Source organism: Cryptomeria japonica, chromosome 3 (genome assembly GCF_030272615.1).
Source record: "Cryptomeria japonica chromosome 3, Sugi_1.0, whole genome shotgun sequence".
NCBI lineage: Eukaryota > Viridiplantae > Streptophyta > Pinopsida > Cupressales > Cupressaceae > Cryptomeria > Cryptomeria japonica.
Window position 1 is genome coordinate 889,138,634 of NC_081407.1, and position 144,179 is coordinate 889,282,812.

The 144,179-nt window shown below is 38.3% G+C and overlaps 1 protein-coding gene across 3 annotated transcripts; it reads left to right on the plus strand.

The window, feature by feature from the left end:
* The first annotated feature begins 1,643 nt into the window (after window positions 1–1,643).
* On the plus strand, window positions 1,644–116,732 carry LOC131059760 (uncharacterized). 3 transcript variants are annotated; one of them, XM_057992801.2, is made up of 12 exons: window positions 1,644–1,940; window positions 2,026–2,459; window positions 44,495–44,702; window positions 44,939–45,636; window positions 45,777–46,064; window positions 65,048–65,205; window positions 71,040–71,169; window positions 71,413–71,871; window positions 72,117–72,886; window positions 73,092–73,251; window positions 76,374–76,559; window positions 116,078–116,732. In XM_057992801.2, the coding sequence occupies exons 2-12, from the start codon at window positions 2,076–2,078 to the stop codon at window positions 116,342–116,344; spliced, it is 3,708 nt and encodes a 1,235-aa protein (XP_057848784.2). In that variant the 5' UTR covers window positions 1,644–1,940; window positions 2,026–2,075; the 3' UTR covers window positions 116,345–116,732. The 3 variants fall into 3 exon arrangements, with proteins under 3 accessions (XP_057848784.2, XP_057848785.2, XP_057848786.2); XM_057992802.2 differs by having other exon boundaries at window positions 1,644–2,459; window positions 45,777–45,899; XM_057992803.2 differs by having other exon boundaries at window positions 1,644–2,459; window positions 116,067–116,321.
* The last annotated feature ends 27,447 nt before the right edge of the window (window positions 116,733–144,179 follow it).

The window sequence follows — 144,179 nt, forward strand, 5'->3', positions numbered from 1 at the left end:
GACATCTCCACTAAGGCTTCTTCTTTTATGGAATTTGCCTCATCTATTATCTTATCGAGATCATTAATATTACTGAGATTATTGTGTTTATTTACATCTGTGTTAGTCACAGGAGGGCAGTTAGCATTTTCATGGATAGAATTTAATGTGATTTTTCCATTCTGATCTGAAAGAGGGTTTTCCTTTTGATCGATACTATTTACCAGTACCGGGCTTGATTTCAGCCATATATCAGTTTCATTTATGACCCCATCATAGACGGTGGGATGAATGTTCCACTCCCCCCTGTTTGTTACTAGCTTGGTGGGTTCCAAGACCCGAGAATTACTGTCAAATTCAACTAAGATTTTGGTGTTCTTGTTTAAAACCATTCTTTCTAATCCTTCACAGCCCAAAAAGGACCCAAACTGTTCCCCTAAGTATTCCAAAATTTTAAAATCCAAATATTCAATTGGTAATGAGCCCAGATTAATCCATCTTGGATATTTGTTTAAATTCTGTGAATGTGGGTCAAAATTCGGCATCCATTCACATCGAAAAAAACCATAACCTCTATACAATTTAACCTTACCATGCATAATGTCATTCCTTGTATTTTGATTATCACACAAAATTGCAAGAAAATTATTTTCCAGGATAGTAATACTTACCTGTCCCGGATATAGGGCCAACCACCAATCGACAATCCTTTTTGTATCTTCACCAGATCCAGTCCATTTTACAAAAACCCCACATTTGCTATATAAACTGAATTGGGGTTCCATCAGATAAGCCGGGATATTGCATATACGCCTCTGCCTAATATTAGGTTTCGGCTCAAAAATTCTAACTTTCCCGAGCGGCACCAAATTAGCCCCAGTTGCCGGAGATTGCTTTGAGGCTGTGTGTTTGAGCCTATCAATATTTAAAGATGTATCTCTATGATTGCCCATCTTTTTCATATATTTTTTTCGAACGAAACACTTGCCAATTTCCGTCGGAGGGTAGCGACAGGGCTTCGACATTTTTTGCCCTAATTTCATCATTTATCCCAAAATCGCCCTCTCTAAAAACCGAATCCCTCCTTTCGTTTGACAACGTTATGTTTCTAGCAGGGATTTTCTTACATGGCGGACTGAAGATAGAGATGCTCCTCGAGCATGTGGCAAACCCCTGTCTGCACCCCCCCGCCGAAAACCTTGACAAGTTCGCTGCGTGATGAATTTGCATTTTCGCCAGATCCGTCACTTATGAGAAGATTAAAACAATATAAATTAATAATAATAGTATTTTATAATATTATTACACAAACAAATAGAAAATAATAATAATTGCAATAATATTGCATATTATTGTAACAAACATTAATAATATAATATTATATAGTTCTATTTTGATTTTTTTATTGTTTTCTATGTTGTGTCGCGACTGCTACTAGCTTACATTTATTTGATTTTAATCAAATATATAAATAATACGCCGAAAGATATCCTTCTCGAGGCGCCTATTTTTATCATGTACCCCAAACTCTAATAAGCACCTCTAGAAAAATATCTGATTAAAATCAAATATATATAAGCTAGTTAAATAAATTAAGCAGCCCCATGAAAACACCTAACAACGTGAGGCAAACCAACTTAATCGGTGTCTGTTATTATTGGCCAGACAGACAAACAAATAACGGGCGACTAGACCAAGCCCGCCCTTAAGCCGAGAGAGATGGCTATTAAACAAGGATAGAGAGCTCACTTCGAAGCAGGAGATCGAAAACAAACATACAGAAGCTTCTGCAGGATATCTACATGATCAACTCGAAAACCTTCAAGAAGCGAAGCGTCTTGCCGCCATTAATGATTCATTCTCCCTTAAGCCTCTCTCTTTAGTTTCATGTCGACCAATTTATTGAGTCGACGCCGCAACCAGCTTCAGCAATGCATTGGAATGTTAAGATTATTCGAGGGGTGAGTTTGGGGTTTGTGCTTTAATTCGATTTTTGCGCAGTTGCTACGCAAACCTATAATTCGTTTGGCCATTGCCTTTTTCTAGCACTTGGTCCGGAGTTAGTGTCTAGCACTAACAGCTGCGTAGGCGAACAAATGGCCGAAAAGATTACCAAGTTCCTGCACTATGGAGCTTCACCAGCTGAAGTAGAGTCGGTGAACCCGTCAACAGCCCACGACTTTGCTCCGTCACTGGTTCTCCATGCGCTAGACAACCCTTCCATCGCACCGCATCTTCTTTTGCCTCTAGTTTCGAACCCTCGAACTCCCAAGGTTATGTCGTACGCGTCTCTCGACTTTGATGAAGTTCGTGAATCAGTGGCTTTAGCCGAAGATAATCAAGAGGATGATGGTAATGTTGAAGAGACAGGGCAGATTAATACGGATGATTCAGACGAAGGATCTTGGGAAAAAGATTGGGGATTGCTGAATCGACATTGCTCTGAAGACGAATGCTTGAAATATGAGGCCGCCGATGAGGTACGCTTTAGTTCCTCTAATTGTACGTGGTAAAACGTTATTTATTTTTTACATATAGGGGAGCTCTTACGTTTAAATTGATTGGATCATCATCTTCTTTGATTCTAGTCTTTGGTTGATAGGTTCATGAATTTTTGTTTCCGTAGACAATAAAACTCATGCTAATATGCATCTCTTATGGATAAATTGCCATTGTTTGAAAGGGGCAAGGGCTTATTCTGTGAACACTACGGACTTGCACCTGGTCCAGCGTGTTGAGGCATGCTTTAACTTGGATTGAATTTTTTCAAATTCACTCAGGCTTTTTATGTTGATACGTGTGATCCGCAATTTTGCCGAACAATTGACTGACTAGGAATCACCAAGTTTTCAATGCTTTCTCTGTTTTAGACACTATCGAACATTGTTTATAATTGAGTTTGTTTGTGCAACAACTTCAAAACATTAAAAAATGAACATACAGAAACAGTAGACACTCAGATTCACTTGGGAAGCTTTCAAAATGGCTGAAAAACAAGCTGGTAGCAGCCAATAGCATAAGTTTGACATCGATTCTCATTACAAATTATGTGCTCAAGGCATTTATTTAAAAGCTCACGAGAGGTAGCTTTTTGAGATAACATAATAATAAAATATTATCCAAAGTAAATCAATTCTATAAAATTTATTAAAATAAAGGCTTAATAATAGGCTCATCTCTTTATCCTCTAGAAAAATAGCTCCTTTTGTCACTTAGTTGTTTTTGAAAATCTAAAGTAACTTTGAGTTGCACATTTGGCTGGATTTTTTTAAACTTGGAGGAAGTATTTTTTGTAGTGTAACAAATTATGTTGTTTTACTAGAATTCAACTGTATGGTTTTGTGTCAAACTCATTGAACCATATTTCAAGAGTATTGTTTTATATGAATCCATTTTTCATGACCATGACTGATTGGCTTAGGACTCATTGCATCTAGATGTGATGCTCATAGTGAAGCATTGGGATTTCCCAATAGGTTTAACATTTTAGTACCACTCCAACTCAAGCATGCTTGACCATGATGTAATGTCCTCTTTTTGAAATGAGATTTATTAATAAATAATAATTATGAATTAAAATATTAAAAACTAAAAATAGAATATAATAAAATTAAAATTTAATTAAGTTTAATAAATGGTCAATAGACATGAAATAAAAAGTTATGACTATTGAAGGATTAAAGGTATAAAAGAAAGAAAGAAATGCATAATACATAATCAATCAATGAAGCAAATAATCAATCAATCAATGTGGAATAATTATTATTCTCAAAAGGCAGAAATGAAGGGGTGACCCATTTTTTGTGAAGGGCAGTGACTTCTTCAAGAAATGGTGATAAAGGGCAAATCAGTTTATTAACAAGCAAGCCATCAAGCATCAATTCATTCAAGCATAAATTCATTCATAAATTCATTCAAGCATAAATTCATTCAAAGCATCATTCAAGCATTACAAAGAGAAATCAAGCAATCAACAATAATCTAGCCAATACATTAAGAAATCTGTCTTGAATTTGAGAAGTGTCTTGCAAACTGGCAGGATGAAAACCCTTCCAAGTTCTCGAGAGGATAAGGACAAGAACCCTTATTGCTCTTATCTAGTTTGGATGAAAACCCAGATCTTGATCAAGGAGGAAATCCTCCTAGGTGGACTAAGAGTTTTAAGGACAAAACCCCTTGAACACCTAGCTATGGTTGAATGTTTCTTTATGAATTTTCCATGAGAAGCATCACACTTTTCCTTGTACATTTCTTCTTTTACAAAAACAAAAAACACACTTATTTATCATCATTAAGTTACAAATTTACATTAATGTTATGTTCATGGCAGGTTTACCAATATTCAATGAAATCATAGGTATCAAAATCCAAGTCTAAGGCTAGCATGAATGTGAATTTTTATGTGGAATGACACAAACCAAATGGAGAAGAGATGGACGAGGGTTTGAGCGCTGGCCCTACATAATTTTGCACAGCATAAGGCCGTGTCTGTGAGTATTCGTAGGGCTCCAGGCCTGTGTGAGTATTCATAGGGCTGCAGGCCCCTTTGGTTACACTTTGTTCTCCATTTTAGTTTTACCTATAGTCTTGGCATTTTTTGTCCTTTTTTTTCTTTTTCTTGATGTTGTTTTGGCCAAAAAGAGTGCTGATATAACTTGTAGCTTCTTTTGGTTTGTTTTTTTCTTTCTTTTGTTGTGGCTGTCAATACGGTGGCTTGTGGGGGTCTAGGGGACCCCCTAATGATTTACTTAAAAGATGCTTTTCATGGGGAAAATAAAAATGATCAGCTTTTAGGGAGTTAGTTGAAATTGAATGGATGTTTCAAGAAAAGAAATGAGTGTCTATTCTTAGTGATAAACTGAAAAGCCATTTCAGAAGATGTGTTATACTTGGTTGAGCATGCACTAATCTGCAAATGAATGGGCATCCTAGTCTCCTTAACTTTTTTGGAGATATGGGTGAGGAAGAATTGAAACCAAAGGTGATTTGGATATATATTTGGTGGCAACAAGTTTACTTTTCCAATGGTTTTTTTCTGCATCGCAGTCAAAACACGATTTTTAGAGAGGTCCTTATTTTTACATTCAAGCAGGATTATTTATCGAACCTTGACTTGTAGGTTTTGATCCAATGAGTGAGCTCTTGTCTAAAATTCCTATTTGGATTTGCCTCCCTCACCTTCTAATGGAATTTTGGAGATAGGATATTCTGCAATCAATAACGCTGATCATTACTGAGACTTTGGGTCCATCACGGTAGACGCTTGACAAAAAGGTAGCTACTTACGTCTATCTTTGCGTTGAAATTAATTTAAATAAGCCTTTTCTTGTCTCCATGGAGATTAGGCTTGACAAATCGATTATGAAGCTTTACCATTTAGATGTCATACCTGTCATGAATCTGGCCACTTGTAGAGAAACTTCCCAAAACTTAGTTCTTGAATCCCTCGAATGTATGAGGAGTCACATGCTACAAGTATAAAAGAAAAGGGTAAAATGCCAATTCAAGCTGAAATGCCAAACTCAAATGGTTTTATTCTAGTAAAACCTCAATCAGAAGGCAAATCTAGACCTCACCAATTCAAAGATGCTCCTTAAAGATTCATGTCCGATAGGTTTGATGTTCTTGAACACTTCAATGATGTCTACAATGGATGAGGATAATAATTTAACAAATTATGAGATATCGGCTCCCAACCATATTATCGGCTCCCAACCCTCTTGTTGTAGATCCTTTTTCATAGTTACAGGTTCTAGGCCCCACAACCCCTTAGAATAGTAGGGGCCGGGTTGGCCTAAATTCATATCTTTATTCGACTTGGTCAACTCGATCTTCAGCTAATATGTGGGTCTCAATATATTGAGTCTCGACCTATAACTGGCACTAGGTTAACTTCATAAATTGGATAAATGGGGTAGGTCAGCCGGCAATGGAATTGATACCTTTGCTATCTTCATAGTGGGAATTGGAACTTAGTCAAGTAGACCAATAACTAAATCTCCAATCACTATCTATGCTTCCACCTCTGCTTCCACCTCTGCTTGTGATGCCTTAGCCTTCAATTCTGATGTTATCCTTTATTCCGCTATAGAGAATGTTGATAAATAGGAGGAAAATTGTAATGTCCCCTTTTGAGAGGACACTAAATCTTGCCCAATATACTTGTAGAATTATGGTAGGTTATGTATTTTCAGTCTGCTGTGGTAATTTGGATAGATTCAATTCGATGTTGTTTCCCTCTTTAAATGCACAGGTCTGCTGTTTATATCAATCTGATCTTCTGCCTATACTTATATATATATATATATACCTGTGTGTGTGTGTATGAGAATTCTTTCTATTTCATCAGGTCTGATTCTGTGGTTATTGATTTAATGTTTCCTCTTCTTTTCCTTTGATGCCTGCTTTTTATTGTTTGCAGATTTGTATTTGTGTTCTGATCTCTTTGATAAGTGTTCATATCACTCTTTCAGAATTTCTTATAATTCTGATTTAAGTCTGCTCATAAATTTGCTTCTAATGCTTCAGATATTTTTGTTCTATTCTATGGATCCTTCCTTCTAAAATGAAAACTTCTCCACTTTATATCCTCCAATGTGTGGGAGAGTCGCACCTTTTCACCATGTCTGCCCCTTTGCAAGGGTCACAACCTTTCATTATTGTTTATTATTTTATCCAATTTCAAAAAGGGGACATTACAAAAATTCAGAGCTACAACTTGAAGAGGTTGGACTTGTTCATAAGATAGAATGCCAAGTGTAGCCTCGTGTAGTGATTACTCATTTTGAGCCTTTGCATGGACGAGAGGAGGAAGAAGAGGGTAAAAAGGTACGTTTGCTTCTTGGTCTCCAACTAAAAAACATAAAAAAGAAGGGAATGACAAAGGGATAAATGCAAGAAGGAAAAAGGATCTAGAAAAGGTCAAACTAATTAGAGAATCTTTGGAGTCCAATTTTATCAAAACATTAGATTCTCACTTTTCCAACTCCTAGTAAGGATTGTGATCTCATGGAATGCAAGGGGTTTGAACAACATCCCTCAACGAAAGGTTGCTCAAGATCTTATTCATGTTCTTAAACCAGACATCCTTTTCATTCAGGAAACAAAGCTTTTAGTCAAATATTCTGCTAAGATTTGGAGAGGAGGACAATGTCTATATATGGGTTGGCTTGATTTTGGAATCCTCACAAAATAATTCCCTCTTGGTGTTATGGAGGTAGGAATTCTATCTCATTGATAGCCCCTTGCTTTGATATTGGGGTTATGATAATGCTTGCTAATGCTTATGCTTCGACTAAGTTTTTGGGTAAGGTTTCTTGTTGGAATCATATTAGATTTATATTCGTTCCTTAATTTCCTCTTTGCCCTAGATTTTGGTTGGGAACTTTAATGCAACATTTAGTTAGTTAAAGAAAAGTAGTGGTATTGATTGTTTGGGCCCTTCATCTGCATTATTAAAAGATAACATTTTGGTTTCTTGATTTGGTGGATGTTATTTCAAAAAAATAGAATTTTTACTTGGAATAGTCGAAGATGTGGCAGTGATTCTATTTCAGAGAGATTGGGCAGATTTCATATCTTAGACTTTTGGGTTGGGAACAATTGGGATTCTTCATTAGAGATCCTAGATTGGAAAGGTTGTAATATACCCTTTTGGAATATACCTAATTTTTCCCTATGAATAACAAATCCAGTAATATAATTTATTTGAAAGAGCATAATCTGGGAAAATAATTAATTAACATTAAACCAATGACAATGTAGTTTCCTACTGTAAACATTCACACTACAGCTTCAACCATATTACAAATGCGAGGGAAGAGCACCATAGCATGCCAGGAGACTACCCTCCCCAATTAAGCCCAAGGGCATTGAACATCCAACCAAGACAATCCAACCCCTTGGCCCACAATTACCAACTCAATTGGGGCCCACAAGTACCAACTCGATGAGTGTCTACTCAATTGAGGGGACTCATACTCCTGCATCTTTCTATTATGTTTCTTTGTTAGTTTCTAGTATGATTGGTTTACTAAAATAATTACTTATCCTAAATCCTTGATGGATTGGCAATGTAATTCAATAAATAAATTGATGCTTCCTAACCCTTTTAATAACAAGTAATAGATTCAACCATATTGTATACCAATCACCTTTATCTAAATGTTATAGTTGGTGTCTTTCTTCTGAATTAAACTCAGATTCTGATTTCTTATTAGGCTGACTTTCTGAGATCAGATCAATGTTGTTTCCAAATCATTTCGTACATAAACTTACTAAATTCAGGCTGTTAATATTAGATGACAATCTGCATCTTATTTGTCTTATTTTCTGCTCTTACTCAGTTCTGATTTTAATTGATCTCTCACTTATCTACTTGACCATTCAATCTTGATCCTTCCTTATACTCAGGCTCTAAATCTGCTCTAGATCTGCTCTAATTCCTTTTAGCATTCCATTGATCCTTCATGGATTTGTCTTCTGAGTCACTGATCTGAATTCCTTAATTTCTTGTGGATGATTCCCAAAATGATTCCCTTCCTCTCCTCAAATGAAACCTTCTTCTCTTATATGTTCCATTGTGAGGGAGAAGTCGCACCTCTTTATCATGTCCGCCATTTGCAAGAGTCACAACCTTTCACAATTACCACCCTTTGAAAGAGTACAACCTTTCGTAATTTCTGCCCTTTGAAATATTTACTTCCTTATCTTCTACACATTCCTTTCTATTAATCCTTCATTCATACACTCCTTCCTTTCCTCCTTGACTATTGTTGGATGAATGATATTTTGATGTCCTTCTCAAATGAAATGATCTCCCTTTTATATTTCATGTTTGAGGGAGTCACAACTCTTCATTTCATACCCTTTAACCATTCATTAAACTAAAATAAATTTTTAATTTTTAATTTTATTGTCCTTATATTTAAATTATTATTATTTATTATTAAATTCCATTTCAAAAAGGGGACTTTACAAAGGCTCTGATCATTGGTTGACTAAATTTTCCTCTTTGGTGCTTGCAATTCCAAAGAATCCCATTTGTAAGTTCCATTTCATGTGGTTTTGGGTTTCTGACTTGTTTAAGCTTACGGAGGAATGGAGGGCTCAAGGGAAGCTTGGTTTTGGTTTTGGTATGGGTTTCTAACTTCTTTAAGAGGCTCCAATTTGTATAATTTAAGCAAAAAGGTGGAATAAGGCTTGTTTTAGAAATATTTTCATATTAAGGCTTATCCACAACAGAAGTTAGAGAGGGGAATTACTTTCCAAATTAAGGATGGAGGAATGATTGAAGAGCTTTTAATTGAAGAATCAATTTGTGCTATGTGCTAAGGAACTTTTAGAATGGGACTTTGGGAAGAGATTTTTTGGAAACAGAATTGAATTAATTGGCTTCAGCTTTGAGATAAGAATACCTCGTTTTTCACAATTCAGTGAAGGAATAAAGTGGAAATATTATGGAATCTCTCACCTCAGCTCAAGGAAATCTATTGACTTCCTTCGGGGATATTTTTAAGGAAGCTGTTTGTCACTTTTCTTCTTTGTTTGCTGAGCAAGTTCCTGATGCCATTGCAGAAGGGAGACTTAATTTAGAGTGTATTCCCTCCCTAGTTTCAGATGAATTGATTAGGTTCCTTTTAAGTCCTATTATAATGGAAGAACTTAGTTTAGTTGGGAGAAAGGAAAATCTCCAAATGACCGAAGAAAGGATAATCTGCAGGACTTGATGATTTTCCTCTTGAATTCTTCTAGGTTTTTTGGGACATTTGAAATAGAAACTTGTTGGAAGTTGTTCATGAATCTCAATCTAATAAAAGGATCCTCAAGGATATCAAATCCAAAGGTTTTTCACCTTTGGATGTTTTTCCCAATTGCTCTACGCAATGTTATGTATAAACTATAAAATAATCAGCAAATTGATTGCTGAAAGGTTAAAAAAGTGTTTGGCCTCTTTAATTTTTCTCAAACAAGGAGGATTTGTGAAAGTGTGGTAAATCTTGGATGGTATTGTTGTGGTAGTCGAAGCTATTCATTCCATGTCAATTTCTAAGGAAAAGGTCACGTTTATTAAGCTTGACATGTCCAAGGTCTACGATAGATTCAGTTGGTCTTTTCTTCAAAAAATCCTTTTTGTCTTTGGTTTTAGTTTCGATTGGGTTAACTTAGTGATGAGTTGTGTGACTTTAACGTCGTTCTCTGTGTTAATTTATGTCATTCCTTATCTATTTTCACCTTCTAGAGGACTCAAACAAGGAGACCCATTATCTCTATACTTTTTTAATTTAATGGCTGAAGGTTTGGGTAGATTGCTAAAACATCACAAAAAGAGAGGTCTGTCATGTCCCCAACATGATACCTTCTCACACCATTATTAGAAAGAGAATGAAAACGCCAATGCTCAGAAAATTGTCTTATTTATACAACTTCACAATTTTCTGTGACTTTTATTAAAGGAATGAATATATCAAGCAGCAATCGTCTTCATAACAGCAGAGATAAGAAGACAATTGTTCAATCACATCGAAGAATAGCAATCCAAGTCATCAATGATGCATAAACTTATGTAGACACAGCGATCCCTACACAACACAACAATACAATGCTAAGACTAAGGCACATTTCAATGATTTGGATTTCAACTTGTGCTTAGTCTAATACAATTATATTAATCATTAATGAGGAGCAATTACACCTAAACAGCAGCGGTTTATTTGTGAAAAGGCAAAGGACAAGTTATAAAGGGACACTGCTTGTAAGAGGGTTGTGAACTTGGAAAGGACACGACCCTTGTAATGTCCCCTACTAGTAGTGAGCCTGTTTAACAATAATACTCTAATTCAATATGATTGTAATAACAAAACAGCTTATTTAATCTAGGAGACAATTTCTGTTTAAACTTAAACAGTGAATTCTGAACCAAATATTGCCATAACATTCAATTAATTATCATGCATTTGATCTATAATGTTAGGGAACTCAGGGTGAGACTCAGATCATACGTTATGCCTGAAAGTAGATGGCCTGATTTGTGAGAACCTGCAATCACAAGGATGCATACAAAACCTACAAACATATTTGTTTCTGAACAGCATAAGGTATTCTATTTTAATATATAGACAGTGGCAAGTATAAGAGGCCTGAAAGAAAAGCTAGGGTCTGTTGTCTACCAAGACCAAGGGATGTTTGCTTCCAACCCCCTTGCTAGACTTGGCGGCCCTGTTTGCCATCCCAAACTTTATACTTTTAAACACTTAGATTCTTTCCAACTTGGTAAGACTGGCATGGAGAAGGTAACTGGTTTCTTGACTTCATGGGTCCTATGACCACATGAAAGCCCGTTTTCACCACTGGATACTCTCTCCATTGCTCTCGCCAAGATGGTTTTAATAACAGTTACTCTAAACTACTTATCGGATATGCAGCAGTAATCCTAAATGTAATTACACAGAACATTTTCTCAGTCATACTAAACCAGTCATAATCAAACAGTAATATATGATTTCAGAACTGTTACATTTTAGTATAATTACATACATGAACATTTCCTATTTCCTTAATATTTTAATACTGTTCCTAAAGTAATGATTAATACAGTAACTTAAAGAAGTTGCTGTGTTCTTGGTTGATCCAGGGACATAATCCCTTACCTGTCCGCGGTAGTGCAGAAGCCAATTCGAATGTGTTTTCTGAATCCGATACCTTGCTGGCAATAGTTCCTCTTTTTTTCTCTTGTTCTCCTATGCCCTTTCACTCCCACGCATTGTTTCCCCTTTATTCTTGAGTCACGTCCTCCCACTTTGGAGCGATATATCTGCTATAGAAATCGTATCCCTTAAATAAACTTTTCATTAAATTTAACTGCTAACTTAATTATAATGAATATTTAATTATTTACACATTCAACTATTTACATATTCATTTATTTTATACATTCATTTATTATAGACATTGATTGACACATAATAAACACTTTAATGCTAATCTTTAATAAAATAGATGAGCCATATATATATATATAGTACAATATTCGATTAGCATGATTAAATTCTGATTACATAATTAGGATTATAAAAGGGGGATTAATGCTGGCACATGACAACCCTCCACTACCGGTTGATAGATATATGTAAGGAAGATCGGCCACTCCAAGATGGACATGGAAGAAAGGATTAGAAGTCATTATATATAATCTGCACAAATTGAATAAGATCAGGAATTCTCATGCATATATATATCCGAGTATATACAGCAGTAAGACAGAACCTACATATTCATATTTCTAAACTATCTGGTATGTCATATGTGGAATCTAATATGGCTAGATGAATTGCTTGAATTACTTATTTCTTAATTAATTGTGTATTGATTAAAGAAAGCAATCATATTAGAAACAGCAAAGGGAAACACAAGGAATGTGGGAATATGAACTCCTACCCATTAGGTGGGTGCCCATTGAGTCGGTTACTTGTGGGCCAAGGCGTTGGATCGAGTTGGTTACTTGTTTGACATTCTTGGGCTTAATTGGGGTGGATAGTCTCCCAGCATCCTATGGTGTTTCTTCCCTCACATTGATAATAGGGTTGCAACTCTATTGTGCATCTGTAAATGAGAATCTTGATTGCTATTGTGTTATGCTAAATAATTAACTTCCTTGATGCAATTACTAATATGTCATTTAATAAGAAAATACCTCTTGCAAATAAATTATGTTATTTCTATTGTTAATTTGTGCAAATTTCAGGTATATCCCTAAGGGGACATTACATTGTTAGATCCCTAACCCTTAAAGAAATAATTGGCCTCATGTATTACATTTCAAAATGTTGACTAACATTATTGCAGGGTATAAAACAAAGTTCATGTTGGAAAGGAAGTTATCAATTGGTAAGTTGTATTGTAATGAACTAGTTTTCTTATTTTTATCGAACTTGTGATCTTAGGGCAAGATTTAGAAACATCCCAAAAGGGGACATTACAAGGTGTATTGAAGGTTGGCCTTGGAATTAAAACCTTCACTTTCAATCTCATCTCCAATTTGTGGATGATTTAGCTTTGACAGGGATGGTGAAAATTATTGAGGCTTTTAATTTTTGAGGAAGTGCTAGATATATACTTATCTGCTTTTGGTCAAAAGATCAACAAGGATAAGTCTAATATTTTCTTCTTTAACACTAGAGCTCATTCAATATAGGATTGCAAATATCTTCCATTTTCCGATTGGGGTGTTGCCTATAGAATATCTTGGAATGACTCTCTCGGATGGTTGTCTCAATAGGGTTCATTGGAAGAAATTTTTGGATAGATCCACATGAGGGTTATAGCCATTGTACTTTTTGTTGGCTCTCCTTTGTAGGTAGATTGACTCTTCTAAAAGGTAAAGAGAAGTGGTAATGGTTTCTTTTAGACCAGTATAGATGGTTCCTCTCGTGGTAACCTGGGGAGTGCTGGGATTGGCGGTATAAAGCGTAATGCTAGTGGTGTTATTTTCGTCTTTTCTACCTATGTGGGGAAACATTCTAATAATGAAATGGAAGCTATGGCAACTCTAACAGCTCTAGAAAAAGCTGTGGCTATGGGCAAACAAAAGTTTATTTGTGAAACAGATTCTATGATTTTGGTCTATCTTCTTAATAAAAAGAATTTCTAGGATGATTTTTGGAGACTGACCCTGGTGGATAAGTAAATTCTTGATTTAGCCAAAAATTTCGACTTTATTTCCTTTGTTCACATTCCCAGAGAATTGAACAATGTGGTTGATTGTTTGGGAAAATGGGATTTAGAGGGGGTGAAAAACTGGAATGTTGCTGGTTGGGGAGTTTTGGATCTAGGTAAATACCAAAAAATTCTAAAGCTTATTCAAGATGATCAGTTGGAAGGATCTTAGATGGGTAAAGGGAGACAAGATGTGTCCTGTTTGCAGTTCTAATTCTGGTAGGTATATTATCAATTGGCTTTGTAAGCACCCTTTACGGGCCTCTCTTATTTTGGTTGTTGTGACAGCTGTTGCTGTCTGGAAGTCTCTTTGTTGTATTTGGATTTTTTTTCACTGAATAAATGGAAATTTTTGCCAAAAAATGAAAAAATAAAAAATTCCAGGTCTAGAGCCAGATTCATGAAGCTTACATGGGAAACCAACCCATAACGGCTTTATCAAAAAATATTTATGAGATTCATTTGACCACTTAATTTATCAAAACTATAAACTAAATTAATTAATCAGCAGGAAGCATGAGGTCAACATAGCAAAGGTTGAGTGATCACACAGGAGGTAACTGCTTTCTAGATCAGCAGGACAAGAGTTGCTTTTCATCAACATCATTAAACAACCTTCAAACATTCCTGCAAAGTGCAGAGCTACAAACCATTACAACACTTCAATCACTGGGAACCAGTTATCAAACATTGTGTATCCCATGGTAACATTAACATGTGCAGTGGTCCATCCTTTGTGATAAAAAATTGATTGGTTTTCATCAAATGCAGCCTTATTATGGGGTTCCTGCTAATCCACTGCCTGGAATTATTTACTGAAACAAACATGCGACATATAAACACAAGATTGTTTTTAATGAAATCCATGTTTGCCTCTTGAATTTCTTTCAATACTCTTGGCCCTTTGTAAAAAGTCATTCAGCTGAACATTGTTTTGCCTTTTCTCTCACTTGCACCTCTGCTGAGCCTGGAGCATTTGTGTGATTCTGTTTTAGCTGGAGGAGCTGAGTTTCAACACTCATGGCAAAAGAATGCACTGGGTGAGAGGGAGCCTTGTTGCCAGGAGTGAGAGAAGGAAGATATACCAAACATGGGACATGGGAAAGCTTCAGTCTCTGAAGAATAGCATAATTAACTTTTCAGTCACGAGAGCTGTTAAGGAACACAAAGCCAGTGATTGGAGAAAAAATCTCAAGGAGCAGAGGATGGGAAGGCTGACCATATACTTAAGTGATTTTATACCCTGTTCATACCTTCATTGAAGAAAGCAATTTTTTCCTCATGCTCAGAAATTTTTACTTCAAATTCCTCTAGGTCCTTCTCACCAATAAAATTAACTTTCTGAGCAGAGGAAGAAGTGGTGACACAGATTCGTTTAGGTTGACTCATCATTTTAATGCACAGAGAATCAAGAACAAGATCCAAACAGAGAAGCAAACTTACCCCACTTAGATTTCGGAGATGTTTCTTCAAGGAGGTTGGGCTGAGAATTGTTCCATTTTCAAGGGAAAAAGATTAAGTTTGGTGGTCAGTGTCCATCAGAGTCAGAATCAGCATAAAAAATAGAGGTTTGATAGATCATTTACTGTCACCGAAAGTTTTGATATCAAAAATCTGAAATCTTAATTATTTTCTTATTATAATGGACTGTGGAAACATCAATTCCTAAATGTTAAAAAGAAAAGGTTTACAATTCATTTAGTAGAGTGCAGAAATCATAACTACAAGACTCTGGGAACAAATGAGCTCTGTTATAAGTTTTGAAACATCCAATGGTTCTAACTTCTTCCAATCTTGGGCCTTCAAATTCACATAAAGGTCTTCTCATCACTTCAATCCATAAATGAACATTCTTAACAAAGGAAGAAGTATCAACTCAGGTTCTCATTGGTGCACATACCCATTTTAATAGAGACACAGAATAAAGAAAAAAACCTAAAAAGAGATCATACTTACTGCACATTGAACTGTGAAGACTGAGTGAAATACAGAGACTGTTGCTTCCTGTAGGAAATGGGCTCAGGCTGTTCCAGTTCAAAGGGAAAGAGACTGATTCATCACCATTACAGCAGGCAATATAAATGAAGAGGGTTTGTATATCTTCTAGCAGAGAGCTGAAATAAAAAATTAAGGATCAAAGGAACCCAGCGGCAGTTTTGAAACTTGCCGTAGATATTTGCTAGCAATTATATAAAGCCTGAGACAAGACTTCCCATTGATCATCAATTAAACCCTACTTATTTCTTCATCTCACTTTATGTTAAATGACTGTCCTGGCAGTGCTTGCTTTTGTCATGAGTGGATTCCATTCTTTCAAGCTTACACTTTCTCAAGAAAGCACTAATGTTCAAAATTTATCCATTTTTTGTGTTTTATTGCTCCTCTATTTAATTTGAGATCTGAGTTAGCATTGGACAAACTTTAAATGTCAACATAGTTAGAAAGATTAGCATTGATATTTATCCCTTGGGTATTATAACTCTACTAAGTCCAAAGGGAGAGGACCCCATAAATTATGCATTCTCTGGCAAAAAACTTACATTTTATGCAGATGTTGTGGTCACATGAGAATGGCCATGTTTCCTGTCCAGTAAATTAACAATCTCCATGTATTGTTCAAAATTTATCCTCTTTTTTGTTTTATTGCTCCTCTAGGAAGGTTAGCATTGGGCAATCTTTGAACGTCAACACAGTTAGAGAGATTAGCATTGATATTTATCTCTTGGATATTATAACTACAATATGTCCAAAGGGAGAGGACCCTGTTGTGACCTAATCACACATCACCCCATTCAAAATGGGAGCCCCCTACTTTTTAGGCCCTCTCGGTCTTTTGGTTTTTGTTTGTTGGGTCTTTTCGTGGCAATCTCGTCGGTCTCCTCGCTTTGCAAGTGTTTGGGGGGTCAATTTGATCAAGTCTGTAGCTCGTTTGAGCAAACTTGGCCAAGTCTGGAGCCAGTTTTGTTCGTTTTAGGGTTTCATCCTTCAAACCTGGATTTTGGAAAAACTGAATGTTGCATTGAAATCAGGACCCTTTAAAGAACCTACCTATGAAATTTGATCGATTTCTGAGCAACTTTCTAGTTTTAGAAAGTTCCTATTTTTAGGGATTTCATTGCCTTCTAGATTTGTCTAATTTTGCCAAAAATCAAACTTACCATTTTTTAGCAGTTCGCATTTTTAGTAAGTATCTATTTTTAGTAAGTGTCCCAATGTCTTGTTTTGCCCTAATCCTAACATTTTAAAACACTTTGTGGTTTAGTCACCGGTTAGGAGGGACCTCAAAGAGATCAATCCAAACCGGTCAGCAAGAGTAAACACAACGGAAACACAAGGATATGATGGAGGCAATGCAAAACTGAATGAATTATATCATGAAAACTGTTTACAATCAACCTGTAGCAACCAAGTTACAGTGACCGACCCACTGACCTGCTAAAACATGCTTGATTACAGAATAGGTCACAAATGGGACCTCCAAATCTTAGGATCTATCTTCTATGTTCTATCTCTTTCTTGAACTAACTTCTAATGCTCAATTACAATGATTTATACAACCCAAAGGGATCCGGTCGGCCCAAAAAGGATCAAATGCCAAAGAACAAGACCTAACATGTAAAAACAACAAGGTCGGCCTCCGCTAAAGAAATTCCTCCAGAAAATCCAAAGGATGAAGTGTAGATCACAGAGAAAGCTTGGCCACACGCCAAGGAACATCAGAATCAATGCTCAGGGCTCCGCAAGCTACGGAAGGGATCCGGTAGATCCCGATAGATTACAGCCAGGCAACCGGTACTAGAAAACTGTCTGGGAAACCGGTAGCGATAACTTGCCGGAAGAGGATCCAAATGCTTCATGACTTGGGAATAAGGTAGATGATCAAGTCCTCAAGCAAAATCCAACTCCTCGAGATCCGGTGAGCCAAATCTGGGAAATACAGAAAGAAATGCTGAAATTGCAAAACAAAAAGCAAAAAAGAAATGAAATATTTTTGGTTGATGCAAGATTGCCATGAATCGAGGATGCTCTTGCATCAGACATCCGGGGTTGTTGAAAAAAAGGTGAGTCTCTCACTTTGCTGGGGTGTTGTGACCATTTCACACATCGCCCCATTTAAAATGGGGACCCCCTCTTTTTGCTCGTTTTTGCTTGCCTTTCGCTTTGCTTTTTAGGGTTTTGGTAGTTTGTCAGTTGTCTGGATTTAGGGTCAAGCCTTAGGGTTTCCTTTTCGATCTTTTCAGACCAGAGTCCAGTCAGTCTTGAGAGCTTTTGAGCTTCCTTTTGTAGGATGCAAATTTTGAATGAAATGAATTCGCCAGAATGGTCTATTTTCAATTGACATTTTGAGTGCAGAGTCTTAAATTTGTCTAAGTGTTGATGATGAAATGTGAATTTTGTCCAATTGAGTAATTTTGACCAAATTTTGACCTTTTTGATATTTGATCCCGGGCATTGGAAATGATTTGTTTTTGCCTTGTGAAGTGATTAAATTTGTGAAATCTTGATATTTTGGCCTGTAGGAGCAAAATCGCTCCTGTCCCTCAGTGAAGGACCGGAGCTCGTTTTCAAAAATGTCACTGTCTCTGCAAGGTCAAGATGAATTTCGAAATGGAAGTGATAGAGAAAGGCGTGATCTTTCCGTTGAATATAAATTGAAGAATTTCACGAGCACGGAAATGCCTCAGGGAAGAAAATCGCTCCTGTCCCTCAGTGAAGGACCGGAGCTTAAAATCAAATATTGCTTTGTCCTTGCAGGATTTTAACGACTTGATGATTTGAAGAGGTCCAAGGAGATATGTTTTATCAAATGAATATAACTTTAAATGACGTTATGAAGGAGAATGAACTAAAATGCCAAAATCGCTCCTGTCCCTCAGTCAGGGACCAGGGCGAAAACCATTGTAGCTCCCGTCCCTCTCCAAGGGACCAGAGCGAAGTCCTTCATAGGGCATGTTCTAGGCGAAAATTAAGCAAGTTTTAAGTTTGAAGGCAAGAAAGGAGGTGAGTTGAACCCGTTGAAGACAAATTGAAGATTGTGAAATGTCAACAAGGGACCCAAATGCCCAAGTTCGCCCCTGTCCCTCAGGCAGGGACCAGAGCGATTTTTGTCTTAGACAAATTTCTTGCCAAGTTACAATGGATTCCAAGGCATGGATGAGTGGAAAGGTACATTACGAATCCGTTGAAGATAAATTTTGAAGGTGACAAGGCGAGATGAAGCCCACAAGAGCAAGATCGCTCCTGTCCCTCTCCAAGGGACCAGGGCGATGTAATGAGTATGTTGCCTTTTCTTCAAGTTCAAGGCACTCCAAGTTCGGATACATGGTGGCAAGAGCATTTCAAAGCGTCTCAATCAAGCACAAAGCATCAAAGGTCGCAACATTGAAAGAATTGCACCAAGACACCTAGTTCGCTCCTGTCCCTCAGGAAGGGACCAGAGTGAAATTCTCATAAAGGCCTAGATTTTCAAAAGTTAGACAAGTATCAAGTGATTAAGAAGGATCAAGGGACTTCATCTCACATTATGAAAGCGATGGCAAGTTGATGGAAGCAAGGACAAACCTAAAATCTTAAAGTTCGCTCCTGTCCCTCTCCAAGGGACCAGAGCGATGTTCATCATATTGGCCAAATCTCTCAAAAATCATGTTAAGTCCAGATTTTACAAGGTGGTAAAAGGTCCAAGGCATGATTAGGAGATGATATACAAAGGCTTCAAACGTTAAAAGATCATCAAATCGAACAAAGAGGCTATATCGCTCCTGTCCCTCTCTAAGGGACCAGGGCGATTTGCATAGGATCCTTCATTTTCCTTCAAATGCATGTCAAAGCAAGTTCACATAAGATCAAGGACGTCCTTTAAGAGGCAATGAACAAGAAACAAAGATCAAAAGTTTGCCAATTTGAGCCAGGACATAAGGATCGCTCCTGTCCCTCCCCAAGGGACCAAGGCGATATTTGCCAAAACACTTGTTATCCTTTAAAGATCACGTTGAAGCAAAGTTGCACAAGGTTTAAAACATCATTTGGAAGGTGATACGAAGGAGGTGGACGTTAAAATGTTACTAATTTGAGCTTGAAATGGAGAAAACATCTAGATCGCTCCTGTCCCTCTCCAAGGGACCAGGGCGATAATGGTCATAAAGGGCACTAGTTCACACAAGCAAGACACTTTAGCTCGAAATCCCAAGCGAAAGTGCCAAGTTCAACGTGGAGATGAAGACTTTGAACGTAAAAAATGCAAGAATCAAGACCAAGATGATGGATCGCTCCTGTCCCTCAATCAGGGACCAGGGCGATGAGGTTTGTAATTTTCCACTCTCCAAATTTTGGCGCTCAAAACATTTTTGAATTTATTTAAATGCTAGAAAATTCGATAATTTGAAAATTTAATTAAAAAATGGCATTTAAAATTTGCGCTTGATCTTTAATTAATTATTATTTTGCCTTGTCAAAAAATCGAATTTATTAATTTAAAAATAAAGGTATTTAATAATTAATTATTAATTAATTTAAAAAATTAAAATGGAGCGCTTGGATTTGGCTTATTTTATCAAAGTCGGCCTTCTATTTTATTTAAAAATTGTTTTAAATTGCCTTATTAATTACCAAGTCGGCCTTAAGGTGAATATGAGGTGAGCGCTATAAAGGGAGGTGGGAATTGTCATTTTCACATCATCATTTATCATCTCTTACATGCGATCTTGAAGGAGAAGTGCGAGTTGTATTTGGAAGTGCGAATTTATATTCAAAGGTGGTGCGAATTTCATCAAAGGAAGACGTGAACATCAATCAAAGGTGGTGCGAACCTAAAGCTTCATTTTGTGCAAGCTTGTCCAAGGCATTGGAGATCACATCAAGGACATATCAAAGGTGGCGAAGTTGCTATTTTGAAGGAGAGATCACGTTGAAGATTGTCTAATATCAATTTTGCCTAGGCGATTTTATTCATTTTGCATTCTAGAGTTAGTTCTCTAGTGAGGTATGGCGATATGGTTTTTTTTGTTTTAATTTTAAGTTTTGATCGTCATGGCCTAAATTTTGAATTTTGAATTTTGAATTCCTAGCTCAATCGTTTTTTTTTAGGAAATGATAACTCTAAGACTTATCATGAGGTTTCCTAAAATTTATTCTCTAATCTATGTTATTTATTGCAAGATCTAGTTTCTCATTATGAAATGTTGTGTAGGTATGGCGACCCCGAAGGCGGGAGCATCCACCAGTCGTTCAGCTCTTATGAAAGAAGATCAAAAGACTGAAGAAGTGGAGACCAAGATCGTGTCGAAGTGGAGCAACATTGGAGATACCAACTTGGGTAACTTTAGCACGAAGAAATTTTGAGAGGTCCCTTACATTGGCAAGCCATCACCTGTCGCTCGGAGAATAATTGAGAGTGGCATCATTAAGGCGGCCGGCTTTCCTCCAGCTGTTCAGTGCCATGAGTTGATGATCGAGTGTGCTCGTCATTATGATCCTCAGTCCAGAACGATCGTGTCCAATGAGGGAAACACTTTGGCGTACCTTTCAGAGGAAGCTATAAGTGAAGCTTTCCATCTTCCAGAACACAGGGACATGATATACAAGAGCATAGAAGGAGCCAGGTCAATGTACGAAGATGATCCAGATGCTTGTCTAAGCATAATTAATAAGAACTGGTTACTCAAGAGCCGTCCCCGTCTAAGCAAGGTACCGAACACACCACATAGGATTGATTTCCAGGAGGAGTACAGAGATTTGATTACAATGTTCAACCGAGTCACAGGAGCCCCTCAGGCTTTTTACTTTGAAAAGTGGATGTTCTACTTCATCCAGGTGATTGTTCAGGGAAAGGGTACGATACATTGGGCTAGGATGATTAGCCATTGCCTGGACGTACAGTTGAGGAGACTCAAGGCTACCAAGTCCTTCCACATGAGTTCATACGTCATCTATGCATTGATCAGGAGTTTTGAGTACGCAGGACTACCTCATAGAGGAGTGATTGGAAGAGGACCCGGCGAGGTCAGAGCTTGTGATTCCTATGCCTACTTGCATCATCCGCCAGGGAGCAGCTACAAGCTAGTTAATGATACCTTCATGATGAACATCACAAGGACGTTGCAAGGTGGGATTCACAACAGATTATCTCAGGATGCACAAGAATTGGTGAAGAGGTACGGTGCTTGGTTTATCCAATTTCCGAAGTTTACTTATATCAGAGTTCATGGATGTCCTTTACCTCCATACATGTTGCTGAGATATCCGACAGACAGAATTGTGTTACTTGAAGTAACAAGACAGTTGGCAGCATATGCGAAGGCATTCAGACATAGACATGGGAATGGAGTTCCAGTACCTATCATTTTGGGCAATTCAGTTGAGGTATGTCCTAATGCTTTAGCTATGGATGACGCAGAGAAGGAGTTAGCCTTGTATTCTTTTTCATCTTTTGCTTTGAGAGAAAGCTTTGATCCACATGGACATTTAGAGGAGACAGTCGGTAGGAAATTTAAGCATGAGTACCAAATAGAAGATTTTATGATGAATCTCTTAGATGATCTTGAAGTGAAACGAAAGATGCATTCTAGATTGCCTTTGGATTTCATCAGGAAATGCAAGATTTACAGAGTGGCCGATCAAGCACAGGACAGTGGCAGACATATCCAGTCATCCTATGATCGAGAAAGCAAAACAATAAGGTTGGATTGGAATGAGCCTGAAGTCGTGGATTTAGATGCTTTAATGGCTCCAGTTTTGTCTTGTACTCGCAGATGGGTTGACGTACAACATCAAAAGTTGAGAGAGCAAGGCATAGCTATGACTTTCACTTTGGAAGAGAAACCAACCGAAGGTGGAGCTAGTGTAAGTGAAGGCAATCCTAATCCTAGAAATTCAGGTGAAGGTAACCTTCGATGTGCCAGTGAGGGTAATCTCCATCCAAGAGGTTCGAAGAGGAAAGAGAGACCTGGAAAAAGAGAATCTTCCAAAAAGAAACAAGAGGCTAACAGAGATCGATCATCCGGTACTTCTTCTAGACCAGAGAAGAGGACACTTCAAGTGGAAGAATCCATGGAGTCGATGGTACAGAACGACAGGCAGGAGGGAGGACAGGCACCGCAAGGGTCACCTGATGGATCTCTCCAAGATTATGAGTTAGATGAAGATGAAGACAATGAAATAACATCTCCTCCCAGGCAAGAAGAAGTAGTACATAAGGAAATTCAAGTTCAAGAGACACGATCAGCTATCCCAGATTGGTTGAAGGAAAGATTAACCAAGGTGATCGTAGTAGAGGACGAGGACAATGCAATTGATTTAGAGAGCCTTGTTGGACGCTCACACGAAGTAACAGAGAAGAGGAAGGCTACCATGATGTCCAAGATGATTCGAGATGAGACTGGATCCAGAAAACTGCAGATAGCTACACCGGCAGTAGACAAATATGAAGGTGAGATTCTAGCAGAGGAATATGATATACAAACTTTTGAGCTAGGACCATCCACAGCTGAGCAGACGTTGGATGATGCCACCGATTCATTTGAAGCATTGAAAGACAAGCTTAGAGAAGAGATGGAGAAGAATAGAAAGCTTGAGAGAGAGGTCGGTGCATGGAGGACATATTTCAGTCATCTCAATGAACCTTTAGGACGTCAGGATCCAGCTAGATCACCAGTGCAGGCACTTCCACTTCAATCAATCAATGAGGCAGAAAGATTCAGGAATATGGTCTAGCGTACAAGTACTTGGATGGATAAATCTCATACAGTTGCCATAGAGTTTGTAACAAGGATGATGAAGATTATTCATCAAGCTATCCAGGTTCTTGAGATAATCCACAATTTGATGATAACAGTAGCCGCATTTGCCCATACCAAAGATGTTATCATTCCTGTCTTGAAAGTAATTAGACACACATCAAGGAAGGTCTTAGCACAAGAAAAGATCATGGATGGAGGACCTCACAGTTTGCTTCAGTGGTCAACCTTACTCCATATGAAGAGTGTTCTCTTCGAGGACATCAGTACTAAATGTGGCCAAGTTGAGGAGGTGATCAATCCTATCCAGGACAGAGTATTTGAGGTACTTCGTACCATTCTTGGCAGGAGGATCGAGGTCGAGACAGATGTGGATATGCAGGAATTAGAGGATAGAATCAAGGTCATCTTTTGCAAGGACGCTAATGTTACGGACGAGCAATATGATCAAATGTTTGCCACCATGCTCCTGATTGAAAGAACAAAGGAACTTGAATCTTCATGGGACGCAGCTCTTCTAGATGCATTCGATCAGGTCATCCACTTGGAAGAAAGTATGAAGAATCTTCCCGAGATTCCAATTGCAGAGATCGAAGGAATCGTATCAAGATTCATTACATATGCTAAAAAAGAGAATTGGAAAGGGAATAAGATTCTAGATGAGAGGTTGTTATAGATGACATGGCATCTTAATTGTCATTGGTTTATGTCTCCTAGGTTTTTGTGCCAAATTTAATATTTGGCTATGCATTTAATATTGTTCAGTAAAAAGGAGGCCATTTGTAACAAACCCTAATTAGGGTTTAGGTGTCATGATCTTGACCGTTGATCTACTTTCAATCTGGACCTTTCATTGTAATTGAGGATGCTATTTATACCCTCATTTTTCATTTCATTTGTAATAGAATAGATGTGAGAGAGAATAAAGATAGTTAAGAGATTAGAGAGATTAGAGTTAGAAGCAATTTTATTTTTGTAGCAAGATTGAGTTTTGAGGAAAGGGAATTCAAGCAATTGTTGTACATGATGACTTGGAAATCAATGAAATATTGAAGTTATGGTGTTTTGTTGTAATTTCTTGGTTATCTTCATGGTTGTTCAATTTACTTGAATCATACTCAATCAAAGTAGTGTGTTAATTTGAATGACATAGTGTGAGACTTGATCTTTGGTGGGATTCGTAATCCAAACCACTAGCTTCTTGCTGATTGTAGGAACGCCTTGCGTGGTCGACTGGAGAATACTTTGAATCACTTAACCTTCAATCATTATTGTGTCTTGGATATGTACCTTTGTGGTAGTGTCTTTGATCTTTGATGCATTGAAAATCATTTTGTTACCTTAGAAGATCGCATCAATTTCAATTGAGTTGTTATCTTATGGCGAAATTGAAGTTGGTTGAATCTTGCCAAGTCTTGTTCACACGAAGTCATTCTTAGGGTTAGACTAGATTAAACTTCTTTCAAAACCCTATCCTTTTGTTATTTTTTGAAAAGCTTCTTAGTTTAGTAAAATTTTAGGCTTTCGGAAGCGTAAGACCCCTTGAGGATACAGCAAATCACATCATACCACGGCGAGCTTGTCCACATGTAGAGACCCTACTAACCAGAACATTGGAGTCATCCTAACTGATCCTTCATGCGAATCTTTAGCAGTTAGAGACTTTATTCAAGAGAGGATAAGATGCCTTTAGGTATTTTATTTTGTGTATGATGGTGTACAAAATACACGTCAACATGGGGTCAGAGGAAAACCAAGGCGGTCTACCTCTGCCTAAGAAATCCAAGATGAATCTTCAACTGGTCTGCCTTTCCACTTCACAAGATACTCCTTATACTGACTGTTCCGGGTACTACGCCCAATCCTACTGTCCAAAATGTCTTTAATCTGATCCGGTTCCTTCCGGGGCAACTGTTTCTCCAAGTCTGCAATACTGTCCTCACTAAATTCTGGTTCATGATATTGATGAAGATTTGCAATGTTAAATACAGGTGAAATACTTAGTCTATTCGGTAACTCCACTTCATATGCATTTCCAGAACCGAACTTTCTCAAAATCTTGCAAGGTCCAAACTTTCTCATCTGCAACTTGTTATAAGTTCCAACCAGGAATCTATTTTTCCTCAGATACACCATCACTTCATCGCCAACTTCAAATTCTTTATGTCTCCTCTTCTCATCTGCTTTCTCCTTATACTTGCAGTTCATGTCCTTCAAATGTTGCTTAACTTGAATATGTAAGTCCTTCATGTGATCTGCAAATTCTTCTGCTTTTGAACTTCCCCGGTCTTCACACTTAATATCTCTTAATTCTGATATACCTCTAGGATGTGTTTCGGTAACACTTTCAAAAGGTGTCCTTCCGGTGCTCTTGTTTACTGAATTATTGTAGGCAAACTCTACTTGTGCAAGAATTAAATCCCAACTTCCGGTTTTGTCTCCAACTAAACATCTTAACAAATTTCCCAAGGTCCGGTTAACTACTTCTGTCTGTCCATCAGTTTGTGGGTGAAAAGTAGATCTGAACTTCAAATTTGTCTTCATCTTCTTCCAAAGTGTTCTCCAAAAATAAACAACAAACTTAGTGTCTCTGTCTGAAACTATGCTCTTAGGTAATCTATGCAATCTCACTACTTCCTTGAAAAATAGGTTTGCTACATGTAATGCATCTGATGTCTTCTTACAAGGTATGAAATGAGCCATCTTCGAGAATCTATCCACTACCACAAATACAGAATCATTCTCTCTCTACGTTTTAGGCAATCCAAGTATGAAATCCATGCTTATATCCTCCCAAGGTCTTTCCGGTACTGTCAAAGGTTTATACAATCCCACATTCTGACTACTACCACTTTGCAACTTGACAAATTCTACAACTTTGCACATATTTCCTAACATCCTTATGAGTCTGGGGCCAAAAGTAATGCTCAATCACCACTGCTACTGTTTTATCAACACCAAAGTGTTCGACTAATCCTCCACTATGTTTCTCCTTTATTAGATTCTCCTTGATAGAACTCTAAGGTATACATAACTGACTTCTTTTGAATAACATCCCATCCTGAATGAAGTAATCCAACCACTTGCTCCTATCTGCCATAACCAGTTCTCTACATGCTTTCCAAGGTTCTGCAAAATCTGGGTCATCATCATACAAGGTCTTCAACTCCTCAAATCTTAATACTGTTACTCTCATCTCTGTCAGCAAATTCCTTCTCCTACTCAATGCATCAACAACTTTGTTAGATTTCTCACTTCTATGTTTCAACATAAAGGTGTAACTCTGCAAAAATCTACCCATCTCATATGTCTCCGATTCAACTTACATTGACTGTTCAAATATTGCAAAGCTTGATGATCCGTATGCAACACAAACTCCTTAGGCAACATGTAATGTCTTCACTTCTTCAAGGCTTGAACTATGGCATAAAATTCTTGATCATACACTGAATATCTCCTTTGGGCATCATTCAATTTCTCATTGAAATAAGCTACTGCTCTCCCTTTTTGACTCAAGACTGCTCCTATTGCTGTTCCACTTGCATCACAATCCACTTGAAGTACTTTATTGAAATCCGGTAAAGCTAACACAGGCTGCTCTGTCACTTCCCGCTTCAACAGTTCAAAACTTTTGTTTGCTCCGGTGGTCCACTTGAAATTCTTCCGATCTCCCCTCATTGTCTCAGGCATAGGGTTACAAACTGAGCTGAAATTTTTGATGAACTTCCGGTAGAAACTAGCAAATCTATGAAATGATCTTACCTCTCCAATGCTTTCCGGTGTAGGCCATTCAACAATTGCTTTTACTTTCTCATGGTCCATCTTCAAACCATCCTTAGATATCGCAAATCCCAAATAGACTAACTCATCCTTCATGAAAGTACACTTCTTAAGTTTTATCAACAACTTTTCTTCTCTCAACCTCTGCAAAACTTGTCTCAAATGCAACAAATGCTCCTCTTTTGTCTTATTGAAAATCAGAATGTCATCCAAATATACAATAACAAACTTATCCAAGAATTTCCTCAATACCTCATTCATCAGCCTCATGAAAGTACTCATTGCATTAGTTAACCCAAAAGGCATCACCAACCATTCATTGAGTCCTTCATTTGTCTTGAATGCTGTCTTCCACTCATCTCCTTCTCTAATCTTGATCTGATGATATCCACTCTTCAAGTCTAATTTTGTAAAGTACTTGGCTTCGCTCAAACAGTCCATTATGTCATCCATCCTAGGCAAAGGAAACCGATATTTCACTGTGATCTTGTTTATTGCTCTGGAATTGGTACACATCCTCCATTCTCCATTCTTCTTAGGTGCTAATACTGTCGGTACTGCACACGGGCTCAGACTTTCTCTGATCAAACCTTTTTTCAACAACTCCTGCACTTGTCTATTCAACTCTTCATCCTTTGTTGATGTCATCCGGTGTGTGGCTTTGCTAGGCAAACTAGCTCCGGGAACCAGGTCCATGCAATGATTGATACTTCTCATAGGTGGTAATCCATCAGGTACATTATCTGAAATGATGTCTGCATATTTTGTCAGCAAATCTTTTATCTCTTCCGTTTGTTCTTCTTCATGCTCCGGATTCTCAGTCTTCTTAGGAACTAGGGCAAAATACACATTCTCATGTCTCAATCCATCCAGGAATATAGATTCTAGCATTCGTACAGACTTCACTCTTCAAAGGTTCCTCCAAGGGCAACAAGGTTTGCTTCATCCCATTGGCCACAATAATGTATGTATTCTTCCTCCCATCATGTATTGCCTGTCTATCAAACTGCCAAGGTCTACCCAACAAAAGGTGACAAATATCCAGAGGCATAATATCACATAAGACTTCATCATGATAATTCCCAATTTCCAATTTCACCAAACATTGCTCACTTACTAACAACTTATGATCATCATGAATCCATGCTATTTGATAAGGCTTAGGGTGTTTCAATCTTTCCAAATTCAACTTATTCACCATCTCTTCTAAAACAAGATTATCTGAACTACCACTATCAATGACAATTTTACAGCACTTATCGGATACCTTACATCTGGTCTTGAACAAGTTCTTCCTCTGCAAAGTCTCTTCATCTCTCTCGGTATGACACAAAGCTCCCCTCATCATCAGCAGTTCTCCATCTTCCGGTTTATTAGCTGATCCGGTGGGGTTTTCTTCCACCACTGCTGTTCTTCGGGTATTCTCTGTCTTCTTACACTCGAAAGAACGATGTCCTTCTCCTCCACACTTATAGCAAGTTCCTCTAAACACTCTCTTGTCTTGTTTTCTGTCATCTTTTCCAAAATTCTCATTCCGGTAGCTATCCGGTTCTCTCCTCTGGTAGAAATTTCTATCATCTTTCTGGTATGAATTACATTCTTTGCTCACTTCCTTGTCCTTGTTCTGATCTGTACAGGTTCCTCTTCCTCCGGTATAGCCTCATCCTCCTTGAAATCTTCTTCTGGAAAACCTTCCACCTCTGCCTCTTTGCCTCTACTCATGTCTTTTGTTTAGCTTGTATTCTGCTTTTAGGGCATACTGGTAAGCTTCTTCAACACTCTGCAACTTGATCAAACTGAGTTCATCTTGTATAGATACCCGCAACTCATTCAAATATCTTGCAACTTGTTCAACTTCATCATCAACATGTTTGGATCTGATATTCAACCTGTAAAATGCCTCGGTGTACTCCTTCACACTAGATTCCTTCTGTCTCAAATTCTGCAACTTTTGGAACAAAGTCACTTGATAATCAGCTGACATAAATTTTGATTTCAACTTAGCAACCATCCGATCCCACGTCTTGATCTTCTCTTTACCTCTTCTCTGTCTATCAACCTGCAAATGTTCCCACCAAAGAGATGCATGACTTTTCAATCGAGTATAGGCATATTTCACCTTCCTTTCTTCTGCAGTGTTTTCAAAATCAAAATATTCTTCATCTCCGAGATCCAATCCATCAATTCAACTAAATCCAACTTTCCATCATATTCCGGTGGGGTAAAATGAGGTTTAGTAGTCACCCTACTCAAAACCGTCAAAACCCTCTCTTCATCCGGATCAATCGCCGGTGGGTTTACTTGTTCTAACGGGGCTTCTTCTCCTTCATCTTCACTTACATCTTCAGTATGTCGGCCTCTTCTTTGGGCTGTCTCAATGGCTTCCAACCGGGCTGCAATTCCTCGCAACATTTCTATCACAACAAGGTTTGCATTCCCACGCGCTCCACCATTCATATTTCCTCTTCCTGCCATCTTCACGTCAGTCTTCTGCAGCTGCAGGTCGGATCCACAATCCGCCACCCTACAACAAAATTCTTAGGACAATGCAATCTCCGGAACGAAAGCTCACTCTGATACCACTTGGTGTAGTCACTGGTTAGGAGGGACCTAAAAGAGATCAATCCGGGCCGGTCAGCAAGAGTAAACACAACGGAAACACAAGGATATGATGGAGGCAATGCAAAATTGAATGAATTATATCATGAAAACTGTTTACAATCAACCAGTAGCAACCGGGTTACAATAATCGGCTCACTGGCTTGCTAAAACATGCTTGATTACAGACCTGCTGTGACGTTTTCACACATCGCCCCATTGCAAATGGGGACCCCTGTTGTTTTTGCTTTTTAGGGTTTGTTTTTTTTAGGTCTTTTAGGGTTTTGTCAGTTGGCTTTTGCATTTTTGAGTGCTGTCGGGGAGATCAATAGGATAGCAGGTCCTGCTGGAGTGAAGTCCTGATCCTGAAAATTTGGCTAAGTCTGAAAGTCCTGATCCTGAAATTTGACTAAGTCTGGAAACTGAAAAACCTCAAAAAACTCGATTTTGCAATATAACTCCTGGAGGTCTGAAACCACTCTCAAACATCCTGAAAGTATATATGGAATATAACTTAAAGTATTTCACTTATACTTAAATGTTATATTCCATAAAAATTATCCTGATAGAGAGTTCAAAAAGTCAAATTCCGCTCCTGTCCTTCACTGAGGATCCAGAGCGAATTTCGCTCCTGTCCCTCTCCAAGGGACCAAGGCAAAACGCTCCTGTCCCTCACCAAGGGTCCAGGGCGAAAAGGCTTATTTGAGTCATTCCTGACCTTGTTTGGTCTGATTGAAACATCAAAGGCATGGTGAAGGACGAAATGAGCATGATAGAGCATCCAGACTTGATCAAAGACAATGAAACGATGGAGTTTTTGTCTACAAAGGTAAAAGCGCTCCTGTCCCTCACCAAGGGACCAGAGCTATTTTCTTTATATACACATTTTTAGACCTTTCTTAGACTTGAACTTTTATTCATGGCGTGTAACAAGATGATATCTTCCTTAGCCAAGACATTTCATGGTGAAAAGTGAAGCATTTTGACCTAGAAGACAAAATTCGCTCCTGTCCCTCACTGAAGGACAGGAGCTTGAATTTCAAATTTGCACTGTTCTTGCAGGATCAAGACAATTTTATGATTTGAAGAGACCAAGGAAAACATGATTTATCCATTGAATATAATTTGGAAGGCTAACAAAGGACGGATAAGCTTGGATTTGCAAAATCGCTCCTGCCCCTCTCCAAGGGACCAGGGCGAAAAGCCTAATATCCAGTCCTTCTCGCCAAGTTTGGACAAATCTAAGCCAAGGCGCGAATTTGAAATGATGTTTAAAATGTCTTGCGGTTGATATGATCAAGAATTTGTGCAATGGATGCAAAAGGCGCTCCTGTCCCTCTCCAAAGGACCAGGGCGATTTTTATAAAATCAACAATTTCCCTCCGAGATTATGCTAAGGCAAAGTTGAGCAAGATTGGAAAGGTCTTCTAAATCATGATGAACAAAGGTTTGACTCCAAAAACTTGATGATCCTAGGCCAAATGCAAAAGGTGCTCCTGTCCCTCACTGAAGGACCAGGGCGAAAATCTCTAGAACATCAATTTTGCCTTGCAAGAAACGAGTTGAACATGCACTGAAGGGACGAAAGGGATCATTGCTAGCCCCACAACGTGAATTGGCAATTAAAAAATGAAGGATTAAGGACAAAAGTGAAAAGGCGCTCTTGTCCCTCTCCAAGGGACCAGAGCGAAGTTATTGGCATTCACTATTTTCTACTTGGGCGTTAATATCCTCCAAATCGCATGAAATGCCAAAATCATCAACTTCGAAATATTTGAAAAAATTAATTAAATTGGCATTTAATAAATTGATTTTAGGCCTTTAAAAAAATCGAACTTTTATTGTGAAGGCATTTAAAATTAATTTTTATTAAATTAAAATTGAAAATGGGGCGCTTGAGGTATCATGTTTTATTATTTTATTAGGTCGGCCTCTTGTTTTTGCAAATTTATTTATTTTTTGGCCTATTTTGCCAAGTCGGCCTATGGAGAGATGTAGAAGGTGAGCGCTCTATATATTGGAGGTGTTGTTTCACAATTCAAGTCATTCAATCATCCTTTCAAGTGCGAAATTAGAGAGCAATTTGAGGAGCGAAATCCAGAGGAGTGGAGCGAATTTCTACTAAGTGTGGAGAAGCTAGTGGAGGGCGAAATTCATCTTGAAAGCTATTGGAGAGGCGAATTTCCAGCTAGATTGGAGGATAATTTCCAGATTTTTGAAGAGGCTAGTGGAGTTTATTCTTTTTCAAACTAGAGGAGGCGTACTTCATCCAAGGAAGGACTATAAATCTTGCCCAACAAAATCCGGTCCTCTTCCTTCATTTTTCAAGGTTTTGTACTTAAATACTCAAAGGGAAGGTATGAAGAATCATTTTTTGAAGTTCTTATTCAAGACTTATTATGATCCCATTGCAATTTTGTAAAGTCTAAGTCTTGAAGATCCAAATTCCATTCATTATTAATTTGAAAATGTGTAGTTCTTGATTTATCGTGACTTTTTTCAAATTAATATCTTAAGTTTTACCGTTGAAAGGTCTTAAATTTCGTGCTTTGAGGTTTGATGCTCAAAAGACTAACTTTAATATTTTTTGTAGGCATCAAATGGAGATCCCGGAGTTGTAAAATCAAGCCAGATCAAGGATGGTCTCCTCCAAGGACGATCAAGCAAGGACAAGGGCAACCTCCTCCAGCCTAGCATCGACAAGGACGGCCTTCTTTGGACTAACGTCATCAAGGGCGACCTCTTCCAATCCAACATTCCAAGGCGAGGTACATCATCATCCTGCACATCAAGGACACAAGAAGTTAGAACAAGGGTTCGTTGAAGAAGCAGATAGTTCCAGATGAATTAATTAAAGCTAGCTTCTCAACAACATCAAGTTGAATATCTACCAAGTTACAAGTGTCAGACGAGGTGGCATCCTAGTCATCACTTCTCCAGTCAGTGTGGTCCACCTCAGCATTTCCAGATTCAATGTACCTAACTCATGGAAGGTGTCACAAACTCCGATGTACCTACCCCAGCTATCCATTGGTGGAATTTTCTAGAGAGGACATGTGTCCAAGCAATACAATTTTATCATTGGTCAAGCATTAAATGTTATGTAATGGTTGTAACAAACCCTAATTAGGGTTTTCATTGTTGAATCTTGGCCATTGATCTCGAATTGATCTAAGCCATCGAATTGTATTGAGGGCACTATATAAACCCCGACTCTTCATTTTGTAAAGGCAATAGGGAGTTAGAATATAGTTGGAAGCAGTTAGAAGACAGATAGAGAGTAGTTAGAAGGTGATTAGCTAGTTGATAGAATAGCAATTAGAGTAGAGTAGAGAGAGAAGGCAAAGATTGTTGCCAAGATGTTGTTGTAAAAGACTTGTAACTTCATTGAAGAAATGGTGAAATTTATGGGTCGATTCGACAATTTGCATGGTCTTTATACTTCTCATATTTGATTTCATGTTATTAGATGAGTGGAAGAAATGTGCTTGATTGATGGTGGAATTCGTACATCCATACTACTAGCAGTTTGTTGATTGCAGACTTGCCTTGTGTAGTCAACTGGAATCATTCAGCTTAAACTTAACTTCAATAGTTGCTTCTTCATTGATATGCATCAACCTGATGGTGTCTATGCCTGCAGTGATGATTTGAACATCATAAAGCTTTCCTTCGAAGATCGCACTAACCTTGTGGAGATGTTCCTGTGATGTCAAAACAAGACTTAGTTAGAATTTCATCAAAGATCATTCATTGTTCTTACATTCTTAGTCTTAGGATTAGATCCTTTCCTCGCCCTCATCTTTTTTCCTTTTTTTCCAAGTCTAAGCTAGTAAGAGCCTGTGTTCCAGCAATATTCAAAGCAGATCAGACGTTCAATCATCAAATGTAAGTCCCCTTGTGATTCCAACAAATCACATCATACCACAGAGAGCTTATCCACACGTAGAGACCCTACATACAAGAACCTTGAAGTCATCCCGATTGATCCTTTTCGCGACATCTTCAGCATTCGGAGGCTTTACTCAAGAGAGGATAAGGTACCTTTAGGTATTTTATTCTGTGTTTGATAGTGTACAAAATACACATCAACAAGACTGGGACCTCTGAATCTTAGGATCTATCTTCTATGGTCTATCTCTTTCTTGAACTAACTTCTAATGCCCAATTATACGTTCCAAAGGGATCCGGTCGACCTAAAAAGGATCAAATGCCGAAGAACAAGATCTAATGTGTAAAAACAACAAGGTCGACCTTTGCCAAAGAAATTCCTCCGAAAAATCCAAAGGATGAAGCGTAGATTACGGGGAAAGGTTGGCCACGCCAAGGAACATCAGAATCAATGCTTAGGGCTCTGCAAGCTACGAAAGGGATTCGGTAGAGCCCGGTAGATTACAACCAGACAACTGGTACCAGAAAACTGTCTCGGAAACTGGTAGCAATAATTTGCCAGAAAAGGATCCAAATGCTCCACGGCTTGGGAATAAGGTAGATGATCAAGTCCTCAAGCAAAATCCAACTCCTCGAGATCCGATGAGCCAAATCCGGGAAATATAGAGAGAAATGCTGAAACTGCAAAACAAAAAACAAAACAGAAATGAAATGTTTTTGGTTGATGCAAGATTGGCATGAACCGAGGATGCTCCTGCATCACTTTCTATTTTGGGAAAGTCTATTTTGGCAGGCTCTTCACAAGCAGGCACTGAAGATTGAGCATTCCTAAATCTGGAAAATTCGTAAAGCAGGCTAGATGATCAAAAAATGGTATGGACGCCCATTCCTGAAGTGGAAAGTATCGAAAATTTTGTGAGTTTGGCGCAAAATCACTTCAATTCCAAATGGGGCACCTTGAATATGGTTGAAGAATGGCTAAGTTTGGATGAAACACCAAGTAAAAATCCATCACAAGAGAATTGCATCCAAATACATGGGGATGCCAAATTTATGTGCTGGAAGAATTCCTCCACAAAACACCTTCCTGTAGGTGCATGAAATGGCGCCCAAGGAGAAGTTGGAGCACTCAAGAAAGGGGGTATTAGAAGGCACATCAAAATAACACCTTCGTGCAGGTGCATGAAATGGTGCCCAAGGAGAAGCTGGATCGCTCAAGGAAGGGGGTACTGTAAGGCACATTAAAATCACACCTTCCTGCAAGTGCATGAAATGGCTCCCAAGGAGAAGTTGGAGCGCTGAAGGAAGGGGGTAGTGGAAGGCACATCAAAATCACACCTTCCTGCAAGTGCATGAAATGGCTCCCAAGGAGAAGCTGGAGCGCTCAAGGAAGGGGTACTGGAAGGCACATCAAAATCACACCTTCTAGTAGGTGCATGAAATGACGCCCAAGGCGAAGCTAGAGCGCTCAAGGAAGGGGTTACTAGAAGGCACATCAAACAACACACCTTCCTGCAAGTGGGTCTTCTAGCATCCAAGTGCACAAATGGGCGCCAAATTGGGGAGGCGCTGGAAGGTTGCCAAGGGACGCACCTTCTTGCCAGTTAGTGATTTAGTGCCCAAGTCAGGTGATGGGCGCCAAAGTAAGGATGTCATGGAAGGTTGCCAAAATGATGAATTCCTCCACCTAAGTGATTCAGTGCCCAAGTCAAGAGTCAGGCGCTAAATGAGGGGTGCCAAGGAAGGTAAGCAGGCAAGTCAAATTCCTCCATGAAGGTCAAATAGCGCCCAAGATCAAGACAGGGTGCCAAATGGAAGGTGCTATGGAAAATTGAAAAACTTGAAAATTTCCTCCATGATGGCAATCTAGCACCCAAGTGTGTGGAGTGGCGCCAAAACAAGGAAGGGAAATAATTTCCTTCCAAAGGAGAATTCCTTCACAACATGAACTCCATGCCTAGGATGAATTGAAGGTAAAAAAATTCAAAGGCAAGGAAGGAATCAAGGATGAAGTGAATAAGAAAATCTCCCCTGGGAAAATTTTTGAAAAATTCATTTTCGGGCATAAAAATTCATCCAAATTTCAAATCTATGATAGATATGGATTCGTGAGGGAATTTTCTCTCTCCTAGACCTTGGAACTCAAAATTTGAAAAATCCCTAAAAAATAGATGTTGAAAATTGATAAAAATCTCCTCCAAGGCAAGGCAAATTCAAAACTTCAAGAAAATTCTTCTTAGATAAAATTTTCTCTCTCCTGAAGTTTTCTCTCCCCTAGGGTTTCTCGCCAAGTGGATGTATAGCAAAAAAAGCTCAAGTAAATCCTTCAAATATCCCTCCACGATTCAAAATGGAAAGTTGGTGAGTTGGCAACACAAAAAGAAAGAATATTCCAAGTTATGATGCATAACTCAAGGCACTTATGGAAAATTCCATTTTGAAACTCAATGACAATGGTGAGTCCCGTTTGCATGGCATGTTGAAGAGGAAGGTGAGTCCCGTTTGCATGGCGAAAGTTGGTCTTTCGCCAACATAGTAGGTTGGCGAAGGAATTCTATTTAGACATGCAAACACAATTCATTTCTCACGTGCGAATTTAGATAGAGCTAAAGTTGGAGAGAAGCAGCAAAGTCAAACTTGAAAAATGTCTTGTTCCTTTTTAGAAGTTTTTGATTGTGGAGAAATGGTAGAATCAAGCAAAGCAGTGGCTATTTCCAAGCAGGCACATATTAAAAATGAGATGAAAGGATTCCTTCTAGAGTCTAAGATTGTGTCCAAATGGAAGGAAATCAGCAATACAAATCTAGGGACTTTCAGTTTGGCTTCTTTTCGGATTAGGATGTTTGGAATAGTTGGACATAACCCATCACCCATCCCTGCCAGGATTGTTAAAAGTGGAATTGTTGCAGCAACAGGTTTCCCTCCATCTATCCAATGCCCAAAGTTGATCTTGGAATGTGCAAAACACTACAACTTGGAGAGAAGAACTATTTCAACAAACGGTGGCAAGCTTTTGGCCAACTTAACTTTGAAAGCTTTTGGGAAAACCTTTGGAATCCCATAACATCATTCCATGATCTACAAGACTAAGGATAGAGATGAAGCATTGTATGATGTAGGTCCCGACAGATGTGCTGGAGTAGTCAACAAGAACTGGATGTAGAAATCAAGGCCTCAATCCAAGATGCCCAAGCAACTCACTATTTTTGATTTCAAGCAAGAGTATGTGGACTTAATGATGATGCTGAGTAGGATTATGGGGTGTCCACATGACATCAATTTTGAGACTTGGATGTTCTTCTACGTCGGCGAAGTCATGAATGCCAATGGACTAGTGGATCGAGCTAGGTTGATTAGCCATTATGTGCACGAACAGTTGAAAAATTTTAAGGAAAGGAAGACCTAATCCTTCTACATGAGCTCATATGTAATTTATTCGCTTGCAAGGATGGGTGGCTTCTGTGGCTTGCTAGGAAGTGGGCCCATGGGATGTGGAACAACGCAGTTAAAGGTCCATGAATGTTATCCCTAGTTGCACTTGAATAGCACTAGTTCATTCAAAATGGTGAATGACACTCTCACTATGTACTTGACCAGGTTGATGCAAAATCAACTTCATATGAGAGTGTCGCCAGAAGCCAGGGCATTGGTGCAGAAGTTTGGAGCCGTGTTCCTGTAGTTTCCAAAGTTTACTTACATCAAGACATAAGGTTTCTCCTCCCAACCACATAAATTGCCAAGATATCCATTAAACAAATTGGTCTTGCTGGAGCTTATCAGACAATTGATAGCATATGACTAGATTCAAAAAAAAATAAAAAATTATCCATTGAGTTCCCAATTGTCCTGGGTGATTATGTGGAATTGTGCCTGAATCTGGCAGCAGCTAAGAAGGCAGTGGAGGAATTGGGATTCTACTGGTTACCATTCTACATGTCCAAATCTTACTCTGATCCATATCATAAAATTTGGAAGGTAGCTGGAATGAAGTTTGTGCATAAGTTTCACCTCTAAGATTTTTGGGCTAGTGCCAGGGATGACCTTGAGGCCAGGAAGAAAATGTTTTCCAGACTACCCCTTAACATGATCAGGATTGGTGAAATAGTTCAAGTGCCGGATCAAGTGAAGGAGGATCCAAACGTAGTGCAGCCTGAATTTGAGAAGGTAAAGGACCAGTCTATCTAGCTTCTGAATTGGTCAGAACCTAAAGTTGATGATCTAGATATTTTAGCTAGACCGTTTCTGAAGTTCACTAGGCATTGGATCAATCGGCATGTCAAGGCATTGAAGGAAAGGAATATCCACTTGAGCTACAAGTTAATGGGAAATCTGGATTTGCATAGCGAAACCATAGAAGGATCGTCACAGGCCCAAGTTGAGGAAGGCGAAATTCAGTAGGGGAAGGCTGGACCTAGTGAAGGAAAGAGGCCTCGAACAAAGAAAAGGAAGGAAGCCCAACCAAATGTTCAACTAGAAATCCAACTAGCTATTCAGTAGGAAGCCCACTAGGAAGAACCACCGCAGAAAAGAGCAAGGGTGGAAGAAGCTCAATCCCCAACCAGTTTTTCCAACATGCGAGAAGTGGAAATGTCCACACAAGAAAATCCACTGAATCCACCACAAGGCAAATTTCCTAATAACGCACTTGCACATGATGTTCTTAGTGTCAATGCTGCACACAAGCTGACTCAGCCAGGAAGTCAAAGACATGAACTTTCTCCCCATCTAGAAGAAACACACCATGATAGTTTCTTAGAAACAATCCTTGGAGAAATGGAGGAAGCTTCACAGGAGCAGATGCATATGGACATTCAGGATCAATCAACAACTGCTCTAGATTGGCTGAGAGACAGATTGAGAAAAGAACCAAAAATGGAAGTGGATCTAGCATAGGAATTGGAAGAACTTTTGAATCGAATGGATAAACCAACATAAAAGAAGGCTGCCCGGAAGTTTTCCAAGGTCACAAGGAATGAGTTTGGATCTAGAACTTTACATATGGTAGAGTTTGAAGTGGACAAGGACATAAATGAAATCACGCTAGATGATTATGTAATTAGAGAGGTTGATTTGGGGCGTGCTTCCACGAAGCAAGTGATCGATGAATTTTCTAAGGGTTCAGTTGCATGAATTCTTCTTTGTGGGATCATTTTCCAAGACCCACCTTGAAAATGTTTCTTTCTTTTCCAGCACTATGCGGAGGACACGTGAATTGGTAGTAGAATGGGAGAGTTTTTTAGCCAAGAGTGAAGAAGAAATTGCTTTGGTGGAGTTTTGGATAGAAAGTGTGCCATGTGTTTCTGTAGGAGAACTAGAGGTTGTCATCGTCAAATTCATTGCTCATGCCATTAATGAACGAGATAATGGCCGTCCATTTTTGGATGAGGATCTTTTGACCGAGATATAGTGACATATTTATTGCTGGAATACTTTGACCAAGTGGCAGCCGGGTCAACGCATGTTGAATTAATGAAGCATCTTTTGCATGCAGCCCTCACATTAAAGGCATTATGGCAGATCCCTTTTGCATGCAATTGTCGGACGTGGAGATGATGGAGCATTTATGGCATTATGTGGTGTTTTTTGCATGGAGGAATATTCAACACATGTTGGGCAAATTTAGTGAAGAGTGGTGCATTTAATGCATTTTGGATACCAATTGTAATAGGCTGAAATTAATTGTATATGGGCATAATGGGCATTTATTGTTGATTCCCACCTTGTTGCATCATGTGTGGGGAATCTTTTAGGGAAAAACCTATTGTGAGGTATTCACACATCTCCCCATTGCAAATGGGGACCCCCACTGCAAATGGGGACCCTCACTTTTTGCTTTCTAGGTTGGTTAGCTTAGCTTAGTTGTTAGTGTCTTTGCTATTAATCTTTGTATTGAAGGGATATAGTTTGTAAAGTAGCCAGAGGGTTCATCAGGTCAGGTTGGTCTCCTTAGGGTGGAGTGAAGATAGTCGTTTGTGAGCATGAAAGTAGATGGAGAACACCTTGAATCATGCCTAGGTTTTTTGTGTTATCTGATCATATTTCTAAGTAAACCTTGGTTGAATGCATAGTGTCCTCTTATGTCCTGTCCCTTGCTCCTAATTTGGAGCGAAATTCTTCCTAAGGCCTTCTTTGAAGGATAATTTGGCATTGGAGTGACCGAAAGACTTGAGGTTTGAGTGAATGAAATAGAGGCAAGTGAACAAGTGAATAAAGAGTCTATTTGAAACCATGTACCTTGCTCCAAGTTTGAAGCGAATTTTCATTAAAACAATGTACCTTGCCCTCCAAATTGAGTGAATGCACCTTGAGGCTTGGTCCTTACTTCAATTTTGGAGTGAATTTCTCCAAGTTCATGTACCTTCAATTTTGGAGTGAATTTCTCCAACTTCATGTATCTTACTTCAAGTTTGGAGCGAATTTTGTTAATGTCATGTACCTTGTCCAAGACCAAGAGCGAATTTGGTTAGATCATGTGCCTTGCCTCAAGATTAGAGCGAGTTTGTCTTGAATCTGTCCCTTGCATCATTTTTGGAGTAAATTCTTCCACCAAGACAATGTACCTTGCTCCTTAATTTTAGTAAAATTGGTAAAAGCCCGTCCCTCACCACACATTTGGAGTGAATTTTCACATTTGGAGTGAATTTTAGTCATATACCTTACTCACCATTTAGAATGAACTTTTTCACAAGGTCGTGTGCCTTGCTAAGGATTGAGAGCGAACTTTTTCACAAGGACATGTACCTTGCTAAGGATTGAGAGCAAACTTTTTCATTAGGTCACGTGCCTTACCCTTCATTGAGAGCGAACTTTTTCATAAAGACATGTACCTTGCCCCAACCTTAGAGCGAACTTTTCACAAGGTCATGTACCTTAATCATCTAGTGGAGCGAATTTTTCCAAGGCATGTACCTTTCCCAAGCCTTAGAGCGAATTTTACCAAGGTATGTACCTTGTCCAAGCTTGAGAGCGAATTTTTTGAAATCATGTACCTTGTTCTCTATCTTGAGCGAATCCCTCAAGATCAAAACATTTTGGTGCCAAAAATCAATTTAAAATTCGAATTCCAAAAGGAGAGGTTGAAATGTTCAAGTCAGCTGCCCCAAAGGAATAAATTCAATTACATTTGCTCAAAGATCAAGTCGTCTTCACCCTAAAAGGACACATCTCCTCATTAAGACACCTATATAGGAGAACTCAACGCATTCATTCAATCACCAATTCACAGCAAGTTCTTCCTTCAACAACGAATTTCATCAGCAAGGCAAGGAACCCAATCAACACCATTAGCAAATCTGATCAGCATATGAGCGAATTTTATTAATGCAGGAGTGAAATCAACATTAAAGTGAATTTAGGCATTGAAGGTGCAGATCCAGTCATAAAGGGGAGCGAATTTCACCACTAAGTAGCCAGATTCATCTTATAAGCAAAAGAATTCATCTCCTATACAGCAAACTCCCTTCAACTACAGCTAGTTCACTGACTGATATCACCCCTCTTTTGACCAGATTTAGTGAAAAATCACATAAAATCAGAGTGAGAGATCAATTTAAAATAGGATGTGTGTGATGATCATATGTTATGTATTTGATACTATGCTTGCTTTGTTTTGCAGATATGCAAAGAAGATGATGCAAAGCAACACCTTGAAGAAATGAGAGGGGGAGGATTGCAAGACCTACACCACTATGCAGATTCAAAGAAAAGGCTTCATCAACAAACACAAGGAAATCAAGCAAGGGAAGATCTCAAGATCTTCAAAGGCTCTCACCACGTCATGGAAGCATGAGGATATCACAGATTGCAAAGAAGAGATCATCCAACTACCTCAAGGCACTAGAGCATAAAGGAAGGATAACTTACATGGTGAGAGAATGTTTTACAATCTTGTATTCCGTTCGGGAATCCAAGAATCGAAGTCAGTACATTGAAGAGTTACATTCAACTAGGTGCACCATTCATCAAATGTATCAAGAACAAGGGAGGAACAATCGAGGTCATCACACAATATACATAATTAAAGAAGCAGATAGTTTTAGAAGAGTTAATCAAAGTCCGCTTCTCATCATCATTCATTGAGCAAATTGGATAATGTTGAGTATCAAGAGATATTGCTCAATATTCATTCATAATGATAAATCAAGTCTACAAGTGCAAGTTGAAGTGGCCTCCCAGATGGTGTCCTAGTCACTATTCCTCCAGTTAGAAAGGTCCACTTCAGCATGTCTAGATGCAATGCACCTAGTTCATACATGGATGCACGAACTCTGATGTACCTACCCTCGATATCTATTGGTTCACATTCACTAAATGTAATTTTCTCATTGGCTAAGGAGAGTTTGTTGTAACAAACCCTAATTAAGGTATCATTGTAAAATCTCGGCCATTGATGGAGAATTAATCTTGGCTGTTCATTGTAAATGAGGTCTCAATATAAAGCTTAAGCTCTTCATTTGTAAAGGTCAATAGTTAGCTAATAGAGAAAATAGATAGCGAATAGAGAATAGAATAGCAATTACAATAGAAGTTAGATTAGGAGAAGGCAAAGATTGTTGCTAAACCTTGTTTTAAAGAGCAATTGATTTCATTGAAGTTATGTTGAACTTGATTTGTTACTTCAACAACTTGCATGGTCTTTACTTCTCAATTTTCTTTCATGTTGATTAGATGAAATTGAAGAATTTGTTGAATGCATTTGTGTGGAATCCGTTTAGTCAATACCACTAGCCTCTTACTGATTGTAAGTTTGCCTTGTGTGGTCAACTGGAATGATATGAGCTTAACCTCAAATTGTTATGCATCCATTGTTTATGCATTAACTTTAATGGTGATCAATGTTCGATGGTAATGATTTGAACATCTTTGAAATGTCTTTAGAAGATTGCACTGAGCTTGTGTCAAATTGTTCAAGTTGATGGTGAGACCTCGCCCAGTAGGATTCCATCTAATAATTCATCTATCTTCTTACATTCTAGGTCTTAGAATAGACTCTCTCAACCCTTCATATTTTGCCCTTTTTTCAATTCAAGATAGTTTAGGACAAAAAGCATCACAAGGCTGAAATATCAGATGATCAAATTCCAGCAATCCAAGCATTCAGGCATTCAAACGTAAGTCCCCTTGTGATTCCAGTATAATCACATCAAACCATTGAGCTTATCCACACTTAGTGACCATACATTCATGAACCTTGGAGTCTTCTCAAGTGATCCTTAAGCTAATCTTCAACATTTGAGAGATTTTGTTCAAGAGAGGATAAGATACTTTTTTGGTATTTTATTTTGTGTTCGCATTTGCCTAAAAGACACGTCAACAAAACCCTAATTAGGGTTTTGCATGTAGCCAAGGCATGAAGCCTATATAAAGGGGGGAGAGATTGCTTTTTTGGATTGTTGCTATAAGTTGCTGAAGCTGTAGCTTAATACATTGTTCAATTTGGTGGTGTAATACATTGTTCAATTTGATGGTGTATACTTGTTGTGTTTTGCAACTTGCATGGTCTCGCTCTCTTCACTTAGAGTAGATTTGCTTTCAGTTGTTAGATGAATGGGGATTTGATGGGATTGTTTGCAGTGAAGCCCTTGCTCATGCCTTTTGTTAGTAGCTGATTGTTACTAACTTTGCAAGGTTAGTCTGAGCCTTTTTATGTGTAAACTTAACTTCAATCATTGGGTGGATATCGTTCTATGATGGTGTCCATTGGTGGTATGAACAACTCCTGCACAACCTTTGAAGATTGCACCGTCTTTGTGTAGTTGTACGAAGATTGGCAAAACAAAGTGCGGTTTGGTTTCACCCAAGAAATCATTGTCTCCTTGTTCTTAGAGTTAGCATAGACTTCCTTGAGCCCTTCCCTTTTACTTTCTGCATATTTTAAACCCAAAAATCCTAAAAAGAGCTCCCATTGATAAATCTTCTTCGAGTGTGCATAAGTCCCCTTGGATTACTGGCAAATCACATCAGCTAACTGAGTCACGTCCATTGCAAAAAGGAACCTTGGAGTCGATTGTTTGAACTCATGGCAATCTTAGCATACAATACAATCGTACGTTGATCAAGAGAGAGTGAAGTGACCGTTAGGCAACTTTATTCTGTGTTAGGAGCTGTCATTAAAAAACACATCAACAGACCCCATAAATATGCATTCTCTGGCAAAAAACTAACATTTTTTGCAGATGTTGTGGTCACATGAGAATGGCCATGTTTCCCATCCATCTGTTGGACTGCACTCATTTTTAGCCAGCATTGTAAACTAACAACCTTCATGTAATGCGTATTCTGATCAGTTAGGCAGATTGCCAGAGGAACTGCAGATTTTACCAGAAAATCAGTTGCCTTATTGATATCTCTCAGATTGTAAATAACTTCAATTTGAAATTTAACCTACAGTTTTTTATGTTTTTAATCATGAGCTTCAATGAACATTTTTTAGGATAACTATGATTGATTTTTGAAAAGAGGTTAGCAAAGACTTGTTAATCCATTTCAATAAGTAGTGGGTCAAGGAATCTCATTCTTTCCCTCTACACACATGCTTTCTCTAATCCACATCGCCTCAACAACATTGTGTGTCTGGGTTTCTAATCCTTTAGCCAACAAGAATGTAGGTGAATTAGGTTGTAAGTTGTAACATTGCTTCTGAATTCTTTTTATTATTGGCTGATGGTGTTCTACTCTGCATATGCAGTTCTTTTCATGCTTCTTTGCTTTTTAGTTGCCTTTTGGATTCTTAATGTATGTCTTTCACGGAACAGGTTATTTGAAATTGCATAATGATCTATGGTTGGCTTCATATCTTGCAGATTCATCGGGCAAAGATTGCAATCACTTCCTTGCGGAAATGTGCATCAGATTTCTCTTGTATAATTGAATCCGGCTCTGATGCCGAAAGCTGGTGGATTCAACAGTGCAAAGCCGAGGGAGGCATTTGGAGCAGTGAAATTTTCTTTTCAGATCTATTGTCTATGCTTCCAATTGCAGTTTCCCGTTGCCCTGATCTATTAGAACCAGGTTTCAACTTTCTGTAAGATTTGTAAATCTTATTTTTGAGTTCTTTGATCCTTACCATTACAACAGCTTTGAGTATCTTTATCTTTCATATATACCTTGGATTTTCATCCGAAGGCATATTGGTTCTTAAGTATGTTCTTAAAACTGCAAGAATCTTACATATTCATTGCTTGTTATAAATATATTCTGACATGGTAAATGGTAACTAAATTGAATTTTTTAATTTATTTATGCAGAAATTCTAGTGAAGGGCCTGCTTACAGCAAAATGGGGTGGTGTTCTTCTAGCAGCTATCTTGATAAATAATCCTCTCTTGCATCAAGATAGTGTGATATTGCTTGCTGAATTTATATCAAAGTCTTTGAGAAAAATAGAAATAGACCCTTCCTCTTCTGATATGTCCTTTTTCATAGACAACAGTGTTCAATGCCAAGTTTCCAAGAATGCTAGCAAATATAAACTAAATCGTGCAGTTTTTCATTGCATACAGCAAGCATGTTGGGTATTTGTACTTCTGTGCCAATCTGTTCCCCAGTTTACCTTTGGTTGTCGAGAAGCTCTTGTTAAAAAATGTATCTTTGCAGACATGGTCATGCACACAACTCTTGAACTATTGCATGATGAGCTTGACTTTCTTTCAAGAGTAATCTTCTCTGATAAACAGACTTCTGAATGGATGCTTTTGTTTATTAGCTTGGGACAAAAGAAACATAAATCTTTTCTACCAAGTTTAACTCAAGCAAGTAACATTTCAAAGGACTTCAAATTATATACTGGTGACATGGAGGACACTATTCAACATTTACGTCGAGTACTTCTTGTGGATGCAGAAATTTTATTTCATGAGGATGGCTGGAGAGGGCAGTTGCATGGGCATCTAAGGTTATACTGTGTACTCATCTGTGCATGTGACCTGCAGCCCACCCATGAGGAGGTGAACTCTGGTAGCTATTATATGGTTCTTCTAGTTGCCTGGATTTTAATATAACAGTTCTACTATTTTCTCATTATCACCATTTTATGACCAGCAAATTATATTCTGTGTTGTCTGATCACCTCTCCTGCTAATGACAGGTAATGTTTTGGCTTCATGCGTTAGCTGGTAAAACTGTTACTCAAAGTCAATTAACAAGTTACCAACCCAAGGGAGTTGTTGCTCAACGTACATTGCAGCTAGGGATTGCATTTCTCTGTCTGGTACCTGGCCTTTTAAGCTCATCAACAAAAACTTTATATTATGGTTGCATATTCTTTCTACTATGGCCTGCTGTTTTTCAATCAGAGTTGCTGAAGGCAGAAACAGAAGTGGCAATGTGGTTAGTTGTACAGCTACTACTACGGAACTACCCTGGTATTGCCATGGTAATGGGAAGTAACTGTCTGGGTCTTTGTGGCTTATAGCAAAGTCAACATGAGTATTGTTTGCTTGGTTTTGGAAATAACATTGAAAATATTTTGCTTGGTAGAATGTTGTAAATGCTATTACATTTTTGGAGCACAGAAAGAAATGCTAAGTATGGATAATAAGCTATACCTGATTGCTAGTTCAATATTACTGTTGATCAATATTCCTGCTAACTAAATACACCACGAATTTCTTAGTTGGGCTGTAGTCTAGTGGCAAATTGGAGTATGTCTTATGCCAATAGCACAGTTTCAATTACTGACAAGCAGGCTTCTATATTAAAGTTTAAACTGGTTTGAGACCTGTGGAAATCCAGGTGTTATTGGCAATGCACACAAACTGCAAATTTATTAGTGAGAGAGGATTGCTACTTAAAATGGAGTTCTTTCAGGTTATATAAAATTTATACCTTGCAAAAATAGCATTTTATGGTAAAAAAAACTAGAATGATAACTCATATGCTTATGTGTTCATTTAGGTGTAATAAGTCTTAATTCTTTAATTCACTGTCGTTATTGGAGTCAGATTCTTCAATTGAACTAGATTGCTAATCTTTAACTACTATGTCTCCAGCATTTATTGTAACGTCTTCCAATTTTCATTGCTATAGTTTCTTGCTCCTAGTACCTCATGCCATCCTATCTGCATAGATATCGTATCTATCTCGGTCTCTGGTACAGGTATTAGCTGATGCCAATATCAATTGGATGTTTTTTATTCACAACCAAGTATATATCCTTGTAACTCTATTTTTTTGCTTGGTTATTTGCCTATTATTTTGGGGTGTTGTCACTTGATATTAGAAATTGCTGTCCTTGAAAAACTGCATAGAATTCTATTTATGCGGCTATGTTGGGTTCATCAATGATGACATAGAAATAATCATAATGTAACAGCAAATTTATAGTGATGAAATAAATGTATGAGTCATGACAAGTAAAAGCAATATATTTTAATGGCTTGATAATTTCATAACTTGGAATAAGTTCATATGAATGAGTCAAAGGTTATCATTTGGATTCTATATTACTTAATTTTGGGTATATGCTGTACTGGGTCTGTACAAATACAGGTCCTGGTCATGTATGTCATGGGCAAACCTGTGACAGACGTGTTCGCCCACATTTCTGAGCCGCAACCCCGTATCCCATGCCCCCAAACAAAAACAAAAAATTAAATTAATTAAATAAACAATTGAAAAGTTAAAATAAAAAATCTAAACTATACCTAAACTAACCCTAAAATAAAAAACCTAAACTAACTGATAAGGCTAGTGTTTCTTCATCTTTATTATTGAGCGCATTTTCACCATGGAACAGGAGTTTCATGTTTGGAGGGCAGAATTCCGTTATACAAGTGGAATTTTGAGATAGACAAGCATTGTGAAGTATTTTTTTGTTTAACTCTTAGACGCCATTCCATCTTCTTCACCCCTTGAGCGCACTTGGAGCACAGGGAAGAAATTCATTCCTTGGGCGGGATTGCAATTGGGTATGGAAATTTCGCCCAGGTCCTGGAAAATGAAGTGCAAACTTGCCCTGATCATGGAATTGCAAGTGGAAATTCAATCCATCCATGGAAAATGAAGTGGAATTTCGCCTTGATCATGGAATTGCAAGTGGAAATTAAACTTGCACAAGGATTTTCATTTTTCCCCTTAACAATTTTCTGGATTTGGAATTAAAGTTCTTTCTCGATAAATTATCCTTGACAAGATTTTGCATTTTCGACAATTTGACAATTTTTCTAATCACCTTCCAATTCTGGATTTCCATACTCCAAACATAGATTTCCAAATGATCATCATGGCAATTCCGAATCCTGAAAGGTGAAATTCAACTTATGTAAGGATTGAAAGGGAATCTGGACCTCAGATTTCCTAAAGGAAACCCACCTCAAACATGGATTTTTGTAATGTCCCCACTTTGAAATAAAATTAAGTGATAAATAATAATAATAAAATTAAAATATTAAAGAATATAATTAAATATAATTAAAATTTAATTAAGTTAATGAATGGTCAAAAGACATAAAATGAAAAGTTGCAACTCCCTCAAACATGAGATATAAAAGGGAGAAGAGAACCTCATTTGAGGGGGGATAATTCGGGAATGAGAAGAGCAGATCTGATTTAAATAAGAAGTTCCGATCTGATTGTGAAAGGTTGTGTCCCTTTCAAAGGGCAGAAATAATGAAGAGTTGCACTTTTTCAAAGTGGGCTAATGGTGAAAGGATGTGTCTCCTGCCAAAGGGCATACATGATGAAGAGGTGTGACTCCTCCCTCACATTGAGAGATATAAAGGAAAGCAATCAAAAACATCCATTGAAATCACCATTGATTAGATCAGATCAGAACTGTTATTAAGTTACAGGCACTAACATACTTGTTCTTGGTGGTATGCATGGGGATGTGCTTAATATGTATGCTTAATATATGACGCCTGATAATGTTCTTATGCAGAATTTAATAATAATATTAATATAGACTGCAATAGATATGACAGTGTAATAATGCCATTCTATCACTAACTGTTCATATGACGATTACGTAAATTATGTGATGTCTGTAATACCTTTTAATCTCACCATCTAATTATGGAGGGAGAATACAAGGAAGCAAGAGCACTAGGCTCCAGCAGGTACACCAACCCCGAGTGTGGGCTGAGAGGCTAAGTTGACGAGGTCCTTGGTGCTCTTGGGCTTGTTGGAGAGGGATAGACTCGAGGCGCCTTGTGTGATTCTCATTGAGCTCCATAATGTGGACAGGTGTAGGGAGAGAAAGGGTTGTTGAATCCTTCATATAAACTGGGCAACATATAAAGAATGTTGAATATGATCTATCATAGCATAATTGAAATGTTGACTAACCTGTTGTGCAGGTTCCAGACCAAGCTTTAGTTGACAATAGTGTCCCTCTATTCCACATCTCAACCTAGGAATTCCAGACCTGAACATGCCCATACAAGAATGAATCCACACTTACTACATGGATTGAACAATGTTCTCCCATTTAAAGTGACAAGACATCACCTTCTATAAGAGCTAGGAGACTAAGAAACCCAAAAATATTGCCAAGCTAAGCAAACTAAGCAAAACACCACACCAGAAAGCGAAAAAGAGGGGTGTTCCCATTTGCAATGGGGCGATGTGTGAAAATGTCACAATTTATTGTTTTCCCTTGTTTTTTAAAACACATTTTAAAATGAAAAATATGGATGGCCACTCCTCCAAACAAAACCTAAATGTAATTTACATATCTAAACAGCCAAAAAGAAAAAAAGCTACTCATTTTGACACTTGCAAAGTTGTGGTGAAGAGTAGCAAGAGAAGAGAAGCAGATTAAAGAGGAGTGAACAACAGTTGAAAGAGAAGATTAGGACTTCAAATCCATTGCATTGGAGGTAAGTTAATCTTACTTTTGTTTTTTCAATTTGTTTTGCATTTTTTCAAGTTTTTATCAAAAATTTTAACACATACAAAGGGCATTGTAATTTTATTTTTCCTTTTTTATAAACTTGCAGCTTTGTTTGAATACTAGTAGTGATAGTGAGGATGTTGAGATTGAAGTGAAATCAAGAAGTGGAACTCAAAAGTATGGTAGGCACTGGGGTTCTTTAGGGAGTGGGAATGTACTAGGGCCAGCAAGTTCAAACCGTCTTGAATGTCCTTCCCAACTCCAAGAATTTGCAAAAGGGCCTTTTAACCCCAAGAAACCTCTATTGCAATTTGCAATTTGAGTTGATAATGACAAGAAAAATAAATAAAGGGGGGAGTAGAGAATGGCTTTGCCATTTGTGCCACAAAAGACATTGGGGCAGTTATACAAGAGTTTATTGTCATCTTTTGTGGATAGGTGGTAAAGGGGTGGAAGGTTGTGAAACTACAACTCCAACACAAAAGACAACTAGATTGCATATGGAGGGGGAGGCAAAAAAGCAAGGAACTTCATTGGAGAGTGTGCAACCTAGTGTATCGCTGCCTACAACATCCATAGATGTTGGATTACATGGGAGAGAGGGTTCTACTATGTCATGTCCCCATCTTTGACCCAAAAAGATAACGAACAATGAACAGTTGTGTGATCAAGGGTGGCAGCCTTGATAGCAATTTTTAAGTAGTTAAGAAGTAACAAGAGTACATAGTACCAATATTAGGTTGTATTATTATAATTGTAAAATAGAAGAACATTGGGAAAATCACCATATTCCAATGGATTATTAAGGTAAAGACATTAAGGAATGTATAGTTTAGCCACCAATCAAGGCATAAAGACTTGCAAGCATCCAAGTTCTCATGGGGAAACAAATCTCTCATATATACGAAACCATGGCCATTGATCAACTTAACCAATGATAGATGCATAACTTTTCCAAACCCATCAACAAGATAATAATTGTGCACATTGTTGGAAGGTATACATATATCTGTTCATGAAGTAGCCAGGAGGATCTATAAAATTGGCCAGTTCAGATAATGAAAATGGTAACAGAATCATGTAATAAATCTACACCGATCTGAGTAAGGAAGTCAACACAATAATCAGATCTGAAATACATCAGCATAATCGATCCCATTCAAGGTGATGATCAGTATTATGCCTTAATGAGCTGAGCAGATTTTCGACTAGCATGATAATTGGATTCACTTGGTAAGGACAACCTCACATTATCGGATTATAGAATACCTAATGTCCTTCGAACTGTCAAGGAAACTAATCATTCCAAGCATATCGATAATCATGGCAGCATCAAAGTAATAATAAAGCACCTTCTTAACTAATCTCCATTTAATGAAAGATGCGGTTAGGAGTAACTGATATTAGTTATACATATAACAATTTGGTTATAATTGAAAGGGCACGATAAAAGACATTAAGGGCAGTGATGAGGAATAGACAAAAGATGTGTCTCTTATGCCACCTATTCCCAGCGTATAAGATAACAATCACAAACATTTGCAATGGGGGGGTATTTTTATTGGGATTTCTTAATCCAGTTTAGATCGCATTTAGGGAGGAAATGCCAGAGGCACAATATCGGGTGCATAAAGGAATCAATATCCATATCTGAAGTTGCAAGCTTAGAGGTCAAGATCAGCGACAGCAGCATATTGCTCAAAGGGATATAGGAATATGGAACTTAGAAACTTATTTACTTTTGATTACTTAATTGGATCTGCTCTGGTTAGCATTGTTCCACTTGGCTTACCAATTGCCAGCACATAAGTTTTTATTAGAGACAACCCTATTGATTGCAAGCGAGCAAAAGAATGGCCTATACAATGTGGGAGGATCTTTGTTCTGAAATAGATATCAGAATTAAAGGAAGAGTACTTCAATAGAAATTCAGGTTAATTAGTATTAGAATAAGCTTGCCAAAGTGCTTTGTGGGCCCCACACAATAATTATTCATATTCCTATAATAAAAGAATTCTCAAATAGTGTTTGCAGCAATTAGAAAAGGTTCGGAGATTTCACAATTATTATTGTGTTTTTAGCAGCAGCTCCATTAAAGGGAATGGGACCCACTTGGCAGATTATTAAATGTGATTTGAGCAATCAACATTACCCAAGGGTCTATGAATGCCTAAGAGGAGTCAACAACATGTTGAAGATTGAAGATTTTTGTTTGGGAAGATTACTTGTGTTTTTTACCCATTCTCCACTACTTGTGAGATACCAATCAGATTAAAGCTGCAGTAAATCATGATCAACAGTAAGAGTCAACCCATGGTTTAGAGGGATGTTGGGAACAGCATTGAAGATCTATATTGAGGAAGAGAAGATAGATTAGATCACACACACCTGAATATAAAGGATGAATATTAATAAGATCAGTGGAAGATCTATAAAGAATTTTTGGAGCAGACTTTGAAGCATTTATAGAAGATATACAAAGAAGAATGTATGCAGATTGGAGTATAGCAGAATCCGTCAAAGCTATCAAGATAAGTTCTATTCTCCGAATTAGTCTTAGACTTTTAAGTTAAAAATTTAAATGAAATTTCTTCATATTTAATGAAGTTACATATTACAATTCTCATTTTGAATTGAAATTGTTTTCTTAGGTTTTAAATGAGTTAAATTTGAAACATGGACATTACATACTGCTTCTACTAGAGGAAAGAAAAAAACACAAATGTTGCAAATATGTTTAACACACAATTACAAGATGTGGTAGAGTCCTCTATTGCCATTTTTTTTTTTTTTGCTAATGCCATACCATTTCATGTGACATGTTCACCATATTTCAAATTCAAACAAATGTTCAAAGATGTGACAATTGTTGGTTCTTCATTTGTTCTGCTTGAAGAACATAGGCTATGCACCACCCTACTTGATAGAGAGTTGTGATGAACCCTTGCTGGTTCAACTCTTCAACTGCTGTAATTTGTAGATCTTCTTTGTAATTTTTTAATTATTAAGATGGTCTTTCAGAAATAGACAGAAGTTGCAGAAGAGGGTTTCTTTAATTTGCAACGATATTGAAATAATACATGAATTTAATCAACTGAAACAATGAATTAGAGAATTTAGAAGCATACCGGTAGGTCCTTAGCCAATTTATTGAAAAGAACGAATAAATCAGCAACTTACAAAGTTCTGATTTTTATTCTGAAACAATTCAGATCTACTCTTATTTAATCCTAAGACACCCAAACAGTGGAAGATGGTGTCAATAAATGAGCAAGCTGTATGTTTGGGAAAGAAGCCTCCAAACCACAAAAGAATTAACAACAAAACAGTAAATAGGGAAACCTCCAACAAATCTGCCTTGTAAGAAGCCAAATCTGCCCCAATTCAATTCAATTTGACTTCTGAATGAAGCCAACCAAGCTGTAACAATTCGATTGATCTTTCACAATCTCAAAGCTACTGAATTCTGAAGAATGCACACTCTCCAAAATAGGTCCAAAGCCTAGCCGCCATAGCCAAGTGCTCAGAAGAAAATGTCAAATGCTCAATATCAAAGAATAAGGTTTAATTTCCATCTTGGCTGCCCAAATACCCAAAAGGTACAATTTTTGGCAATTAGGGATTTAAAAATTATAACTTGCTTTTAGGGTTTCCAGCTTAACCCTAAAAGCAACGCCTAGCTTAGGAGATAATAAATTTTCACTTAAATAAATTTAAGTGATGCACTTTATGATTTTATATTAATATTTCATTAAAATATTAATTGCCTGCTCGGAAACTGAATTTGTCAGAAGCTAGGGCCACAGTTCGCCATGCCAATGAAAATAGGACCATGTCTATTTTTAGCAATTTTTCCCTAAAAAATAGGAAATCCTCATAAAGTGTTAGAAACTGATGAAACGAAGGCCAGAACTGAACTCAACACCGAACTAGAACAAATAGACAGACCACTCCTCAAGATACTGCATTACTGACCCCTTTATCCATACACTGTTAGCCTACAAGGGTCCAAAAATAGGCTAACTCCTCAAACCCAAGTCCTTGACTAGGATGGGGACATTACAATCCACCCTCCCAAAATTTGCTTGTCCTCAAGCAAACTCAATGCTGGATGCTATAAAATGCGATCACACTCCCAAGTAGCATCCTCTATCGACAAATCCTTCCATTTAATCAAAAATTCCCTGATGACACTTCTCCGCAAATGACGCTCTTTGAACTCCAGAATGGCCTCAGGTACTAGCACTAACTTCCCCTCATCATCTAAGGGTGGTAGAAGTGTAGAAGGAACTATCTGTTGTCCCAATGCCGCCTTAAGGCGTGACACATGGAACACATTATGAACTTTACTATTAGTCGGTAAATCTAACTCATAAGCCACTTGGCCAACTCGCCTGGAAATCCTGAAAGGACCATAGTAACGTGGCTTGAGTTTCTCTGAGCCCTTCTTCCTAAGAGATGACTGTCTATAGGGCTGTAGCATTAAATACACCATATCCCCGATCTCAAAAGATCGCTCAACCCTCATTTGATCAGCATATTGCTTTTGCTGATTCTAAGCCTTTTGAATATCATCACGAAGTGCTCTCATAATATCCTGGTTCTCCTATAGCAGATTCCCAACACTCGGTACTCGACAATCGCTCATCAATAAATCCAAAAAACTAGGAGCATCATATCCATACAAAGCTCTGAAAGGTGTCATCTGAATAGTCATGTGGTGAGTGGAATAATAACAATAGTCATGTGGTGGGTGAAATGTAACCACTTCACCCAAGCCTTCTGCTGCCCTGAGATGTAGTTCCGCAGGTTTCCCTCCACCCATTTGTTGACAATCTCTATCTGTCCATCAGTCTGGGGGTGGTAACTAGTACTCGGAGTGAGCTCTGTCCCGCAAAGTCTAAATAACTCTTGCCAGAAGTGACCCATGAACCTACTGTCCCTATCACTGACAATACTCCGAGGTAAACCGTGCAATCTAAATACCTCACGAAAGAATGATCAGCCACCTGACCAGCGGAATAAGTAGTCGTGATCGGAAAAAAATGTGCATACTTAGTCAACCGATCCACCACCACATAGATGCTGTCTCTCCCTTGGGCTTTTGACAAGCTCGTAATAAAGTCCATAGACACGCATTCCCACTTCCTGTCAGGAATAGGAAGTGGCTGAAGTAACCTTGCAGGGAAGTTGTGCTCTTGCTTGTTCTGCTGGCAAACAGAACACTCTCTGACATATTGAAGAACATCAGACTTGAGACCCTTCCAAGAGAATCTCTCCCGTACTTGCCTATAGGTCTTAGAGTACCCAGGATGTCCAACCATAGGTGAATCATGGAAAATCCTCAATACTATGCATTTCACCTCAGAACCTGGGAATAAAAATATCCTTTCTTTTTAAATGATGAGGTCATCCACAAGAGAGTACCTGCTGTCCTGTACCGTTCCATCAATAATACTAGATGCCCATAGATTCTTGGCATACTCTGCTATAATCTAGTGTTTCCAATCTTCGTACACAACTGCCATGGAGCTCAATTGGGGGCAGTGAGATAAAGCATCAACAACAATGTTCTGAGTCCCTTTGACATAGGAGATGTCAAAATCATAAGACTATAACTTGCTGACCCACTTCTGTTGACGCTCATTTAGATCCCACAGTCCAAGAAAATGCTTCAAACTATTATGATCAGTTTTGAAACAAAACTTGCTGCCAACTAAATATTGCCTGAACTTGGCCATTGCATGCATGATGGCCAACATTTCCTTATCATAAATACTATAGCTCCTTTCCGGACCCCGAAGCTTCTTGCTCTCATAAGCTATAGGATGACAGTCCTGCATAATTATTGCACCAATACCGTCTCCACATGCGTCACAATGAAGCTCAAAAGGTTTGGTGAAATCGGGTAAAGCAACAACTGGACATGTAGTCATCAATTGCTTGAACTTCTCAAAACACTCCTGTGCGAGAGGTGTGCAAACAAATGCACCCTTCTTGGTCAAATCAGTGAGTGGTGCAGCATGCCATGAAAAACCACTAACAAACCGACGGTAGAAGGCACATAAACCAACAAATCCCCTGAGTTGAGTCGGGGTCTTAGGCGTAGGCCAATCAACAATGGCACGAACCTTATCAAGATCCATGCGAACTCCCTCTTTGCTGATTATGTGACCGAAATACAAAAGTTCTACCATTCCCAATGCACTCTTGGACTCTTTGGTGTAGAAGGACTCCCTGTCAAGTATGCCTAAAACAATATCCAAGTGAACCAAGTGCTCCTCCCAAGTTCTACTGTAAACCAAAATGTCATCAAAGAAAACCAGAACAAATCTCCTCAACAGAGATTGGAAGACCTTGTTCTTAGCGGACTGAAAGGTAGCTGGTGCGTTGGTCAACCCAAAAGGCATAACCAAAAACTCATAGTGTCCACAATGACATCTAAATGCAGTCTTCTCAATATCCTGCTCCCTGACACTGATCCGATAATAACTTGTTCTTAAATCAATCTTGTAACAAGTTCCATGAAGCTCATCTAACAACTCATCAATACGAGGAATGGGATACCTGTTCTTTATAGTCTTTTTATTCAGCATACGATAATCAATGCACATTTTGAGTGTACCATCTTTCTTCTTCACCAAAACAACTGATGAAGCGAAAGGAGATTTACTCGGCCTTATGTGTCCCTTTGCTAGAAGTTCTTTGATAGTTTTCTCAGTGTCATCTTTCAACTGCTTGGGGTGCCGGTAAGGTGTAATCATAATGGGTTTGGTGCCCTCTTCAAGCTCAATAATGTGTTCTATGCATCTATCAGGAGGCCTACCAGGAGGTATGTCACTAAACACCTTTTTATGCTTAACTCTAAGCTCCTGAATATCTGAATGATGAGGTGTTTTATGCTGCTCCTCATAAGTAGGCATGAGTTTACACTCTGCTGCCCAATCCACCATGTCATTCTTGACAAGTCTCTCCATTCTTTTGAGAGTGATTAATTTCAAGTTGCCGGCTTTGATAGCTTTAAGAACATGATTAGTCCCATCAACCCTGAATTTCATCTCCATATCTCTGAGGTTGAGTGTAAATTCACCTATGGAATGAAGCCATATCATGCCAAGAACCACATCCGTGTTTCCCATGTTAACCACATAAAAATCAGCTTTGAATTCATAATTATTGAGTTTCATGGGTAAGTCTGAAATCATTCTATCACAAGTCAGCACATTACCATCAACAACTTTCACCTTTATGCCTTCAAACTCTTGAGTTTGAATTCCACATTTCTCCACCAACCGTGCATCTATGAAATTATGAGTTGCATCTGTATCAAGTAGAGAAATGACTCTTTGACCAACCAAGAGTCCACGCAACCTAAAAGAACCTTCTCCTTGCATGCTAGACATATGAGCTTCCCGTAGATCGATTTCTCCTTCATTTTCAACTTCCTTTTCTGAATTTTTAGTCTCGGAGTCATTTTGATCAGCTTGCTGGTCCGTGTTATCAGTCATGTTTTCTTCCTCATAAAACCACTCCATATTCCTATTTTGACCCGTAGGCTTGAGGGGACAATCATGGTTTTGATCATAAGGGCCCTTACAATGAAAACACAACCTCCTTCTACGCAAATCATTGAGTGTTTCCCTATCCAAAGGCGCTGTAAACTTCTTTCCTTGGTCCACATTTTCTGATTTTTTTTTATCAGACTTGCTGTCATTAAATGCTGAGAATGGTTTTTTGTTGTTTGGAGTGAACTTACTACGAGGAGCGGTAAGTTCCATGCTGCGTGCCTTCCTCATGGCTTCTTGCAAGGTAGAGGGATCAAAAGCCTTAATCCAACCTTTCATAGGCTCATAAAGACCTGCAACAAAAAGAATGACCAACCTTCTCTCTGAAATGTTAGTTACCATAACTGAAAGCTTCTGAAATTCACTAATATAAGATTCCAAGCTGTCCATTTGTTTCAGTTGAGCTAAATCTCTGAAATACAACTCTAGATCTCTTTTATCAAAACGCTCAACCAATCTGTCAGTGAATTCTTGGTATGTAGTAATAAGGTCATGATGCAAAGTCACCATCCCAAGGTGCCACCAATCATGGGCTACCCCATTCAAATGCAAATCTGCAAACTTAATAGCATCTTCTTCTGACATAGGACGTAGATTCAGGAAGGTATCCAACTTGCTAATCCAAGCTCTGGCTGTAACACTACCGCTGCCATCAAAAGTAGAAAGTATGAGCTTGTTGATTGCATATTTGAGATCATTAGTTTTGTTCCAAGGTTTCCTGTCATTCCAATTCCACTTCTTATTGTGTTCCATCTTTTGACTCATAAACCTGTCAAAGTTAAGATGTTCCTTAACTCTTGGTGGTAATGCATCCCATTCATCATGAAGTGTGGTTACGTTATCCTTAAAGGCCACCTCATCTTCCTCCTCAGCCACATCCTCTTCTTCAAGTTCATTTCTAACAAAGGTTTGGCATGTAGGCCTATCATAGGTGTGTGTGGGAGTCACTCTTGCCCTCGGGCGACCAACATCACTACCATTTTCCTCTTGGTTCTGATTTTGCCCCCTTGGCACAGTGATCTGTTGTATGGCTGTAGTCAACTGCTGCAACACATTTGCCACTTGTCGCTGCCCTGTTACTAAATCCCTCATAATAACTCTATCATCTTGGTCCTCATTGTTCACAGCCTCTCTGCGTGGCTCACCATCACTCTTGTCCCCCATAATTTCCAAGGGTATTTCTTCAGTTTGATTAGGATCACCCTGTAAATTAGGTCTCTTGCGTGTGTAATACCTATGAGGCCTAGTCTGTTCTTGATGCATAAAAAAAATCTAACCCTCCAGGAAGGCAGGATCAAAGCTCTGATACCACTGTGATGAACCCTTGCTGGTTCAACTCTTCAACTGTTGTAATTTGTAGATCTTCTTTGTAGTTTTTAATTATTAAGATGGTCTTTCAGAAATAGACAGAAGTTGCAGAAGAGGGTTTCTTTAATTTGCAACCATATTGAAATAATACTGAATTTAATCAACTGAAACAATGAATTAGAGAATTTAGAAGCATACCCGTAGGTCCTTAGCCAATTTATTGAAAAGAAAGAATAAATCAGCAACTTACAAAGTTCTGATTTTTATTCTGAAACAATTCAGATCTGCTCTTATTTAATACGAAGACACCCAAACAGTGGAAGATGGTGCCAATAAATGAGCAAGTTGTATGTTTGGGAAAGAAGCCTCCAAACCACAAAAGAATCAACAACAAAACAGTAAATAAGGAAACCTCCAACAAATCTGCCTTGTAAGAAGCCAAATCTGCCCCAATTCAATTCAATTTGACTTTTGAATGAAGCCAACCAAGCTGCAACAATTCGATTGATCTTTCACAATCTCAAAGCTACTGAATTCTGAAGAATGCACGCTCTCCAAAACATGTCCAAAGCCTAGCCGCCATAGCCAAGTGCTCAGAAGAAAATGTCAAATGCTCAATATCAAAGAATGAGGTTTAATTTCCATCTTGGCTGCCCAAATACCCAAAAGGTGCGATTTTTGGCAATTAGGGATTTAAAAATTATAACTTGCTTTTAGGGTTTCCAACTTAACCCTAAAAGCAACGCCTAGCTTAGGAGATAATAAATTTTCACTTAAATAAATTTAAGTGATGCACTTTATGATTTTATATTAATATTTCATTAAAATATTAATTGCTTGTGGAACCACTTAAAAATTCATATCTCTCTCATTATTGCTCGGAAACTGAATCTATCAGAAGCTAGGGCCACAGTTCGCCATGCCAATGAAAATAGGACCATGTCTATTTTTAGCAATTTTTCCCTAAAAAATAGGAAATCCTCATAAAGTGTTAGAAACTGATGAAACGAAGACCAGAACTGATTTCAACACTGAACTAGAACAAATAAACAGACCACTCCTCAAGATACTGCTTTACTGACCCCTTTATCCATACACTGTTAGCCTACAAGGGTCCAAACATAGGCTAACTCCTCAAACCCAAGTCCCTGACTAGGATGGGGACATTACAAGAGTATTGCAAGGTGAGTGTTTTGATGGAAGATACAAGACAAACATGGATAAGTGATGGGTGCTCCATAATCATGGATGGGTGGACCACTATCAAACTGTACTGTCCCCTTCCTAGGTGATAGGCAGTTGAGTAGGGATTGGTCTATCATTTGGTTCCCGTAGGCTAATGAAGTGAAGAGGGAACCCATAAGAGGCTTGTGGAGTTGCACAAGGGCTTTATAAGCCATTTTGGATGTTTAGAGGCAGTTCCTATTTTTTAGGAGGGATCCCTATTTTTTAGGGAGGACTACTAGTTGATTGGTTGACCACCCGGAGGGCCACAAAGTATAGCAGGATCGTTTTTGAGCATTCCTAGATGTTTGGATATAGTTTACTACTTTCTAGGGGGGTTGCTACTTTTTAGGGGATCACTGCCAGTTCGCCTGCAGCATTGGGATAACATCCTTGGTCAGGTATCTTCGGTCAGATTTCAGTTCTGAGACGCAAAGAGCATTTTATGAATTATTTGGGAAATATTTAATATTTCTTAAGATGGATCTAAATAAATAATAATAATGTTACTTTATATTATTATAATAAAGTAACAATTTGGAGCCCCCTTGTGCCATGATGCCTAGGAGACATGATCTAAGTTGTTTTTTAAAAACAACTTAATTTTATTAATAGGGTATCCTAAGGGGGTTGAGGGAGACATAAAGAAAATAAAAAAATTAATTAAAAAAAATGCAAGGGAACCCTAAAAATGAATTAGGTTTTGAGGCCAATAAAGAAACATGTTGGAGGCCATTTTGGGCATTCATTATTCATTGTTTTGGTTTATTTTTGAGAAAATTTTCATTCTTTCAGGTCTGCAACGTGGTTGGGCAAGATTCTGGAGCAAAATTGGGGATGAAAACCTCCAATTTTTGGTGTTAGGACGAAATCCCTTTCACTTTTCTACATACCGATTTGATTGGAATGCTCATATTTGGCGAAGGAGGGCAGAATTCAGAGATTCCTTGACAGTTACAGTAAGTTTACAATCTGATTTTCAGATCTGAGCAGGTATTAGGAGATATTTCAGAGTTTTGTAGCAATTTGGGGTCAGCCATTCATACCCTAGTTGAATCGTACCACTTGTGACAGCCAAAAAAATAAATACCAGGGTATTAACTTGGTTCTTTGATACAAAAATTATTGTTAGCAGCTAATAAGAAGAATTCCAATGGTTATCTGGTGAAATTAGTTCATTTTGGAGCTACAAGAGCAAATCAGTGGGTAGAAAGCACACCAAATTAGAGCCTCTCTCCTAGGAGAAGTTCAAGAATTGCATTGGATTCAGGATTTCTTTACATATTTGTTTTAGGTAATTATTGGATAGGTGAATAAAGCTTATTGGAGTCATCTGCCATAGCTGGAAGTGCTCCAATCTTGTTATTCCTCATTTTCAAGTTAATAAAGTTTGCCTCTAGCCTGCGTTGGACACCTGGTAGGCCAACTATGCCTATGTTGATGAAAATTAATTATGTTGATGAAAATTAAACTCCTATTTGCTTACATGTATTGCTGATGAATAAATTCAAAGTCTGATTTTTTTATTTTCAGAATTAAAGTAATTTCTATTTTGCAATTATTCTTTCAAAGTCAGAATTGAATCAAACAAACAAATCAGCTGTCAAAATCAGACGTTGGCATCTTTCACAAACATCGGCCATTCATCAATATTATTGTCACAAGTTCAATTGGCTCTTATTTCTTAGAGCTATAGATTGTTTGGGGAAAAGTAAGAATGCAGGATTCTGATTTAAAATTGTGAAAGATGCCATGGAAGAGGTTGGAGCCTCTAATGTTGTGCAAGTAGTGACTGATTCACCCTGTGTAAGTCAGACTGATTCAACCTGTGTAAGTCAATTGGATTGATGGTGGAGGGTGCTAATAAGCACATTTTTTGGACCCCATGTTGTGTTCATGCATTGAACAATACCTTGAAGGACATTGGGAAGACAGATTGGCTTGAAGGCAGTGGTGTTAGAGGCAAAAGATGTGTAGATGTTCATTTGCAACCATCACACTTCACTTGCTTTGTTTCAGACATTTTCAAGGAAGGAATTCCTCAAGCTTGTGGAGACTAGAAATGACAACTACTTCATTTTGTTAGAGAGGACGCTTGAAAGTCTAGGAGGCTCTACAATTAATGGTGGTCAATGCGGAGTGGGGTAGATGGCATGAGGCAAGCATTGGAGGGAAGGTGTGAAACAAAAAATCGTTGATGATGACTAGTAGTTCACAAGGAGCTACAAAAATTCTGATTTTATTATTTAGTTTTTAAAATGTTAATTAAATAATTTAATATATGTTTCTAACTTGTGAAACATGTCCATTCTTTTTTATGATTTTAATTTTTGTAACTTGTTTGCACTTGCAAATATATTTGTTCCTTCATTGAGCCTATTGTGCGAGTGATTAGATGTGCAGATACTGAATCTCCTAACTTTGGAGAGATTTATGAGACCTTTGATAGCATGCTTGGACAAATCAAACAAGCAATTCATAGTAGGGACCCTACTTTGGGATTTTATGAGGAGCATCTTAGGCCCATTGTGACACAATGTTGGAACATTATGAACACCCCGCTTCATCTGATAGCCTTATTCTCTCAATCCCAAACGATATGCAGCAAGACCTGGGAGATTGCCTCCATCTCATGATGAAGAGGTGAAAAAAGGCTTCATGAAGGTCCTTGCAAAAATGTCTATTGAAGAGGAATCTTCTTTACTTCATACATAGTGGCTTTCATTTGCCAATTTCTGTGGTCCAACCTTCAATAGAGTATAGGCAAGGTAAGATAGAGCTACATCAGTTCAAATCGACCCTATTGGATGGTGGACATGGCATGGAAAGGATGCATTAGAGTTGAGGTTACTTGTCGTCCGTCTTCTTTCATAGGTTGTCAGTTCCTCCAACCTTCAATAGAGTAGAGGCAAGGTAAGATAGAGCTACATCAGTCCAAATCGACCCTATTGGATGGTGGACATGGCATGGAAAGGATGCATTAGAGTTGAGGTTACTTGTCGTCCGTCTTCTTTCATAGGTTGTCAGTTCCTCTGCTATAGAGAGGAATTGGTCCACATATAGCTTCATCCAATCAGTCAAGAGGAACAACTTTACCACTAGATGATTGGAGAAGTTGGTGGCTATACATAGTGCTTTGCAGTTACAGGATCACCAAATTCTTGAATATCGTCAAACTCCAGCTTTACATTGGGATGTTAAGCCCGAAGATGCTATACATATTGATGACAAAGGAGTCATAGGAGCGATTGCTTGGGGTTCCATTGCTTGAGGCAGCCCCTTATACTAGTAGTTATTCAAACTCGAGCTCCAATTTTGATTTAAACCTACTAGTTGCATTTGTTGATTAGGCACGTAATATATTTTCTTAGTTCTATGTTTGTCATTCCGAAGTAGAAACTTGGAGCCTTTGGGAATTTTGGTAATAATTCTTACATAATATGTATGCAAATTGACAATGGAAGCATTTGAATTTTGTTAATTTGTTTGTTGATGATAAATGCTATGCTAATGCTAAATCTCAATTCAAGTCTAATGCTATGTATTAAGCTTTGACAATGTCTATGATAAATGCTTTATCAATGTTATGATATGAATATTCAAAATTTCTCTATATATTTTAAAATTTCCCTATTTTTTAATAGCTGTCCCTGTCATCCCCTCAAAAATGGCCCAAAAGTACCCTCGTACCAAAAACACGTCACATCATTCCCTACCATCCCCGTCCTCGAAACTTGGTGGAGCATAGCTTGAAACTCATTCAATAGTGACCTTTGTCCTCATGAATGTGCCCTTGGAAAGTAAAGCACCTTTTATTCTTGATTTGATGCTCCAAAACTAGTCTAATTGCACTCTAGAAGCCTTCATGTATAATTTCCATACATTGGATCACTATTGCCATTCCTTCCTTGCCTAAACCATGATGTTTACCTTGTTTCACGTCTTGGAAAATTCATTTCATGGATCCCTGTAATGACACTGACTTGAAACAATGAGAACAACTTTAATGACCCAGGATAAACAACCCCCCTAATATGTGAAATTGACTCGAAAGATGACCCAATATGTGAAATTTTATATGGGTATAATAGGTTTTCTCCTTTCTTTTTTTGAGAAGGCTCATCTGAAACATAGGAAACTTCAGGCAGCATTTGCCTTTGTATTTCTGAAATCTGAGATAATTTTGTTAATCAGCGACTGTTTATGTTTTGAAGTTTGAACCATCTTTTGTGAATGCAATCACTCTTCATTTGGAATATGTATAGATTTAGATCAAGATATAGGAGCATCACATGATCTGCTTGGAAATATGCCTCCAATTCTGTAAATTACGCTCAGCGGGTGAAAAAGATGTTGAGCATACCCAACTATGCATTGGATGCAATGTTATATTTCTATTCATTGTTGCATCTTTTCAGATGGTTGTGCCTTGGCTGGTATGGGGTCTTCTTGATTGCAGATGTTTAAGGTGGCTTGTCAGACTCTGGAGGGTTTAGAGTTGCATCTATTTTGTAGGCTGATTTGCTGAGAAGGGCTTTCACAATCTGTTATTTTTCTTTGTTTGGTAGGTGTTGGGAGTGGTCCTATTTCTTAAATTCATGTGTTTGTGCTTTCTGTGCTAGCAATTCCTTGATCATAGATATAAATCAGATAGCAATGCAAATTCAGGTGTTTGTGCTTTCCATGTTATGCAAGTCATGATAGCAATTCTTAGTCTTAATTATTCATGGATTAGGATAGTTGCAATAGATGTTATTTTCTGGTGTCAAATGAATCCACAACCTTTATTTTTCTAGGTGTTTGAAACTCATTAATAATCTGTAAATAACTAGAAGATTTTGAAATGAAGTTAGAATCCCTCTCCCATAGAAGTAGAGGTCTCTCAGCATTTTGTAGATATGTAGTATCTTTTGCAACTTTTAGTTATCTCATTTCTTTTCTTCCCTTCACGATAAATCAGTTCCTTATATGAATTCATCTGTAAGGAAAATCAATATTACTACTTCAAAATATTCCATTATCTAAAAAAGCTGCTAAATCTACAAAGCCCCAAGCTACTTCTTCACATTGTTCAATGTAAGATTGGTTATGAGTTGTTGCAATTCCTCATGAATTGCCATGGCTGTAATAAATGTCATTATTTAGAAGCTTCTGAAGTAAACTTGTAATTTTAAATCTGTAGAAGTATATTTTATTTATGCATTCTTATTCCTAACTATGTTGTACCGTACTTACCATTTTTATCCATGTGCTTAGTTTTTTCTTATTTTAAAGATGTGCCACCTAAATTACCATTTCAAGGTGGCTACTATTCAAGCATATATTTGAGACTAATTTATTCTAGTCATATTTTAGTAATGAGATAAAATAAATTGTCTAATAAATTTGTCATAAAATAACATGTGTTCTTTTCTTGGTTTGTTACAGTTCGTTAGGAATGCTATTGGAATGGATGTTTCAGTAAATAATTCATCTTTGGAAGACCTTTGTGAGGCTGCTGTTGCCACTGGAATAATCTCTGAGGCAACTTTAGTTCTAAAAGCCACTGCTGCTCTCCGACCTCTTGGTCCAATCAGTAATACCAAGTATATTTTTCACATATTATATTATTATTTTTGCTATGTTGCTTCTTATTATTTCTGCTGGTGTATGTACTGAAGGTTGAAACTATATAGTTCTTGGTATTTGTTGAAAATGCTGACAACTAATTAGCCTTTACAATTGACAATATAATTTTGTTACCAGATTGGCAATAAATGATACTTGATGTATAAAATTGTAATTTTCCTTATGGTAGCTTGCTCTTGCTTTTGGTTTTCCAAGAGATAGAGGTCAGCCACAGCATCTGCTTGGAGTCCTATATGCATGATGGAGGTCAAGAAAAGTAATGAGTATATGAAGGTCAAAGTTGTATATTGAGGCTGGAAATTGGTGTTGTCAGATGAATGCATCTACTCTTAGAACAGGAAAATTATTTGTGTCAAAATCTATCACCTCAAGAAGTCCGATACATGATTTATAAATATCCATCTGAGATTGTCTTGGGCTAAAGTGGCAGGGTACTTTTCCTAGATACCCTCTCAACTCTGAAGGGCAATGAGTCACCTAAGTTAGGGATCATATGAATGATGCATGTTTGCCCCTGCATCCACCCTGGGCTGCAGGCAAAGAGAACCAGTGGTACATGGAAGGGCATGCAAGGAACATTTTAAGGTAGTAAGCAAACTAGCCTGGATTACCAACATCAATGTCATAAAGTGAGACCTAAGGAGGCAACCCTATCTGAATGACAAGGTGCCAAATATGTGTATAGCAAACTAGCCATGGAATACCAGCATCAGTGTCATCAAGCGAGACATAAGGAGGCAACCCTATTTGAAGGACAAGGTGCCAAATATGGATATCTCTCATGACCCATGGATGGGTTTCCCAAATATCCAAGTTTTGCAGAAAGGTCTTTGGAGGAATATCTCAAGAGAGGAAGCCAATCAATTGTGATGCTCATAAAATGATGTAGCAAACTAGCTTCAGATTACCAGCACCATTGTTATCAAGTGAGACATAGGGAGGCGTCTCCTTTTGAAGAACAAAATGATAAGTATGGTAATCTCTTGCTACTTGTGGATGAGTTGCTCAAAGACTTGAGTCTGTGAAGGAAGAAAGTGAGTCTACAGACTTTCTTGAGGCAAAGGGGTCGATACCATAGAGAATGTAATCTAGAAACTTTTTTTTTGCAATAGATTGTAATGTGTAGCATGATTTTCCTGTTGATGTGTCTTTTATGCACATGCGAACACAAAATAAAATACCAAGGTATCTTATCCTCTCTTGAACAAAGTTATTTGAATGCTGAAGATTTGCCTAAGGATCAATCGAAATAACTCCAAGGTTCTTATATGTAGGGTCTCTACGTGTGGATAAGCTCAATTCGAATGCCTGAGCGTTTGATTTGCTGGAACTCAAAGTCCTATCTACTCACTGGGGAAATAAAGAAATATCAAAAGCATAGGATTTAGAGAATCTATTCTAGGACCTAGAATGCAAGAATATAGATGGACGACTAGGTGGAGTCCTACTTGGTTGGGCCTCACCATCAGGTTGAACAATCCGACACCAACTTAGTGCAATCGTCTAAGGGATGCTTCGAATATGTTCAAATCGTTACACCATCAGACACTGATCACCATTCAAGTTAATGCATGAACAATAGATGCATAACAATTCGAGATTAAGCTCATTCAATGCTTGTTGACCACGCAAGGCACCCTTACAATCAACAAGAGGCTAGTGGTTTGGACTAGGTGGATTCCACGCGAGTGCATTGAGTAACTTCCTTCATTCAATCTAATTATCTATCATCTAAAATGAAGATTCAACAAGAAACAATGCATATTGCAAAGAAACAACCCACTTCACCATAACTTCAATGAAATGGAGTTCGTTTACAATCAAGGCAACAATTTCTTGCCTTCTCTTCCTAATCTACTCTAATTGCTATTTATTCTCTATCGATCACTAGCTATTCTAACCTCTATTTACTCACTATTCACCAACTATTAACCTTTACAAATGAAGAGCCAGAGCTTTATATAGAGAGCTCCTTACATTTCAATGGCTCTGATTGATTTACAATCAATGGCTAGGATTACAAGATGAAACCCTAATTAGGGTTTGTTACAACAAACTTCCCTTAGCCAATGAGAAAATTACATTCAATGCATGAGAACCAATAGGAAACAGGGGTAGGTGCCATAACTAGTGAGTCAGGTACATTGAATCTGGACATGCTGATGTGGACCTATCTGACTGGAGGAATAGTGACTGGGATGCCACTTTGTTTGGTACTTGCTTAATCAAGGAATGCCATATCTCTTGATATTCAATGTGATGATGATGAGAAGCTAACTTTGATTAACTCTTCTGAAACTATCTGCTTCTTCAACGTACCCTTGCACTGACCTTGGTTGATCCTCTTTGTCCCTGATGTACCTAGTGAATGACATACCTTTCCTTGACTCATGTGTTTGATGAAGCCTCCTCCTTGATTTTGCATTATGGTGATAGGAAGTCATGGTCAAGTCACTCCTTCACCTCTGACATCTCATATCACCTTGAAATGTTCGTATGAATCACTCTCTGACATTTTGATCTCTTAATGTGGTAGAATGAAGATCTTGAGGATAGCTTGCTCTATTGGTTGCAACTCCTTGAACACTTGAAGTCCTTCAACTTGGAAGCACTTTGAGTCCCCTCTCACGCATTTGAAGTGTCCTTGATGATGATGAAACTTGAAGAGGTCACCCTTGTCCTGGCTTGATCTTCCTCCAACTTGATTTTATTGATCTGCAAAACAAACAAAAGATGATTAAGAATACATGATATATATTCATTCTAACATGGCATTTCTTACCTTAAATCATCAATAAGAAGATATTTGAGTCGATTTCCCTTGAAACTAGGAGGAAAAGACACTTTTAGAAGAAATTCGCTTTTGTACCTTAGAGAGGGTCAAGAGCGAATTTGACATTTGTGTTCAAATTCATTAGGTTTACTCATTTCTAATAGCTCAAACTATGATTATAGATCCTTAAGGCTTGGATGAGGTCATTCTTCCTTATGCAAAATTCTTGAACCAAGGATTCTACTCAAACTGGAGGTGAGATGTAGATTTTGAAAGAATTGGCTCCTGTACCTTAGAGAGGGTCAGGAGCGAATTTGACATTCTAGGCTCAATTCATACTCCTTTTCATTCTTGGCCTAAAAGAAGGATTTCGCTTTAGACCCTGGGCAAGGACAGGGCCTATAATGAAATTCGACCTGGACGCTTTGGAAGGGTCAGGAGCGAATTTTGCATTTTGCTCAATTTTCCTTCATAAAAATTCATTTCTCATCCCTTTCTCATCAAAAAACAAGTCTTTTGCCCTCAAAAATGGTTAGGAATAGGTTAGTTCAAAGGTTTGAGCAAGGTACAAGGCTTCTTGAAGAAATTTGCTCTGGACCCTTTGGAAGGGTCAGGAGTGAATTTGCTCCCTTAGGCTCAATTCACACTTCTTTTCAATCAAATCACTGTAAAATTGACTTTCAAATCCTTCTTTCACCTCAATCAAGTCAATTTGCTTCCATTATTGCTCAAAATGAGATTAGGTCAATGGCTTAGGTGAGGAATGAAGTCCTTTTAAGAATTTTGCTTTGGACCCTTTGGAAGGGTCAGGAGCGAATTTTGCACAAATTCTTCACACTTTATGACCACAACTCACTCAAATGCGTGTCTAAGGATGCCTCTAAGTTCAATCAACCTCAACCAACACTATGCTTGATGTAAATTGGGAGCAAAAGGAGGTTTCAGAAGAATTCCCTCTGGACCCTTTGGAAGGGTCAGGAGCGAAATAGCTATTTGCACTCAAACTCTCATCATTTCCTTCAACTTTGCTCTTAGACTTGGCTTTTGGGTCCTTCCTTCATCTCAATCAAGTCCATTTGCCTTCAAAGTGATGTCCACTCAATGCTTTTGGTGACAAATTAGGCCTTTCTAAGGATTTTGCTCTGGACCCTTTGGAAGGGTCAAGAGCGAAATTCATATTTTTGCATAATTCATCCTTCATTTTACTTTTGTTTTGACCTTGGTCCATGCTAGGAAGGCATCCTAAGGGTTTTCCTTTCTCAAATTTGGAGTCAAAGAGAAACTATTGACAAGTTCGCTTGTGTACCCCTGGAAGGTACATACCCCTCTAGGAACTTCGCTCTGGACCCTTTGGAAGGGTCAGGAGCGAAATTGATGTTTTTGCATAAATTCTCCATATTTCATCACTTTACTTTGTTTGAATTCACTTCAAGGGCATGTACAAATCAAATCCCCCTCACTCAAGGCATAGAATCATGAATTTGTTCCAAATAAGGGGCAAGAAGGTGCTCTTAGAGAAATTCGCTCTGGACCCTTTGGAAGGGTCAGGAGCGAATTTGAGGTATTAGGCTCAATTTCCTCATCCCATCTCGTTCCAACTTGCTCACAAGGCATAGATAGGTCATTCCTCATTCAGTCAAGGCGTAGGAGCAAGCTTTTTTGATCTAAGTTAGGAGATCTAAGGAAATTCGCTCAGGACCCTTTGGAAGGGTCATGAGCTAATTTTGTTTCTTGAGCTCAAATTCTTATCTTTCCAAGGCTAAGTGCATTCGGCTAGGTTTCAATTCATTCTCAAGGCCTAGATAGATCATCCTCTCCTCAATCATGACTAGAAAGCAAGGTTTTGTCAAAAAGAGGAGGGCAAAGAGAGCTAAAGAAGAATTCTCTCCTGTCCCTTTGGAAGGGTCAGGAGCGAATTTGACACTATCACTCAAATTCCTCATTCAACTCTCAAGTTTTCAAGTCTAGGCTTGGTCGTTAGGCATTTTCTAAGGATAAATAGGTCAGTTTCACATCAATCAATGCCTAGAAGTAAAAGAACTTCATCATTCATTAACTGTACCAATCTCAAACCCTCAAACGGAAGAATCCTTGAGAACACATACTCACAGACCTCCATTCACTTCCTTAACTCAATGGCATAGGTCTCAAAAGGCAAGACTCCTAGCATGACACAAAGACTTCCTTAAACTCTCAAAAGGTCCAAGCTCTCTTAATTGGTGTACCTAGTCTGAAACTCCTAAAGTAGTGCCCCAAATCTCTGAGCCATAAAGAACTGTAAGTTTAATAACATCATTGAAGTGGTGGATTTTTGAAGAGATGAGCTTGGAAATGTATCCAAAAGAAAATATGCTCTAAGATAGAGGCATATCCCTTGGAAAGACAACTGAGAAACAAGATATGAATTGAAAAGTAGGTTGGGAAAATCAACTTGTAAAATTTTTACCTCTATCCTCATTGGCTAGTGGGTGAAAAGACCAAAGCATGGTAAAATTCACTGTTCCTCGCTCGTTGGAACAAATATATAGAGGTGCTTGTGTGCTAGGTGAGTTTTCTTGTCATTTAATTATAATCAACATAGATGAGGAAAAATGTGGTCCAATGACTACTCATAGAGTTCATCTTGAGATGACGAAGAACAGATAGAGGTTATATCTCATTGAATTTAAATCCTGACCATTATCTTTTTCAATTTGTAATTTCATGACAGCTTTAAACAATTATGGAAAGTGTGATGTTTTATTTCGAGAAGATGTGGAACACTTTAAAGATGCAATTTAAATGCAGTGCATTTTATTTGATAAATTAGATATTTTTGGCACATTTAGATGGGATGATGACATTGCTATTTTGCTATCATTATTTGCAGATTAATGCCAACTAAAGTTTCCTACACACACAGTATTATCTTTCTTGTGATTGAAAGCAAAACTAAGGCTAACAAATCTGGCCATTTGTTCCAACTATGATTTTACTTATTGAGAATTCTAATAAAGACCGGATCATGTGATTTTTCAGGAAAAATGCTGACTTGTTGCTGAGATGTCTGTACGAACTTATGATGTCTGGAAATTTTATTCGCTATTCTGTTGACATTTCTGAAGTTATTGTTCACTGCATTACATTATCTGCAGAGCCAGTACACCCTGTATGTATAATATCTCTTTCATTAGCGCTTTCCTCTTTTGCTATGTTAATAATTATTCATGAGACCTCTCTGGGAATTGTAATAATCCTGCAAATGGAATTTGATCTATGAATTCGTGCATGGTTTTACTGTGTGTAATTTAGAAATACTCTGGATTTAAGGCCTTTTTTTGTTTCCCTTAGTAATGATCTGCTGTTTGTTGATTTGTTTTATGAGTAATACAAATGTATTGGATGGGTGCAGATGCTGGTTCAACTGATACAAATGTTTGCTGAAGCATCATCTCCGCATTATAATGGAGAAGTATCCACTCAGGAATTCAGAATGCGGCCTCTTCCTTTTAGTTTCCTTTCTGCAGCCATTAAGCATGTGTCTTTTTGTGGTAGAATTATGGAGAAACCGAAAAGGAGAAGTCTGATTGATACTGATGATTTTTTTCCTGAAACCAAAAGTGCACTTTACAAAGTAGATTCTGAATTAATGGTGTGTGCAGCATTATCTACATTTTACATTCTTTGTAGGGAGCAGGCATTGCAAAGTGCAGGTATATTTGCAGGCTATGCCCATGGTGGTTCAACTCAGATACACTTAGAGGAAAGCGAATATATTCAATGGTCAAAACTGCTTGCGGATTTGCCTTTGCACACCTTGCTTATGTATATGGAGTATCATTGGCTAGAATATGAACATTTATTGCCTCAGGTGCACTTATGCATCTGAATAATCATCATTGTCTAGAAAACATTGGATTAAGATTTTAATTTCATTAATAAGCAAATTGATCTTTTTAAATTGCAATATACAGGGTAATATTTTTGTCAAATATAGTAAAAGAACTTGGTAATATACTTATTTGAGTAAATTTTTAACTTGTCTCAAATTCTGTTTCTTTTCAGTTTTACCTCAGAACAGTATAGATTTTCATTTGTATTAATATTGTTCTGCAGTGGCTCAGCCTGGCTTCACATCTATTTCCAGAGCGTCTCATTGTTTCAAAGCTTCTTGAACTTTCAGTGGAATCAGACAAAGAAACTGATCTTGCCAATAAAGGCATTCCGGTAGTTGAAGATCTGGAATGGATTGGAGGATATGGAACGTTTCTTTCCTCACTGGACACAAATCAAGATAATAAGATATATTCTAATGGTTCTAGACCTTATTTTTCAATTGATATTGTGTGTAGAATATTTAGAAATGCTCTAGAACAGCCTCTGCCTGTACTCCAAATATTGAAAGCTATCCAGGTTGAGGCTGCTGAAAATGTATTTAATGTACAGTCTGTGGTAATAAATGATCTGGTTCCATTACTACTAAAGGATTCCTGTGCTAGACCCTTGCAAAAATGTTTTTGTGATTGGTGGAAATCTCTACCACATGGAGAGTTGGAGCTCCTTGTTCCACTTCTTTTCAATTCCCTCAAAATTACTGACATTGACAAAAATAACAGATTGAAGGAGCTCAAATTAAAAACATCTATGGAAAAATTGGATCTTTCAAACAATTATATATCATATGCTGAACTTGCACAGGAGCCTCTAGCTTTGCTAGCTTGCAAAAGTAAAGTCTTTCGTACTCCTCTTTTGTCAATTTTCTTAGACCTTTTAATGGAGTTGCTAGTAAAAAATAGAAGACTTCGTCTAGCTGGAGTTTCCCAAAGAGAGAAGAGTGGTGGTTCGAAACATGAAGAAATTGTGGGAGCACTTGCAGTGCAAGAAAGGTATGAAATATAATGATTTTGTTTTGTTGTACACTTTAGGGTAATGAAAGGAAAGTGAGACGTTAGAAAATATAATGAAGACATGGTAAAGAGAATCTGTAGTTTTCCAAAGTTGAAGATACAGAACATTACAGTTAGAACCTGTAACTGCTAGCATTTAAGCTGATGGTGGACTTGCATGTCTAAACATTTGAATATTTTGCAGTGCTATGTGTCAAATCCTTTTAGAGGCTTGCCTTCAGAATCCATTACATGGAGATGATATCCAACCAGGCCCCATGCTTGAGGCTCGCCAGTTAATTTGTGCATTCATATCATCTCTTCTTGATATCAGTCCAACCCTGCTCAAGCTGCTTCATTTGCAGGTAATATATTGTTTCTAATTGCATGTTAACCTGTTTATATCTTAGTCCTGTGTTTGTGGTTTATCAAAATTTGATTAGTTTCTTCTTCTATTGGTTTTAATAACATACAATATGATGTAACTGACCAAATGATAAAGGAAACTAATATTGAAATATTCTTGCTTTCTTCCCTCAAGGGAGTATTCTCAATATGGAGAGACACAAAATAGTTGTGCTGGGAGAATTCAAGAAGAAAATAATTCGTCTCTCTTAAGTTTTGGATTGAGTTTCATTCTTCCTAGAGGAGCTTAAGTTGATTTTTGTGAGGAGATTTTCCTTTACAGCAGCACAAAATACACATTTTATATATGTGCACCCATAACAAATCCTTGATATATTGAATAATGAACCTTTCTGAAGAAAAATCAGAGAAAAAGTCTTTCCTGCATTTATGTTTCTGTTTTAGTGCCTTGAATGTTTCAGAAATGAGCTGAGCACTTTAATTTTGAGCATTCCTATCAATTGCATATTTGTATTTCTCTGTTGAAGGTAGTTAGCACCCACTGCAAGTTTTACCTTGTCATCTATTGAGATGTAAAGTCTTCACTTTAGTGAATGGGTTTCACCTAAGGGGTTATTCTCTCTTATCTATTAAGTATTTCAAGGAAATTAACATATAAAACCATGCAAACACGATAGATAGAACATTCATAAAGAGACACAAAAAGTTATCTCATGGAAAACCCTCTCGAGTAAAAAACCACGGCACAAATAGCTTCCATTAAAGATAAATGGGCACCAATCCAAGGTTACAGAAGTGAGCACTAACTCACATACAGAGCACCAACTCCGATTCTCAGAGGCTCCAACCTCAAACTAAGCAACAACTCAAATACACTCTGATTCTGATAGCAAAAGAATTTAATTTCTGAACCAATCTCATTTCATTTTTCACCCAGCTTCTTTGGATTCACTCTACCAGCTTGGCTGCATTACTCTTAACCTTAGTCTTTCCAGTTTCCAATATCAGCTCATAAACTTTTCAATCAAATATAGTACACTCAGTAAATTCATGAGCAATCAAGAAGATCTTGTCTAGTCTCTTTACACATATATATCATGCTACCGCACAAAAGAGATAAGCATCACTGCTTCAAAACAATCTTCAGCATCAAAATAGCTTTTTAAATCTGCACATATGAGTGCACATCACACGCTCTGAATAGCATTGCACAGAATCCTTTTAATGCACAGAAAGCCCCCCCACTCCCCCAAAAAAGGGTACTCTCCAATCGATTCGAACACCTTCATATATTAACACAGCACGCACTAGAAAGTTTAATATAAACAACACCAAGATTGTTTTTCTCAGGGCTCAATGGCACCTCCACTGTACATATTTTTCAAAATACGATAGCCTTTCTTACTAAAAAAATATGACATACTCATTTTCTTATTAATCATACTGCCCAGATTTGTCCCCCCCCCAAAAAAACGATGCTACCAACAACTTTTCCAGTTAATCATCTTTCGCAGAGAATAAGGTAACAATTCTTGTTGCTGAACTAAAACGGTTCTACAATATACAGAAACAATCATGCTTTTACATCCCCCGACTGTCACTACAGCATCTCCAACTTTAACGCATCCTCTTCCAAAACATATTGTTTTACCTGCCCACTCTTTTCATAACATGGTGGAACATATATCACACCTGAAAAAAAAACTAATATTGCACCCGAAGAATATATCTCTTAAAAAACGTCTTCAGCTGGCAAAGATGTTAATGCAGTCTCAATAAAAGGGCACAATGAAACATCCAATCAAACATCCATGAGACACGTGCAGTAAGGAACTAGAGTCGAAAAATAATAGCCTGACAATTGGAATAATAAGACAGTTTGCTGTTGAAGAATGCAATCACAAAGAATTTTCTACCTGTCGCCAAAACATTATGCATTACAAACAGCAACAGTCACATACTTTTACTGTCAGAACAGTAGAAAGGAATGAACAACTGCCTGTGAAGCCACAGTCCGAGTAAAATATCAATGTACTCAGAACAGAACTTTCTAAGAGTGCCAAATGTAATAGATGTCAAAAGTTTTAACATCGAGCCAACATGCATGTTTCTAGAAACTTAAAAATGATATGTCAAACTACATGGCAAATATTCTAACAAGTAGACAAACAAGCAGCTGATGCAGATATACAGGCAAGAAGCTCAACCAGCCAAGCAACAAGATAGCTCAACCTCTGAAACTCAACAACAAACCTTTGACATCAATGATACAATGTTCAACAGGTCTAACTAGAATGAAATTCCCAACATAGGTCTTAATAGATCGATTTTCTACTTCTGGGAATGATTTTCTGGGGCATACTCTCTCATGCTTGTAATCTCTAAAATGATAGAAGACAAAACATAAGGAAAACAACTACAATGCCTGCCTTGAATAAAATACTGGTAGATGGAATAGCAGTAGATACTGAAAGGCTGTGGAACTTTCATAGAAGAAAGAAATGGCTTATGTTTTTGGGAACAATGTGTCCAAGGATGCAATTTGATAGTTTTGAGTAGATACTGAATGGCTGTGGAACTTTCATAGAAGAAAGAAATGGCTTATGTTTTTGGGAACAATGTGTCCAAGGATGCAATTTGATAGTTTTGAAATTAATCTGCCTGAATAAAACTCCCTAACATATCAATTGAGACTGCTAGAATTTCAACTGTCATCAAGTTTTTGTGTCACTATGGCCTTGAAATTATATAAGATTTGAGTTAATTTGACTACATGTAGGTATATTAACAGAGAACGTAAACATTCTGTCCTGTTCTTCTGCTTAGTCTTTTCACTATTCCAATTTGGCTTCTTCTCTCAAGGCATCACTCGACACGATCTGATGCCTTTCTAGCATGGCAATCTAGAAAATACGGTGAAGAAATCATTATCATGTTTTAGTCTTCTCATCAGCAGTTGTGTATTATACCTCATGTTTACATTGTGGTTTAATGCTCCACTAAATGCTCATTGCTTCTATGGATTTCAAAATTTGCATTGGTTGGTGACCACTTTGAGATTTTGCGTTACTCAATTTCTTTTCAACACATATTTAGACTTTCCCAATTTTCTTGATATCAGGGTTATGATATACAATTGATACCAATGATGATGGAAGGAGTTTTAGCCATGGTTCAATGCTTCAAATTCGTGCAGGAATTGCTGCAGAGAGCACAACATTCCCAACAGATATTTGTAATTGCCCTTATTGCTAATTTAGTTTGCAGATATCCAAATCATCATCAAAGCATGGAAGCTGCAAAACAGGTAATATATATGCTATCATGAAAAAAAATCTATTTTGTTGATTTTAAATATTGAGGACAGAATAATGGATTACGCCTCTAGTGTTACATTTTCATAAATATATCACAATTAATAATCTAAAGTTTCATCTGATGTAAAAGATCTGGATTGTTTCCATGATTTTTTTGTAATTTTGCTCCGGAAGTATAAAGGCTATTTTTTTGAAGTATTATGCAATTTCTAGAAGTGACAAAGATCACAAATTTATTTTGTAGTTCAGAAACTCTCCTCAATGTCTGAAATATTGTTGTAATTTTTTTCAACAAGATGAACTTTGCACAAAAATGGATATTACAAGTGTTTTAAGTTAATCATGAATGCCTCCTAATAACTTTGTTTTATGAAGGAAATAGTGTAATGTCCCCATTTGAGAATTTCCTTGATAGGCCTGATACAACATTTCTAACTTAAAGTGAGAATTGTAATATATTTATAAATATAATTTCATTAATTCTGAAGACATTTTTACTATAATGTTAAGAGTAGTTCTTGGAAGGGAGAACTTATCTTGATAGTTATCTGATTTGACCATGGATTAATACTGATCATAAATCTCTCGTTAACTAATTAATACCTTCTTACAATGATACTTGGTTCATATGTTTTGTTGTCTTTGAAATCATACATCATTTACATCACATCCAAATCTGCAACTTACTACCTCTTCATACATATCTGTATAAGATGATCTTCTTAATTCTTTGTAGGAATTCTCTCTTTTTATTTCCTACGCACCCCCTCCTCCCTTCTTTTTCACAATCTCCTTTTATAAATATATTTGAAAGAGCACAACTTCAAGCAGACATATTACTTCACAAGAGGTGACTTTTTGAAGGATTACATGTCTCTTCAGAGAGGCATCCTTCTTCTAAGCAAACGTCTTAAAGCTTGATTGTTGTTCTTTAGTTTATTTAATCTCGAGCGCTCTTTACATGGGTTCTTATTGGCTTAACTTATAATCGTCCCCTTATGGCTAATAGAAGTTAGCCTTCACACAATTAATGATTTTGTTTATTATAGTTGCTCGCTTATTCATGAACACTGTTTTAATATGGATTGAAGACCTTTCTGAAGTTGATTAATTTAGGAAATCGTATCTCTCAAGACACATTGAATGTTATTAGTATAAGCCTTTACTTCCACATATTGAATTGCTGCTTCTTAAAGAAGTCACTTGTATTATTAAGGAAGTCGCTTCTAACAATACAAAACTTCTATCATCCAATAATGAGCCGCTTCTATTATTCAAACCAGTTGATGGCATATTACAAAGTTGCAAACTTTAATCTTTTAATATATTCCCAAGTGTCAAACACATATTGTTTTGGATTCGTAAGAAGTATTTGATCCGATCTGAAATATTTGTAGTCCTATATGAATCCCAAGGATTACAATTATTATAGTTATCTGTAATATGAATATCGTTGTCTTTGATATGATTCTATCCCCTCCACAGTGGTTGTCCGTTATCCGTTGTTTGCTATTGCTTGTCTCGATTGATGTTCTTAAGTTGTTGTTTAGTCATTCCTGGTCAATCCTTGATATGCAAGGATAATTAATATAAGGCAATCCGATACTTGTCACCGTGGGATACTAATCATCCAATTAGTGACGATCATCTTCTTCTTTTTCACCGTGATAGACTATATAATTTGTTTGTTCAATAATCGCTTCCAAGACAAATCAATATTTATGTGTTTTTTTTGCTAGTCTGCTAGGTGTCACTACAAACTTATGGATGATTTATCGTGACATTTGAATTCTTATCTTCTTTATCAATGGATAGTTACTTTCATTGCTGGCCTAATTAGAATCTGCCTTCATGGTCTATAATTACGTCATCACCCCTTCTCATGGTTCGTCCTCTTAATAATGATTTATGTTCTAAATAAATGGTTCGGTGGTTAATATGAAAGTCCGATAACTTATTAATGAAGTCAATTGCTGATTAAGGAAGTCTCCAATTAAAGATGACATTGCTCTCTATCTCCTTACAATCGTGGCTCTAAGTATTTGTCTCAGGTGAAATGTCTTTGCCGAGTAATCTCAATGAATTAATAATATTAATACATATGTTATGTCTTTGGAATGTAATCGTGTCCAGAAGCAAGTGATACGTGAAATGATACCCCAATTTCTTTAATATGAGATGGGGAGATATAGATATGAAGAGTTGTTTCTCTTCACTGTTCCTAACAAATCGCACCCTTTGGCATAATATTTATTAAAAACAAATCACACTTGTTTACAATTAAGAATATGTAAGTTATGTTTATAAATTATGCTTATAATAATATTAATTTATTTTTTATTTGAATATTTCAAGATTATTATTATCAATAAATATTAATTAAAATAAGTATTTAATAGCTTCAAATAATCATTCGTTAATAGATATTATATTAATTAATAATAATAATAACTTCGTTAAGATTATATATGACGATCAAGGAGGGGACATGTCCGTCCACCCTTCCTGCAATTGCTTGTCCTCAAGCAATTGATAATTTCTTCAAACTGAGTCACCTCTCAATAAAAAAACAAGGTATATAAATGTATATATGAAGACACGAAGCATACATGAAATGTATACACAATACACGTAAGGTAGTGAGGCATGAAGCCTGAATACATGTAATACACATGAATACTTGCAAGGAAAAATGTATGAGGCACAAGAGTATGTGAGACATGAGGTATTTATGTAGGGTATGATGTAATACACCCGAAGTCATGTAATTACATGGAAGGCTTGAAGTATACATGGAAGGCTTGAAGTATACATGGAAGTCTTGAAGCATAAACATAAGTAATGCATGTAGCAATATTCACAAATACACGTAAGATCTGAAGCGTAAAGCATGTATATGAAACATATACAGAGTAAGCACTCTATGCACAAAACCAATACATCATACACATGCACACTTAAGACATGAGTCAAACATACGAATATATAAGGTGTAAATCCAAGGCATATAAGGCAAGAAGCATCCCCATGAGACATTAAGTGGCAAATATGTAAAGCATGAAGTGTGCATGTAACTCATAAAGCGCGGATTTACTTAAGGCATGAATCATACAAGTGAACATATGTAGCATAAAGCATACATATGAGACGTGAGGTAATTCACATAAATAAATTATGAATCATACATATGAATACATGCAAGACATGAATCACCGGAAGCATGAATTATACACGAGTACACTCAAGGTGTGTAGCATATAGTACATAAGGTATGGAGCATACACTTAAATCTGCTTAAGTATCAGGAGTTCACTTAAGTCAGATAGCATTCATGCATGAAAATCACACATGTTGAAAAATAAGTATAGACTCAAGGCATGAATCATTCATAAGGTATGTAGGCATATAAATGCATATAAGGCATGAGGTATACATGTCACGGGTAAAGAAATAAATACACAGCAGGTACACAAAGCATGAAGCAATACTCTCAAGTACATATCAGACATGTAGTGCAATAAAAAGATGAAGTACCCACATGAAGTATGAAGTAGTACACCTGTAAACATTAAGTTATATACACTAAAGCATGACGTATGCACATAATACATGTAAGGCCTGAAGCAATACACAAATACACATACTGGACAAAGCATATATAAGAAAGGCACCCATGGAGTGGACACATAAAGACACAAGGCATACATGCTAAAAATCATATCAGACATGAAGCAATCACATGAATACATATAGTAAAGAATACATGAAGCATACATTAGGAAGGTACATGATGTAATCATGCTGAAAACATGACAGCATTAAGCAATCTCATAAGCATTCATACAAGACATGCATATATAATGGAGCAATCATGTTGAAGGCATATTAGGCATATAGTAAACACATAAATATCTGCAAGCCATGAGGCACATGAAACATACACTTGAAAGAAATATACATAAGACATATGAATACACTTGAGCATAAAGTATCCTCATAGGGAATGAAAGCACATGAATGCATGAAGAGAAAGAGATAAAAATACAAATATATACATACATACATATTTCAGCAGGAGTTAAGGAGGAAGACCTAGGGTTTGAAAGAATGAGAGAGGTTTGAGCTCGAGTTTGTGGTGGATGAGATTGAGCATGAGGAGAAGATAGGAGAAGATGCTTTAGGGGTCACACTTGTAGCGCTTTTAGTATATATAACCCTCTTTGAGTTAGATGAATCTTGCATGGACATAGGGTGACAATTTTGATTGATAGTGGGGCAACTTACAACTTTGTTGATGAGGGTTTGGTGGCTAAGTTGGGTTTAAGAGTAAAAGATTTTGAGGGCTTAGTGCTAGAGTGGTTGATAGGTTCACTATTCCATGCAACCAAAAGATTCAATAGATGGAGTTGACTTTAGGACGGAATCAGATGTGAGATGACTTATATGTGATTGGCTTTGGTGAAACGAATTCTGTGTTGGGAGTGCAATGGTTGCAGTCACTTGGTGAATACACATAATTAGACTATGGAGTTGAAAGTTAGATTCAAGGGAAAGTAGGTAGTCCTTCATGGCCATCCAATGGGGCCACCATGATTGTTTAGCTAAGAAGATGGAGAAAGCTCTTTGTAGTGACCAAGTAGCTCGACATTCAAGGATGAGGTCTTATCATGTTGACATTCAATCCATCCTGGATAAAGATAATAAGGTGTTCAATGAAATCCCTCTAGGTTTACCATCAGATAGAGGCTTTTAGCATGTGATTGAGCTTGAGGAGGGAACATAACCTATCATTATTACTCCTTATTGTCATCCTAAGAGTTTCAAGGAGATTGATAAGGCAATTAAGGAGTTGTTGGACATGGGCACACACAACCTAGCTCTAGCCCATTTTCTTCTTCTTCTATGGTGTCGGTCAAGGAAAAAGAGGGTACTATGAGGATGTGCATTGATTATAGAGCCCTCAACAAGAAGACAATCTAGAATTGCTACCCCCTACCTGTTGATGTGTTTTTAATACACCTCAAACATAGAATAAAATACCAAGGTATCTTATCTTGTCTTGAACAAAATCTTCCCAAATGCTTAACTATGTGATCAACTGGTAGACTTCAAGATTCCGAAATGTTAGGTCTTGACGTGGGGATGAACTCAATGGTTTGATGTGATAATGCTGGAATCACAAGGGTGACTTACGTTGTATATTAATGCTTGAATGTTGCTGGAACTTGATCATCCGATATTGCAATCTTGTGATGCTTTCTCTCCTAAACTAACTTGAATTGGAAAAAAGGACAAAAGGGGAAGGGTTTAGGAAGCTAGTCTAATCCTAGGAATGTAAGAAGTAGTGAATGACTTGGTGAGACTCTACCAGACATTGGTTTGACATCAACAAACAACTCCACAAAGCTAGTGCAATCTTCTGAGCTAAATGTATGATGTTCAAATTATCACTAACAACATAGACACCATCAAGGCAATGCATATCAATGTGTGAATAGCAATTGAAGTTAAGCCTGAATAAGGATTCCAGTTGACCACGCAAGGCAAGTTTACAATCAGCAAACTGTAGTAGTATGGATATGCAAATTTCACCATTAATCATCCACTAAATCTTTCATTCAATTAACCAACATTAAAACAAGTGAGAAGTAGAGACCATGCAACATGGAAATTCATCATAAGTTCAATGCAAAACAATATTTTCTCTTGCAACAAGATCTTGGCAACAATCTTTCCTTCTCTCCTAATGTACATCTATTCTAACTTCTAATCTATCTACTCTCCTAATCTCTAGCTCTTCCACTATTAACCCTTACAAATGAGAGAGCTGAGCCCTGCTATAGAAGTTTCATTACAATGAATGGATCAGATTGATTCAAGATCAATGGCCAAGATTACAAGATAAAACCCTAATTAGGGTTTGTTACAACCACCATTACATTGGCCAATGAGAGATGAGGATAGGTAAGATAAATAATATTTGATGTAGCGCCACAAGTCACTTGTTCCATCCTTGAATGAATGTTGACTTGATACCCTTTGATTGGACAAATGGTGATTGGGATGCCACCTCAACTTGTCTTGTAGACTTAATCAATTTGCCTTGAACATTCTTCACGATGTTTGGAATTCCTTGTGATACTTTGCTGTTCATCCTTATGTTAGGGAGTTCCTTGAGGCTTGAACTACTTCCTCCTTAACGTTCTTCGACTTTGAGATCCTTTGATGTAGTTCCTTCTTTGTAATGTGGAATCCCGCCTATGATCATATCTTGGATTTGTCTTTCCTCTTTTGTTCACCATCATGGTGAAGCTTTCTTCATGTTTGAGCTAGTCCTCATCTTTGCTTTTGGAAATCCTTGTCTTGAAATCCTCTTCCAATCCTTGAAATGTTGATCTTCCTCATTCGCATCTGTAATGTTGACCCTGCAATATGCTTGTAGAGTCTTTTCTCCAAATTGTACCTTTAACCTTTCTTGAATTTGAACTATGATTCCTCCTCATAGCATTGTTTGAGTTTCTTCATTCTTGCATTTCACTTGCTTGTCATCTTGGAGCTGATCCTTCATCATTTGCTGCTTTGAAGTGTTGAGCCCTTGGTATCCTTGTAAGCTGCATCCTCTTTCACCTCAAGCCTTTATCATCATGCTTCCCTTCCTTGTAGCAGACCTGTAAAATAAACAAATATCAAATCAATACACTCATGAAATGAATGAAAGCATCATCAATCCTTTCACCACATGAGAATGGGAACTCGATTCCCTAAGGGACTCATGGATCCATAATTCCTTTTGATCTTTAATAGCTTTGAACTCTTAATAGAAAATGAATCCCATGGGGACCAATTTCATGCTAAACCGAGTCTTCATCTGTGGGAATTCGCTGGTCATAGGGACTACTTTGTCATTGATCCTTATTTGAATTGATTTGTCCCTTTGTGGAGAATCAATGAGTATAGGGACAAAGCGTTTTGCACATCCCCTTTCAATCTCTTTGCAAATTTAGTCCCCAAGTGGAGAATTGGCCTCCATAGGGACTATTTAGTCCTTATCTTTGTTGCAACTTGGGATAGGTAATTTTTCAGAATTAACTTAGGTTCTGATTTCAATTGATTTTCAGACTTATTAGCTTTCTAAAATCAGAAAATCAAAATTATGTAACACAATTCTGGAAAATGCAAATGATTTGATTCAAATCCGGAAAATTCGCCTAAGGAAACCTAGTTTTCAGACTTATGTAAGGTCTAATTATAATTTGTAAGTCTGAAAATATCCTTCAAACTCAGGATTTGAATGATTTTGCAACCAAGATTGTTGTCGAAGTCTGATTTCTGAGTGTGTAAGTCTGAAAAATGTCTGAAAATCCTCCCCTAACAGCTGAATATCATTCCTTTCTTGTGCGATTCATGTGGTTGATACGATTTGCATTTGCATTGGCTGGAAATGATATGTGTTTCCCTGAGGTGATGGCTGGAAATGGCGTCTTCAGCTGGGTTGCAAAACGTCTTCAGCTATGGTGTCTCTAATGCTTTAGGCAAAAATCGCACCTCTTCCTCTCTTCTTGCTGGCTTAGACGAGTCTGATCCCCTGCTCTTCCAGCTCTCTTGCCATTGAAACAACAACTTAATGATATTATATTGCTTGCTGACCTGTGCTTTTATTCAACATTTCACCTTTCACTCTCACCACACAGCGAATGTGGGATAAATTTTTTAAAAAATATCACCTCAGCAAGGTGGGGGAAATACGATATGTGTGGGGACACTTAAATTCAGTTTTATTTCCCCTTGTTTTTGTCCACCAAATGAAATGGGAACACTTAAATTCAGTTTTATTTCCCTTTGTTTTTGTCCACCAAATGAAGTTGTGGAGAATCGCTCTCCATCTTGACACTTTTGTCTTTATAATCCTCACTCACTTGCAGCTTTATTCACTTTTCCTCCACTTCCTACAACATCGTGATGCATGTGGGACAAAATATTGCCTAAAGTGGAAAATCGAAGTCCACAGGGACTTTGCCTTTAAGGTGGAAATTCTAAAGTCATCGAGACTCCACATTCCACTCACTTTACCTCCTTGTAAGCCAAGTCCCTAGAGTGAAAATGCGATCTCCATTAGGACTCATTGTCCTTATGAACTCATTGCTCTGTCCTGAGTGTAAATTACAAGGTCATCGGGACTTTCCACCTGGGCACCTTCATTCTTTTGTTAACTAAGTCCGAGGAGTGGAAAAACATGGATCATCGGGACTAACGTATTTTTTTGCCTTGTAAACTTTCGACCCTCATCGGGACTAAGCTTTCCAAATACATGTCCCAAACTCAAAATAGGTAATTTTGTGCTCAAAATGGAGGTGGAAAAACGACTTCCATCGGGACAAGGTGCATTTACCTTAATATCTTAGTGGAAAAAATGCCTCCCATCGGGACAAAGCAGATTTCGTGACTTCTATTGCTCAAACTTGACTTTGTTCATTCATTTGTGAATTGGAAAATGCCATTCCATCGGGACTAATGGATTTTAACTTAACTGCTCAGTGGAAAAATGATTTTTAACTTTGTTTTGCATTGTTTTGAGTCCCCAAGAGTGGAAAATCATTGTCCATCTAGACTTTCACAAAAATCACATTGATTTGCAATAATTTTATCTTTTTTGCTCAAAATTTATAAGGCAAAGTGGAAAATTGACCTCGGAAAGACAAATTGACACATTAAAGCGACTTGACACTTAGGATCATTTCCTTACAATTATAACAACCTTTTGCATTTTGACATGACACCCTCTCATAAGCCAAGGCTAAAACTAGGAAACTATTGCTAAACTAGGACAACTTAAGCAAAGCATCGACCCTAAAAAAGCAAAAAAGTGGGATTACCCATTTGCAATGGGGCGATGTGTGAAAACGTCACAACACTACCCAAGATTAATGAGTTTATAGATGAACTCCATGGTACGATGTACTTCAAGATTGATTTATGGTTATCATGAGTTCTTGGTTGTACCATTTGTGTTGACTAATGCACCAACCACATTTTGATTATGCATGAATCAAGTATTTATTTTACAATTGAGGAAGTTTGTGTTGGTTTTCTTTGATGACATCTTGATCTACAATAAGAAATGGGAGAATTACTTAAGCACATAACTGAGGTGCTTGCCATACTAGAGCAGCATTTATTCTACGTCGAGACATCCAAATGTGAGATTTGTTTGATCGAGATATTATATTTGGGGAATGAGATTAGTGCCTATTGTGACGTATTCACACATCGCCCCATTGTAAATGGGGACCCCTGCTTTTTGCTTTCTAGGGTTAGTTTTCTTTGCTTAGTTGTCTGGTCTTGGCTTTTAGCCTTTGCATTGGAGAATTGTCAAAGAGGTCATTACGATAGCAGGGTCTGCTTAGGCTCAAATTGGTTAGTAAGTGGTCCAGGTCAGGGTCTCTTTGAAAGCCTTCTCTAGGTCAGGCCTTGCTCTTGTTTCTAGGTTAGGTTTTGATTGAGTTTGAGGTAGTCCTTATATCTTGCTAGCATTCTTGCCTTTTGAGACCTAGGGCATTTAGTCAAGGAAGCGATGAGGAATTTGAGTGAATTTTCTTAGAAGCCTCTTTTGCTCCCAGTCTGGACCTCAAAGCTTGCCCCTACATCTTGACTGAGTGAAGAATGGCCTATTTTTTGCATTGTGAACAAGTTGGAATGAGTTAAAATAAGGAAATTGAACCTAAAAGACAAATTTCGCTCCTGACCCTTCCAAAGGGTCCAGAGCGAAATTCTTGGATAGGTCTTGTCTTTCCAGAGGTACCTAGGTGAAATGGCTAAGATGTCCTTGTAATCCAATTTTTTGAGCCAAGAACTTCCTTAAGGTGGTTTGTTAGCATGTCTTGAGGTGAGAACAACGTGCGTGAGGGTGAAGTTTGAGTGTTTGAGTGATATTTAAGGCTAAAACACCAATTTCGCTCCTGACCCTTCCAAAGGGTCCTGGGTGAATTTCCTTATACCTCCCTTATTGGTCCTAATTTGCCTTGTAAACCTTGTCCTTATGGCGTAGTGAAGAGAGAATTGATGTGTGAAGAGAGAAGTGAGGAAAAGTGAGGAATTTGTGCAAAAGGCAAAATTTGGCTCTTGATCCTTCCAAAGGGTCCAGAGCGAAATTCCTTATAGGTCTTGTCCTTGGCCAAGGTCCAAAGCGAAATTTCCTAAAACCTCTATTTGGCTCCTTGTTCAAGCCAAGATCTCGATTTCTAAGGCATGGTTGGGAAGGAATTGACATGTACTTGCCTTTGAAAGGTGATTTAAGGCAATGAAGTGATAGAATTGAAGCCAAATCACCAATTTCGCTCTTGACCCTTCCAAAGGATCCAGAGCGAAATTTCTTATAGGTCCTGTCCTTGGCCAAGGTCCAAAGCGAAATTTCTTAAAACACTATTTTGCTCCTTGTTTGAAGCCTAGATTTTGTCCATATGGCGTAACATTGATGTATTCTTGCCTTGAGAAGAGATTTGAAGCGAAGAAATGATGAAAATTGAGCTAAAATGCAAATTTCGCTCCTGACCCTTCCAAAGGGTCTAGAGCGAAATTCCAAGGAGGTCTAATATTTTGACTAGGTCTTTGAGCAAAACCCATTTTTAAACAATTTTGGAGGTAAATGATTTGATCTTGGTCTAATTGAGCAACTTTGTCAATTTTCGCTCCTGACCCTTCCAGAGAGGGTCCAGAGCGAATCTCATTATAGGTCCTATCCCTGGAGAGGATCCAGAGCGCATTTTCTTATAGGTCCTATCCTTGGAGAGGGTCCAAAGCGAGTTGATCTTAATGCTTTCTTGTTGATGATTTAAGGTAAGAAATGCCATGTTAGAACGAATATATATCATGTATTCTTAATCATCTTTTGTTTGTTTTGCAGATCAACAAGATAGGGCTAGAAGGAAGAACAGACAACGACGACCTATTCAAGTTCCATCATCATTAAAGACACCTCAAATGCGTGGAGAACTCAACGTGCTTCTAAAGTGTTGGAAGACTTCAAGTGTTCAAGGAGTTGCAAGCTATCCTCAAGATCTTCATTTTGCCACATAGAAAAATCACAGGATGACGGGGAAGAAGGATCTTACAAGCACTTCAAGGCGAAGTATGCTACCAGAGGAGGAGTGATTTGACCGTGAAGAAGCCTCATCAAACACATGGGAGTCAAGGAGGTACATCATTCATTGCATCAAAGACAAAGGAGGATCAACCAAGGCACAAACACCAGACAAGGTGGCATCCCAGTCACTATTCCTCTAGTCAAATAGGTCCACCTCAGCATGTCCAAATTCAATGTACCTGACTCGCCAGTGATGGCACAAACTTCGAGGCACCTACCCCTGGTTCCTATTGGTTCTTAAATATTGAATGTAATCTTCTCATTGGCTAAAGGAGTTTGTTATAACAAACCCTAATTAGGGTTTCTATCTTGTAATCCTAGCCATTGATTGTAAATCAATCAGAGCCATTGAAATGTAACGAGCTCTCTATATAAAGCTTTGGTTCTTCATTTGTAAAGGTTAATAGTTAGTTCATAGAGGTTAGAATAGCTAATGATTAATAGCAAATAGAATAGCAATTAGAGTAGATTAGGAGGAGAAGGCAAGAAATTGTTGCCTAAATTGTAAATGAACTCCATTTTCATTCAAGTTAAGGTGAAATGTGTTCTTTCTTGCAATATGCATGGTTTCTTGTTGAATCTTCAATTTTAGATGGTAGGTAATTAGATTGAATGGAGAAAAATTGTTGAATGCACTCGCGTGGAATCCGCCTAGTCCAAACCACTAGCCTCTTGCTGATTGTAAGTGCGCCCTACGTGGTCGACTGGCATAGAATGAGCTTAATCTCAAGTCGTTACGCGTCTATTGTTCATGCATTAACTTGACTGATGATCAATGTTTGACGGTAATGATTTGAACATCTTCAGAACTACCCTAGAAGATCGCACTGAGCTGGTTTTGAATTGTTCAGTTTGATGGTGAGACCTAGCCCAGTAGGACTCCACCTAGTCGTTCATCCATCTTCTTGCATTCTAGGTCTTAGCTTAAATTCTCCAAACCCTGTATCTTTTGCCATTTCTTTGTCTTCCAACTAGCAAATAGGATTCAAGTTCCAACACATTAAACACTCAGGCCATCAAACGTAAGCCCCCTTGTGATTCCAACATAATCACATCAGACCAAATTGAGCTTATCCACATGTAGAGACCCTACATATAAGAACCTTGGAGTTATTTCGATTGATCCTTAGGAAAATCTTCAGCATTCGAAAAACTTTGTTCAAGAGAGGATAAGATACCTTGGTATTTTATTTTGTGTTAGCATGTGCATAAAAAACACATCAACAGTGCCCAAGGGATTAGAAAGGATGAGGAGAGAGGTTTTGAGGTTGGAGACATGGTTTTCTTGAGGCTATAGCCCTATAGATAGTCCTCCTTAAAGGGAAGTGGTGCAGGAAAATTTAAGCCATGATTTTATGGGTCCTACAAGATCATAGACATGAGGGAGAAGAGGTTAAGGAACAAAGTCATTTTGAAATATTTGGTACAATGGAAGAATCTTCCACTCATTTTAAATTGAGCATTCGAGTTTTAAATTGCTTGGGGACAAGCAATTTTGGGAAAGGGAGGATTGTCATGTCCCTTCCTAAAATAGGTTGGGACCAACACTCTCATTTAATAAAGGTGTTTTGAAATACCACCACAATGTGTATATATTTAAATAAATAATAATATTAATAAAATAAAATAAATCAAAATTTCAAATTTGATTTTTGATTCATAGGAGCGAGGCAATATTGATAATACATCTAAGTTAAAGATATGAGTGAGATTGCCACCTTGAATATTTTAGACACCTTTTGATGCATGTCAGATTGACTTTTAGTACATATTAGTTCTTATCGATGGTGTCAATAACATTGTATGTTATGTTTTACAATTCAAATCGAATTGCCTTCTTGTGGCTAGATACCTTTGTTGTAACAACCCACCCTACTTTTCTTTTTGCAATATAAAGATGAATCTGCAATGTCTTCAACACTTTTTGATCATCCAGATTGTGAGTGGGCAAGGTGAGAGCATACCAACCACATAGCTATTCTGAATTGTTGGAAGTACAAATGATATGGTAGCAAAGGACTAGAATAAACGGGCGGGAGAGCCAACCTAATCAACAGCTCTTCTACTGACTGCGTAAAATGACATGCAGGTGGCAAAGGTAGCCTTATCATCACCTTTTTGATGGTTTGCGTGCATGCGATGCAAACCAGTGGAAAAATATCTAAGCTGACTCAAACCAAATTGGTTGATACTGCCAACTTGTTCAATGCCAAAACGAGTTGAATGAAATGCTATGGTGATCGGCGATAAACCATGCAATCTTACAATATGAAATTCATACAAAGGAATCCAGCAATGGTACTACCATTTGGGTTTTACAAGATAACTTGAAATGCATTACAAAGTAACAATTGATGAAGTAAATTGTTATTAAACTTATATAAAGTTCTGATTATAAAATCAAATTGTTGCAATATGCATAATAAGGCCAATTTACATAGATAAACAATATAGTCATGCACCCAACTAAAGAATACCTCATAAGGATGATGTAAGTGGTTGATGCAGGTCTGATAACACTTTGATACTGCTGTCACATTATCATATTAGGTCATATACAAACTGAAACACGATGCAAACACTACTATATACTGATACAACAACCTCAAAATGAAGGAAACACACCTCAAACTGAAACACAACCGATGTAGGCTGCATAAATTCATCCCACACTTAAATAGAGGTCTGCGAACTCCCTCCGTGACTGATAAACATTGAATAACAGGTTTGACCAGCATTGATAATTCTTTGAAATCTTGCAAAGAGTATGCCCAACACACTACTCAACATGCATAACCTAAAAATTACTCCAAAACACACCAAAACTGAACCCAAAGCACCATGAACACTATGGACATCAAACAAAATGAGAAAACAGTCACTTTGCAGGTCTAAAATTGAACTTATTGCTGCTGATACAGCAGGTACAATAGAGCCAAAATGCACATAAAATCATTACAAACATCAAACCCGAACTCCCCAACAAGGATGAGCATCAATACTGCTAAAAAAGAATCAAATACTAACCCTAAACACATGGAAACCAATGGATATCAGACTAGGATAGTACTCAGATTAATTGCAGGTCTGAAATTCAATATTAATGTTGCTGGTATAGTCGGCACAACTGTCATAAAACTCTTAGAGGTCAACAAAGTTCACCTTATTTTTGTATGGTTTCAAGAAGAAACCTCTTTCAATCACTTTGACAAGCCCACAAGCCCAGAAAATTCTTAAATCTGCATCATAAATCCTTGCAGCACAAATTGGAATGTCTTTACTTTCAACAGCAAGGCAATCTTTGTATAAAATTGCTCTCATGGATGTTGAGGGCTTTCGTCACCAAAATTGGTATTCCAAGAGGGTTTTCGTCCTCAATAAATATGAGAACTCATGTTCTCACTTAGAGAAAATAGCAAATGCATTATTCAATCTAGTCTATTTTCTACACAACTCCTTAGATATGCATGTTTAGGGCAACTTTAGGGCAACCAAATAATTTTCTTTTGTTTTTTAAAATCACTTTTCCTCTTTTCGAGAACTTTTATTTAAATATTACTTTTTAATCATCCATTTCAATGTCACTTTAAAATAATAATTTTTTAAGTCACTTGTACTCCATACCTAGTGCTAACACTTTTTGCCCTCTTCTGAAAACACTTTTATGACATAGGCCACCCTTAAAATAAATAAATTTAAGTTGCCTTTTTAATATTAAGTCACCTTAAGACAACTTAAATTTTTTATTCAGTTACTTTTATCCACACATCCCAAGGTTGTAGGGAAGTTGGTACTCTCCAAAGATGTTGGAAATCTCCAAGAAGTGTGGAATGCTCCCTAAAAGTTGGATGTGCATTTGGAAAAAAAACATTGTATTCATCTTGATCCTCAAAGCTCTCTGCCATTGTCACAAAATTGTTTTGGTAAGACCGATGCTCTTCAAGAATCGTGGAACTTTCCAAGAATGTTGAAATGGACTGAAAAAGGGATCTTACATTTGTCAACCCTATGCCTTGTTCTTCATGAGAGAACTCGGCTACAACACCATTTTTTTCATCTAGCATCTTGAAACAAAGTAGGTTGATGTCAATTCAAAATTCTATCAAAACCAAAATTTCTAGTTATAGCTGATTGTTGTTGTCTTCTTTCCTTCTTTTATGATTCATAGATCCCGGTTAGCTTCTATAGTTTTGACTAATTTGTCATCTATTGATCCAAAAAGTGGATTGTAGAAGTTGGACCATTGGTGTCATTCAATTCATTTCAATCAAAGATGTCTATTTAAAATCAAGAAATCAATGTAAAACATTGTTTTTTATGATAAATGCAAGGTTATGATGAAGGAAGGTAACTGGGCTGATCTGGAGCATCTCAGTAAGTCTCCAAAGAAGTTGCAAGTTGCACAACTTAGTAGAAAATCTAAAATGGTGTTCTATCCAGTTGTTACAGGTGGCAGAAACAGCATATACTGCAGAAAAAAAAACACAATCATTGCAGTTAATATGCAATCATCTATCATCTGGAAGTGGCAAATTCAAAAATGTCAGGATAATGAGTGGAATTGAGGGTTTTGTCTCTGAATCAACTCTTTTGACATATGTATATCTATTTTTGCACCATGGGAGGATAGAGGAATGTGATATAATGCGTAAACATGAAGTTAGACCTTCCTTTGATGTTCACTTTGTGAATGCAAGTAGAACAAAGGTAGGGTTTCTAAGTTGGAGAGATTTTCTGGCGTGAAAGAGTTTGGTCATGGTGTGAAGGCTTTGGTTAGCCTAATGGCTTTGTAACATCTATAATGATAACTAGATGGTGATTGAGGAGTGTTGTCTTATTAGAGTTTTCACCCTATTAGGGTTTCTCTAGGGTAAATTCCTTGATATTGTCGTTAAGTGTGTGTTCCCTTGCAAATGCTATCTCTGTTTTCATATATCCTTTATGTTTGCATCATGTTTGAATGACTGAAACTATAGTTGGCACCTGTTAGAGGTGGTTGACAGTGATTTGAAGGTTGTAGTATAGCTACAATTTTGATATTGTAATAACCACACTGGATTTTTTTTGTTTTGAAAACGTTAGCTTCAACTGTAAATGAAATGCATAAAAACTTCCTTTCCACTTTTAGATTACACACATCCTGGAATGGGCAAGGTGAGAGCATAAAATGCCAGGGTTACAAATCAATTGGAAACAAACTGCTGAAAGGAAAGCATTAGGTGGCAAGACGGCCAACACCACTTATTCAGTGGAATGCATATGCAATACTGGAAATTGAAGTTGTATCTTCAATTTGTTCAATGGTGAGCATAGGGTACATCCGTTTATTCAGTGGAAAAGCTTATATAATACTGAAACTAAATAAAAAACTTATTTGCACATCCACTAGTAGTGGGAAAGCTTATGAGAACTTCCACTTGTTCAGTGGGAAAGGTTAACAATATTGAAAAGTAAAGCAAGCTCCTTCCAATTGTCCAGTGGTGGGTGATTACAACAAACCACTTATTCAGTGGGGTAGAACAGTAAACAAGAGCAAATCACTTGCAGTACTACCATCCAGTGTTACAATGTTAGCTCAAATATAAACATGCCAAAGTAGTGATATATCTATCATCATAATTGTTGATAAAGATAACAATGCTGGTATAAGTGCTTATATGAGAAATTGACGGTTGAAACACTCCCAAAGGTACCCAATATCATGAATATACCTCCTAGCTTGTAAATATACCTCAAGGATAATGAATGAGGTCGCTGGTACAGGTTTGAAACGTGGTAGAAAATGAATTGCAAAAGGTCTGCACAGCATTTAAGCACTTAGAAGTCTTCACCACTCCACAAAAAACACACCCAAAGGCAAGTAACACCAAAATTATTAGCATAATATCTTCATTATATTTCTTTCTATTCTGTTTAATGGTCAATATTGTATATTGTGTACATATTAGATTCTTTCTAATTCCGACGATTGCTTCTTAATAGAAACATCGTTTCTTGTAATCTATAAATGATCCATTGATCATTCATTTAATTTATTCAGTTTTTACGAAATACTTTCGTATTATGGTATCAAAGCAGGTTAAGATTTTTTTTAAATTTTTGGATCGATTCTTTTTAAAAATTCTTTTCTTCCTGTCAATAACTATTCTGAGCGGATTTTTTAATCAAAATCTCGTGAGAATTGTTTGCGTGATTTTTTTTAAGGGTTTTTTCGCGTCATTTTTTCTTTGATGCGTTCTTGCTGCAAACCCCGCGTCCATTGTTGGATGCTCGCCTGCTTGTGTTCATCGTATCTGCGTTTTTTTGATTGGTGGCCGTGTGTAACCATTGCGATTTTTATTTGTCGTGATTTGTTGAGCCGCACGATCTTATCTCATGTCCGTTTTGCTCTTTGTGCGATTTTTCGCGCCCGACTACTGCATCTTGCTGCCCTGCGCGCGACGTCTGGTTTTTTATGTCGCATTTTTTGGACAAAAAAGAGGGGGGGGGGTGTTTAAAAATCGCGAATCTTTGCTTTGAAACCGTGGGCCCTTGTTCGGCATCAAGGGTTTTCTGCTATCACCCTAAACCTATTTTTAGTTTTGCAACACGATTTTTTCGCGTCTGGTTCAGTCTTTACTCTCCCGCTTAAGGTTTTTTACAAATCCTTTGTATTTTCCAGTGGCTAGGATATTTCGAAAATCCATTCTCAAAAACCTACCACTTGGGTTTTTCGTAAGCTTTTCTGGGTATTTGTTAGATTTTTTTGGGTCCTCCAAAAATCCGTACTTTGGGATTTGTGCCAAAATATTTTCAAATATGCCTTGAAATTAGTGCCTATGTTTTGCCTCTGTTTTCTTGCACGCATCGCGTTTACATGATTCAGGCATTTACATCTACCTCGATATTCGTGCCATTATTTGGTCAACCAGCTTTGACCTCAGTTTTCCATAATGGCATCTTTGACGATTATTTTGCTCAAGGGCAATCAAATTTTCAATGGTAGAAACTACAATACCTGGAAACAACGGATACTCACAATTTGAGTATCGCGTTATTGATCAGTTAGTTCTTGGCAAAGTCCAACGTCCTTCTGTAGCCGGTCTTGATCAGACCAAGTTCGATGAGCAAAATCGTGAAGCTGTCACGCTCATCAAGCTCTCAGTGACCGACGATCATTTTCCTTCGATTCCTTTTGGCAAAACAACTGCTGAGATATGGGAGCATCTCAAGATGCTGCATGAGACGTTTGATAAGAGCAGAGCTTTCTTTCTGAAAAATATGCTCTTCTCTATTGTCATGGATGAACGCAACTCCCTTCAAGATCATCTCAATCGGATCAAGGAAATCCATGACCAGTTGGAAGCCATCGGTCAAAAAATGGAGGAAGAGGACATGGTTGTCATAACTCTGAAAAGTCTGCCAAAGTCCTACGAGCATTTTGTCGAAACCTTCAACATCACCTCCACTTGTGTTGATTTAAAGTTCGTTGATTTTGCACTAAACTTCTGCAGCAGGATCAGTGGAAGCAACAATTCGGTAGCAGTAATAGCGCATCCTCTTCAGAACAAGCATTTGCAGCCAAATCCTTTTAGAAGGATAAAGGCAAATCTTCTCAGCCCTCTTAGCAGAAGCCCTCTGCTCCGTCATCAGAAGGCTCGAAGAAGAAAAATGTTCAGTGCAATTATTGCCATAAGTTTGTTCATATGAAGCTTGAGTGTCGTAAACGCTTGGCTGTACAGGCTAAGCAAAGTGGTTCGTAGTCGAAAGCAAATGTAGCAGAGCACACTGAGCAGAGCGAGTCTGCCTTTTATGCCTTCATGGATAAAAGACTTGTAGACCATGTCAAATGCTTTGCCTGGTATATAGATTTAGGTGCTTCACACCACTTCACTCATTGTCGGGATTGGTTCATTGATTTTCAGCCTTACTCAGATTCAATTATTTTTGGATGAGGGGAAGAGTACACCGTTGTTGGAAAGGGCAATTTGTAGATTCAATCTAGAGGGAGGAAATTAATTTTCTTCAATGTGTACTATGTTCTAGGATTGGAACTCAACCTTCTCTTAGTCAGTCGAATGCTGAGACATTCTCCTCGGCTAGACATGACCTTCAATTCACATCGGTGCAATATCATTGATCGGGAGACTTAGACAACTGTTGCTGTGGGTCTTGAGGATCATGGTCTATTAAACTAGTTGATTCTGGTGATTCTCAAGAGCTCGCCATGGCAGCCAAGCACTCCTGTGTTAGTACACTCTCGCACTATCTTTCTCAGCTTGTTTGGGAAGATCTTGTCATTGGATTACTAGAAATTCAGACCCAGAACCTTGGAGTTTGCGGAGCATGTCAGGTTGGCAAGCAGCATTGGACTCTGTTTTTAGATGGCGACTCATGGAGAGCTTCTAAGGTACTACAACTAGTTCATGCTGATATCTGTGGGCCTATGGCTACTCCTGTTACTGGGTCCATGTATTTTCTTCATCAAAAATCAAAAGTGTTTGCTGTGTTTCAAAAGTTCAAAGCATTAGTAGAAAGAGTCTGGTAATCATATTATCTCTTCGGTCTGATAATGGCAGAGAATTTTGTTCTTCTGCTTTCTCCCATTTCTGTGAACAACATGGCATCAAGCGCCAACTCACTACACCCTACATCCCTAAGCAAAATGGTGTCGTTGAGTAGAGAAACCAGACACTTACTGAAATGGTCCGGTCTATGCTTGAACACAAGAGTGTTCCGAAGAAGTTTTGGGCTGAATCAATTAACACTGCAATCTATCTTCTGAATCGGTCTCCTACTGTGGCTGTGAAGAAGAAGACTCCGAAAGAGGCCTGGTCTGGCCGCAAACCCAAAATCAGTCACCTAAAGGTTTTTGGCTCCACTGCTTTTGTTTGGATCCTTGATGCTAAGCATACCAAGTTGGATGCCAAGAGCTAGAAACTCGTGCTCACCGGCTATAGTGATAATCACAAAGCCTATCGACTAGTTGATATTGAGACAGATCGTGTCATCTTCAGTCGGGACGTGGTTTTTGATGAGGGTCGACGGCCATTTCAGCTCTCTCCTCTAGTTATGGATTCTGGTTTTTGATGAGGGTCGTGGTCTTCCCTTAGGTCCACCTGATGGGAGGGCTCCAACTGTTCTCACTCTTGCACCTACACCAATTCCTTCTCCTGCAGGATCACCTAGACATGCAGCTGCACCACCTGACTTTCCTCAGGATTCATCTGATCTTCTGTTTGATGAACCTAATCCTTTTGCACCTCCAACATCTGATGTTGGAACTTATACTCTCCGGCCTAAATGGTGGGCTAAGACACTTGCCGATCTTCATGATGATGAGCTCATCGAGGGTAGAATTGCTCAGAAGAAGAGGAAACAACCTAATTATGTCAATTTTGCTCTCATGGCCAACATTCATAGTGTGTATGAACCTCAATCATACACTGAGGTGAAAGGGATACTTGAATGAGAACAAGCTATGGCAATTGAGCACCAGAGCTTGCTGAAAAATAATACTTGGGTTCTATCAGATCTTCCTCCAGGGAAGAAACCCATTGGATGCAAACGGGTCTATAAGGTCAAATACAAGGCTTATGGTACTTTGGATAAGTACAAGGCTCGTCTTGTTGTGAAAGGCTTCTCTCAGCGTGAAGGAATTGATTACGAGGAGACCTTTGCTCCGATTGCAAAGATGAGCACCATTAGATTAGTCCTAGCCATGGCAGCTTAGTGTGGTTGGACGGTCCATCAGATGGACGTCAAGAGTGCATTCCTGAATGGTGAGCTTCAGGAAGAATTATACATGACGCAACCTCCTGGATTCAAGGTTGCCAGAAAAAAACACTAGGTACTCAAACTGGGGAAAGCACTCTATGGCCTGAAACAGGCTCCTTGGACACGGTACATGAAAATTGATAAGTGCCTCATAGATCAGGGTTTCCAGAGGAGTCCTTTCGACTCAAATCTATATGTCAAGACTACTAGCAGTTATATCATCATTTTGGTGATTTATGTTGTTGATCTGATCATCATTGGCAGCTCGACATCTTTTGTTTAGTGAATCAAGTAGAATTTATGCCAGTCTTTTGACATGATTGATCTTGGGCTTCTGCACTATTGCCTAGATGTTGAGGTTTGGCAACAGTCTCATGGCATCTTCATCTCTCAGTCCAAATATGCCAAGGCTTTGCTAGACAAGTTCTGAATGTAGGACTGCAAACCTGCATCTACACATATGGAGAAAGGCCTGAAGTTGTCGGCCAAATCCAGTTCTCCAGTTGAGAATGAATCTGATTTAGGCAACTAGTGGGCATTTAAATCTATCTCACCTCCACTAGACCTGATCTGAGCTATGTAGTGAATTACATATCCCGCTTCATGACAACTCCTACATCAGAACACTGGGCTGTAGCGAGGCGGATCCTGCGCTATGTCAAGGGCACTTCAGACTTTTGTATTCTCTATGGCCGGACCAAAGATCCTAGACTCATCGGTTACACAGATTCGGACTGGGTAGGCTCTGTTGATGACAAAAAGTCTACATCTGGATATGTCTTCAGTTTGGGCACAGGTGCTATCACTTGGACCAGTAAGAAGCTGCAGGTCATAGCTCTTTCCTCGACTGAAGCTAAATATCGAGGAACAGTCAAAGCAGCTTGTGAGGCAGTTTGGCTTCGTCGGATGCTTTCAGACATCCAACTGTCTCAAGCCGGTCCTACACCCTTCTTTTGTGACAATCAAGGGGTGCTGAAACTCGCTCAGAATCCAGTCTACCATGAGCGGACCAGCATGTTGAGCTTCATTGTCACTTCATCCGCAAGCTGGTTGAAGATTGATCCGTGGATTTGCAGTATGTTCCTACAGAGGATCAGACTGCAGATATCCTCACCAAGTCCCTACTTCTGGATAAGTTTGCTAAGTTCAGGGGGCTACTTGGTGTAGTAGACAGATTGACCATTAAGGGAGGGTATTAGCATAATATCTTCGTTATGTTTCTTTCTATTCTGTTTAATGGTCAATATTGTATATTTTGTACATATTAGATTCTTTCTAATTCCGACGATCGTTTCTTGTAATCTATAAATGATCCATTGATCATTCATTTAATTTATTCAGTTTTTACCAAATACTTTTTTATTAAAAATTCCTTAACCAAACACTCTACACATCCCCAAAACTTTGTCAATAAAGAAGCTTTAATTTACTCTGTAGCAACAGTCATTAACAGGTCTGGAAATGAGTAAATTTGCTGCTGGTATGCCTAGAACAGCAACTAAGAAAAGCATATAACCCAGCTTAAACTTCATTTGTCCACCATGGAGAGGTTCAGGAATGTCAAATGAGGCTAAGGCAACACCGTATGAAGTGATGAATGCCCCTAAACAGCAGCGATTCTTCCTCAAGTACCCACACCCAACAACAAGAGGTACACCCTATACCAACTCTATACGGCCAACCTTTCACTTATCTTCCAGCTCCTCCCCAAAAGTACGGCTGACAAAGATCACTAATATTAGTGAATAATGGCATAGGTATGACTTGGTACGGAAATGTATGTTTGCCCTCTCGGGTGAATAACTTAAGACATAAAGAACATAATGCAGAATAATGCCGTAAATATCAGACAAAGTATACCAGATGTTCTATTCCAAAATAAGTGTATGTTACAAGTTACATTCCGCAGTATAAAAGGGTACCGAGGGGGTGCGAGCACCAACCGTCGCACCGCAACTACCACCCCTCGGTTGCCAACTAACCAAAACAATTACACATAATTAACTAATCTTATTCCCATGTACAATAATGCCGCCAACATCATCCCCCCCAAAAAGAAAAGTCGTCTCCAGGCGACTTACAAAAATGGAGATAATGCAACCTATACAATATACATATTTGAAAGACTAGGGAGGGGGCTGAGGAAGCGTCCCTTAAGCAGAAGGGTGAGATGTCGGTGTTTGAGCTGCCAAGCGGGCGCGGAGCTCATACACCTGTTGAGTGCGTGCAGTCACATCCCACTCCGCCACCAATACTTTCTCCAAAGCTGTCTTCACCATGTGTGCGGCTTCTAGCAACTCCTCTTTTGTATCCACTGCCTCCGTTGCGCAAACCAACCGAGTCTGCTCGGCTCCCAGACGAGTCTCCACCTCAGCCTTCGCTGCTCGGGTCTCAGCCGTCTCTGTGCGGGCCATCTCTAGCTGTGCCAACAACTGCGCCCTCTCGGCTGCCCATGAGGCCTGCTGACTGGCCACCTCCTTCTCCAACGCTACTCGGGCAGCCTCCCTGACTGTAGACTCCTGCTGTGTACGCCTCAATGTATAATAGGCATCTCGGTAGACCTGCTCGATCTCGCAAACAACTGTCGTCAACCGACTCTCCACAACGGGCTGACGCAGCTTCCAAGCCTGGAGCATCTCCTCTGTCTCTGTAGTCAGCCACCCTTAAGACTCAAAGCAGGTAGCAAAGGCTGTCGGGCAGCCCACCCGCATAAACTGTAAGACCTGCTCTAGCTCCACCACCACCTGCTACAATGCTTGAGTTTGGGCAGCGGCCACCACCCACCTACCCCTCGTCACCATATCAGCCATGTCAACTAGATAGGTCTCAATATCCTCCCCCGTCTGTGCCGAAGGTTGTGAAGTCCTTGGTGGAACCGGCACAACTGTATCCTGCTGTGAAGGTACCTCCTCCGCCACCGAAGGTGTACCATCTCCTAGTGCTTGCCTAGCAGAGGCGACCTCCCCCGCCTCGTTCCCAACTGTGAGTCCATGTGCCTCCCCTGATGAGTCATCCAAGTCGACTACCTCTGCTCTAGTCTCTCAACATGGTGAGAATACAACAGCTCCCTCCGGTTGTGCCAGTGTCATTTGAAACCGCTGTGTGAGCCAGCTCTGCATAGCCTCAAGGTCGGCACGCATCTCCGTGACCGGGGGATGGTTCGCTGTCGTCGGCTCCTCCAACAAGGAAGCAGAAACAGTCACCACTGCGTCACTACCCACGACATCCAACCGTACGTGAGGCTCGGTATCTACCACCTCCGTCAGCCCCTTCTCAGCGACCACTACCCGATGTGGTGACTCCTTCGTCCTTGACTCTACCATGTCCTTGGTAAGTGCCGCCGTGGTTGGGCCCAGTGATGCTCCCTGGTGCTCGTGCTGGAGGGGACCAAGTGTAACAGGCGTATGGCTCTGCCCGAAGGCCGGAATACAGGTGCCGCCCACTCCAGATGATGGCACAGGCGTGCCCATTGGTAACAGGGGTGGGGCAAACAGGACTCGTACAGGCTCCTCCGTCGCCTGGTTGCTATCGTCCTCCTCATCGTCCGCCTCTGAATCCTCCGCGCTGCTGGAATCCCTCCCGCTGTCAGGCTCCCCTGAGGCCGAGGCCCTATCTACCGCCCGTTTCTGCTTCGCGGAAGAGTGCCCAATGTCCAAGTGCCTCCAATACATTATTGGAGGCTCTCCTGCTGTCAACGGTCCCTGCGGCCATACCTTCAACTCGTCCTTCGACACTGCTTCCCGCGTGGCCTCCAGGAATAACCCTATAGCGTAGTGAGGCATATAGAATGTGTAATGCTGGAGCATCAAAAACTCATACATATGTTCTGCCAGTAACGCGGCCCAATCATACACGATGCCATTCATCAGCATAATCTGAGGGAGGGCAATGTCCGACGCCCTACCCGACCCTGTCAATCTGCTCTTGATGACATCCATAATGCATCTCCAGTGGCCCTCCGCAACAAAAGTCTTATGGATTCCGCGACCCTTCGTGGCACTAGCCACGCTGTCCACTCTGCTGTCATCAAGTTCCGGGAGATTAATTTAATCCACCGCTCCTTCTCCTCCCGCGTCATCTTTTTGGCCTTCAAGTCTATTTTCTTGCCCTGGCTGCCTGGAATGCCGAATACCCCCGTGAAATCCCCTGCTTTGAAGGATATAGTAACATCCCTCCGGAGGTATTCAAACGTGTTGGTGCATGTGTGCCTTTCGAAGGTGTCCACCATGAAGCGTAGGGTGCCCTCGTACTCCTGGATAGGGAACACAGGCATCCGAACAGCCCACTCTACTTGTGCCTTACGGAGGTTTTGCTTCACCAGGTCATTGTCGGGGGTGTCCTGCCACCATTTCTGGCATTCCGATCCATTCAGGCCTTCAAAAGTAATATTCTGTGGCGTCATTGTGTTTTTCACACTTATGGCAGCCTATGGTGCCTTCTGTTTTTGCTTTGGTCGGGCGCTGGCATCCATGGTGCCGCCTGCAACACGTACTCCTGACGCTAAAATCCTGATATTGCTATTCCTATCCTTCTGGCTGCTACTGGAAGAAGAGTGCAGCTGTTTTTTCCAACTTCTTTTCCCTACTGAATCCATTAATCACTGTATAACTGATTGCCTGTTAAAAAAAATCATACACCTTCGTAACGACCCTCTTCTTTTGTGTATGGTTGCCGCTGTGCGGCTGCTGCTTCTTTTTCTCCCCTGTGTGTGGCCTGTGTGGTGTCCTTTTACGACGTGTTTCTCTTCCCTTGCTGTGCGGCGTGCTTTTTTCCTTGCTGTGCATTGTGCGGTGGTCGGGCTGTGCGGCGTGTGTGGACTGTGCTTCCTCTTCCCTTTCGTGTCGCGTGGTGGTCGGGCCATGTGGCGTGTGCGGCGTCTTCTCCTTTCTTTTTTTTCCTACGTTTTAATGTTGCGCGAAGGGTTTGTAATGCCGAGACGGTGTGCGGTGTTTTAATGTGCGTGGGCGGTGTTTTAATATTGCGCGGGCTGCGTGCGGTGACCACCTTTGGTGACTTCCACCGCCAGTGGCCCCACCGTCGGTGTGACCACCGCACGGTGGTCCCATCGTACGGTGGCCACTTTTTTTTTTTTTTGGTAGTTTTTTTAAATTTGTTCTATTTTTTTTTTTCCAATTTTTAGCGGACTGACTGACTGGAGGGTCCCGGTTCCCTCCGTTCGTGATATACCTTTAATTTCGACCCGTTGACTGCGTCTGGTATCTCCTTCCCGTCCAGCATCCACAACTTAATCTCCCCGTTCGTATTAACCTCACGTATCTGGAAGGGCCCTAACCATCGGACTTTGAATTTCCTAGGTTTAATTTCGTTCTTCCCGTTGAATTTCAAAACTAGCTGTCCGGGAGTAAACTTCATTCGCCGGAGATGCTTGTCGCGTGCCAAACCTTCCGTCTTTGCTGGGCTGTCTCTGTCGCCCACTGAGCCATCATCCTTCGTTCGTCCAATTTGTTCAAAGCGTACAGTCTCTCCCTTAGGCTTTCCATGTCGCCAAGTCGATTGTCGATGGCGATCCGTAGACTCGGCACCATGAAGTCAATTGGCACCACGGCTTCTTGTCCATACAATAGCTGGAAGGGGGTCTGTCCAGTAGTTACCTTGTAAGTTGTTCGGTATGCCCAGAGTACTGACGGTAGGCGCTCCTCCCAGTCATCCTTCTCCACTCTGCAAGACCTATATATCACCGACATTATTATTTTATTGGTCGCCTCAGCCTGCCCGTTTGCCCGTGGATAGTAGGGGCTTGATAAGGAGTGGAAGATTTTAAACTCTGTTGTCAGCAATCGGATTATGTGATTTACAAAATGGCCTCCTTTGTCACTCGTCAGTTGGATTGGAATCCCATACCGCGTAATGATGTGTTCATAGATGAATTTTGCTGTATTGACTGCCGAATTGTCGGGTAAGGCCCGTGCCTCCACCCACTTGGTCAAGTATTCTGTTGCCACTACAATGTATCTACATCGTCGAGCTCTACTTGGTTTTAATGGTCCGACGAAATCCAATCCCCATCTCTTAAACAATTCCTGGGCATTCAATGGGTTGAGGGGCATAAAATCCCTTTTTAATGGCCGTCCAACCCATTGGCATGTATCACAACTTGTTACCCACTCCCTGGCGTCATTATGTAGTGTCGGCCACCACAGTCCTGCCAACAGAACTTTCCTCGTTGTGGTGTCGGGCCCCATGTGTCCACTTGCGGGCCCTTCATGTGCTTCCCTTAAGACGCCCCGAAATTTCCTCTTCTAGGACGCATTGCTGTAGGATCTGATCGGGCCCCATTTTATACAATGGGCCATTAATGAGTTGGAATTTCCTGCTCCTCAGTACCAGTTTTTTTCTTTCTCCTGGTGGCATCTCCCTCGGGAACTGTGATGTCGACAAATATTCCCCAACGCTTGTGTACTAGGCGGGGAGAACCACGATGCGAAATAAGTGAGCGTCTGGAAAATCTTCGTTCACTCCTTCGGTTGGTTCTCTTGATTGAATTCTCGACAACTGGTCGGCCATCACGTGGCTCTTCCCAGGTCTTACTATAATGTTGAATGTAAATTCCTGCAGCAATAGCAGCCATCGGCTGATTCGTCCTTGGATAATTGGCTTGTTTACCAGATACATTAAAGCCTGGTGGTCCACATAAAATGTGAACGGGGTGGTGAGCAAGTAATGTCGAAATTTCTGGACGGAGTACACCATCCCGAGGGCTTCCCTTTCTGTGGTGCTATAATTTTTCTCTGCCTTCGACAAGAGTCTGCTTGCAAAGTAGACCGGGTGATCTAGCCCATGGTCGCCAACCTGCGCTAGTGTGGCCCCTATGGCAAAGTTGGATGCGTCAATGTGTACGTGGAACTCTTTGTCCCAGTCAAGATATGTTAGGATTGGCGCACCCAGCAACCGTGACTTCAGTTCTTGGAAGGCCTCCTCCTGAGCCGTCCCTCATATATGTCGTTCACCTTTCCTTGTCAACTTGTCCAAAGGGCAAGATACTCGAGCAAAATTTTTGATAAATCGCCTGTAATACCCTATGTGTCCTAGGAAGGATTTGACTCCCGTGAAAATCTGTGGGTGCCTCCATTTCTACTATCACTCGAATCTTGTCTGGGTCAGTCTTGAGTCCAGCCTTACACATTATGTGTCCTAACAGCTTCCCTTGAGGCACCATGAATTTGCATTTTTTGGGGTTCAGTGCTAGGCGAGCTCGCCTGCATCTCTCCATGCATTCGCCCAGTGCGGCCAAATGTGTATCTTGGTTTCTGTAGATGGACCAGTCATCCAGGAATGCCCTGAAGTTCCCTACTGACATCTTTTCAAATATGTGAAGGATTATCCGTTGAAAGGTTGCTGGTGCGTTGCATAATCCGAACGGCATTTGATTATACGCGTACACGCCATCCTCCACTACGAAGGTGGTTTTTAATTTGTCTTCTTCGGCGATGGATATCTGGTTATACCCAAAAAATCCATCCATGAATGAATAAATTTCATGACCGGCCACTTCTTCCAAGATGCTATCCGTGAATGGTATTGGAAACGGGTCTTTTATGGTGACCGCATTAAGGCATCTGAAATCCACGCAGATTCGTATCTAGTTTGCCTCCTTTTTTAAGGATATCACTATGGGCGATACCCACTCGCTGGTCTGCACTTTAAAAATAATCCCGGCTTCGAGCATACGCTCAATTTCATCATTCACTCTTGCCGCATAGTTTTTATTCATTCTGTATGGCCTCTTCCGTACAGGTATGACCCCAGGTACGAGTGAAATTTTGTGTACGCACAGTTTTGGTGGCACCCCTTTGAGGTCCTTATACGTCCAAGCGAATACATCCTTGTATTCCATGAAATTTTAAACGCAACGGCTTTCAAGACTGGGTTCCAATCGTCGCCAACCAGGATGTTTCTTAGCTCTGCTTCCGTGCCGAGGTTTGTAGGTTTTACCGATTCTTCGTACCGGATTGGTTTTGTCATGTCAAACCTGTGTGCTGGTACTTCGTTGACTGAGGCATCCCCTTCGGTGTATTCCCCGTACGCCGACGAAAATTCGTTCTCGTCCTGATCCTCGTCTACCTGCATCATGTTACACCCATACAGCAACTCGTAGTCGTCCATTTCCCAGTGGAAAAGCCCATTAAGGGAATCAGTCTCGTCCTCAGAACATCCTTGGATTCCGAGAACGCCTTCCTCGTTCAGTTCCCTTCCGTACTTTCCTCCGTCAACTCGGCCTTCGCCATCTGATTCCGACTCTGACGCGAGTTCTTCACTCACAAGTTGTGTCTTCAGGTCGATAATAAATTTTCTCCCGGCTTTTTCCATTGACAACGTGTTACGCTTCCAGTTGTGATTCACTCTGGCTGCCACCAACCACCCTCTGCCCAGAATGGCGTCGTATCCTTTCTTGGCTAGCAGAATCACCACGAAGTCGAGGACAAATGGTTGTGTCCCAATGGTCACTTGTTGCGCCATGAGTGTTCTAAGGGGTTTGATACCATGTTGATCCGCTCCCAGTAAGTTAAAGGTTGACGGCCATAGTGTTGGTTTGCCAAGTTGCTTCCAGGTTTCTTCCGGAAGCACATTCACTCCAAACCCGCTGTCGATGATAGTGTCAACCAGAATGGTTCCCAGTATTCCCATTTCTACCACTGCTGGGTGTCGGCCACTGTATAGTGTCAGGACCAATGGGTTTGTAGGTATTCTGTCGGTACCATCCATATTCCGGGTTGCCTGACTGTGCGGGGTTACTTGGACCGTACGTAGGAGTATCGTACATAATTGCGGCATCGTTTCCAGGAGGTCCTTTATTTTTACCGGCACTTCAATCTGTAGCATTTGCTTCAGGATATTCTCCTCCGCCTCAGATCGGGAGGTACTTACCGCTTCCTGGGTGCTCCTTTGTGCCAACATTTCCTTCGCCACTTCCGCCTTGGCCTCCAGCACCCGTTGCTTCTTCGTGCGAGGGTCCGGGTATGTGGCCTTCTTTGCCTGCGACCGTGTGATTGCCAATACCTGTTCCTCCGTCCTGTCGATGTTGAGTAGGTTTACTCCAGACTTTGGGCACGTTCCATCATCGTGGTCTCCAGGCCCACACCATTGCATAATTTTTGTGGAGTTTCTTCTGAGGTGCATTCTCTAGCAAAGTGGCCCCATTGATTGCAGGCTCGGCACTGGATCATTGGCCGTCCCTTTGCATCATATTGGATTTGGCTCCTATTATTATTATTGGTCCTCTCCCCTCGCCAGTTGTTTCGATATCTGCCAGATGATGCATTATTGTTGGTGGTTTGCGAAGTTCCGGCGGCCGGCTGCTCTTGCGTGAAGAGAACTTGTTGGTTCCTGGTTTTCATATTGTAGGGACATTCCTTTGTCAAATGTCTCGCAATCTGGCAAATGTCGCAAAAAGCCTTCTTGGGACAGGACCCCTTGGTGTCTCCGTCACTCCTACAGTCGGTACACCACACTTCATTTTCTTCCGTCTTACTTGTACTCCCTTTCATGGCTTTGAATTCTTTCAGCATTCGTTCCATGTCCTTTTGGAGCACGTGTACCTTTTTACTCGATTTGCCACCGCTGCTGCTTTCCCCGTCAGAATCTTCATCATCATTAGATGAATATTTATTACTTTTCTTCTTCCTTGATGTTTTGTATTTGCTCTCTAGGTCCATCGCCCTATTATAGGCGTCGTCATATGACGTCGGGGGTACAATCTTCATCTTTTTCCGTAGGGAGGATTTCAATCCTTCCATGAACCATCATTTTTTTTAAGCCCTCAATCGGTTGGCTTTCCATTTTACCCAACAATTCCTTCAGTCTCCTGCTGTATGCCCATACTGTCTCCTTGGTAACTTGTTTGGTACTGTATATCTCTGTTACAATTTCGTTGTCATCACGGAGCAACCAAAACTCTTCTGTGAATTCCTTTTGTAGGTTGGCCCACGTGGCCACTTTTTGCTTATCTACATCAGAGTACCAATCTATGGCAACTCCACGTAACGTGGCTGGGAACTGCTGTACCCAGTCATTCTGGTCTGTCACTCCGTTGGCAGACCAAATGGTTTCACATGTACGGCAGTGCCGTAAGGGGTCTTCCTTGCCGTCCCCTGTGAACTTTGGTAATTTTTGTTTACTCGCCATCCCGGGTCGTCTTCCTGGGGGCGGTTGTGCCTGTGTCTGTGACCCTGCGCTACTACCTCCGGTGGTGCCGGTGGTGTGTCCTGCGTGGGTGATTGGAGGTACGGTGTTTTGCCTGTCGTGTGTGGCACCTACACCTGTACGGTTGCCCTCCCCTTCGCTCAAACACGCGCCCACTCCTGCTTCCCGTTGGTGATCTTCACTCCGTGGCGTAAGGGATAAGTTTCTAAACTGATCCCGAGTCTCCTTGACTAGATTTCGCCGTAACCTTGTTTCTTCTAGAAATTCTTCATGGCTCCGCATCCTACGATGATTTGGCAACGCGTAGAAATTTCCGTCGGCCTCTGCACCCTCCGTGACACCTCCTTGGTTCCCCTCGGGCCCCCCTTCAGCAGGTCGTCCTTCGGCAAGTTGCCTCAGCCTTCTACGTTCTACTTGCTGCTCCAGAATCAAGGCCCTCTGCGCGGCCTCCCACTCGTTCGTTTCTGGTTTTTTATTCCTATCTTTATTCAATAGGTTTGGCATTAATTGTCGCACATTCCCATAACTCACAATTCATAAATCAAAATATGTCTTTTATTAATTCATTTGCTCAAATACAACTCGTGTCAATGACACTTTTATTTGAAAATAAGAAGTTCAAAGTTCAATTCCCTCCTGGCCTGGCGCCATCTCGTTCTGTTTCCCGTCGGCTGTTCTCTTCATAGCGTTGTAGGATTTGTTGTCGTCGCTCTTCCTGGGCAATCTCCTCCAGGTGGGCCTGTTGTGCCAACGATGCCCGTGCAAGCAACCGGGGGAGGTGGTTCATCAACCGGTTTATTGCCGGGCTAACCTCTAGTGCTGTCCACACGGCACTTGGTGGGATTTCTGCCTCCGCCGCCTCTTGTCAGACGTAGGTCTGAATGGCTACCTGGAGCAAAATCGAAAATTCTCGCGTTGCCGTGTCTTCTCCTGTGTAAAGTTCTGTTTGCGCGTCGTCAGCCTCTGGGTTTATTTCACCAACGGGTAGGCCCATTGTGTCTGTGCGCCATCCGTGTCTTCCGTTCCCGAGTACGTCTAGGGAACGATGCCAAATGTTTGCCCTCTCGGGTGAATAACTTAAGACATAAAGAACATAATGCAAAATGATGCCGTAAATATCAGACAAAGTATATCAGATGTTCTATTCCAAAATAAGTGTATGTTACAAGTTACATTCCGCAGTATAAAAGGGTACCGAGGGGGTGCGAGCACCAACCGTTGCACCGCAACTACCACCCCTCGGTTGCCAACTAACCAAAACAATTACACATAATTAACTAATCTTATTGCCGTGTACAATAATGCCGCCAACAATGTATGGCCTGCTTGGGGCTATATGGCCAGCAAGGGGAAAGATCCATGTTCACTTTGAATAAACTCTTCAAAAATTCAGATAACCTTCACAAAACCTTGACAAAACTGCAACCTAGAAGACATAAAAAACATCCATGTCTGAAACAACCAACTGGAGCTTCATTTTGAGCAATGGCGATACTTGAATGAAATCACACTAGTCTAGCTAGGGATTTTTTTTGTTCCTAAAACTAGAAACCATCAAAGGATTTTCGTCCTCAAAAGATTGTGGGGTAACCCAAGATCATTTCGATAGCATAACAATATCATTCATCAGCGTATTCAAAATGAGCCCCAACACCTCTTTATATAGCTGTAATGTCCCCACTTTGAAATAGAATTTAATAATAAATAATAATAATAAAATTAAAATTTAATTATGTTAATGAATGGTTAAGACATAAAATGAAAAGTTGCGACTCCCACAAACATGAGATATAAAAGGGAGAAGAGAACCTCATTTGAGGGGGGATAATTTGGGAATCAGAAGTGCAGATCTGATTGTGAAAGGTTGTGTCCCTTTCAAAGGGCAGAAATAATGAATAGTTGCACTATTTCAAAGGGTGCTAATGGTGAAAGAATGTGTCTCTTACCAAAGGGCATACATGATGAAGAGGTGTGATCTCTCCCTCACATTGAGAGATATAAAGGAAAATAATAGAATTGGTATCCTAAGGGAGTATATATTGATTGTTCATTAGGAGCATTAGAGTGCAAAGCTTGGTACGCTAAATATTCTCTGATGTCTGCAATGTTGTTTGCTTGTTTCCTTTTTGGATTAATAAATAAATAAACTTTAGAATAAGATTAACTATATGACTGAAGTAAAGCGTTTTTTCTAAAAGAACCTGGTTATTAATTAGCATTTGTCTGCAGTTAGAATATTATGATTTATATGATTTCTTATGTAATCAAATATCAGAAAAAACCCATATATTAGTGATCTGATCTCAAATACTTCTGCTAATGCCTATGGAGGATGGGAATGATTTGTGCAAAGGGAAAGGTGGTCCCAAGATGGGGTAAGGATCAATGATCCGGAAACCTTGAGGGAGCCTGTTGATAGTTTGGTTTCTCAGTGCCATAGCACCACAATTACCCCTTCCTCCATTAGGGTTAGATAGTGACCAGGTTCGACCATAATATAGAGGGTTATGATTTATAATATGAAGGAATAGTAGTAATAAGCATAATAACATTTGGTAATGCATTCAATGATGTACGACAATCGTTAATAACATGACAGCTTCCAAGTAGGGGACATCACAATTGGTATCACAGCTTTGATCTTGCCATCTTGCAGGGTAAACATGAATCAATGAATCATTCTAGTCAATAAGAAGGAATCTAAGAATGCATGTATTTGCGTTAATGCTCCGTGTCTGCATATATCCATGTGTATGCTTTGTGTTTGGCTCATGCCTAATATGTTTCCAGCATGTTTATTCCATGTGTGTGTTTCCAAAGCCATTTCATATTGGAAGTCATTTTGAACACTCCATGATCATTGCTTGAGGACGACCAATCTTGGGTGGGATGGACTGAAATGTCCCCACTTTGAATTAGAATTTAATAATAAATAATAATAATAAATTAAAATATTAAAAAATAAATTAAAATATAAAAGAATAATAGTTAAATATAATTAAAATCTAATTAAGTTAATGAATGGTCAAAAGAGAAAAAATGAAAAATTGTGACTCCCTTAAACATGAGATATAAAAGGGAGAAGAGAACCTCATTTGAGGTGTGTTGTGACCATTTCACACATCGCCCCATTGCAAATGGGGACCCCTGCTTTTTGCTTTTTAGGGTTTGTTTTCTAGGTCTTTTAGGGTTTTGTCTGTTAGCCTTTGCATTTTGAGTGTCACCAAGGGGATCACCTGGATAGCAGGTTCTGCTTGAGTTAGGTCAAGTTGATAAGTGATGAAGTCTGAATGTCCTGATCTTGAAATTTGGCTAAGTCTGAAAGTCCTGATCTTGAAATTTGACTAAGTCTGGAAACTGAGAAACCTCAAAAAACTAGATTTTGCAATATAACTCTTGGAGATCTGAAACCACTCTCAAACATCCTGAAAGTATATATGGAATATAACTTAAAGTATAAGTTTCTTATTCTTAAATGTTATATTCCATAAAATTATCTTGACAGAGAGTTCAAAAAGTCAAATTTCGCTCGTGACCCTCTCAGGAGGTCCAAAGCGAGTCGAGCCCCTGACCCTTCCAGAGGGTCCAAGGCGAAAATCAACCTAGGACTCATTCCTGGCCTTATTCGGCCAAATTTTGATTTGCAAAGCATTTTGTTTGGACTTTGGAATTGATTGAACACCTTGAAGAAAATGATGAATTTTGGCCAAGATTGGGAATTCTGCTCCTGACCCTTGCTGAGGGTCCAAAGCGAAATTCATTGTAGATTTCGTTTGCCAACTCGCTTGAATTTGAAACCTTGTTCCTGGCCTTGAAAATGATCTTACCTTGCCCTGTGAAGTGATTTGTAACTAAAAGATTGAGCAATTTAGCCTAGATTGTAAATTTTACTCCTGACCCTTGCTGAAGGTCCAGGGCGAAAATGTGGTTCAAGTTTATTTCTCGCTAATTTTGGCTAACTTGTTTTGTGCAGGGTTTCCCGGAGAGAAGATTGGACGTTACTGGATGCATTTGAAAGTTTGAAAGTTTGAAAATTGTTGAATTTTGGGCAACAAAGATAATTTCGCCCTTGACCCTTACTGAAGGCCCAAGGCAAAATTCTCCATGGAGGTCATTTTTAGCATTGTTGTGGTCAAGATGAGGTATTAAAGGCAAGAAGAGCGGTGGAATGAGCATGATGAAGCCCCAAACCCGTTTGAAGACCAAAGGATGAAGGAGTTTTGCCTAGAGAAGGCAAATTCGCTCCTGACCCTCTCTGAGGGTCCAGGGCGAATTTCTTGTGGACACACTATTTTATCCCTTGTTGGATATAAAAACCTATTCATAGCATGAAACAAGATAACATCTTCCTTAGCCAAGGAATTTCAAGATGAAAAGTGAAACAATTTGATCATGATGGCAAAAAGCGCTCCTGACCCTCACTGAAGGTCCGGAGCTTGATTTTCAAATTTGCACTGTTCTTGCAGGATCAAAGTGATTTTATGATTGGAAGAGATCAAGGAAAGCATGTTTTATCCGTTGAATATAATTTGAGTGGTCAACAAAGGAGGAAATCAACCCAAAAAACAAAAGGCGCTCCTAACCCTCACTGAAGGTCGAGAGCGATTTTCTTGAAAGACACATTATTTTATCACTTGTTGGGCTTAAAGATTTATTCATAGCATGAAAAAGGAAAGTTCTTCCTTATCAAGGTGATTTCAAAGGGAAAGGTGAGAGAAAATAGCTTAAATTTGCAAAAGCGCTCCTGACCCTCACTGAAGGTCCGGAGCTAGATTCTAAAAGTACAATTTTCTTGCAAGGACAAAACAAGTTTTGTGATTAAAATAAATGGAAGAGGGTGTGTTCTATCCGTTGAAGATAATTTGGAGAAACAACAAGGCATGGACAAGCTTAAATTTGCAAAAGCGCTCTTGACCCTCACTGAAGGCCCAGAGCGATTTTTGCAAAAAACTACAACTTTAAGGCAAGGATGAGATAAGGCAAAAGGACCCCAAGAAACTTGATGAATATTATATTGCCTTTGAAAATTGAGGATTTTTAGTCACAAAATAAAAAATCGCTCTTGACCTTTGCTAAGGGTCCAGGGTGAGAAACTTCAAAATCATACTTTTTCCTCAAAATTTGATAAAACCAAGTTTGCGAGTCAGTGAGAAGGCCTAGTTGGAATGTCTTGAAGAGGTTTTGGACGTTGAAAAATGCTAATCTTGAGCAAAAATTGAAAAATCGCTTTTGGCCTTCACCAAGGGTCCAGGGCGGAATTAGTGATATCCTTCATTTTTACATTATTTGAGCGTGATATTCTTAAAAAATTCACCAAATTTGCTAACTTTGAGGCCTTTGGAGATATTGAATCAAATTCGCATTAAATTAAAGGCATTTCAATTTAATAAATTAATTTTGTACCTTGAAATAATCAAAATAAACATCTTAGAGGTATTAAAATTAATTTAAATAATTAAAAAATCAAAGGTTGAGCGCACAAGGCATTATTTTGTCTTTATTTATCAAGTCGGCCTTCTTCTTGGTGGTTTTTTATTTTATTTTAAGGCTTAATTGCTAGGTCGGCCTCAACAAGAATCAAGGTAAGCGCTCTATATAATGGGAGAGGTTCTTTAGCAAATTCAAATCATTCTTGCATTATCTCTCATGAGAACTTGAAGAGCATATTTTGAGGAGCGAAATCCAGAAGATTGAAGGTGAAATTAAGCAAGTTTGAAGGTGAATTTCTAGATTTTGGAGAAGCTAGTGGAAGGTGAAGCTCTTTTGAAGGCTAAAGGAGGCGTACTTCATCCAAGGGAGGGCTATAAATCTTGCCCAACAAAATCCGGTCTTCTTCCTTCATTTTTCAAGGTTTTGTACTTCAGTACTCAAGAGAAGGTATGAAGAATTACCTTTTTTTGAAGATCTCATTCAAGACTTATTGTGATCCCATTGCAATTTTGTAAAATCTAAGTCTTGAAAATCCAATTTCCATTCATGATTAATTTGAAAATGTATAATTCTTGATTTATCATGACTTTTTTTCAAATTAATATCTTAAGTTTTACCTTGGAAAGGTCTTTTCATGCTTTGAGGTTTGATGCTCAAAAGACTAACTTTAATATTTTGTGTAGGCATCAAATGGAGATCCCGGAGTTGGAAAATCAAGCCAGATCAAGGACGGTCTCCTTCAAGAAGATCAAGCAAGGACAAGGGTGACCTCCTCCAGTCTAGCATCGACAAGGATGGCTTTCTTCGATCAAACATCAACAAGGGCGACCTCTTCCAATCCAGCATTACAAGGCGAGGTACATCATCATCCTGCACATCAAGGACAAAAAAGTTAGAGCAAGGGTTCGTTGAAGAAGCAGATAGTTTCAGAAGAGTTAATTAAAGCTAGCTTCTCAACAACATCAAATCGAATATCTACCAAGTTACAAGTGTCAGACGAGGTGGCATCCTAGTCATCACTTCTTCAGTCAGTGTGGTCCACCTCAGCATGTCCAGATTCCATGTACCTAACTCATGGAAGGTGGCACAAACTTCAATGTACCTACCCCAACTATCCATTGGTCAAATTTTCCAGAGAGGACATGTGTCCAATTAATACAATTTTATCATTGGTCAAGCATTAAATGTTATGTAATGGTTGTAACAAACCCTAATTAGGGTTTTCTTTGTTGAATCCTGGCCATTGATCTCAAATTGATCTGAGCCATCGAATTGTATTATGGGCACTATATAAGCCTTGGCATTTCATTTGTAAAAGCAGTTAGAAGAAGACAGATAGAAAGCAGTTAGAAAGAAGAGTGGTTAGAGTCAGTAGTTAGAATAGCGAATTAGAATAGTAATTAGAGTAGAGTAGAGAGAGAAGGCAAAGATTGTTGCCAAGATGTTGTTGTAAAAGACTTGTAAAACTTCATTGAAGAAATGGTGAAATTTATGGGTCGATTCAACAATTTGCATGGTCTCTATACTTCTCATATTTGATTTCATGTTATTAGATGAGTGGAAGAAATGTGTTTGATTGATGGTGAAATTCGTACATCCATACTACTAGCAGTTTGTTGATTGCAGACTTGCCTTGTGCAGTCAACTGGAATCATTCAGCTTAAGCTTAACTTCAATTGTCGCTTCTTCATTGATATGCATCAGCCTGATGGTGTCTATGCCTGTAGTGATGATTTGAACATCATAAAGCTTTCCTTCAAAGATCGCACTAACCTTGTGGAGATGGTCCTATGATGTCAAAACAAGACTTAGTTAGAATTTCATCAAAGATCGCACTAACCTTGTGGAGATGAGTGTGGAAGAAATGTGTTTGATTGATGGTGAAATTCGTACATCCATACTACTAGCAGTTTGTTGATTGCAGACTTGCCTTGTGTAGTCAACTGGAATCATTCAGCTTAAGCTTAACTTCAATTGTCGCTTCTTCATTGATATGCATCAGCCTGATGGTGTCTATGCCTGTAGTGATGATTTGAACATCATAAAGCTTTCCTTCAAAGATCGCACTAACCTTGTGGAGATGGTCCTATGATGTCAAAACAAGACTTAGTTAGAATTTCATCAAAGATCATTCATTGCTCCTACATTCTTAGTATCAGAATTAGATCCTTTTCTCGCCCTCGTCCTTTTTCCTTTTTTTCAAATCAAAGCTAGTAAAAGCCTGTGTTCCAGCAATATTCAAAGCAAATCAGAAGTTCAGTCATCAAGTGTAAGTCCCTTTGTGATTCCAGCAAATCACATCATACCACAGAGAACTTATCCACACGTAGAGATCCTACATACAAGAACCTTGAAGTCATCCTGATTGATCCTTTTTGCGACATCTTCAGCATTCGGAGACTTTATTCAAGAGAGGATAAGGTACCTTTAGGTATTTTATTCTGTGTTCGCATGTGCGTAAAAAACATGTCAACAAGGTGGGATAATTTGGGAATCAGAAGTGCAGATCTGATTGTGAGGGGGGAAACACTTGATTGCATCAATGGCGATCATTCATTCTCAACCATGTCAAATCATTCTTTTGAATCTATAAGGTTTGTTAGGGAGAACGGGGAAGGAGAATATTGATTGGGCAGCCATGGGGAATTTGAGGAGCAACCATACAGGATTTGTTAGCCCCAGGAAAGCATATGCCCAATCTGTTTGTTGTCTGTCACAAACAATGTGTATCATAGGCTTAAATAAGAGGGTGGGCATTGGATAATGAGTCACAACATTTGGCTTCATGGTAATACATCTTTGAGCAGGGGATTTATTTTAAAATTATTATTTCTGTTGTTTCTGCAAATACACTAAAAAAATTGTAAGCTTTTTAGATTTTGATTACAAAATCTGTTGACACTCATTGTCTCTTTCTTTTTGCCAGTTTAGATTCAACGCCTAGAGCTTAGTAGCGAAGTCCAAAAAAGAAAATTAAAGCTTACTTCTTTTTCACGTTTTCTTACTTCAGTTCCATTTCAGGTTGTGGAACATGTAAAATATCTATGGAGTAAGGCAAATAGCACTGGTGCAATTTTGAAAGAGGTATTAGAACCTATGGTATGGTGTGCTATTTCGTTTCCATCATTGGCGTTAGAAGTTACTGCTTTGTTGCAAAGTTGTATAAAGCACGCATGTCCACTTGAGCAACCTGACAGTGTCAGTGACCATGCACTCCAAGATGCAGCAGTTGCTGCTTTCAGGCTATTTGTGCAGAAAAAGGTTCTTCCCGGGAGGGTGTTCTCGTAAGACATTACTATTTTCCAATTCAATCCATTTGTATACTACTTGTATTGGTCTATATTTATGTATATAAAGTCAGTATGTCATTTAGACAGACAGACTTGGGAGCTGCATTCTGATTGTGTTTTGCAATTTACCAGAAGATGCATAGCATCGTGTTTCTCTTGCAGTAGTTGCCTAATTTTCATTATCTTTGAGAGTGTATACTATTGTGTAATATTATTTTCTGAACTGTTGTATTCTTGCCTGCAACCATTTGGGAGAAAAGGAATCCCAAATGGAATACACTGAGATGGTTATCTGACATGAATTTTGTGAGGTTTTATTAAAAGGTCTTGGGGAAGGTTTACTGGAAAACATATTATATATGATCTATTTATTAGATTTGTGAACATTTTTTTCTGTAACTTGAAATGGAAGAAAGATGTGATTATTTGAACTTTGTGTGCATTTTAAGGCCAGTGATTATTGTCTGTAAAATATGAAAGAGAAGTGTCATATCTTGAAAAATCAATTTGTGAATTTCTGTTTTCTTCGATGCTATTCTGTTGAGGATGTGCCATCTATGCAATGCAAACAAAAACAATCACATTCTGATTGTGACATGTAAGTCTACCTGGGTTAGAGGCACCAAAACTTACACATTAAGTTTCCAACATTCTTTTGTATTTGGTGTTTTCAGGCTAGCATAATTTGTTTGCCATTGCAATGAAATGAAATGAAAGTTTTTATTGATGTCCACGAGACCAGCCAGTTAAATGAAAGTTTTTATTGATGTCCACAAGACCAGCCAGTTAAATGAAAGTTTTTATTGATGTCCACAAGACCAGCCAGTCTATGGGACCCAGGAATTGGAACTGAAACCATCTGAAACGGACAAAACAGCTGACAACCCCATTAGTTAATTCTCGTTGTTCTGAATCTTTGCTGATTTTACTTCTGCTGTGGATTTTGATCAGTTAACTTGCCGTTTTTGAACTCTTCTGCTCTTTAAACAAGGTTGCTAAATATCTGACTTTTAGCATATCTATCTAATTGTACTGGAGGTCCTTGTATGCCTTACACTCCATGATGTAGTGCCACTCGGTCTCCACTTTTCCTGATGAGCAGAAACAACAAATCCTATCCACCCACCTCTCTTTGGACATTTTTCATCTTCTCATTTTGCACCTCAGATGGTTTGAGCCAGTTCTGCTAGTTCTTAGTTGAGCTATTAGCATTTTAGCTTTCCACTTTATATCTGCTCCCAAATAGTACTTTTGTTCATGGTTGTATGTGGGATTAAAATGTTTAACATTATGTTCTCTTTTTGCCCACATGATATCTTTGACTTCCTTTTACATAAACCTTTTAATTTCTACACTTGTGTTTGGGCACTCCTACATGTTGATGCACTATATTTTCATCCACTTGACATTTTGCTTCATCTACATGCTCTTCCTTCTAGTTAAGTTTTCTTCTACCACAATCTTGAATCAAGCTGCCAAGAAAATACTAACAACGAGTGTCATTTTGAGGCAAGTGTTTTGTATTGGCAGGAGGTTCTTAGTTTTTAGGATATAAAACCGATTTTTTTGAATTTTTTATATTATTGATTGTAGATGTAGAGCTTGGGTTGACACAACATGGACTTGCGAACAGCCTTGGTCTCTTAAAATTTATATTTTTTCTCCTCTTGTTGAGATTGTTTTTACGTTCTCGCTATATTAGTTCTTCCTTATTTGTCCTGTCATATTGCAAGATCTTTTGACTTCCTATTTCCCACTAGTACTGAATGACACTTTGTATGAAACTTGGATATTCAGTACAAATCTGCTATTTTCCATCTTGCTAGTGAGCAAGGTCAGATTTGAATTATCTATTTCTGCAATATTGTTTAACTCTGTTTTTTTTTATGTATTATTTGATATGCACTATCTCAGCAAACTCAAAGCAATCAAACAGCATACAGTATAACCAGAAATATGTTCTAAAACAAACAATTAGAAACAGAGCTTTGCATAGACATTTAGATATCAATTTGTGAGTAAAAATTCAGGGCATATTAGAAGGGGATCTTTATAGTGGTATCAGAGTTGGTTTTCTTGCCAACCCATGTAAATGAGAGAGGGAACAAGATACCATAACAGAGAACAAAGGAGACAGTGGCAGCCCACTCAAGTACTGGAAGTTGAAACTGCTTCTGGCATGTTGGGTATTCATCAAGGTTCTTCTATTAGTGATAGAAATAGTCCAAACTCTTCTACAGGTGGTTTTGATTAGAGAAGAAAATATGGAGGAAAGACGAGACTCTACAGCTGATCTTCTAAATAACTTTACTGCAAAACAGCAACAACAAATCAGTGTATTACTCAGTTGGATATGATGGCTCAAACTATGATCAACAACAATAACAACAACCACCACAATAACTATAGCCAGCGTGGAAACAATAGAGAAAATAATGGCCAAGGTGACAATTTGGTGAACAACAAAACAACAAATCATCATACAGTAGTAGCTAATTATAGACCTTTGATGCTGGTCTTTCCACCTAAAATTCAGCCTCAAGCTGGAAATGAGACCACATTAACTGATTTGCAAGATCAATTCAGACAAGATTAGGTTGATGCAAGCCTAGAAATTCAGCATGATATATCCCTTTGAGATTATATGGATCTAAGGATAAAGCATGCGTAACAGGGGTGATATAAAACATAATAATGATTTGTGGAGGAGAATGGAAAACTTTGACTTGCATTCTTTGATGGCTCCAGTAAGACTATTGCAAGAGTGTTGGTTCAAAAGGTAGAAACTTACTTCCGACTTAACCCCATGCATTATCACCATGGGACATGCACAGATTACATCTTATGTAAAGTTCACCAAGAAACTCATAGAAAGGTTGGAGTTTGGAATGAATAAAGCCTTTTCACAAGGAATGGCTAAAGAGGGACAAATTGAACGATGAAGCTTGCAATGAATTGTGTAGAAAGCAAGTGTGTTTCGCTTGCGAGGGACCATGGGAACTAGGACACAAGTGTCTTGGGAAGGGTAAGGTAAGGTGCATTATATCGAAGTGCTTACTGATAATGAGGAAGACCAATTGGAACATAATTAGGACAACGAGCTCAGTGATTTAGATGAGAAGCAACGTCAAGAGGAGAAACAACCACCTAAGGATGTGAAAGGTGGTGCTATTGCTACTATCTCTGGTACACCTAGATCCAACTATTAAAGAAGAAAAGGATGATTTGGAATCATAGGTTGTACGATAGGAGGATTGGCTAAGTACCATTTAAATCCTCAAAGGCTTTTTGACAATCCACATTCCATTTAAAAGCACGATCCTTTTTAAGAAATTGGGTGAAAGGAAGGGTTTGATCCATGAGTTGTGAAACAAATCAACGAATAGCTTGAATCTTTCCTTGTAAGCTATGAAGTTGAGAGATGTTTCTAGGTGGCACGTTAACTTTATCATCGTTTTTCTTTGTCGTCTTCAATTCCATGATGTGAAATGATGAATCCTAACTGTATTCTACTGTCAACACCAAAAGCACGTTTTTGGGGATTCAAGCACATGTTATATTTATGAATGTGTTCAAATATTTGTCGAAGGATTTTGACATGATCTTGGCACAAAATGGATTTGGCCAAAATATCGACACAGTCCTCTGATATTTTATGCATGTAGTCATGATAGATAAAGAGTCATATCACATTGATAAGTTTCACTGACATTCTTTAATCCAAATGGCTTGACAACCCAACAAAACATTCTCCAAGATGTTATTAAAGTTATTTTGTATTGATTTTAAGGATTAATAAAGATTTGGTTGAATATAGAAAAAACAATCTATTAAAGGACAATAAGGCATGACCAGTGGTGGAAAATCAACTTTTAAAGAAGCTTTATTATGGTCTCTAAAACTAGTGCACATTCTAATCTTATTGTTTGGTTTAGAAATGGCAACTATGTTTAAGATCCATGATGTATAATCAATAGGATGGATAAAAGTAGCTTCTAGGAGCTTCTCAATCTCAACCTTAACTATTAACGCAATCTTGGGGTTCATCTTTTGAATCTTTTCTTTAACGAGCTTGTCACCCAAAAGCAACACAATGTTCTGAGTGACAATTTGAGGATCAATATTAAGGTATATATCCAAATGATTTTAAGAAAATAGTTTAGGAAATTCATGTAAGAAGAATGATCACATTGTTCATCAACATCAATTAGTGATTCCCTATCATCCTCCAACATTTCTAGAAGCTTCCATCATGATGAACAATAGTTAATGAAGATTTGATTTGTTTATTCCTCAAATTTTAAGACTAGTAGACTCACTTTTGGCAGTAATTTCACACCATAAGGATATCACAATCATTGTAGAGGAAAGCAATTTACTTATATATGAGTTACAAGATTTAATTTGATAAAAGGCCCACATAAAATAGTCATATCAAAAAATCGAGACTAGATCCCACAATGTTAAGGCCACCACGTTAATCCCCCAAAATTTCAAGAAAATTTTTCGTTGTCTATGGAGCTCCATAGACCTGAGAAAATAATCCCCTCTTTTGAGGAAAGTGACATGTTAGGGCCCTGATATTGGATCCGATCCTAATTTTTGGATTAATGAAGATAAAATGTGGAATTAGATGTTTTGAAGTTTGAAATAGGATAGGACCCATCTTCTTGAGTTGAAGGTTAAATTCAAGGTTGGAAATGGTCCTAAAATTCTTAGGGGAGTGGAAAACTAAAGCAAGTGCTAAGGAGAGTGTGAAATTGGACTCATAATTAAAGGAGTTCAATTTCTGACACTACAACCACTTTTCTCCAAAACTTGTTTGGTAGAATAGATTCATTTGACATTGTTATAACCATCACTTGCATAATATGATTCTTTCTTTCTACAACTTCATTCTATTGTGGGGTCCTAGCAATTAGAAAATAGTTTTTTATTCCATGATACTCAACACAAAATCTTCAAATTCATTTAAGGTAAACTCACCTCCATGATTTGATCTCAAGCAATTGATTTTTAATCCAATTTCATTTTCAACCAAATGCTTCATATTTATCTTTTAAGAATGAACAAGTTGCAAGGGCTTTGTTGTTGAGTGTTCTTTTGATTTAAGCTTGCTCTTGTTTGTTTACCATGCTTACATTGCTTCCAAAGAGTGCTTGAAGGTTTAGCAATCTTCAACCTATCTCTAATAGATTGTTTGGTGTTGATTTTTACTAAACTATCAAAGTTTGTATGACCCATTTTTTATGTCATGACCAGCTTTAATTTGTTAGTCCCATGTAGCATTTTTCTCCCTTGATATCCTTAAGGATGTATAGGTTGTTTGTTGTTCTAATTGCATCAACAACTACTTTTATTGTACTTGTCTTCCTTATCCAACTTTATTGAGAATGAAAAGTGTGTGTCCTTGTCATTCTTGAATAGTCATCAATGAGGAACATAAAAGAACTCTCATCTTGCAAGGTTTGTGTTCTTGTAGGCCCATGGAGGTTTGTATGAACAAGGGCTTTGTTGTTGAGTACTCTTTTGATTATAAGCTTGCTCTTGTTTGTTTCCCATGCTGACATTGCTTGCAAAGAGTTCTTGAAGGTTTAGAAATCTTCAACATATCTCTAATGGATTTTTTGGTGTTTGATTTTTACGAGATTATCAAATTTTATATGACCCATTTTTTTATGTCATGACCAACTTTCATATGTTTGTCCCATGTAGCTTTTTTCTCCCTTGATATCACTAAGGATGCATATGTTCTTTGTTGTTCTATTTGCATCAACAACTACGTTTATTGTACTTGTCTTCCTTATCTGACAATATTGAGAATGAAAAGTGTGTCCTTGATCACACATTAGACTCACATTAAGAAGATTATGCTTCAAACCTTCAACATTCAAGATACTTTTTGTCTGTCTTCCCATTGTCAAGAATAAGAGTACCTTTCCTGTTATCTTTTTGTAGCATTGTCTCAAAATTTTATTGTACCTTTGTTCACTTCCTTCAAAGAGTAAAATTCACTCTTGTCCTTTGTCATGTGGCTTGAGCATTCACTATCAATATATGATTGGTTTTCTTCATTTTGAGCATGGAAGGGTATTTGCACAAGGAACAATTTTTCCTTCTATTTTTATTAAATTTGCTTTGTTTTCCAAACTTTTCTAGATTCTTCCTTTTAATTGTCAAGGTTATCCTCCATGTTTTGTATAAGGTGTTCCACAAAACCACTTCTACAAAAATGTGTCGTATGACCATAGTTGTTTCACTTATAGCACATAATGTTGAAATCCATTAAGGGATCAAATTAATTACATGTTCTCTTTAAGAACCCAAAATCATTTATTGTACACAATGTTGGGATTAAGGTGGCCCAACCTTTGGATTCTTAGCATTTAATTTGGTAATAATTTTTTAAATTTATCTTAAATTTTATTTTCCTACTTAATTAATTACACGTGCACCCGATGATGTCACTTGTTGGAGTGACGAGTTGAGTTATCTTCAAATTTGACAATTATCTCATGTTGCATTATGAGTTACAACTTGTAGTTTCTATTTTCAAGGAGTCAAATTTGGGAGTTAGTATTATAGGTGGGGTTCTGCATGATGGCAATTACTATTTCATGTTGAGTGTTGTATGGAATGTGGGTGCCTTTGGGGTGTAGTTACATGTTGATAGGTGTAAGTGTGCATGTGCAAGTTGAGTTAACAAATGACAATTGCAATATTACAAGTAGTGACAAGTGGAAACATATCATTATGCACGTTTAGCGTTTTTGGCACTTTCAATGTTGCATCTACAGTCATGGTGTTGGATTTTGCATATGTCTATTTTGTGCATTGTAAGATCCTATATAATGAGAACTTATATTTTGGAGTTGTTTATTTTTGTTTGTTGACATACCATTATGTTGCCAAAATTATTCTAGAATTTTGAAGAAGTGTGAAAACTCCTACAGAGAATTGGCTCTATGATATTGTATTATAATTGTTACTTTTTGTTGAATAATACAATTGAGGTTGATGTTTTCGAGTATGGATATCTTTTTAAGGGGTTTTCCCACATAAATCATAGTGTTATGTTTTGTATTGATTATTTATTTTAATGTGTTCTTTGCATGTACATCTTCTTACATTTGCAATATTTTAAGGGTTTTAAGAAATTTTTAGAACCCTCTCATACTTAATTTAGTGAACGGAATATTTTTCAAGCACTCAGATTCCTTTCAATTTGTATCTAAGGCTATTCAACTTTGTTTCCTTTATCAGGTTGAAAGGTATTTTTTACTAATACCAATTTTAGTAGGATATTTGTAGAAGAATATTTTGTAACCTTGTTGCATGTAAAATGTGGCAAGCACATTTGATAGAATTGAAATGGTAGCAATTTTAACTTATGGAAATTGAAAATAGAGGATATACTTATGGATATAGATCTATGGGCTGCAATATCCATTACAAAACCAACCAACAAGAACTATGATGATTGGGATCTAAGGGATTAAGAAGTCAAGGGTTTGATAAGACTCTATTTGGATAATTCATTGCTCTTAAATGTTCATGAAGTGAAGACTATGAAAGAATTTTGAAAGAAACTTTGAGATGTTTATCAAGCTAAATCCCTAGTAAAGAATTTATTCTTGCAAAATAATTGTATTCTTTGAATATTGAAGATGAAGATTCTTTTGCATATCATCTAATACACTTAACATGCTTGTTTAATAGTTGGGTTCCATTGGTGACAATGATGATCATTGCATTCTTTTGTTATGTTCTTTGTCAAACTCGTGGGATCTCTTGGTGAAGGCTATTGGAAGTACTACTACCAAGTTCAAGATGGTATGAGGTGGTTGCATTGCTATTATCTGAATAGATGCATATGATATCGTCTAAGATGGCTAAGGATGCCCTTGATATTCACAATAGATCTAAAGAGAAAGAAAAGGAAAAAGACAAGAAATCTAAATATTTGTCACGAGAAAGAAAAGGAAAAGGACAAGAAGTCTAAATCTGAGTCCTTGGAGAGATCTAAGTCTCCTAGTATGTCCAAGGAAAAATGTTGTAACTACAACAAAATTGGTCATTTTTAAAAAGAGTGCAAAGAAGAGAAGAAAAGGAAAGGTAAAAACAATTTATCAGATTTTGAATCTAATAAATCCTCTCATGATGATGCAGATGCTTTTGTCAAAAACTTGAAACACATGCATCAGAAGATGTGTGGTTAATAAACATAGGTGATTCCTTCCCCATGACTTCTCACAAGGGTGTCTCATATAAATATTTTTGGTTGTGGAAGATTCTGGATCAAATACCTTGATGGTAGAGTGAAGGGGATTGATGGTAAACCGCATATCCTAGGTTTCCCATGAAATCTATTCTCGGTGAGTAAATTGGATGATTCAAGTGTGCAAGTTGTTTTCTTGAATGGAGGATGTAATATGAGAAGAGAAGATATGGTGTTGGATAAGGAATGCTAACATCGACACTTTGATCTACATCTAATGGTCATGCATATCGGGTCCTTAAGGGTGCTTATTCCTTGGAGATGAAGCTTATAGTAGAGAAAACAATGTTGTGGCACCAAAGAATTGGTCACATTGGTGAGAAGGGTCTTAGAGCCATGAAAAATAAGAGCCTTATTAAAGGGCTTGATGATTGTAATCTCGAGTTTGACTTTTGCAAACATTGTCTATATCGTAAGTATTATGGGGTTTTGGACTATATTAATGCAAATGTGTTGGGTCATGTGAATGTTCCTTCGCTCTCTAGATCTATATGTTTTATTTTATTCATATATGATTACAATAGAAGTGAATTTGTTTATTTCCTCAAGAGTGGATTTGAAGTATTTAGTCAGTTTAAGGAATTCAAATCCTTGCTTGTAAATTAGACCAATAGGAAAATTAAGTGTTTAAGGATTGGCAAAGGTGGTGAGTTTTATTTATAATAGTTTTAACAAGTTTTGTAAAGAGCATAGGATTGAGAGACACGAGACAATTCCATACACTAAAGAAAAATGGAGTTGCAGAGAGGATGAATGAGATGTTGATGGTGATGGGATAAGGTGTTGTACACATTGCATGATGTTTATGTAGGCATCTAAAAATGGTCAACGCTTGCGGTGTCATACTTTAACATGTTCGTGTAACCTTATTTTAGGTGTATATGGTGAAAATTGATGATGATAAACTATTGTAAAACCATAAAGATCCAACCACAAACAATCTAAGTTCTACAATGAAACATTCACCAATACCAATAGAGATGCCTGAGATCATGCAAATCAATAAAATAAAACAATATTACCATTCACATGTCAAGTAGGGTTTCAATCTTCATTGTCTCCTATCTCCATTGATCTTGTTTGATATATTTGCTCTCAGATTTTATATGTGCACAAAAGCTCAACAAAGAACTGATTGTGGTTGATAGTTTGATCGTAAGAAGGTTTGATTGTTTCATTAGGGTTGATAATGAAGGAAAGTATCCTCTTATATAGAAGACACTTTAAAAAATGGAGGGATAAGATTAAGAGGTGTAAAGATAAATGGTCGACTAGGTAGAGAAAATAATTAAATGATAAAGGGGGTAGGTAAGAGAAGAACTAAGAGATGAATGTCGTGTGTCATGGGTAGAAAAGGCTAATGAATTAATTAAATAAATATTAATTAATTAAATAAATATTTATTTAATTAATAGAGGAAGTGGGATCAATTAAATAAATAAAATATGGACAATTTAAATAAATAAAATTATTTATTTAAATGAGGAAATGCTTAGAAGAGGATTAATGAATTAATTAAATAAATAAATATTTATTTAATTAGATAGGACGATTTTAGGTGTATACATTTTGCCCCTCTTTGAGACAATGCAACTTATCGTGTTGGCTCAAAGAAGATAAGATAAACTAATACAAAGTTGCCCCATGACGTGAATGATATGCCCCCTCGAGAGATTGGGTGAAAATGTTTGAAAGATCGCAGAAAATCTCTCAATAAGAAAGAAAGGCTAGAAAGACTAACAAGATAGGCTGACAAGGTCACACAGGGAAAAGACTAACTCGGGAAACTAGGGTTAAGTATCCTATAAGATAGAGTCACAAGGAAAACATCCTCATTTGCATCCACACACTTAAGAGATCAGAGTGCAGAGAAAAACCGTAGAGCAATTAGAGCAGTCAACGACGATCGATAGAGTTCACAGATTCAATCGGGTCCAACAATATCGAATACCAGATGACATGGGTGAGTCGGTAAGTACCTCAAAGCCTCTTTGTACATTTTTTTGTTTATTGTTGTCATTAATGCATTTTAGAGTAGGTTAACAAAAACACAAAATTGATGTTTTGCACTAGAAACGTGTCTACGTTAGTGCCAAGCACGTCTAGGATGGATAGTTGCGTCTAGGTTAGGTTTGTTCGTATTTATGAATGTAATCGCGTCTATGTTCAGTAAGGACACACCTATGAGTAGAAGGCATGTCTGTGTCACAAAGGCACATTTGTGTAGGACAGTGATGCGTCTGTGATGTTTAGGTGCATCTATGGTAGGAAAGCACGTTTGGGTTGATAATAACCACGTCTGCATTGTAAAAACACATTTGTGTCTAAGTGGGCACAAGTCAGGGGTTTTGTGATGAACATACACTATCGATTGGATAAGCTACTGAGAGGATACACTCAAGCAGGTGCCACAGAGAGATAAACTGAGATATAGGCTAGAATTGATAATTATGTGATGAACATATGTTGCTAATTGTATAAGCTACTGAGAGGATAAACTCAAGCAGAGCCTCTAAATAGGATCAAGTGCAATCTAATGAACATATTCACTTGGATGCAATGCCATGTGATAGACATAAGCACTAGGATAGAACCTGATGAGCAATACCATGTGATGGACATAGGTACCACTAGGCCAGGATAGAATAAGATAAGTAGCACTATGTGATGAACATGAGTACCACTAGGATTGACATGATTGGTTCGATTGGATGTAAGAGTACTTGCCCCAAATAGTCACTGGAGAGATTCCCTGTGACATAGAGGTTGCTACCATAGTTGACCTTTGAGGAGTGAGCAGTTGTCGAGGGTATGGGATTGAGACACATCATGTATTTGCCTGAGATTTGAGTGGACAGAGGATTACTGATTGCTCTAGCAGAGAGATGGTACTCTGAGACCTGTTCATTTCATTTGCCGACTGGCGAGATGTTAGTCACTCTAGAGGATGTTTACAAGATTCTGAGGATACCAATCCACGACGAGCTAGTGTCGTATGACAGAGAGGGAGATAGGGATGCACTGAGACGATTCTTTTGAGACCCAGAGCTGGAGATGAGATCGGGTCATGTCAGTTGGGATGTAATGCTAACTATTGGACGCAACCTATCGACAATAGTAAGAGGGGTGATTAGTGGCTACCTATGTCTAGACAAGGCGACATGGGGTATAGATGTTGGCTGGGGGAGGACTCTAGAGACACTGGTGATAGAGCACACTAGGTATGCATGGGGTCCATGTGTATTGGCACATTTGTATCATGAGCTTCACCAGTTTGTATATCTCGGTGGTTGCAGGGTGACTCTACTACAGGTATGATCATATGAGCACATCGCAGTGACGAGACTAGTGCACTTCAGAGGGAGAGGGCATGGACAGTCCCATGCACACTTGTACAGTATGATCACTTCCCAACCACAGATTGGGAAGGTGGACTATTGGAGACGGGTGATAGATGACATAGATAGTGTCATATGGAGACCCTATCTTGACTGTGAGAATTGGGAGGAAGACAACACAGAGCTACCTTATGTTTTCAGGAGCAGGTATCTGATTGGGCGAACTGCTTATATACTTGACAGGCATCTGATTGAAAGGGTATGCATGCAATTTGGGCGACAATAGATGATTCCTTAGGGATCATGAGAGTTTGCATGGACAGTGTGAGAGCAGGCTCACTGGGGGCCGATTTTTTCTTATGACGCTGTAGTGACACAGTTCAAGCAGATGGTTCCTATGTCATGGGATCTACTGAGGGATGCAGTTGACGTAGGTACAGATGTAGAGTATGATGCTCATTTTGCAGCACATCCAGTATTGAGGTTGACAGATCTAGATGAGCCTGTGGCAACCGAGGATGACGATGATGAGGATGATGATAGGGGTGGAGGGAGACAGAGGAGGCGGAGGAGAGGATCAACAAGGAGGGTGGTGAGGAGTAGCGGTGGACAGAGGGATGTTGGAGTGAGGGATGCGGGAGAGAGGGCTAAGGAGAGACAGGATCCACAGGTAGGGAGACCATCGAGACCACCGAGGAGTAGAGGAGGACATGTGTTACAGGTTGGTGGATAGGTACAAGGATATGTACCAGGGAGAGAGGCATAGGAATAGGCTAGGAAGGAGGAGGGTGGTTAGGGTGGAGATGTGGAGGAGGATGTGCTACTATGACTACGAGAGATTGTAGCGGGACATGTTGATGAGATCGAGGATCGAGAGAGAGAGGTGACTCGATTGAGACAACAATTAGTAGAAATATAGGGGAAGAGGGATCAGGCCATCCAAAGGTACACTGAGGTTGAGGAGGCACTGAGGGAAGACAAGAGAGGAGCTGAGGACACATGGGATGGATATGCATATGTCCTATGGGTAGGGGAGGAGATAGCCTATTGGAGGGATCTATACTATGCAACTGTTCCTCCAGATCTGAGAGATAGGAGCTTTAGGAGAGCTTCCAGGACTACCACCATAGGGGGAGAGATAGACGACATGCATCCAGTGGCAGGGTTATGGGTCCACCCGCACCACCAGGAAGAGGAGATAGAGGAGGGGATCCTAGAGTAGGGACTTCGAGAGCTCAGATTCCTTCGAGGCCAGTTGGCTTCGAGGGAGGGTCTTCATCATAGCTCTCTTGGATTTGATTTTGTATCAGTTTTTGTGCGATGATGTAGACACCTTCGGGTGATATTGTAGCCTTATGGGATATTGACATCATTGTATTATGACACTTATGATTTTTTGATATATATGAGATGACTCATCCTTGCATGAGCTATTTGCACGTGTTCTTATGTGATGCGATGCCATGATTCTATATGATCATACTTGTTACATGTATACATGGACACAAATATGTACATGATGAAATACAATATATTTTTGTTCTTTTTTTGTTTTTATATGCTTATGCAAATGTGAATGTACTAAATGTAAATGGATGTATGATTATTAACATGTTATGAATATATACATGATAATACAAATGTATATATGATATGCTAATCAGTGGTGTGTACAAGATGTAATGCAATTATGATATCTATATGCATGTGTATTATGTGCTAACATGTAATAATGCAGGTGTAAACTACATGACATGCAAATATTTTGGGGGTGTCATTATACTCAGTCATGTGATAGCGGGCTACACGAACTAGGGAAGGACAATGTAGGTCAATCAAGAAAGGGGGATGGAAGGTAGAAGATATGGAAGTGAAAGAGCTTCTTGTGTTGTATCATCATTGAGCTTTATTATGGCAAATAGGTTATGACATTCAAGGTATAGGTTCGACCCAAAAAGTCATTGTACCCGTTTGCATGGAGATCAGACAGTCTCAAACAAGGAATGCCCCAGTTCACACTAGACTCATAATGTCCTCATATCCTTGGAAAAGTCATAACATTACTAAGAGACAATCCACAGACAAGAAAGCAATAGGTGAACATACCTCATCCTCGCCTTTCTAGTCAAAGACATCCTGGAGATATAATCTCTAATCAGACACAAATCGGAAAAGATAAAAGATATGTCACCAAAAGATAAAATCAAAAGAAAACCAAGACTTGACACCAACACGCAATGAAATCTTCAAGTTATTTTTGTTTCTTGCCACATATGTTAACATGTTTGATTTGGTCACAATGTTGTTATCCCGATAAAGGACAAATTATGTTGAAAACCATGTTGCTGCCAAAGTCTGCGAAAAGATTTGATTTGTTGAAAGCTCACTGCTACTTGTGTCTCATCTTAAGCTGACTGAATCCATGAAACCAATACTTTATTGCGGAGAAGAACATAACTTTATTGTGGATTGGCGATGCAAGTGATCTTTTATTGCAGTGCGTGAAAAGGAGGAGGAATGAAAAGACGATGCTCCTCAAAACATGCGATGCTGAGGGTACCAGTTCCATCACTAGATTTAGGATTTTGCCCCATTTATAGATTGGATCTAATTTATTATGGAAGGAAAGGGTGAAAAGGGAGATTTATTATGAATGGCTAACCAATCTTACGTATATCAATAACAAGCCATGATGGGAATAGGTAAATTTATTATGGATGGATAGACGGTGAGTGTGTGCAAAGTGAAGGATAAGATTGAATCTTGAAGGAGGGAGGAGCTAGTAACCTGGTTTTCACCATGGTACTTGCCTAGGGTGCCACCGAAGTGGTTTTCACCATTGGACGGATTTATTTCTCTTTACTTTTTTATTTTTTATTTTTTGTGTGTCAAAAGGCCCTTGTTTGCTTGGTTTTCACCAAGTAACGAATTTTTTTTTAAATATTAGGATATTATGAAGAGCTATGTGTAAAACCTGCAAAGGTGCATACTGTTGATATGATCTTCCAAAGGTTCTCCATCTGGTGTTGTGAGCTGATATGTACCTGATCCATAGACTTCTGTGATAACATAAGGACCAAGCCAATTGAGCTCAAATTTTGCTCTCTTTTCATGGTCTTGTTGATTCTTAGGATTCTCTCTCAGTACTTAGTCACCCACCTCAAATGTGTGAGGCTTTACCTTATGATTGTAGTTGCGACTCATTCTTTGTTGATAAGCCGAAAGATGATTAAAAACAGTTTGTCGTCGCTCATACAATAGTTCTAATTCATGTAAACAGGAAACCTTGTAATCTTCATCGCTGATTATATTGTGCAAAGAGACTCGTAAGGATGGTAACTCAACCTTAATAGGCCCAAAGTGCGGGGTTGAGTTGAATGTGCCAATTTCGGCCAACGTCATTGATTGTCTTTTTAAGGATTCTGAGAATAGTTTTATCAGACGCCTCATCTTGGCCATTACCTTGGGGATAGTATGGAGTGGAGAAGTGGTGGTTAATATGGAATCGATCACAAAGTTCACAAACATCCCGATTCTTGAAGGGACGTCCGTTATCTGTGATAATAGAAAGAGGAACACCGTAGCGACAAACAATGTAGTTAAGGATGAATATGGCAATCTGTTTTCCAGTGACTTGAGTGAGTGGAATAAATTTAATCCATTTTGTGAAATATTATGTGGTAGTGATAATGAATTTATGGCCATTGAAAGAAGGAGGGTGAATCTTGCCTATGAGATCGAGTCCCCACTGACAAAAGGGCCAAGGAGTCACGATCGGTTGAAGTTCTTGAGCTGGCGCATGAATGAGGTCTCCATGAATCTGACATTGCTTACATTTCTTGGCAAACTGATATGAATCTTTTTCCATAGCGGGCCAGTAGTATCCAGCCTTGATAAGTATTTTGGCTAGGGCCGGACCACTAGAGTGGGCACCTCATATATCTTCATGAACCTCTCGTAATGCAATCTGAGTTTCATCCCTTTCTAAACATCTAAGAAGAGTGTCATCTAGACCTCGATGGTAAAGGGTATCAGCTAAAATGACATAGTGAGAAGATTGGTGGATGAAAGTACAACGTTGATTGTTGGATAGGTCAGGGGAAGGGTATTGTTGTGTAGGTATGTAAAAATAGCACCGTACCAAGGGGAATCTTGACCAACTACACATATCATCTCAACAAGAGTGATCTCATACGAGGGAACCAAAAGGTTGTCCACCAAGAACTCATAGCGAGTCTCATTCCGCGGTAGATCAATCAAGGAAGCAATAGTAACCATGGTATCTAGAGCTCGATTGTTTTCCCTTGGAATATTCTCAAAGATGATCTCTGTGAAGTATTGTTTGAAATCATCTACCATTTTCTTAGAAGGCAATAGTTTTTCGTCTTTTGTCTGGTAGTCATCATTTGCTTGACGAATTGCAAGTTGGGAGTCCCCAAAAACATGAAGTTCTTGGATCTTCCATTGAACCGCAATTCATAAACCTGCTGTTAATGCCTCATATTTTGCTATGTTATTGGTACAAGAAAATGACAATTGATAGGATTTAGGAATGGAATCCCTTTGAGGTGTGATAAAAACGATGCCAACTCCTGCACCATGTTGCGCGTATAAACCATCAAAGTATAATTGCCAAGACTTTCTGTGTGTCACCGTCAGAATGGATTCATCTGGGAACTCTGAAGTCATAGGAGTATCATCAACCATAGGTGCATCTGCCAATTGATCTGCAATAGCTTGTCCTTTAATTGTTTTCCTATACACATATTCGATGTCGAATTCACTTAGGATAATAACCCATTTAGCTAATATGCCAGTGAGTGTTGCCTTATTGAGAAGATATTTTAGTGGATCTATCCTTGTAATGAGATTGATTTTATGAGTTATCATGTAATGTCACAATTAAGCTCAATCGGTGTGTAGTTAAGCTCATAGCCAACCAAGGTACGATTGATGTAATATACTGCTCTTTCTTTGCTTTCATTGTCCTGTTGTGCTAAGAGTGCCCCTAGTGTTGTTTGTGTAGCTGATATGTATAGTAACAGGGGTTTTCTTGGAATTGGCGGCATCAAAACTGGTGGATTTAGGAGATAATCTTTGAGTGTCTGGAAAGCCTGTTGACATTTATCATCCCACTTGAGTTTGATGTTTTTGTGGAGTAGATGTTGAAAAGGATGACATTTATCTGCAAGTTGAGTAATGAATATTCGTATAGACTGGTGTCTTCCCTGTAAAGACAAAAGTTGGCTGATATTCTTTGGTGGTGGCATTTCTAATATAGCTCTTAACTTTTGCTATATTAGCTTCAATTCCTCTCTTTGAGACAATGTATCCAAGGAGTTTCCCGGAGGTTACTCCAAAGGCACACTTCTTGGGATTTAATCTTACTTTGTATCTCTCTAGTCGATCGAAGACCACTGAAAGGATGTCTAAACGTGTTTCTCTTTCTAATGATTTACCCAAGATGTCATCAACATTATCTTCCACGGTAACATGCTTAAGATCATGAAAGATAGAAGTCATAGCTCTTTGGTATGTGGCACCCACGTTTTGTAGTCTGAAGGGCATGACATTCCAACAAAAGGTTCCCCAAGGAAAAGTAAATGCTATTTTGTGTCGATCTTCAGGTGCGATGTTTATCTGGTTGTAGCCCAAAAATCCATCCATCAAAGATAACATCACATGACCAGCTATAAGATCCATTATCAAGTCAATATTTGACAATGGAAAGTCATCTTTAGGACAAGCTTTGTTGATGTCTCTGAAATTTGTACATATTCTAATGACACAATCTGTCTTGCTGACATGTACTAAGTTAGAGATCCACTCAGGGTAATCAATTGGTCTTATGAATCCCACATCCAACAGTTTCTCAAGTTCTACCTTTACTAATAGTGCCACTTGTGGATGCATTTTCATTCATTTTTGCTTCATTGGCTTTGCTCCTAGTGTAACTGTCAAATGGTGCATTACTAGATCAGGGTCTAGTCTAGGCATATATGCATATGACCATGCAAAATTGATTTGTCGTTCTGTGAAGAAACTTATGAACTTTCACCTTTCTTTTTCTATCAGGGACTGTGCTAAGAATATGTTATGTGGAATCTCTTCTATGCCAATGTTTGTTTTGATAGTTTCCCCCACCAACATGGATGATTTCTCCTCATATGAAGCCATTGGGAGGATGTCGAGTCTTCCATCTTCGGGCACCTCAAAGAGGTTTTCACCCTCAGATATGTCCTTTCTTTTTACTTTTTTAGAGTTAGATAGCGCCACAATGTGGTTTTTACCATAAGACCCATGATTTGTTTTTATTTTTATATTTTTGCAACTAGAAGGCTTGATTCCCTCACCGAAGTATGCCACGCTATTGAGTTCTATAGTGTATCTCGCTTTATGGTCCCCAAGCGGAAGATCATCTTGTATGCCCAAGTAGTTTATGAAAGCATCATCATTTTGAAATGTTTCTAGTTGTAAAGGTCCTTCATGGTCCCAATCAATGAGTTGTGGGTGAACAAGGGGAAGGCCATCAATGTTTCCAAAGTCAGCGAGAGTAAGGGTAAAGACACAATTGTCTTCATGTATATCAAGGTAATTGTTGAGGTCATTGCTAGCACTCTCCTCATCTATCTCAATCGTAAATGAATCCAAATTGGCATTACTAGAATCACATTCAGCAATGGGAGTCCTCATTCTTCGTGATTTCGACCTAGAACCTAGAAACGAAGACCGTTTGGGATTCTCAGAAGTTTTTTCTTTATCTTCCTCTTTTTGTGGTATATACTCTGAAGTAGTTTGACCAATCCTAAATTTCCTATACTATTCTTCCTTTGTGGGTTCACCTGGTTCTCTGAATGTTTCAGTGAGCTCATAATCACTTGATGATTCGTCTGAACCCCATTCCCATTCATTAGAGGTAGTGCAATAGCGTTTCTCTTGTTGATCATTAGAGTCTATGATTTGCAATGCTTCTTTATATTTGTAAGTACCTAACCTAAAAGGTATGAAACCAATTCCTTTGGAGTGCTGATTTTTGAATGTCAATTCTAGTTGCAAAGGTTGAGTGATACCTTCTTTTCTTAAGCCAAGAGGGCTCTTACCATCATATCCATTTTTTTGCAAAATCTTGAATCCTTTACCATACCTTTCACATGGTATCTTGATGTGATCTTGTGTATTCTTTTTAGGTTCTTTATAAAGAATTTTGTATAAGTCCTCTTCTTCCATCTCACCCCACTTTTGGAATATAGTAGGATCCCATTTTAGCGTAATGATAGATACCCTTTTAGAAGGATGTGGTCATTCATATTGTTTTGGAGAATCCATTACTTTTCTTAGGTACATAGTTTGATTTAGAGTGTACTAGCCCATGCCTTTATCTTGATATTTCCCTTTAAGCTCACCTTGTTTTGATGATGAAGGTTTTAATGATTCAGGATCAATATATGTAGATGATGGAGTTGCTTCTTTGTTGATTGGTATTATTGTTTCCAATTTTGATCGCAAGTTGTTGCTATATATGAATGGATTTGGATCACCATTAACGGGCACTTCAACTCCATTGTGTGGGAACTTGATACATTGATGATATGTAGAAGGAAAAACTCTCATTTCATGAATCCATGGGCATCCCAAGAGTATATTGTATGTGATCTCTAAATCAAGGACTTGACATACCACATCCTTCGTAGCTGGCCCAACTTTGAGAGGTAAGGTGACTGTGCCCTTGGATGATCGCTCTTCGTCATCATATGCTTTAATGGTGATTGCATGTGTAGAATTCACATCCTTTTCAAAATATCCCAATTGTTTAATAGTATTCAATGTACAAATGTTCAGACCTGCTCCTCGATCTATCAAGACTCATTTTATTTGGTTTTTATAGATAAAGGTCTCAATATGTAGAGGTGCATTATGAAGCTAGGTTACAGATGTGTCATTAGCTTTTGTGAATGTGAGGGTATGCGAAACAGAAAGGTATCCCACCATGGCTTGAAACTGGTCCACGTTCAAATCAATGGGTAGGGAAGTCTCGCTCAAAATTTTGTCAAGGATGGCCTTATGTGCGAGGGATATACGTAAAAGCTCAATGATGGATATAAAGGCGAGTGTTTTCCCTAACTGCTCTACAAGGTAATACTCATTCTTTGTGGATGACGAGGCTGTGGTCTTAGATGGAACACCTTGTAAGGTGAATTTACCTCGACGGGTTGTGACATTACATTCAGAGGTTTTCGTCTTTGGAAGATGAGGAAGATGGTCTTATGCCTTTTAAAACAACTTTACTCCTTTGGGTAGAACTTTCAGGAGTTTTGTACTTGATAATGATGGTAGAAACATGATTATCCATTGAAATGTGATTAATGGTAGAATCATAATCATAGGGAGTCTTGATATAATTGGCTTGATTATCCGTAATTTTTTCTTTTCCTTTGTCATATTTAGAAAATGGCTCCTTAAACATCACATGCTCTTCATTGGAGGTGTGACCATCAACTTCTATGTTGCCTCTATAAATGAGATCCTGTATGATATTCTTCAATCTATGACAATTGCTAGTTAAATTCCCTTTACTCTTGTGATACTCACAATATTCATCATCATTCCACCAATTTGGTTTTACTTTTGGCTCATATGGTGGATTATCTGTTAGTGTTGTGATCTTGTTTTCCACTAACTTATTGAATATTGTTGCAATCAGTTCTCCCAACGAAGTGTACTTTCTTCGAGGTTTTGATTGCCTTTGATTTTTCACTTGATCATTTGTATTGGAAGAACTTGCATCAGGGAAAGTTATCTTAGGTTTTACAACATTTGCATCTACTACCCCATCATTGACTGTGTTCTTATTCTTGTTCAAAAAACAGGGTTTGTCTTTCCCATTTTATCCCTATTTGTTTTCTTTGAATATCTTAAGGACACCTTGTTCAATAAGGACTTTCTTTGTTGCCAATCCTTTTTCAATGACCTCTTTGAAGGTAGACAAACAATCTTTTCTTAGCTCATATCCAATATCCTTGTTGACGTTTTGAGTGAACATTTCTACCATTTGTTTTTTTGGTATACCACAAGAGCATCGACTAGAAAGACCTCTCCATCGCTGTAAAATGAAGATAAAGATTCCCCATTTTTCTGCCTAGTATTGCACAAGGTAGCTACCGACACATCTGTTTCAATGTTGTATGAGAAATGTTGTATAAAAGCCTCTTCAAGATCATTCCATGATTTAATTCTAGGTGGAAGTTGGGAGAACCATTCCATTGCTTGTTCACCTAAGCTTTGTGGAAACAATCTCATCAAATATGTTTCTTCTCCTGCTACCTCAATGCAAGCTGTAAAAAACTGTCTTAATTGTACCTTAGGATCCCCTTTACCTTTGTATCTATCAAATTTTGGTGTCACAAAATGTGGAGGCATTGTGTATTGTTGCTTTGGTGTATTCATGTCCGCCATTTGATTTTGTAAGTCCTTAATCTATTGTTGCAAATCATTCTTGGGTGGTGTCTTTTCTCTTTGAGCTAGTCCCATGCCCGAGCCACCGAGCGGAGGAGGAATGTACTGCATATATTGATGGTATTGATCATAAATGTGTTCATATGGAGGAGGGACATAGTTATAGCTTGCATATGGACCACTGGGTATGGTATTGTAATGAGGAGCCCTAGGTCTAGGTTGGTACATGTCATGACAATGAAGATGGGCAATATCATAAGAGTGATCTTGAGTATTGCCCCCAAATCTAACACAAGGTTTCCTTGTGTCATGATTTTGAATGTTCAATTGAGTGTAATTGTATGAATTGGTATGATATTGGGTATCATCATGGTCATTGCATAGTAGTAGTTCTTCTCCATGGGAAAGGATGACTGTGGGGTTGTTCATGAGAGGTTCGATCATAACTGGCATGAGAATGAGTGTATGTGTTTGGAATTTTAGGTTTTTGAAATAGGGATGAAGGTGACTCGAACACAAGACGCTCTCTCCTATTACCACCATTAGTGGGCCTCCTTTGTCTTGTATTAACTTGATTTATTTGGTTTATATCGTCTTCCAAAATTTGTGACATATCAAAATCACGGGTTAATCTTGTCCCACTTTGTGCCATAACTTGTAGGAAATATTGTCTATCCCTCTTCATGATTTATTGAACCAATTTATTAAAATGGGGATCCATGATAGTTTCCTCAACTTTTCAGAATCCACAGGTGCATTGTCATTGTCATTATCATTGTTGTTATCATTGTTATCATTATCTAGTATATTACTGTGATTGTCAAATGGATTGTAGAATTCGTCTCCATCAAACTCATAGGTACTCATGTTTAAAGATCTTAAAGCTTCTTCGGCTTCCCTTCTAGACCTTTGTGAACAGGTTTCAACCATGAACTAAAGTCTTAACCAAAATGAAAGTTAGGATGAAGATGCAAAGACTATGGAAGACCAAGAGGTGTATGAAGTGTAGATGAATCAAGGGTAAACTTGCAATGTCCAAAAGTGTAATACCGAAGTATGTACGTTTTAAGAGTAAGGTGTGGCTTCCAAAGAAATGATGGATCTTTTGATGAGGTGTGTTGACCTTGACTCAAGAAGACCAAATGAGACCCTAAGATGATAGATCTTGATATAGGAATCACCTAGTGTTGTGTTGTAGTATGTTTACAAAGTGTGATGAGGACAAGAGAAGTAACCTTTTGACTCAAATTCAGAAGATATGTATGAGGGAAATGCAAATGAAGGAAAATGATTGACTCTGTGTGACCAAGACAGGTCTACTGAAAAATGAAGCCCTGTAGGAAGCATCCTTAGAATCTATTTGAATTTGAAAACTTAAGTCCCTTTTGTTCTCAATAATTTTATGTAATCTTTCAACAGTGAACGCAAATGCAATTTTAACCAACATAGATGTGATTTCCGATCCTAGACGTAGTTTTAGTAAGCACAAACGGAGTTCTCTAGTGATAATGACAATTTTAATCTGAAAGTCAAAAACACAATTCTTCTCTACACAGATGTGATTTCTCAACTCAGACGTGGTTTCAACTAACAAAGACGCAATTTTTGAAAATGTGACAATTTTTGGCTAATGATCAGTTGTAGGACACTGACGTAATTTTGTGTTGCACAGACGCGATTTCCCAACACAAACGTGATTTTAGTAGTCACAGACGCATTTTCTGATATTTTGTGTAATTCTATCTGGTTGTGAAATTGTTCAATGTGACCCAATCTCAATGTTTTGACTCTTTTCGTGGCAAGAGGACACAATAACAATGAAGACTCAATTTTGAAAGCGTTTTACTCAAAAATGTTTCCAAATGTGAAATATAATGTGAAATGTTTTTGTACACTTTTGAAAACATGGTAGACACAATGTTTCTTTGTTTTGTTTGAAAATGTTTGAGTGTTTTGATCACGCAAGCACAGATCCTATGGATGGCCGGGACAATAATTGTTGAATCTCACTTGGGGGGTTACCCCAAGGCTACACAATTCAGAGCAGATACTTAGATTCTTGACCCCACTGGGTCCACCCTTGAAACTCACTTCTTTAGGGCAGCCAAGCATCAGTCCCCACAAAAACTCCCCGTGGTGAGCTTTGTATCTCTACTAATAACCATAAGAATGTGAGCCGCTTTAGAGGTCTGACCTCCTGCGCCAACAACTAGAAGGTTTTTGGCTTCTAAAACAAAAAGGTGTCTAGTAAGGGCATCTTTTTGGGTGGCTATAATCAGCAGCGTGTTATGCTCCATTAAATGGAAGGCCTCCCAGCCTATAGAGGTTGTGCTCTATAGGGTTTATGGGGAGTCATAACGCCGTTATAACAACATGTAACACCCGTTGCTTGCAAATTTTGTCACAAACACTTTTTATTATAGTGGCTTGGAAGAGCTTGGCTTTAGCCCGTTACCACTTGGGTCGTTCCCTTTCACTTTGCCTTATGGGCTACTCGAGATGCATGCCCTCTAAAAGGTAAAACAAAAAGAGCTTATTCAAGACACAAAAGACACTTGTTAATTTTAGAGCACCAATTGAAGTGTTTGCTAAACTAAAGAAGACAAAGAAAGCAAATTCAAAATCAAATCTTTTATAAAGGTCCTGCACCAAATTTGTTAGTAGTTTTGAAATGATACCCCTCCTGCAAGCACACAAGTTAGGTAAATTTTAGATCCAAAAGACTTTGTGAAATAGGAGCTTTCGACAAGATGTTGTTCTCCTTTTTAAACAGCTGCACCACTTCGTTAGTCGGATCAAAAGAGGTTAGCCCTAAAAACCAAATCTGAAAACCCTAAACGAAAGAAAAAAAAAAGAAAACTGAAAACACAGACTCAACTATACCAGACGCAGACACAGGAATAGATCACAGACACAACACGATAGAACACATATGCAATTTTCAGATCTGAGACCTGCAAAACAGATAGCAAAATGCAGACACAACAGAAATCTGCACAAATGCAACAATATAGCTCACAGATGCAATTTCGAAGACCTAAAATTGCAAACTGAGCAAAACCCCTGCAAAAAAAACAAAAACGCAACAATACACAACGCAGACGTGAAAGAAAAAAAACATGATAAGATGCTACACAGACGCAACTTTAGGATGATAGATCTGCAAAAACAACAAAAAATCAAAAATGCAAAATCAGTAGTTGCAGACACGGAAACAAAACGCATATGCAGTCAGATCTGTCGCAAAAGCAGAAAAATGCAGAATCATCGCAATGTCGAACCTGCAACTTTAAAAACATAAAATATGCAAACAAAATGTCAAAATAAAAAAGGACAAGGGTCCCACCGGGCGTTGCAAAATGTATATGGTGAAAAGTAACGATGATAAGCTATTGTCAAATAAAGATCCAACCATAAACAATCTAAGTCCTACAATAAAACATTCACCAATACCAACAGATATACCTAAGATCATGCAAATCAACAAAATGAAACAATATTACTATTCACATGTCAAGTAGGGTTTCAATCTCCATTGTCTCCTATCTCCATTGATCTTGTTTGATATATTTGCTCTCTAATTTTATGTGTGCACAAGAGTACAACAAAGAATGGATTGTGGTTGATAGTTTGATCGCAAGAAGGCTTGATTGTGTCATTAGGGTTTATAATGAAGGAGAGTATCCTCTTATATAGAAGACACTTTAAGAAATGGAGGGATAAGATTAAGAGGTGTAAAGATAAATGGTCGGCTAGGATAAAAGGGTAGGTAGAGAAAATAATTAAATGATAAAAGAAGGTAGGTAAGAGAAGAATTAAGAGATGAATGACATGTGTCATGGGTAGAAAAGTCTAATGAATTAATTAAATAAATAAAGATTTATTTAATTAATAGAGGAAGAGGGATCAATTAAATAAATAAAATATTTATTAAATTTAGGAAAGGTACAATTTTAAAAAATAAAAGTATTTATTTAAATGAGGAAAGGCTTAGAAGAGGATTAATGAATTAATTAAATAAATAAAGATTTTTTTAATTAATAGAAGAATTAGGATAAAATATTTAAATAAATAAAAATATCTATTTAATTAGATAGGACAATTTTAGGTGTCTACATTAGGGTTTTTGCATCTTATTAACATTTCCTCTATGTTGAATTTGATCTTTATCATTTTTTGACATTTTGTCATTCTTCTGCATTTCTTCTCCTTTCGATTCTATTCTCTCGCATCTCAATAAGGTCTTGTCGATATCATTTTCAAATTGCAATCAGTGGTTATGATCATCTTATCATGTCAATTGGGCATTGCCAATCCTAATTGGTGTCAAATTAGGGGTTTGTCCTAGATCTTAATCATTTTCAATCAATTATCAATCATCCTTGATCAATTTTCAATCAATTTGGTTCATTTTGGATCTTTCTGAATCTTCAATTATCATCATCATCAATCTTTTATCAATTTTGATTGATTCATCGTCAGTCCTTGTCAATCTCTTTATCAAGTCAACCTTCATCAAACCGACCTTTTATCAATCTTTGATCGATTTGTCATCGATCTCAATCAATCATCAATCTTTGTCAATTTTGGATCAATTAGTCATTGATCCTTTGTCATTTATGTTTTATCAAATTAATCTTTTTGCCATCTTTGACCAATTTGTCATCGATCTTTGTCAATTGATGTCATATCAATATTAAGTCTTTGTTATTTGTCCTTTCAATTGCAATCCTTGTCATTTATTGGCTTTAATCATGTCAAGACCTATTTCATTTCTAGTCTGTCTCCTAGGGTTTAATGATTAATTAATTTAATCCTTTACTAACATTTCTTCTTTAGGTTAACTGAATATATTCATTTATCCTACGTGTCTCATGTCACAATTAAATTAAACTATTTAATTGGATAATTATTCATCCTTTTTGTGAGCTAATTAATAAATGAAATTTACTAATTAGTGCCACCTATTTTCCTAATTTTCAAATTTCCTTTTGCCACCTAATTTTCGCCTAACATTTTCTACTAATTTCTCCTCTAATTTTTCTTCACTTTTTGAGGCTAATTTGTCATGTTTTGAAAGCTATTTTCATGCTCCATTTGTCATTCAATCAATGAGCTATTTTTGAGGCCTAATTTGTCATAATCAAGTGGCCATTTTTCCTCTCAGTCATGTCATAATTGATGAGCACAATTTGCTCTCAAATTGTCATTATTTTGACATAGAAATTTGTCATTCACTCATGTCATAATCATACCAATTTTTGATTTTGTTGCTCTTTTCAATTGCTCATAAATTTTGGGAGATTCTTGGCCTATAAATTGAGTCCTTTTCTTCAGTAATTTCTAACCACGTTTCTATTATCCTTACACTGCGAATTTCACTTTGCAATCATTCTTTCACTTACATTTGCTTTGTAGGTGAGATCCACAAACATCATATGTGAAGGAGAAATAAGGAAAATGAAGGTCAATGAAGGAGATTTTTGCATATGATTTGCATTTGTTTTGAATATCTTATCTTCATTCCTTTATTGAGTGTATTGGGAGTTGATTTTATTACTTGATTAGGTTTTGTGGTTACCTAATTGTATGCATTGATGATTTTCCCTGATTTCCTAGTTACATTTTCTATTGAACCTGATGTGAACATGACTAATCTTTTATCTTTTGAGTGTTATTAAGTTGATTGCAAGTCAAATTTGCAAGAAAAGGTCTTTTCAGGGGTGATCCAAAGCTTATGCGCCTGTGTTGATCTAAATTGTGCCTGTGTTGCAAAGACCTACACTTGTGCAGTGTTTTGTGGCATTTTGTCTTAGTTGCCTAGTTTATAGATTATCTTACTTTCTTTATGCTTGCAGGGTTAGAGTAGGATTTTAAATTGATCAAAATGGCTTAAAATGAATCCACATAGTCCTAATTAGGATTTGGTAAATGAACAACTTTTCACATTCTTTTGTTTTATGAAAATTGGTTAAAAATAACAAAAATACCTCAATTTGGACTTTAAAATAAACTCAAACTATGCAACTTGGTTTTAATTTGATTACACTTAGTCTAATTAGGTTTTTTTAAGGTTGAATGAATTCATATAGACTAAATAGGATGGTGAATGAACAACAAATCTTCACATTGGCCTAATTAGGGTTTTCAAGTTTACAACTTCTACATTTCACTTGGGGAGGGTTCAAAGTTTTCAATTTATATATTTGGGGCTTGCAATCATTTCATTATGTAGGAATGTACCTAAAAAAGTTGAAAATTGAGTGACATATTGCAATCATTGTAAATTCTGAGGTTTACATCAAAATTAGGGTTTACATGCTAATTATAGCTTCAATTTTACAGGAATTACTCTCTATCTGACTGATTTTCTCTAGTTTGCAGGAATAACTCTCCGTCTGACTAATTTTCTCTATTTTGCATAGGCACTGCAAACCTGCACCTATGGAGCAAGAAACCGTGCCTATGTCAGCCTATCATACACCTATGTTGCTCTGTTTTGCACCTGTGTAGAAGCAGAATTTGAAGTATAATTTTTCATTTCATCTTTCAAGCATGTCAATTTCACTTCATTTTTAGAGCTTTGGTTTTTTGTATTACTGATAATTTGTGCAACTTGGCAAACATTGGGAGAAGACTTAAACAAACATAAACTACTAATGCAATTTGATGCAGGATGCTGTCAACGACATAACATTTGAAACATATTGTCTTCATTTTAGTTAGAAAACATCTGAATTTGGGCATTAAAAATAGCATTCGTC

Bases quoted from the DNA above. Each gene is read 5' to 3' on its own strand.
- LOC131059760 (XM_057992801.2), top strand. From the start codon at position 2,076: ATGGCCGAAAAGATTACCAAGTTCCTGCACTATGGAGCTTCACCAGCT. The intron at 45,637-45,776 runs GTGAACTCTGGT...TGCTAATGACAG, and splicing joins TGCAGCCCACCCATGAGGAG to GTAATGTTTTGGCTTCATGC. The intron at 71,170-71,412 runs GTATGTATAATA...GGATGGGTGCAG, and splicing joins CTGCAGAGCCAGTACACCCT to ATGCTGGTTCAACTGATACA.